At 42.3% G+C, this 106,980-nt stretch overlaps 1 protein-coding gene and 1 pseudogene across 1 annotated transcript; one reads left to right on the forward strand and one right to left on the reverse strand.

The window, feature by feature from the left end:
- Window positions 1-538: 538 nt before the first annotated feature.
- Window positions 539-50,802, forward strand: igf2bp1 (insulin-like growth factor 2 mRNA binding protein 1). The gene is made up of 15 exons (XM_076752077.1): window positions 539-713; window positions 1,925-1,985; window positions 39,357-39,405; window positions 43,537-43,588; window positions 45,155-45,218; window positions 46,024-46,317; window positions 46,421-46,555; window positions 46,688-46,810; window positions 46,991-47,126; window positions 48,047-48,169; window positions 49,047-49,163; window positions 49,927-50,001; window positions 50,125-50,256; window positions 50,372-50,485; window positions 50,653-50,802. Exons 1-15 carry the CDS (start codon window positions 539-541, stop codon window positions 50,800-50,802), a joined length of 1,800 nt encoding a protein of 599 aa, XP_076608192.1.
- A 15,184-nt stretch (window positions 50,803-65,986) lies between these two features.
- LOC143333905 (proline-rich protein 15-like protein A pseudogene) lies at window positions 65,987-66,370 on the reverse strand (annotated as a pseudogene).
- Window positions 66,371-106,980: the final 40,610 nt, after the last annotated feature.

Consider the following 106,980-nt stretch of genomic DNA (forward strand, 5'->3'; position numbering starts at 1 on the left):
GAGAGAGAGAGAGAGAGAGAGAGAGAGGCGGAGAGAGGAAAACATTTTTCCCGATCTGATCCCGCCATAGTTTTTCCCACTCTTCCACCATAGACCCATCACCAAATCCACCCAGTCCAACCCACCTCCTCCACAGAGCGATAGAGAGGCTATAGGCTGCTGCTTTATTCGTCTGCTGGGGCCGGCTGCAAGTCAAGGGATTTCATTTCTTCTCCTGCTCCACTTATTCAACTGGATTTACAGCTCAATTCAACGCACCCATTTGTTTTTACACTTTTAAAAATCGCATTTTTTTTATTTTACTTTGCTGCCGAGAATTAGCTTTTGCTTGGTTTTTGTCTTCTTTTATGAAAAATTTCCTTTTAGATATTCTTGCCCTCTAGCGTGATTTTCCACTTTCCGTTAGTGTGGCAAGTGTGACAATATCTTGTTGCGCTATTAGCAAATTCAAGAGAGAAACTTTTTGCTGGCTTCAATTTTAGTTAATTCCAGTGTTGTTTTTTTCGTTTTTTTTGGACTTGGAAAAACAATTTCCACCATGCACAAGCTATACATTGGGAATCTAAGCGACAACGTGACTGCCGAGGACTTGGGGAAAACCTTTGACGACCACAAGATCCCATACTCCGGACAGTTTCTAGTGAAAACCGGCTATGCGTTTGTGGATTGTCCGGACGATCACTGCGCTATGAAGGCGATCGAAACGTTATCTGGTGAGTTAAGGTGGACTACTCACCGCCAACGACCCCTTCCACCTTTAGTTTCATTCATTCTAAAGGGGAGCGGTAGACGCCGGTGTTGAGCCGCGGCTGCATGCCTTCCTTCGGCGGTGGACTCCAGTTTCACTCCGTCCACCTCCGTTACTGCATGAACATACCGGCTCAAATATATATTCACACAATTATTTTAGTGATGCCAGCTTAATGGCGTGTGGGGGGCTTATACGCCCTGGGGATCCATTCAACTTTTGCAGGGGGAGGGACACACGTAGTATAAACGTAGGCTCGAGCTATACCGTTAAACCTGAGCCGTGGCGAGCGTAAAGCACTATCCTCAGCAATAATGCTATTTAACAAGTTCTCCACTGAATCATGTGCAATCCGGTGATGGCTGAGGCTCGTCCGTGTCAGGCTCATACGTGCATGTGAGTGGCCTTTTCATATGTTGCACGCCTAGCATTGCATTGAGTAGCCTGCTCTCCTGTGATATAGTATGAAGCCTTGCTGGCTCCCCTCCCCCTTTAAGCCGGCAGTCCACTATGACAAAGATAGAAAAACACATCTTACCCAGTGTACTTACCAAAACAGGCCTCACGCCATCACCAATCCCACATGATCGACGAGGATTGCTAAAGCTTGATTCCCCCCGTCGCGTCAGTACGCTTTGTAGCCCATTTCTCATGATTTCTTACATATGTAACGGTAGGAGGCAAGGTCGCTATGCCTGTCAGCTCCCTCTGCCTCCTCTACACTTCACGAAACAACAAAAACTCCCAGGACAGCCCTTCTGTACAGCATGTGGACTTGCAGGCTTTTAAAAGCCACACCACCACTGCCAGGGAAAGTAATATTCGTATGGTCGCCATACTGCGTCTCTGAAGGTGCGAGTGGCTCATCATAGCACAGAAGTGACGTGCCTACTCAGTCCACTTGTTCTGTGACTTTGTAGCCATGTTTGGGGCCCTCTGGACTTGACCGCCCTTCACCTTCACCTCACCCCGGTTTGGTGTGTGTTTGTGGCCTTTATTATCAGCTGCAGGTTGAATAAAGTTAGCTGCAAGAAGCCCTCCACTTTAACCATGTACCCTGAACACAGCACATTCACCCATAGGCCTGCAGTAGCTAGTAAACAGTTAGCATGTAGCCACAGTGTGTTCTGAATCCTCGTGTTTTATTTGTATTTTCATTTTATTTTATTTTTTCAGGTAAAGTGGAACTTCAAGGGAAATGTATGGAGGTCGAGCACTCCGTCTCCAAGAAGCAAAGGTACTAAACAGTATTGAGCACTATGTCCCCCTCCCCCTTCTCTAAAAGACCCCTTTCATGTGTTGCATCACCTCGTCCAGGCCTTTCTTTTAATGGAGTCATGGCTGAATACAACGACCTCACTGGTTTATTTGCTAGAAGTGGTGTTTTCAAATGTTCTGCCTTTAGAGCTAGTTGGAGGCTGGTGTTCGGCGCAGAAGCAGCTAGTTTGGTTGTGCCTACTGGCGTGACTGTGTGGAGCCTCAACTTTGTCGGCCATTGCTGTGAAATTGAGCTGGTGACAGCTAGCTAACGCTGCCTGCCGTGCTGTGAAACGTAGCTGGCCTTTCTCTCCATTTGAAAACGCTGGTGCTGGTGAAGGGGAGCCAGTCACCACGTACAGATGATATTCTTTGCAAAGTCATCACTTAAGGCTGGAAGCAGGTCTTGTAGCCCGACAGGCTGCAGGCCCAGCCCTCCATCCAGCTCCACTTTTTCATTGATTTAACAGGATTTTGTTCTACACTGGCAAATGTACATTTAGAAAACGTCTGTGCTACGTGGCTGTGTCATGTTTACGCTGGGCGACGTTTTAAAATCCCAGTTTGGAATTTATAGCCTATTAATTGCGTATACACATTGTTTTCATGCATGTAGATTTACTGCATGGTCTGCTGTGTGTGTGTGTGTGTGTGTGTGTGTGTGTTTGGGTCACATGCATCTGTGGCTGCGATTTTTTTTTTTTTTTTTTTCCAAATGAATACAGTTCGTTATGAAGGATTCACGTTAGATGCAGTCTGGACAATTATTTTAATTATTTTATTGTTTTTGTAAAATATCTCCAGCCAAATCTGAGAAATGTTGAAGTTGATGGGATTTCACGGACTCCCAATTGTTTAAAAAACGTTGAATAAATTGATCTTAAAAGTTCTGTTAAATCTCATTCATTTCTGAGAAAAAGTCAGATGTGTGTTTGGAGTTTTTATGACCAATAATTGTAGTTTTTACAAGAATATTATTTTGAGCTCTTTTGTTTTTGTAGCCAGTTGTGAAAATAAAATAGGACAGTGGTGTAAATATTTGCACATTTGGTTTATCATTTGAGTTGAAATAGAAAAAAATCAACATGGAGCTTAAGTCTGTGGGTTAGAATTTTCTGGTCCTACTGGGGGCCAATGTAGATCAGCTGCTCTGTGCTGGGAGCCAGACTTGACCTGCTTTAAACAGTATTGTGGAATTCGCCAATAGATCATCATCCATGCCTGTAACCTTTGGCACAGATACGAGGTGAGCAGTGAGCACGTCTCCATGTTCGCTGTGTGGCCACACGTCTACATATGTGCGTTTCCCATGATCAAAAAGACCAGTGAACGGAGATTTCGTCCTATTGGTTCATTGCTAGCTTTAAATAATTTTGAACATTTAGTGCAATCAGTGTTAATGTGGTTTGGCGTAAATGTGGCCAAATAGTGGAATTTGAGCTGCTTTTGGGGGGCGCGCCTTGCGTCAGGAGAAGCGCTGCAAAATGGCTGTGGCGCAAAGACAGCAGCAGTGTGCTCACTGTGCAGGTGAATGGCGTCAGACAGTGAGGCTGAAGCTCACTTGTTGTCCAAAACGCAGAAACAGGTCACTCGCCATGCGTAGAGAACCAACATGGCAGCAGGCTGTAATTTCTCCCACTCTCCCAGCGGGTCCGTAAATTATTCTGATGGCGCCGTGTTTGTGAAGAGTGTCCCACGCCTTCTCTGTGATAACCTTGAAGAGCCATAATGATAAAGATGATTTGCGAGAAGGTGGCCACCGTGGGCGAGCTGAGGCCTTCCGTGGCCCCACAACACGTGGTACGTCCACGCAGAGAGGAGTCACTCCACGTCAGGCAGTGAGGGCAAAATGGCGAAGCTCTGACTGAAGCAGGATCACTGAACAGGCTGCTGCTTTTTTTTCACTGTGTGTTCCGGGTCTCCTGTGCGCCCGGGTCGCCCTGAAGTAGCACAACTGGCCTACTTCACTCTCGCGCGCGTGTACGTGTGTAGTTGTGTGTTTCAGAATAAAAATGAGCGCAGGAGTGAATTAATATCACGGAAACCAATTTTTTTTGGAAGCTCCATCTTAAAATGGCCGTTCATATGATCAGCCAGTGAAATGATCCCAATTATCCAAATGATTGTTTAAATATTGACGTCACTGCTGGGCTACAGTGTGCACGCGCGTCTGTGTGATGTTTAAACGCGAATTTACGGAAATTCAGGAGAACAGCAGTCGTGGCGTATTTGTCAGTGAACGCTGTTTTAATTTTTTTTTTTATTTTTTACGACGTGTGCTTTGTAGGTAAAATAAATAAGACAGATAATTAATATTCAGATATTTTTCCTGTACAATTGCATGTTTAGCCCTGAATGTGACTGTTGTCCAGTCAAACTCCAGGTCCAGGGGTAGAGTGTAAAGTCAGGGCTAGCCTGGTATCAGTTTAAAGGACACCATACGTGTTATATCTGTGCTTAAACGCCATAAAGTTGCTGTGATGCAGTTTTTTCTGACGTGAACCCTCAATGGAGGTGTGTCTATGAGGGAGGGGCGGCTATTCAGAGGGAACAAACCCTTTATGTGAAGGGGGGAGGGGGCAGTCCTGGAAGGGAAGTTCTAAGGTTCAATTCCTTCTGTCTTTGCTATAAGTGTTTGTGTGGAACCCCTTATAGGCTGCAGGGGGCGCCGCCCATGGCTACCCCTGACCCCTGACCACACTGCTACATGTAAGCTATGCGTGTGTGTCTGCATGGATCAGAAATGAGCGCTGCGAGACGGAGGGTGTTAAATTTCAGACAGTCCTAATATTCATCATGAAGTTGACTGAAATGTGTGTCAGGCTGAGGTCAGCAAGAGTGGTAGAGGAGGAGGAGAGGAAAGAGTCGGGAGGGGTGCAGGAGTCGGGGGCTAGATTTTGTGTGTGTCTGTGTGTGGGTGGGGGTGGGGGAGTTGCTCAGAGGGAACAAGCCATCCTCTCTGGAGAGAAAAATGTATAGAATGCCTGTAGTGAGTGAGTGTAAAGCAAACCTACAACAGCAGTCACACCCACCAGAAATCATTCAAGCCGTCTACTTCCTAAGAATGTAAATGACAGGAGGGGGTAGACAAAGAAAGCTGCCTGCAAACGGTCCATCTGAAGAGTGTGTGCACTTTCCTAATTTAATAACATTGTGAAAATTTCAGCCAATCTGCAAAACGTCTTTTGTTGCACTTACAAAGCATATAAAAATACCTGGATTTATTTAAGGGGTGTTTAGGGATAATGTGCCAAAATAATTGCATCTTTTTATTGTAACTGCAGCACAACAAACACTCACAGAAAAAAATTAAAATAATGAAGAAAAAAAGAGTCTTTTCACCCATTTCCAATCCCAGTTTTGATTTGCAGAGTTTTCACCAGAGTGTGTTGGCTTTTTTCTTTTCAAACCCCCCTCCCCCTTTCACACTGCTGATACTTCCACAGTTTGGTGTATGCTTGCCTATGCACTCACTCTGAGCTCTTGGTGTGTGTGTGTGTGTGTGTGTGTGTGTGTGTGTGTGTGTGTGTGTGTGTATGTGTGCGTAAAGTTAAGGAGGGGTGCATTGTTAACAGGAATTTATACCAGTGTTAAGGAGTTGATTTTGGCAGATTTTGACCTGTGATTTTAAATATCGTCATTATTATACAGTTCGATGTTAAAAATTCAAATTGGCATCTTTGCTCCGGGAAAATGTCAGATTTGTAAAATTGAGGTTTGTAGTCCACAGTATGTACACAAATCCAGAGATGTTCTAACCTTGTTACCAACATTGTGTCTTATTTTGTTAATTTATTAATTATTTCCACACTGTCTCGATGCACTGATGATGCTAATTTTTATTAACAATGCCCTAAAACATTTTTCTGTACATGCTAAACTTAGAGTCTTCTTCATATGTCCCTGTAATAGGCAAATAGTTACGGAATGTTGTCACATGGCCTGATTCATAATGGTTGTACCTATATACTGAGACAAGATCAACAGTAGCAGAAGCACCTAATCAGCCTTGATTAGTGTCATGTTCTCCCACATCAAAACACAGAATACACTGTTTAATCAGCTTGATATGTCATGACTTCGTCCCAACTTTAAGAGAATTGCTTAGAAACATAGATTTGAATGGATGACATTTTTCTTTAGTCCACTAAAGCATTACTTCTCTTTGGCTCTCAAAGCTGTAAAACCTGGTTTAAATTTTCTCTGCTATAGAACTGACTTCTATTTACACAGCGGTGCCCTCCCAAATTCCAAATAAATCAAACTGTATTCTTTCAGATTGGAGTTGAACAACATTGGAGGTCTAACAGGGAGTTTGAGCACATCACTGGAGGAAGATATAGAGTCAAAAGTGAAGTGAAAGTTCTCTACATGTTGCATTTAAATTCAGGAGAAAGAAAAAGGGCAAGAAAAGAAGTTGGTTTTGCTATTATTATTATTATTGTTATTATTATTGTTGTTGTTGTTGTTATTAAACCAAAACTAGCATGTGTTTTGCTGTCCCTGCATAATTATATGATATGAAGTTGATTATTTTGTGGCTTTATTATGGATGGTGGTATATGGGAGAATATCTTGAATGACAAGCTGCATCAAAGTGTATACTGTTCCTCCCCCTCTTCATCCATACTGCCAGTCATCTGTGTGTGTCTTCATGTCTGGTTTATAGAAAAAAGACACCGTCTCCCTTTCTCCTGTAAAACAGTACCCGGCTCATTTGCAATCCCCCTCATTTTGTAGCTATAACTTTAAGCTCAGCCGGAGCTTGTCTTCAGTTCAGATTTCATTGTTTGGATTATTTGCTGCATCAGTTCCTCTGCTCCACCTTCTCGTGTAGAGGGACAGACCCCTGGTCATCACAGTGTTCCAGCATTCGGAGACATGCAGGATTCTTATTCTAGCAGCATTTAAAAAAAGGTGGGATTTTCAGCACAATGACAAAAATCTAAAAACAGTCTAATGTATTTTTTTTTTTTTTTGTTTTGCTTTGGAGGTTGATAAGATGTAAACAGAGAGAATCTTGGATTGTAAGAGAAAAGGTTCAAATGTACTGTTAAGCTTAAAGTTTTTGCATCTCAAAACTGCTCTGACAGAAAGTAGTCAGTAAAGTAAATCTACCAGAGGTACCGGAGTATGTGCTGTATGTCAACCATTAGCTATGACTGTGTGTGTGTGTGTGTGTGTGTGTGTGTGTGTGTGTGTGTGTGACTTTAAAAGAGACAATCCGATCCTGTCTCTCTCGTCCCATTCTTGTTCCATATGCCCTCATAATGTACGGATGAGAAGATGGTTATTTTTCTGTGGAGCCCTCCTCCCAACCAACCCGTCCTCCATCAATCAGAGATCATCACAAACCAAAGCAAAGCCTCTTGGTTTTGTGAGTCGTGACATGTGTCCTCCCTCCATCATCACCAGCCCATAGGTGCAGTAAATTCTATTGCGTTCATTCCGGTTAGCATTCCCTTCTCTTACATATAATTTTAATTGTCTAAGCTCAAACTGGGACATATTTTTGCTTCCTTAATTTTGTTATCAAGAGTAACTTTTCGTCATCTGTGGGATCGGTAGTGGGCAGAATGAAAAAGCGACCCGTTTGTTGCACCTCTTGGAGCATTGTGCCGCGTGCTCGCAGAGCTTTAAAATGTGGGGCTTGTCAACAGACTGTCACCGGGATCGGGATTTGTATTCTTTCCTGCTTTTATAATGAGCGTGCTTTGATAAAACAAACCGAAAACCAACAAACAAAAAACATGGAGGACAGATGAAGATGCCAGTTTTCCTGCCAACGGAAAACATGCTGGTGACGGTTGAGCCTGTGACATCACCTCCAAATAACACTACAGTGTAACAGTTTATAGTGTCAACCAGCTGGGAATCCATAAATCTCATAATCTCACAAGATATAGCTTTCAGCAGCTTTGTACGAGCCAGTCTGTATGATGACTTCTTATTTGCTTTCTGCTCTCCCGGCGATAGAGTGAAGCTACTGCATATGTATCTTACAGTGACACTTTCCAGCTACACCAGCACAGCAAATGACCAATTCTTGATGCTGTCATTTCCCAGTAATTCATTTTGACAAATTAGGAATCTGCAAAATCCTCTCCTCCTCTGCAAAAACAAGTTCTGAAAGTTAGAACAAGGGTCAGCTGTGACTAAGCCACAATAGGCACAAGCAGGCCAGAAGAGGAAATGACTACAGTTCGCTTTCTCCGAGTCACCCGCAAACTTTTTGTTGTTTCTGGGGTTTAATAATCTCCTCTAGATAGTTGCTATTGGTGTTGCACCTGCAGATCAGCCTGGCAAAAACAGTTGAACTTGGAAGCTCTGCCCATCCGCAGTCACATGAAGTGTCGTCTGCGTTCAAGCCCTCATTGCAGATTGTGGGTTTAGTGTGGACAATTTTTTTCCCCCCTCCCGGACAGTTTCATTTTAAAGATTTTTCCAGAGGCCCTCGAAGATGTGAAAGCGGCCAGCGTTTCATGAGAAAAGTTGAAGTTAGAGGAAAGCCAGAAAAAACCCATTTTGTCGAAGACAAATATTTCTTTATGTCGTATCCCTTTAATCGTTCTGCAACACCCTCTGATTTATCTTGGGACTCTCTGGGAGGTCCCCTGCAATACACACTCATGTGTCTGGATAGTTCGAGATGGTTTCTCTGTATTGAAGGGTTGGACTTGCTGATCAGGCGTTGTTTGGTCAGGGAAGGTGAAACAGGTCAAGTTGAGATCATTTAATAGTTCAGTGCAGCAGATGGAAGATCTGAGCTGTGAGTAATGGCCAAGGTTGGAGTGGTGTAGGAAGGTCAACAGTGGCTCAAGGTGGCATGGAGCCATCCCGTCGGTGTCTGCCAACCTCCACGCCCTTACTTGGAGAGTGGAAATACTTCCTGTTTGCCGTCGCACACCCGAGAAGGAGTAGATTCTAGGTTTTGGACCAAGGATGGGTTAAATGCGGAGAAAATAATTTCATGGAAGCATGGCGTGTGCATGTAGTGTGCAACTAACTGTGTGTGATAATAAAAGTACGTTTCTTCTTCTTCTTCTTCTTGTTCAAGAACCCCCATTAATGGTGATTGTGCAGAAAAGGCTTGAGCGAGTTTTTTGTTCGGTGAAGGATGAAGCTTTACTGGTGTTGCATAGGTGTTATGCTCACCTCTTCATCCCACAAAGGCAAGAAATGAGGTGAAGTTCAGGACTGTCTGAAAAGCGGTTTAGAGAGCGCATCGGACTTTTGTCAACAAGTGTCTCATTTTTATCAGACACTTCAGAGCAGCTTCACCCTCATCTGGGCCTCCTCACATTATCTACACAGCCTCCAGTTTTTAAAGGAAAGTCATGCAATGTGGCCGAATGCAGTCCTGACTTGTATTTTCCTCACTGTTACTGTTACTATTTCCATTATTTGTGTCCCGCTGGACTGTTGACAGTCACACAGCATTCATTCAAAATCAGCTCAGATGTACTTCTTGTCTTTTTTTGAACGTGTATTTCTGTAAAGTTTGTCAGCAGCTGAACATATACTTGAACAGTGAAAAAAAAAAAACAGCTGAATTGAACCCAGAAAATGAAGCAACTCTAGGTTGGAGTGGTGCAGGCCCCGCCCACCTCCGGCATAACTGAATTGGACATTTTCCTGCCATAAAAACAGACAGCGGCTTTGCTGGACTTTATGCATCCTTCTTTTTCTAAGTGCTCAGCGAGTCTAATTGACACCAAGAAATGCCTCTAAATGAGCATTTATTGTCCCGCTGAACGCTGCAGGAAATGTCCTTCCCCGTGTCACACAGCAGTGGCAGACTGGCCTCGTTGTACACACACACACTGTGTCTCAGTGTTGCCTTTCACATGGTTTCTAACTGGTGCCTTCACTTACCTGCAGCCAGAGTTTAAACACCCTAATTGACACAAGTTGTTCAATTAATCATCTGTGAAAGCAACAAGTAAACAGACGACTAATGCGCTGCAATGCTGCTTTGTTAACTTGCTCATTCGGGCCATTTGATTGACCCTCGTCCCTTTGGTTCATTTGCATGCCGTCCTCACTGACTCCCATTCAGCCTTCCTGTGTGACGGAGACTGTTGCTTCTGTGTTGTTTGGAGCAGGGAGGTCCGAGCTGACGGGGGATTCAGTGTGTTGCTCGTGGACACTTCAGCAGAGGTTAAAAAGCCATAGAATCCTGTAGAATGACCATGAAGTCCACATTCAAACAGTCAAACCTCAACAGCCTTGAAGGGTTTGAACCACTGCCGTATGTCTGCTCTTATTAGAGGCAGCGCCGGGATTAAAAATATAAATGTAGCTCCCAGATGATGTCCAGGATCGTCCATAGCTGCTCGTGCTATATCTGCATGGTTTCATAATCATTTACATCTTACTAATATCTGCTCTGTTACCACCACGCTCTCCGACTTGTTTGAACATACATTTTGACTGCACTTACTGCGGCGTAGTGAAGATTCTGCTCTCACATCACCATCTGTGCACCAAGTATTTCTTGAAATTTCAGTCTCTTGCAATAGATCATTTTTAAAACTGAACTGAGATGCAACAGAAATACGTGCGTCTTTGCACTTAAAGGACCTAAAGGAACTCTGCAGTCATGTAAAAAATGTTGAGGCTGTTTAGAATTCCTCTTTCCAGTCTGTGTGCTCTGAATTGAACTCTCTCATAACTCTCTCTTTCTATGCAGCTGTTTTCTTTTACATTTTTCCATCATACGTCAGATTGTGTTTTGTGGCCTTTAATAAGTACAGCTGCTCTATTCAGCTCTGCAGCTGTGTTCCTTATTCCCCTTTCTGTACGTTTATGTTGAGTGTTTCACAACTGTAAATGCGCTCAAGCTATATCATGCATGTGAGGAACTCTGTGTGTCGCTGGGGCTTCCATACAGCAGCGCACACACAGAGGCTCGGAGAAGCAGCAGCACGCCATGGTCAGTCTTCCTCTCCTCTCATGGCTGGCGAGGAGGAGGAGGAGGAGGAGGAGGAGGAGGAGGAGGGGACGCTGGGCGGAGGGAGCAAGGGGGGTGCGACCAATCGCCTGGCAGCAGCACTTGCGAGCAGCGAGGGAGGCGGTCGCTCAGCGCAGAGACGGGAGGAGCCGATAGGTCCTCCCTCCATCCCTGCTTCGCCCGCCCGCACGCATGCTCTGACTTTATCCTCCTCTCTCTGCTCATACTTTCATTCTCTCCTGTTTTCTCCTCTCCCTCTCTCTGGTACAGTATGTTCATTTCTCCCTCTCCCGTGTTTTCCCCTCCCTCCCTCTCTCTCTCTCTCTCTCCGGCCCTTGGCATGTTGCCATGTTCTCTGCACCATTCCAGCGATTTTGCGAGAGCGAGTGATAGAAAGGCAGACAGATGAGGGGATCCACTGAGAGTGGCTGAAACATAGATGCATGTGTTTTAAATTTGACGTCAGCTGAACTGCATTTCTGGAGCGTCTGGGGCAAACTGTTTCGGCGATAGCTGAGTTGTAATCTGATTAGACAACCTGCTGCTGCTTTACTTGTTTGTCTAGTGGCGTGTCTGTGGTCAGTGAATGTATGCTGTGGTTTGGTTTTCGTCCTCTATTTGCATTAAACCATCAATTGTCTCAGCTGTGAGATTCAGTGCGAAGGATGGGGAGCATTGTTTCTTTTCAGCTGTGCTGTTCAGCTCCCACAGAAGATCTTTGTTTTTTTTTTCCCTGTTAGCTGGACTGTTTGTGTATTGAGAAGTGGTCCAGTCACTTTACAGGATAGGTTTGGATATTCTAAAGCCAGTTCTAATACATTCTGCTGGAGTTATGGGTCACTGTGCTCCTAACACTGCTGCACTGCAGGAAATGTGGGACAAACTCCACAGTCCATACGCTGTGCAAAAGTGCATTCGAAACTTTAGCTGAAATTAAGCAGTGTGACTGAAATCTAGTGGTATCTTCATCCTGTGTGCACGTTTACTGCCAGTATTGTGTCGCAGCAGCCAGGAAGTAACCCTCTGTCAAGGCTCAGCAAGGACACACAATCTGGGGAAGCACAAAGAGCGACTTTCATCCTGAACACATTCTAACTTCAATAAACATTCCCTGCGCCTCAGAGGGGGATTCGATGCTTTTCTTTGTCATTTCTAATAGTAATATGGATATTTTGAGTTTTAGACTATTGAATGGAATCAGCTGTTTGAATACATCGCCTGGGCTGTGGGCAGTTACGGCACGCATTTTACACTGTTTTCAGACATTTCTAGACAAATGATTAATCGAGAAAATAAACCACTGACTCGTTGTTAATTAAAGTAATTATTAGCTGCAGCGCTAATGAATGATAGTTTTTATCAGAAGTTAGTATTTACTATGCAGTAAGTACTATACTTCTGAAGTACATTTCCTAATTATTTGATGCTACTTTCTTCTTCTGCTCCAGCACACTGCAGAGGGAAATATTATACTTTCTACTCCATTACATTTATTTGACAGGAAAAGTTTCACATAAAGCACATTGTCATCTCATAGAATATGATGCTCTGTTACAGATGAAAATGCCCAATGCTCTACAGAGTACTTACAATTTGCTCCAGCTCAATCAGCTGCAGCATTCAAGTGGAACTAGTCTTAATGCATCAGTAATGATATTAGTAATTCGAATTATAATAATGCAATAAAACCTCTGAGCAGTGAACTGAACTTAACTTGTCATGGAGTATTTTTAGATTGTGGTTAAAGATCTGAGCTGATTTTGACTTAACATTAGAATGTATTTTTGCACAGAGTGTGAGGATGGGACTCATGGACAGTTTGGACACGGAGAATATCTGACCCTATCCTTAAAATGCTTTGGTTTCGTATGTGCGTCTTATTGCTCCTGTTTTTGGTCGTGTCACTCGTGATGATCACTGTATCGGCTGTTTGTCGTCCATGTGCTGTCTGCTGTGAGCTGATTTGGTCTCTTTTATTTTCTTTACATTTAATCTTTACATACACATGTTTTGTTGTTATTGCGTATCCAGCTGTAAGCAACAGTCGGGAAAAAAAGTGATATATTTTGTGTAATGAAGGTGTTTGACTTTAAAGGGCCACCACACCAGTTTTACACAAATGGTGGTCAGCTGGAGTACCTTTCAGCCAGTCAAAACAGTTGCAAAATGTCTTACGCGGCTCTGGAGAGAAGATGCTGTCATGTTGCATTATGGGAAATGTAGGATCCAGTGGTTTTGGAGCTTGACCCATAGCAGTGATTTGCAGCCAGGATATCTGGACCTCTGCTGTTTCAATTTAAAATGTCCAATTTAAAAAAAAAAAGAAAAGAAATCTGTCTTTTGTGAGTTTCCCAACTTTAAGAAATTGCAGTACTTAAATCAACGATGCATCGATGGTAATGGATGAGAAAAGCCACTGAAAGCAGACACGAGTAGAAGCTGATAACATTTTTTTTAAAAGGATAACCGAAAATTAAGAAGTAATACAGGATAAGTAGTGATAGCTTTAAGGAAAAAAAGACAGATAGTCCAACTTAATGAAAGAAATATTTGAAGGAAGACTGTGATGAGAGAGGTCCAAGACAAAGACAGGCTGAAAGAATGACAACGCAGAAGAGAAAGTGACGGAGAGGAGATAGAGGAGATACATGGAGGCCTAATGTAGGTGAAGGGGTAAGTGAGTCCTGTCTCTTTAAGAAGATCCCCCCACCGCGCCCCCCCCCCAACCCCCCTTGTCCTCCGCCCCATCTTTCTGATTGTTTCTTCTCTCTGGTTCAAACCATCTGTCCTCTCTCTCTCTCTCTCCATCTCTGACTCTCCCTCTGTGTCTCTTGCTCTGTTTTTTTTTTTTTCCCCTCATTCTGACCATCTCTCGCTCTTTCGCTCACTAAAAATAAATTGTACACACACACACACACAGACACATACACACATCTGGGTACATGCATGACACACCGGCACATACATGAGGAGCGATGAGCAGTGAAGGGGAAGAAGGAAAGACCAAGAAATGAAGAGGGAAAGAAAGAAAGGGAGAGGGGGGAGGGAGGGTTGTTGGGGGGTTGGGGCCCAGGGGTTGGGTCTGCATGGTGGATGGGGCCCCTTGTGCTTGTGTGTGTGTGTGTGTGTGTGTGTATGTTAAGAGAATGTGTGCATGTACATGAGAGAGCGCCTCCCTGCAGCCCTGCTCCAGTCATCATCCACAGTCATGTCACCCAATGGGAGACACTAGAAGGTGTGTGTGCATGCGTGCGTGCAGCTAAGAGTTTTTAATGTGTGTTTGTTAGTCACCCTGGATTTCAACAATCCTCTGTCCTTTCAAAAAGACCACAATGTGTTTTGCTTTTGTAGCAGACTTTGGTATTATTGAGGGCGGGAGTGAAATGATTCAGGTAGAAACTCTTCACTATTTCTGTTTCTATTTTCAGAGTGTAAGTTCACAGTCAAAGGTCTGAAATCAGTCATCCTACAGTCTCTTACAAAAAAATGTGTTTCCAGAGTTATTGAAACCTTTTTGATTAAAAAAAAAAAAACACTTGAAATCCTAGAAATCAAGGAAGTAAAAAAAAATCACACCACACCTACAACATATAAAGTTGAAATAACTAAATACACTTTATCATGTTCCCTCTGACCAGCAATCATTTTGAAAGGACTGAATGTTACTCTATGTATTATTTCTTCATATTCTTTCACAAATCTTTTCTTGCCTGTCAGTCTTGGGTCAAATCCAGAGTCTGTTCAGAGAAGCGTAAATACATGCTCGTGCCCTTGAAACACTCCATGAATGACATGACTGTCAGTCATTCCTATAATGTGCTAATTATGTCACTGACTTGTGCCATAATTTATGGCTTTAACAGCTACTCCACCCGCAGACTGTACCTATTAAGTGGTATGCTGATCTACTTCACAACTTTCCACCTAACTGTGCAAAAATCTAAATTTGAAAGGAGTGAAAAACCAGTGGCTTGAGTCGACTGTTTAAAGTTAATTTAACAATCCCATAATCAGCTGCAACCAAAATAATTACATCTAAACTATATCCCCAAATACTGATCCAGTACTGTTGCAGATTTTTCTAATATATCAGAGGAGGACACTGACTGACTCATACTTAATATTTGATAACACGCCGACACTGACAAACCTATTATCGCTTTAACCCAGCTGATATTGCTCACTCTGCTTCAGTTCAAGATCGTTTCACAATAGCATGAATATGTGCTCATGCAGAAGCTCTGAAGTGAAATCGGTTTACACCTGAAGAGATCCAGCCTCAAGGACTGCGTCTAACACGCTCTGACAGTCAATGCGAGGGCTGAACCGCAGACCTTGCCTTCATGGTGGCGTCCCCCTGCTTGACCCTGCATTACAGACAAAATCTGCACAGAGAGAACACAAAAAGATTTTTGTCTGTCGCATTAAGAGTCACAGTCGAGCCTGTTCAGAGCTGATGTATTCCCTCCTTACATTCACACTGAACTGTTATGCATTAAACAACGTACGTATGCTTTGGTGTAATATTGCTCGAAACATGTCAGATAAAGGTTCTGTCTGCAAAATATTTTTCATTTTTCTTCAGTTGGTGTGGCTCTGGTTTGGCATTTAACTAAGGAGTCTGTGCTGCAGCAACATGTTCACGCTCTGGGTGCTTTCAGTAAGTGTAAACAGTTGTTCTGTATGGTTAGGTTTTAGGAAACAGGGTTTAGGTAGGAATCAGAGACAAGGACATCATCCCTCACTGGCTTCCCACCGCTGGACATGCTGGAATTTCTCCATTTTTACAATTGAAAAAAAGTCAGCTTGTGGTTTGCAATAAATTTCAGCTGCTAATATCCTCATGCATGGATTCTTTTCTCTGAACACTCTTGTTGCTTTCTTGCTTTCTTTCTTTCTTTCTTTCTTTCTTTCTGTTGCGCTGAGTGTATCCAGTAAATGTAATTTGTTACCGTGCATCAGTGTAATAGGAGACAGGGCGGAGGTGAGAAACAAGCAGGGAGGAATCAGCCAGAAGTATGGTCCAATTGGATATCAGTTAGGCAGGGGAAGCCGTTTGATTGGATGAGAGGGGTGGAGGGGTGGGACTGTTGTACAGTCGGTGATGGTTTCATTGGCTGCAGTTTTCGTTTCAGACTCAGGACACAGCATGTTTTCTAGGAAATAATCTTTTTTCTTCATCGCTTTTGAGCTTTAATAGCAGAAAATATGCCAATAAAATCTAAACATAGATGAGTATTCTCACTCCACCCCCCCTCGTCTTTGCTGGACAGTGTTTCAGCTGAAATCCAGACCCTGAATCAGGGGCTTGTTCATCTTGTGGAATCTGTTTACACAGAAGACATTTAGTAAAGGACAGACTTCAGTTCAGCGACACAAACAGCATTCAAAATTGCGTGTGTTAATTACACTGATTGGAAATATGTCAACACCATGATCATTTTAGCCTGAAGGTTGAGAGGCAAAGCAGACCTGTGAGAGAACCGACTTTATTGGAATGAAGAATGAATCATGCTCATAAATTCTTTCCTATTTTTTTGAGTTTTAAGGGCTTTGACTCATTAAACAGAACCCTGACAGCAAGCGCCATTCGTTCAAGCTAGAAAAGAAAGAAAGAAAAGTTCATGTTTTGAACAAAACGGCAGCAACTTGCCGATTTTTACCAAAATGAAATCTTCAGAAACGGGTTTGTAACATGTAACTACTAAAAAACAACATTATTTCCGAGTTATTTTGCGGTTGGATGAAAGTAGATTTTTGAATCTAGCTCCGTAATTACTGGAAACAAATGTCTTTGTTTCTGCCTCACAATTAAAATTCTGTTCATTTGGAGGAACGTGTCATTACAGGTTTCTGTGCTCTGTAAAGAAAAAGGAGTTTCCTGTAAAACAATAGAGCTCTCAGTAAAAACCCACTCCTCTTCATTTCAAAACACCTCGACTTTTTCCATTTTCTAAAGAATTACAGTACTCGTGTTTTCTCTTAACTAAATGTACTGACTTCTGACTATTTACTATTTATTTACAAATCACACTTACAGTCTAAAGTTTCCTACAAATCTCCAAAATCCCAGAGTTCCTTTCAAATGATGGCAGTAAAGCTGAGTTGAATTGATGGCATTTTCCTACTGCTCCTCCACCGCTTCTGCTTTTTGAGAACAACAGGCCTGTTATATAAAGTGTCACACAAGAGGACAAAGCTGCACTTTAACACTTAGAATCACGCTTTAACTTCAGTGGTTTTGACACAAGCAACAAGCAAACAGAACCGTGTAAAATTCTGTCATTTGCTTTTGGATAAAACAGATTTTTTTTTTTTAATCTCCAGTCTGCTTTAAAAACTAAACTAGTTTTTAATCCAATTTAAATGAAACCAATTTTCTTTGTTGTTCAAAATGAGGAGATTAGGAAAACTGACCCCAAACTGGAATTTGTCTCTTCCTCAGTTTTCCTTTATGGCTTTTATTCTTTCTTTCATTTTTTTCCTTCTTTTCTTTCTTTCTTTTTTTTAATGACCTTTCACCCTTTACCTCTCCCTCCACTACACCACTTCCTGCATGGGCCGACATGGTTTGGGGTGTGTGTGTGTGTGTGTGTGTGTGTGTGTGTGTGTGTGTGTGTGTGTGTGTGTGTGTGTGTGTGGTAGGTGCACCTTGGACCTAAATTCTTGACATTTTTTCAGCAGTAATGAGAAAGAAACTGAAGATTAAGGAGCCTATAGAGAATCCATGCTTCTGATTGGCCAGGGGGCTCACCATGCTAGCCTCAGATTGGCTGGGAGGGACTCCATAGTTGCTCTTTTGCGTATAGAACTTCTTGCCCCATCCTCTTCCTGGTTCCTGTGCGTGTGTGTGTGTGTGTGTGTGTGTGTGTGAGCAGTTAACTGTCAACCTTCCAGCAGTTTGTCTGTTTGACCCAGACGGTCTTTGTTTATGTTTTCCTCGTGCTGTCTCTCTCTCTCTCTCTTTACTGTCTTGAAAGCGTTAGTTCCTCCCTTTGCTTTTGCATTTGCTTTAATTTGAACAAGCTGCCGTTGTAGATTCCGTTTTTCTTCATGCTGACGCTTTCTCTGGAATAAAAAGTCATTTTCTAGCAGAGAGAATCAATTTGTCCAAAAAAAAAAAAAAAAAAAAAAAAAAGCTGCTGACCTTGTGCTGCTCGTCTTGCATTAACCTGCTAACCAGGCCCGTGTTGTAGTCTCATTTCACTAAAACGGTTCAGCAGTGAAGTGCGTAACATGAGCTGAAGAAAGGGCTTGTCTGTGACCTCATTCGGGATGAATTTGTTTGGATCACCGCTGGATTTAGAATGGGAGAAATAATGAGTCTTTGGAAACAAAAACAACAACACAAACAAAATAAAGAATATGATCCAAAAAAAAAAAAAAAAAATCTGATTGAAAATGCAAAGTGAATCCACACGTATTTAAATTAATCTTCCAAATAACACATCATATTGAAATTGCTCTTCATGCCTTCCATAAATCTATCAAAGTCTCACAATGTGGACTGTGTGTCTGTATTATTTACAGACTCACTGTATTTATATTTACTGTATTTACACGTCTCACCACAAACCGCAACATGAAATAATAGATGAAGCTATGGGCTCTGCTGGGTTGATGGTCAATGCAGTATGTGTGTCTTAGAATAATAAAACCATCATTACCTGTAAATTTAAAGGGGTGCACCAAGCATGGTTAAAATCCAAGAGAGCGATCTATCCTGACTTCTAGAGTGTGGGTCAAACTGCAAAAATGCTCAATCCTACAATGCCCATAATGCAACTCGATGGTGTTTTTCATTAGACCCCAGTTGCCCAATAAAGGCCCACTTCTTCATAACAGAGGCGCTTCATAACATAACTATGAAATATGAGGGGGGCGTGTCCTCATTGTCCCAAATAAAGTCATCCTATCTTACAAATACACAGAGAGGGTGCTTAAAAAAGTCACATGACTGTAACATTAATGTGACATAAAGTATATTATTGTGCTTTGAAGCCTGAAAATCCATCTGAAGTGATTCTGTGATTCCAGAGCTCCTGCAGGACATCAAGACATTATCCATTTTTATTGAAGATGTGCAGTTTCTCAGTCCCCTGTCTCTCTCTCTCTCTTTTTTTTTTTAAATGGATCACATGTTGTGGTGATCTCCTGCCAATGGCTCCAAATGTCTGCTTTGTGCAGATCTCCCTGCAGGATCATGTGTTTTAATATCACAACAGAATGATTTCTTTTACACATTATTAATGAAAAAAAAAAAAAAAATGACCTGTTCGAAACAAGATGCTATAAGGAACACAGGAAATATGTCCCAAAAGAGACGTCCACATGTTTGACAGGAGGCAAATAAAAACCAAACACATGGTGGTTGGATCTGTGGTTCCTTCTGTCCACTTGTTGAAATCAGCGAGTCCTGACTTGCTCGCCGAGTGTGTGTTAGTGTGTGTGTGTAAGAGAAGAAAATGTCAGTCTCAAAAGCGTCCATTAAATGTAATGTAATGGCATGTCACTTGTGTCCTCCACAAAATGCTTTGACAGACTGGACGCTCTATATTTAGACGCAGAAAGCCGCTTTTTTTTTTTTTTTTTTCAAATTCCAAAATGGACGTGCAGAGTTTAGTTTTGGGTTCCAGCAGGGTGGTGTTTTCAGATGACTCACTGACTGAGTCTGTCTGCTCCAACATGGTTTCGCCATGACTGTCTGTCTGTCGGCATCTCGTCTCCGGCGCGTTTCCACCGCTGAGAGTCCGCGTGAGCGCAAGGTTCATCAGCTTTAGATTTACAAGAAGGAAGAAGAGAGCAAGATCTCTCCGCTGGGAGAAAACGCATTTCATTTAGTGGTTTGAGTCATGGTGGAATCTGTTAGGATTTATCTGTAAAACCTGAGAAAAACATGCTTCAGCGTCTATTACCTGAGTTTATACCTGATCACTGTCGTGACGGCGTGAAGGATGTTTAAAACAAATCCATTTAAACACAGCGAACGTTGAATTTGTGGCTCTGTTCAGGAGTCCTGCTCTGGAATCAAAGAGCCACCATTTAGAAATAATATACAACAGCCAAAGGGGGAAATAGATCAGTTCTACACCCACACGTGCAGGATGTGGACCAGAATGCACTGCAGCAAGACATGCATGGTACATGTAAGCTTTTTCCTGAGAAACGCTGCAGTAGAAGTAGATGAGTGACGCTGACGTGACGGCGGTTATTTGTTGTGTCCAGCTGATTTTGAATGCAGTGTATGTGTGTGAAGCTACAGTGGTGGATCTCCTAGCTGTCTCCTTCCTCCTCCTTGGGTTGGCAACCAGCAAAATTGTTTTTCCAAGTTTATCAGGTCGGGTAACCCTGTTTTGGTCCCTCCTGTTCTCTGTGATCACCTGTGCACAATATGGTTGTGTTGTATGTTAAATGCAAGCAAATTCACAATGTAGCTGTGCTCATTTATGACCCATAAATGCTTCAGTGCAGGAATCAGGATCATCTGACAAAATCCTCATTGTTGAAGGTGCCCTCCTGTGATGTAGCGCTGGACTTTATATAACTGGGGGGCGCATAACCAAATATTTGTCAAAATCGAAGCAGCAGATATCCTGAGTTTTAGTCCCAAGTCTGGGTCAAGTTCCAAAAAACGCTCAATCCTACATTAACCAGAATGCAGCTCGACAATGCCTTTTCTGTCAAACTCCACTTCAAAGACTTAAAGCGGGCTTTTTGTTAAAAACGTAAAAATCATGATGTCCGAGCTGAAATATTTTATTGTTCTCTCAAACTTTAGAGCCTCTGAATATATAATCCAACTGCTTCTACAGGCTGAGTAGCACTCCTCAGGATGTGTTAACGTTGGAGGTGTTACAATGGTAACACCTTGTGTGATTTGCTGTGCTGACATTTAAAGAGTTCTCACACAGAAGGTTAGAGGCAGCACACAGGTGTCTTCTGAAATTCACTTTTGTTTGTTAAAGCCAGCTTTCCCCACACTGCAAAGCATTTTCAGATTTATCTGTAATGACTCAACGTCTCCTCTCCGCTTGTGCTACTTGTGTTACAACAACTTATAGCGTTGTAGCTGACTGCTAAAGTGCTAAACGACCGCTCTGTTACGTAAGCCTCCTTTCCACTCCATGGTACAGCGTGGCTCGGCGAAACTCGCTTTTTGTGCCAGGTACTTTTCCTGATTTCATTTTCCACTGCACACAGTACCCCCTCAGTATAGACGGGATTTTAGCTGATTGTCATAGCGTCGCAATGTGAAACTCAACATCTTCAACGTGCCACCAGAACGATTGTCTCTGGCTTGGAGCCCCGATGGAGGCGATACCAAAAGCAGTACTGGACACAGTCCACAACTTTTGCCGATGGAAAACCTAAAGACAGCAGTTCCAGGGGAGTCCAGCCCTGCAGTGGAAGTGAGGCAATAGTGTCACTTTAAGAGAAGTTTGCACCCAGCCCACCTTTACACCTCCACACATTTGGCTGATAGCTGCATGCAGTGGGCGACAATGTTTGGGAGAGTTAAAAAATGTCCCATACAGCCGTCCTGATCCCGCCACCGGAACGGCCTCCGAAGCTGTTCCACGACTTGACCGCGTTTGAGGCGCACCGAGGCCCGCAGTGTGGACGTAGCGTAGGTGGAAGCTTCAACTTGGTTCTTGTAGGTGGTAGATTTCAGCAGCCATATTATCTCACCATGTAAATAGTTGCTTTCATAGTGAATCACTTTCCCTCCATGGAACACAAAGTGTCGGCCGCTTCGCCTCACTGTTTGCTTTCTCTCAACTTTCCTCCCATGATTCTCTGCTCTCTCTCTCCTCCTCTCCCTGCACTGGGATTCTCAAAGAGTTAAAATGGAGGCTATGCCTGCTGGTCACATGTCTGACACACAGGCATGTGCTACGGCTGCGCGCATGCAGACGCACGCGTGCACACACACTCGCGCACACATGCAGACATGTATGAGCTGCTGCGGGAGGAAGCGAAGGGAAAGAGAGCGAAGAAGATGGGGCGAGAGACAGAGAGGCAGAGAGAGAGAGAGAGAGAGAGAGAGAGAGGAGTCCCCTCCCCCAGTGCTGTAATGTGCTCCCCTTCCCTCCCACACACACACACATACACAGCACTCCCTCAGTCCTCCCCTCCCCCCTCTCTGAAGTGGGTGTGTGCTAGCCGGGGGTGTGCCATATCACATCCACTGCACTCGCTCACGTGGTCTGGACCTACTGTGTGTGTGTGTGTGTGTGTGTGTGTGTGTGTGTGTGTGTAGAAGGAGGTGTCGCAGTAGTTGTACACTCTGATACTGGGTGGGAGCCTTCAAGAAAATACCGTGTGTGTGTGTGTGTGTGTGTGTGTGTGTGTGTGAGAGAGAGACAGCTTGATGGGCTGACTTAGATGAGCGGGAAATAAAAGGACTAGTTCTAACTGTAGGATTCATTATTTTGGGAGGGAAAGAAACAAACGCCACCCACTCTGACATGATGATTGACAGCTACCACACATGTATTTTTAGGCCACTAAGGAACTAAAGTCCCTGACTGACACAATGACAGCACGTTCACTGACGAAACCCTCTGCATTTTAGCAGGATGGTAATAATAAAGCGGAAGAATCGACTCTTTGTCTTTGGCCCAGAATGTTCAGACAGGCTAAGATTGTAGCAGAGAGATGAAGTGTGAGAGTGAATCTTCTGTGTGTTGTACTGAGCTGGCAGGGAAACAGCCGGCGGACTCTGAAAGCGAGCAGAGCACCAGTCGATATAATGGCCCAATTTTGTAGAAGAAAGGTGAGAGCCGCCCTCGGTTTAGACGCTGCCGCCCCCGCTCTTCTCATCGTCTCAGACCCACTTGCTGCTGAAGATAGCATTTCCTGTCACAGGTTTTGAAATGTCACTGATGATGTTTTTGGACTTGTTTTATTTTATTTTTTTGCTCTTATTTGATTTGAAAGATGAGAGTCTGATCGCTGAAATTTTTTGCATGGCTTTGCTGCTGAGGGCCCCGCGACCACCAAAGGACCCCAGTACAAAATTAGAAATGTGAAGTTAACTTTTCATTTATTGAAATGATTTTTTTTTTTTTTTATGACTAAGTAGACTTAATTGAACCGATGTTGAAAAACGTATTTTAGATTTTAGTTATTTTAATTGACGTTTTTCTCCATTTTTCTCCTTTTTACTCTATTTTTTGCTATCCACTTTGCTGCTGTAATACTGGAAATTTCCCCACTGTGGGACTAATACAGGAATATCTTTTCTTATATTGCTCATTTCAAGGTTGATTTTAAAACCGTTCATGAGGCTTTTTGAACGACTCCCATTCTGCTTTCTGGATACACAACACTTGTAATGCTACCATTGCTCTGCCAGTGTCACGGTATTAAGCCCTGCGAAGTTACAGCTGCCGTTCAAGTGACAGCTTAAATTTATACTAATTCCTCATCATCCACATCATGTCAAAATAAGTGAACTCAACAGCATAATTAAACCTGTACAGCAGATATATAAGCTGCAATTATCTGACAACCGAATGCAAAATCAGGCTTGTGCATCAAATGTGACACAAAGAAAAGCTTTTTAAATGGACGTAGTGCAGAGTTTGTTTTCACATTCATCTGCTGAAGAAAGCTTTCGAAAGAGCCTGATTTGTGACATCTCAGCTGCTTTGGAAGTCTGTCGTGGTCCAGTTTGCAGCTTACACAAGTGTGAGATCTTGAAACCTGCAGTGCTCAGACACAGAGTTTGAAACAAAAAATATATCTGCATTCATGGAGTCTGGATTTCCTAACAACAAGTTGCTGTGAGAAGTTTTTGCGGAAAAGAAAACAAATTAATTTTCAAAGCTGAGTATTTTAATATGTCTTAAAGCATGAATGGATGGAATCTCTCATTTTAGACATATTTTTATTAACAACATAACATGGAAAAAATGGCAGAAAAACTGTAAAATCCAAACTTTGCAGGCAGGTCACTGACATGTGCACCAAGGGAAAAAAATAAAGCAGCTAATGACAAATGAGCCTGTAAATCAGATCTAAAAAGTTTGCAGCTGGTAAAGAAATACTAGAAACCATTGTGAAACAAAGTTAAAAAAACAAAACTGAAGACTTTTCTTCAAACTTGAACAATTGAACACACTCCATCCAGAACCGGTTCTTTAAAAGCTGGTAAACACACCTTGAAATATCTTTTTTGTCCTCAGGTATGAGACTTTTGTGAGGCTCCATAAGTGATCACACAATATTTACAGTGACACCAGGGAGGGGCCACTCAATATCTGCCAAGGGCCCCATAAAGGTTTGGAGCGGCGGTTATTATTTTAACAATGTGTGGATCCAAAAAACAGGCTTTATTCTACTGAACTATTACTATGTTGTTGTACTGTTGCTGTGTTTTATTGTTATTATCGCTGCACTAATAATGACAGCTGCAGCAGTCACTGCAGCAGTACAGCAGTAACAGTGGTAGCAGTAGATGTATTTAGATGAATATTTTCAATGTATTTGATCTTTTTCCCATTGGGCTGCTTAGATAAATGAACAGAAGAAGACTTGCCTCAGGAGTAAACTTTCTGTCCCACTTAGTTTAGTTAGTTTCCCCCCCAAAAATCAGCATTTCCTCAGTGGTCTGCAGTGAAGTCAGAACAGCAGAGCAGAGAGTGACTCAGTCGGCCCTCTGCTGTTCAGAGCAGCAAACGAGGTGTGTGTGTGTGTACGTGTGTGCGTGTGTGTACGTGTGTGTGGAGTAGAGACGGGCCCCTTTCCTTGCTGCTTTTCTATAGGCTGCCGTTGGTCCCGCCCTGTTCCTCACCGATTCAAAACAAAGTCGAGGCTGACGTCACACACGCACTCACACACGCACACGCACACACACACACACAGGCTCTCATTTAGACAAAGCAGGAACTCCCTCCTTCCCTCTCGTCTTCCTCCTTCTCCCCCATTTTGTTTTTGCAGAGGGGAGTAGGAGGCCGGGCCCCTGTCCACTTTCCATTCACTCAGTCCTGCAACTGCACCCTGCAAAAAGAGGAAAAAAAAGCAAAAACAAATCATTAGATTTTGTTTGGACAGAAGCAGATTATCTCTCTCTGAGTGGCTGTGTTTCTGTGAAGGAGTGAACGCAGGAGTGTGTCTTGACTTTTGAATGTGTTCAGAGCGATCCTCTGAGCGATCAATCAAGATAATGCTAATTTAGAAATAATATTTTTCAACAACACGAAATCCCTCAAGAATTCAGCTTGAATTAGTCTGAAATTAGACTCTGGGTAATCTTATGATTGCAAAGGAATTAGTTAAATAAAGATAAATTCTTTGTCGGCACATATTTGTGCCTTTGTTAGAATTTGGAGGGTAAAGTTTGTTTGGACTTTATTCAAATTTTCAAACATTCTCATGACACTGTTTGACTAAGAAAAGGGCTTCATGTTGCAGAAAAAGAAAGCTGTCAAAATCATGGAAAACATCAAGTTCATTTTTATTCCTCATTCCAAACTGCAAATTATTTTTCTTGCATCTGTCCCAAAATGAGACCCAAACCTGCTCAGCTCAGTGAGTGAACCCCCCCCCCAGGCTGAAGTCAGCTGATATGTTCAAAATAAATACTGCGAACACGTTAGCTGTTTTTCAGCCTTCTCTTCGCCTCCTGCTGCGTTGTAAACCAGAGAGAGATGAATGCATTCTCTGCATTTCTGAACAGATACTTTATGAGGAAAGAATTCAAATACTTATTTAGAAAAAATGAAATCTATCCAGTAAATCACTTTAATATATCAAAAACACCTAATTAAATTGTTTAAAGTTATTACAGTCTTCTTATTACTTCGTTGAAATGATTGAGCCTAAAAATTTGTCCGAGAACGTCAGAAAATGCTCAAATAAAATAACTTTTTTTTTTAGTATTAATGAATGTTTCCTTTTCGCCTTAACAGGCTTTTCATAAATGCCCTAAAATAACTTAAGTGTTACTTAACTTAAATCTATAAATTAAGACAAACTCATCGAGCATGTTTGAATGGATGATTTTAAAATAACAAAATCTGACAAAACCTTTCACTATGTCAGAAAATGTCCTCTAAACATGCCATCAGTGGTTGAAGTTTTGTATTGATTGATTGGCTATAGATTATTGTTTGACAATAGTGAGGGAATCAAACACTCACAATTAATCTAAAAAAATGTTTTGAATTAAATTTTGTAGAATTTGTAGGTCCTGATCATGAAGATAGTTCACCCTGTGCAGCAAAACTTCAGCTTTTAGTCATTGAATGATTAGTTGTTTTTTTTTTTTAAATTATTATTACTAGTTTGTTTCCTTCATATTTAGATGTGTTTTTATCCTAGGTTATTATCTTATCTGTGAGACTTTAGTGTTCAGCCAATTGCAACATGTTTACATTGAATAAACAACTTTGTTTAAAAGAGATTGTGCTGTAAGAAGATTACAATATTCTTCATTTTCTCTCTGAGATGATTGAAGACTGGATGGAGAAGCATTACAAATATTTGTCATGCTTTTTAGAAATCACTTTTCATCCATTTTAGGACTCAGAATCACTGTTACTTACCTCGAGACTCATATTCTTCAAAAGATAAACCTGTTTCCTTTCTCGACAGAGAAACGGTCAGAATGTGTTTTAGGGCACCCTGTTGATCTCGTGTAGATGTCTCCATCTTCCTCCTGCCTGTCACTGCTCACCTGAAGGCCACACTCATTACCTTTCATTAAGAAAAGAGTTTTAAAAAGAGAAGAAGAAAAGAGAGAGATTTGTTTCTTTGATTTGTTTTCAAACCCTGTTGAAATGTTCCAGTATCAGCCTTCACCTCTTCAGAGAATTTATTCCTGATTATTCTCACACTAAATGATAAGCTCCACTGTCTGTCGTTGTTATTAAATGTTTGAACAGTAATAGCCTGTGCACGGCTCTGTCTAATTAGTTAAAACCAATCTCCCACCGCCGCCATGCTCATTTTCTGCTGTTGCTTCATTCGCGTTTATGTTCTTATTATCGGAGCTGAGGTTCAGCAGTGTCTTAGGAACTATTTCTGCGATACAAAGACAGATAATTAGCCTTCAGGTTCGGCCGGTGCTATATTGTTTTAATCTCTTTTTAACCGACACCCGTTTTAGTTTTGTGCCACATCACAGCTTTGTCGGTTGAGCCAAGTCGGAAACAAATGTCGCCTCCAACAGCTTCGGGTTTAACCCGACAGCGCGTCATTTCGATATTAGGTGAAGAGCGAAGCGCTCACATAGGAATCGATTTCACTTCATTTATTCCATAACCTTTACCTGTCTAAGTTGGAAAGCGCAGCGGGGAGAAAGCGGTCTCCCTGTCGGAGAGGAAAGGCTGACCCTCTCCACTCACACCAGGACAGGGAAGCTTATATTCTTCCCTCCTCGCTGCCATACTACAACTAAAAAAAAAAAAAGCCGTGCTGTATTTCAGGCGTGAGCTTTCATGGCACACATTCTATAGTATAATCCCCTCCTCCTCTCTTTCTCTGCCCCTCGCGCAGGGCTGCGCGGTCCGGCCAGCCCCTCCCATCGCTCGCGCCGCTGTAGTAACTCCTGAGTAGTTTGTACGCACTTTGTGAATGGAGGGACGCGCTCGCGCTCCCCTGGTCTCCTCCACACACGCGGCGCGCCGGGGATACACGAGCAGACGGTGCGCGCGCGCAGACACCGTCGTCCTGATAATTAAAGATAATTGCATAAGTTTTAATACAAACAGTGCTCGCGCGTGTTTCACATACATTATAGTTGAACTGCTTGCGGTTGTGACTGACAACGACGCGCGTGTCTCGGCGCGCACATGGGGGGAGGTGTGTCCCTGCACGGCGAGCATCAGACCACAGCTGTGACTTCAATATCACATCGAGCAACTGTGTAGTCCGTAATAGTCTGTCTTTCTATCTAGATATCTGTCTTATATTTATCTATCCATATGTCCCACTGTCAAACAGTTACGGCGGCTGCTGTGAGATGAAACAGATGGCTCGGGTAAGGGGCTTTATTGTGCTGTTGCACCGACTGAGACGACCCTCAGCCCAGCACACCGTCTGCACGATCCCATGTTCATGTAATGGCGCATGTAGTGTGATGTGATCGCCCTCCTCCTCCAGTGTGCTGTATGTGCTCTGTTCTGCTGAATTCTCCGCCGTCATGTGACTGCACGCTCATTGTAGTAAATGGGCGTTGGTCAGAATGGCCGCCTACTTGCTCTCACATGTATGTATGCATGCATGTGTGTGTGAGAGAGAGAGAGAAAGAGGGGAGAGATGACGTTTTATCGAAACACAAAATGTGGCTGAGAAGTCTGGAAACACAGCACTCATGCAAACCGCCGATAAGTCGTTAACAGTCCTCAAACAGCCACAGAAAATCTCCAGTTGAAACTGTTTCTCTTCCCGGGCTCTCGCGTGGGGGTCTGTATTTTCGCTGCAGTCACTTTTAATGAAAATGTGAATAAGGAACCTTTTTCAGACTAAAAACGCACGTAAAGTAGCCTAATTAACGGCCTCAGTCATAGGCCTGTATGGAGTGAACTCAACAGTCTCGCCATTCACCTTTTATTGCTTACACGCCTTTAATTGTTGATTGCCAGAGGCTCCATGATTGTTTTTAACACACGTACACACACATCTCCTCTCATATCCTTAACAGTGCAGCACAGCAGTGAAATCTTAACAACCGTGCTGCGTTTGAGTTCAGTCTGAAAATTAAGGCTCACGTTCTAACACGGTGACACCGTAACTTAAACCTTTATTTTATGAGTGAACGTCGGCTGAAGGTCGACAACTGGGACTCCTCATCGAGGCTGTTCTTAAAGAAAAAAAAAAAAAAAAGTCAGCACCATAAAACCTGGAAGTCATTAGGGTATTTTACACGGACAAAACGTTCAAGTCCGACTTTGCTCAAGTTGCGTTCATAAACGACAGCCATATAGAGTCGTTGCAGCGGCTTGGTGTGGGCCTGGCGTTCCCCCCGCCCAGCAGTGTGTCCGTAACATGAAATGGCTATAGGCTTCACAAAATGGCGAGCAGAGAGGGAGGGGAGGGGGCGCAGCACAGCTGAGGGAAGAGCTGCTGAAGGTATAGCGCACCTCACCCACAGCTCATCTTAGTTAATAGGCTGCAGTTGGCGGGATTAAGTAGCCTACCAACGAAATACAGTCGATAATTTCATGTTCTTTTAAGTGTCATTTAGTGACTTCTTATCATCGAGTGTTCACGTCAGCACAGGCCCGTGAGCTGCACCAAATGGACAAATCTGCTCTTATCTTGATATAAACCAGCCCGTGGCTTCTCTCGCGATAACAGCGCGACAGAGTGAAGTAGATGACGTGGATTCTGTGGAGATATAGCTTTCAGAAATGAGTAAAGTCTCTTCGGTAGCAGAGGCCGAGGCTGAATCGCTCTCGCCTTCTCAAAATGGGGATCCTCGCCTATTCCAAAATGGAGGCCCACCGCTCGAGCTGCAGGCGGGGTCAGAGTGGAGAACAGAGCCTGAACTTTGGCCCATACTGTTGCAACCCCCTCCTCTCTTTTACCCTAAATGAATTCCAGAACTGAGGCCTCCCTCGCGAAAACGTCGCCCACCCTATGTTCAACTCTAACCTCTCCCGTTCATTCTCTTCTTTTGTACAGCGGTAGGATTACGCTATTTTTTCTAATAAACGCGCACAAGCATTATTCTAATGTGCGTTTGTGTGTCGTCCACAAACACACAAGCAGCATTCATCCCGACCATCATGTGCGTCTCTCTCCAAACAGAATTAATATTTCTCCTAGAGACTGACTATGTATTCCCCTGATGTGACTGTGGTAGGAACATCAATAATGATAATTATTGTTATGGATTATTATAGAACAATAAGGAAAATGATCAATAGAAAACAAAAGTAAATAGATAGATGAAACTTAAATAGCTTTAATAGAAAAATGTTTTTGCTTGACTAAACAGCAGCTTTTGTTTCATATGCTTTTTTCTTTTTCCAAAAGAAATCAGCAATCATCAAAGGGACGTAATTCAGTAATAATAAGCTAGTGGAAGTACAGAAAACATAAAGGAAGATATTCACAACACACACACACACACACACACACACACACACACACATAAATATTGTATATTTGAGTGCCTTTGCAGATAGCACCCACGCTGTCAGCCCGCACCACAATGCTCATGGTGGCATCATTATTAAATTTTGATTGGACAAGATTCAGCCTTAAGTAGGATTTAGTGGACCAATGGGATTGCAGCAAGTGAGTGAGATGACCTTTCCTCTATAAATCTGGGCCAATCAGGGGACGATGACAGGCGTCTCTTCCCCGGTGTCTGTCCCTCTGTCTCTGTTATACCTCACACTTTTGCAGAATAGTAAGAAAGGCTGCAGCATTTCTTGCGATATGATTGGTTAAATACTTGCTGTGGTGATGCGTAGCTTATGTGGACTTACTAGAATAAAGCTTTCACTTGCTTCGGAAATAGCTCTTCAAGGGATGCAGCACAGCTCTGATTGGCTGATAGTGGAGGGGTATATGGTCACACAGGGCAGCATCCAGGTGTATTACATTTCTCTTACGGTCATATAAAGAATTGGAGTGCACTAAAAAGAAAGCGCTGGATGGCAGGGAATGACTGCCTGTAGGGGCCACCCTGAGGTGTGAACAGAAAGAAAGACTCCATCCAGCTGACTTTGCCATCTGGGATTTGACAACTCTTTACTCTTGACATCTACTGGCTGTGACACCAGCTGTCAGGCATCACTAACCCATAGAGAGCAATGCAGCAGGTCTCTGTCCTTTCTGATTCACTGTGGATTTGCCCTTTAAAAACACACTGGCTCTTTTCCCCTGCAGTCTTTTTTCACAGTCGCCCATTTCCACATATTTACAGCCTGGTGCACACCCTCCTCCACTGACTGACGTGCTCCACACAGGTTAGCCACTTCCTCCCTTGCTCTTCCTCCTCTTCCTCTCCACCTCCTCTCACTTATTTTCCTCCTGCTGCCTGTGTTGTCTATTTAAAGCTCTCATAGTGTTACATCCACTGGAATTTTTCCCTCCAGTCTTCAGCAAAAACTCAAGAAGAAGGATGGATGGGGGGGGGGGTGGATGGAAGACAGGAAAATGGAGAGATGCAGGGGTAGGAAGACAGGTGAGAGAAGAGAAGGCAATAGAGGATGAGAGCTGAACTTGGACCCAGTTTGTACCCTGGACATGAAGAAAATACAATTTTTAGCAGTGCAGGAATTCAAAACAGTTGCTGGAACTACTGTTCGAGCAGTTATGATGGACACTTTCAATTCATGCCTCCATATAAACGGTGTACAGACGCATGTTTCCTCTAACTGCTATGAGTATTCAGGAGGGGGCGCAACAAGATCACCTAATAAAGAGAGAGCTAACATCCCCTGTGCCTCTTGGTGCTGTATTGTATCCCTGCTGTTTCAGAGGTAATTGCATCCAGGCTTTCTAAAAACGAACGGATGAAAAGTGACTCAATAATGAACCAGACCTTTTGATAGAAGCCTTGCACCTATAACACCTGTAGTAGAATCAAATAGGGGCTTTTTTTTTGCGTCCTACGGCTTTTCTTTACCTGACCTCAACTCTCGCTTCTGCACCAGCGTTCATTCATGCAGCATCTAATTTAGCCGCTGAAACGGCCAGCTCTGCAGTGCAGAAACCACAGTGATGATGATGATGATGATGGGCATTGTTGGAAGGGTCAGTGGGCGGAGCTGTGAAGGCGCTGTATTTAGCTGATGGGAAGACGGGTAGGTGGGATGAGGTGATAGGAATTCGGCTGGTAACGAGGTTAGTATGCACGCTGGCTGATTTTTGTTTGGTCGCCTCAACCCACTTGTTCCTTACCATTAGCAATAAAAAATTCATCTGTGATTTTATGCTGGCTAGATAGCTCTTATAAAATATTAAGCCGGTGCACTTCTGCGCCTCCAGCCTGCAGCCGCTGCTTGCTTCAAACGAGGGGACGTTTGAGAGCAAGCTGTGTTGTGGGGGGTTTGTAATGGTGGCAGGTAATGGCCATACTGCACACCTCTACATGTGTGACATGCGTTACAGATGAGACCAGAGCAATAAAAAAAAAAAGATTCCACTCAAGTTTCTTGGAACTGCTTCTTCAAAGGGCAACTTGAAATAGTTTGAAAGGTTTTTGGGAAACATGCTTATTGTTAGCCATATCGTTGGACAGAGTCAGGCTAACCCCCCTGTTTTCAGTCTTTGTGCTAAGCTGAGCTAATTGGCTCCTTGCAGTGGTTTTCATTTTCATGTCTAATTCAAGCGATTCAGTGTGTTTCCCAAAATGTCAAACTAAGAGGAACTTCTACTATTGTATTTGAGGTGTAAAGCGTGAATCACTTTGCTAAATTTACTTCCAAGATTTGTTGTCACCGACTGTGTATTGTGTTCATTTTTTTCATTAGATTTTGCGTCATTGCTCATGTGTGATTGTCTGCAGGGGAACTGCAGCCAAACATTAAAATTTGTGTGCACTTGTGCTTCTAGAGAAGAGCATTGTGACAGCTGTTTGGCACTGGCAGATCAGAAGTGTTCAGGAAGTTTCTTGTGGTACAGACATCCGAGGAAACTGATGTGCCTGACCCTCAGCGTGGTCAACGACACGTTACATAACATCCACATGTGTCCTGAGTGATCAGATGTGCGTTGCTAGTGTTGGAGCAAACGTTTCCTGTTGATCCATGCGACTTTAAACTGTGACGACAGGCGAAGTGTCATGATTCACAGAGGAGGGTCGGCTTGAAATTGTGCAGAGCGAAGCTGGAGATGCTTTAAACCGCACAGCGTTCTTTCACTTTGTTTACTGCGTCTGTTCTGTTGATTTGTTTAGCGTGGAGTGGAGGCGCTGTGGTTTATCACGCTGTTCGGTGGTGAGGTCACTTGAGACCCTCGCAGACAGCAGCTAATGCTCGGTGCAGTGAGACTGTGGATAAAAGGCTTTGCGATGTATCGATGAGCACTTGTGTAGCAGTCAGGTGGAACAGTGTGTATGCACTTTGTTTTGCTTTTACTGGGAGTGTTAGTCTCAGAGTCAGAGAGTCAGGCACGTCCAGCTGCATCAACTTGACGTCTGTTTGACTGAACGTGAAGCCTGTTAATCTGGAGCCTCCGAGTGAACGCAGTGTGTGTTCCTGCTGCTCTCTTTCCATGTGTTTGATGTGATGCAGCAGAATCTTACTTACCAAGTGAGAATACTGAAAAGATACGTTGTGAAAATTCACTCTTACTTCAGCTCGCACACACTTCCTCCTTTCCTTGAACGCTGAAGACTTTCCAAATATGTCTGATCAGTGTGTATGCGTGTTTACCTGACTGAACACATGAAAATAGCAGTCAGCACCTGGCATCTGGTTTGCATATGCTCGGCTGGAAAAGGTGCCATTCAAACCCCTCAAACATGCCTTTTTCTCGCATTGAAATTCTCACCGGGAGTGGAAAGATACTACCAGCACACACACTCGTTATCCCTCGATTTCACATTCTTATTTCATCGAAAACTTTGGACGACATCAGACCGTGTGGCCACTGATGGCATCATGCCCTCATTACTGTGTGTGTTATTATATGAATGTGTGTGTGTGTGTGTGTGTGTGTGTGTGTGTGTATTGCCTCTCTAGATTGCTGGGAACAGTTTTCATTGACTTCTCAGCTCATAATCTGTCTCTGTCTGACTCTCAGATTTAATCATCTTAAAACAAACACTACTGCTAATCATACTGTAACACACACACACACACACACACACACACACACACACACACACACACACGGCTTCCCAGAAACTTTTTTTGTTACTGTTGTACTCATTAAGCTACACAACACCAAGTGGATGAATGCAGATGTGTTATAGGCGAGCCAGTAAACCACAAGCACAGTGGTGCATTCATAGTGGGTGACATTATCAAGTAGTCCATTTATTTAATACTTTTCACTGCGTGCTGTCCAGTGAAATCTTCTTTTGAATACATTGAGTTATTAGTTGTTCATATATGGGTTGAAAACAGGGCATTTTTTGTAGTCTTACTGAAATGTTTGCATTTCATTCATGCATGGTTTTCACAGGACAGCGCTGACTTGTTATAATATATTTCACATGTGAAATGTCTGAAAAGCACATGTGCCTGTATGTTGTGTAAGAATATCCAGAACCAACAAATGCCTATTAGTAAATTCATGGCATGTACAGTTGATGTTTTCACATGCAATAATTAACATTTCATGTGTTAAATATTTAAAAATCCATTTATCTTATGTGGTGTTCCACAAATGTGAAATGTGCATCATGAGGAAGAAAAAGAAAAAAGTAGGAAATCATTTTCTGACGTTCCCTTACAAAATTAATCTTGTGTAGGTGTATTAAATATGCTGCTCATCATTTCATGTTGGCTGTTCACCGCTCACTGGTAGACACACTTACTTGGCCCTTTAAATGCATTTCTTCAGTGGAACCTGACTATGCTTCAAATGGACCATTGTGCTCATTTCATCAGAACGCATTCATATCAAAATTGTTTGCTGTGATTTGAAGAGTCTCGTTCATGATGTTGCACTCGACTGTATACAGAAAAAATGAACAAGACGAGAGAGTTTGACAGAGTCTACCTGAATGCAGTTCATAAAGAACCTGCTGCACAAATGCCCTGCTAACACCTGACAGCACTTCTCCACAATCAAAAGGGGTCAGCATGTTAATATTGTGAAGGGGAAGCTTGTCGTTCATTGGGCGTCACGGTGAAACAATCTATGTCTTGTGTCTGTTGCGCTTGCTAGTGCTATTAGTCTTGCACCTAGTCTGGAAGTGTAGTTAGCAATCATCTCCGTATCTCTGTGTCACTGAGTGTGCATCACTGTGCAGATCATTAGGTAAAAGGAGCTGGAACCTGTTGGTGTGACCCTGATGGTGGATGTGACTGAGTTTAGGCGCATGTGTGGACGCTGAAGGACCCATGTAGAATGTTCGCCTTTAAAGTCCAAAGAGCTGAAAGGAAAGTGATGTTGATTTTGCTCATAAAGGATCGTACTGATTGGATTTACATATTGTATTCTGTTGTGTTTTTTTGGCTATGAAAGTGTAGGACAACGCCCTCACACACACTGACGCGCCTCGCTGTGGCCCCAGGGGCCCCTCTGTCGGTCTGAAGGGCTCTAACCCTTGGCCTCTGACCCCTCCTAGACGCAAAGCCTTTCTCTCCTCTCCTCCACCTCCCTCCTTGAGGACCACACTCTTTTCATTCTCTTGGCTTCTTTTCTTTCTTCTGCTCTTTCTCTCCGCTTCTTTGTTCTGCTGGAGGCTGGAGCTGAGCGTGGATTTAATGCCTTCACAGCTGAGGGAACCGCAACAGCTCAAGTTTTTACGTTCGACTTAAGACATTTTCAAGCTTCATTGGCAGTGTGTTTCCATCTTTGCATATCAATAATGAGTCAGGGATGAGACTCTCGGACCAGGATTCTTTCTTATTTCTTTGAAAAAGGCTCATTTTGACAATTAAGTGATTTACTCCTAATTCTATTTATCTATGTTGTCATTTTTCAGATATATGTGCAATTGTAACATGGGATTCACTCAGCATATTGATAGTCACTGGTGAGGCATTATGTGCTGCTAATACACTTGGTGTTTAGGATGTTGCGTTGTTGTGTCAAGGCTTTTGGAAATAAAAAGTGTAGTATCACATTTTGAAGGGTGTAAAGACACCTAACAAGGCTGCTCATCTCCATGGAGGTTAAAGGCAAAGATGGTTTCAATGAGAAAAAGATAACAGATGAGTGAATGAGCGCGTAAGCAAATGTGAAGCATGTTGTTTTGTTGTCCATCCGCCCGCCCATCCATCTTGTTTGCCCGCCCATTCCTAACCTGTTGCCATGGTTTTGGCCAATGGGGTTGGCCGTGGGTTGGCAGGCTGTGACAGAAGGGGTCAAACAAGTTCACTGTTGGTGGCTTGATGGGGGTTGGGATGTGTGTGTGGGGGGTGGGGGGTGGACTGGGGCATTGGAGAGGATAATGGGGAGTTGATGCGTTGATAAGGTCCAACTTTGCACGTGTGTTTGTTGGAGGTCATGAAGGTTTTGATGTGTGTGGAGGAAGTTATGCGTGTGGAAGTGTGGAAAACAGGTCTGTTTTTATGTGTGTTGGCAGGTTGGCAGGTGGAGTTAGTGATTAGCTGAGTATTGATTGAGATCAAAGGGGTCTTCCATTTTTTTTGGATGGGGGATGTCAGGTATTTTGGATTCACAAAAGACTATTCATCTATGCTGGAGCCTCCTGGGGGATTGGGTGGGGTTTAGTATGTGAGGTGGAGATGGGGGGTTGGTTGTTGTTGGGGTTTAGTGCTATTGATGCTCAGTTGGGTGGGGTGCGGGGTTGGATAAGGAGCAGTAAAGATGGTAATAGGTGGTAAAGATGGAATGCTGCACTGTTTCACATTTCTACATTTCAATACAAGAAGGCAGAGGGTCAAAGGTGCAGCACTAATGCAACAGATGGAAAACAGTCCTGTGCAGGGATGGGTTTTTAGAGCTGGACCCTCTGTTCAATTCTGGGAATCATCAGTTCCAACTCTTTTCCAAGCACCCAGATACTCTTCCCTAGAGTTTGATTTTATATGGTGCTTGAGCCATGACTCAAATGACAAGCAGATTGTTGTGTTTTCATTTAAGTGAAGCACTTTCAGTCAAACAGCTTACATTTGTGCTGCAGAGATTAAGCAATTGAAATAAATGCTGTAAAATCTGTAGGCAGTCTTTTCCTCTGTTCAACAATTTACCAGACGGGGACTGATGAAGACAATGCTAAAGGATTGGATTGAAAAGCGCAATCAATGACAAAACCACAATTGATAAAATCTTCTTGTCATTGAAAAATACCCAAATATGAGAGCTCTCAAGAGCTCAAGAGACCACAAGAATCAAAACCCAACAAGGTCACAAGATCTGTGCTTTGTGTTCTGAATGTATTGAATACTAAAGGGGGAGGAAGGTCATTACTGTGGACGCCCATATGTGAACCAGTTCTGGACAAGACGCAGCCAACAAAACATTCATGGTTACAGTGATAACCGCAAGCATGCATATCAAAACCAGCTCACAGACACAAAACTGATACAGATATGCTTACTGGCAAAAATACAGGATTAAGATACACTTACACTCATACACAACTGCCACCCCTTCTATTCAGCGGACCACCCCTCCCCCGCCGTGTGCGTGGGTGGTTGAGCAGGAAGCTTTCCCACTACTTGCTGTTGATTCAGTGGTTTTCTCCAACAACTGGAGCCCAAGCCCCATAGTGGTGGACCCCAGCAGTTGGGGTAGAAGGGGTGAGGAGTTTTGGGGAAGCAGACTAAGACATTTTAGAAACTGTGGGGCCCTCGTGCCCCCCACCTACCTGCGGAGATGTTTTGGTGATCATGTCAGAATCAGAATCAGTACATCAGCCAAGAACAGGACGTTTCTAGCAGTTAATCTGGGTTCTGAGAGATGGTGGTACAGATGGTATAGAGATATCAGGACCTCATGGGCAATGCATCGCGGTGATTCAAGACATATAAGACACAGAATCCCAACCTGATTTGCTCATACTCAACTGCTCCATCTGTGAGCAGTTGAAATGGAAAAAGGTTTGTTTCCAAAGTAACATTTAGGCCTTAAGTTGAGTTTTAAATCCTGGCAGCCAAGTAAACATTGAGTCATTGGTGTAGATGGACAAACAGACAGTGTTGGCTCTTCCTGAGTGGGGGGGGGGGGGGCTAAGCCTAGCTGGCCTTGACCAATGATATCTTACGGTGGAACATGCATTTTCATTTGCTGGAAATCCTCATAACTGAAGTGTTAACTCATTTAAAGTCACTATAGGTACCAGAATAGGTGCTATGTGTAAGTGTGAGATTACTATTTCTGCCCAAGATGTCTTGACAAGAATTGTGTTTTTGTTCATGAAATTTGCTATTTCTTTGTGCTCAGATGTACCAGGAAGGAGTGTTAAATTTCGGTTAGAGAAAGGAAAAGGCTTAAGCGCAATGCATGCTGATGCCTGTAGCTCACAGTGGATGAGAAAGGTTAGGGTTAGGGTTAAGCTAGGGATGCTCCAACCCATATGTGATAAAACTGCTGTTTGCTGGGAACAATGATATTGGCATATCCTGGCCTACTGACCTGCATCAACCTGCGAAGAAGCATGTCAAGACACTGTCGGTATGTGGTGCCCTTTAGGCAAATGATAGAATTTATAATAAGCAAGATTTAGATTTTGCGTTTAGAACCATGGCTGTAGGGATGGCAGCATCGTGTGATTGGTTAGTTGGTCCACCACTATAAAATATCTCAACAACTATCTGATAAAATTTGGTTCAGCGCCTCATGGTGCTCAGAGGATTATCCTAGTGACGTTGGTGATGAAGGTCATATTTGGATTCTGAGTGAAATGTCCCAGCAGTTTGGATGGATTGCTGTCAAATTTGCTGCACACACGTGAATTGTAAAATTGACAATCCCTGAACTTTCTAACTAGGGCCATCATTTGCACTGCTAAAACGTTCTTGTATTGATTTGTGAGATAAACACACAGACAGACATGCAAAGAGTCATCGTGTCTGACTGGTCTCTCTGATCTGTGATTGGTTAAAACTGAGCTTAGGCTGAGCACAGAGAATTCCCATCAAGGGTTCGGGTTAGCAACCCTAAAATGACAAGGATGCTCGTACATGATTACCGTTTTTAGCTTTTATAAGCTCACTGAGAAAGATAAAAAATAAAAGCAACACTCCAGTTACCCCCTTTTTAAAGATGTCAACACACAAAAACCATGTTTGACACAGCACAATGCTTTGGTTGAGCAGCGCCGTGTGCGGAGCTACAGCGGAGCATGTAAACGGTGTTGACCAGCTCAGACGTGGTTCAGCGCTTCGCATCACACATAGGGCTCGTGCGTAAGCTAAACCAGGCCGAGCTGATGGATGGAGTGTAAGCACACTGTTTTGATTTAGTGTTCGTATCAAAGGAAGTCACTTCAAACCGACTCTCTTCCAATCTCCACCTGTTTGTCTCTCAAGACACGTTCTGGCTTCATTCAGTGGCCTCCTCTTCCTTTCACTCCCTTTCATCCCTGAACCCTCAGCCTAACACAGTCAGGAGAGTGTTCGACCTGTCATCACTGTTCACTTTCAGTGCTAACACACACACACACACACACACACACACACACACACACACACACACAGTTTCATGTGCACTGTGCTGATATGCCGTGTTTCTACATTCTTTATATCACAAAACGTATTTCTTTCTCTGAGTCCCAAACATTTGAGTCTCTTCTCTTTCTGTTTGAGTTTTCACCTTCCTAATATCCTCTCCTCCTTCTTGTCTCCACAGGACCAGGAAACTGCAGATCAGAAACATTCCACCTCACCTGCAGTGGGAGGTTAGTTCCTATTTCCTCCATTATTTTGCTTGCTGGGATCATTTACAGTCGGTTACTGTGACTTCACACTGCCAGCAACCACACCACATTCCTTCCACCCACAGCACAGACATTTTAACATTTTAACATTTTGTGAAATTAGTTGCTTTGTGGTTGGAAATTCTCAGAAATAAAAAAAAAATAAATAAAAAATAACAAAACAAAACCACAACAGCAACAAAACTCGTGTTCGCATCCATGAGTACAGACAGTAAAGCTCCAAAGGGACATTCTAACTCTCAAACATTACAAGTTCAGCAATGTAGGTAGGATGGGAATTTAAAAGATTTATTGATACCATTACCACTAATGATTCTCCTTACTGGTCTGATTCCTTATTGATTCTCTTATCGATTCCTGATCAGTTTTAGTGTAGCCCACACTGCAGAAAGACGTCTCGGCGTATTGCTGGTGTTTCCACCCTGAAATGATCATTTTACAGACATCACAACAAGCGCCGTGTTTCGTCTTTGTGACATGAAGCCGGGCTTTGGACCGTTTCTTCCTCTCTGCCGTGGCTCCTTCTTGACAAGAGTTTCACATCCTTGTTTTACAATGTGCAACCGTTGGAAAAACATGCCGGCATCGATAAAAAGAATAAGCTTGGAGGCATAAGATTCTGCTGGATCAGGCAATTTGGAACAGGTTCTCAACTCCCGTCCCTAGATGTACGGGAGGCAGGCAGCTTTACAATTTGACTTTTTAATCGGAAACTCCAAAGAATGACCTCTCAGAAGGCTCATTGCTGTATTCAAAAGTTTGATAGAACAGCAACTGTTTAATTTGGTGTGTTTTGTGGATTTAAGTGTTCAGTATTGTAGTGAGCAGTATCTTCCATCAGAACTGCTTTGGAAACCTCCTTCCTCCACTTCAGTGTAACTTTCATAACAAACAATTTCTGTAACTTTCCGCGACGGTCAATCTGACGTTAACGCCTGCTTCATGCAGTGACTGATCAGCTGTGGAGGTGAGAATGTGAGCAGGGTTTGAACTTCTCTCTCCAGCTGTCTTCTTTCATTCTTTACTGTTTTCTGGTCGGACAGTCTCCACAAGAGTGGATCGAGCGTAACTCTTTTCCTGAAAGCGCTTCTCTTCTCACACAGTTCTACGTTGACTGAACTCTGATCAGACCTGAACTGCTTGAATCTGACTGAACAGTCAGATGTTAGAATGATAGAGAAAGAGAGAGAGGATTGAAGGAAGCAATAAGAGTCAGTGCAGCATCAGTATCAGGATGATGGCCGAAAAATGTTCAAAGCAGTGCTAACCCTGGCAGCTGTGCACACCTGGCTGGGCAGAGAATCAGGCTGAGTGGCTCTGATTCAGAGTTAAAGCTTGTAATAGCACCCAGGCTGACGTTACTGCAAATATTTGCACCACTTGAGGCGCTTGTGCATGTGTGTGGGCCGACCGTGGGCCGGGAACCACGCACACATCTCAGCGTGGATATTTCTGATGGCTCAAATGAAAACCGTCTCACAGCTTTGCGGGGAAAAAAAATGACCTCCAGCTGAAGCTGCAGGCTGCAGTGCAGCCGAGAGATGATTTTATTGGGAGCCCGGCAATTAGAATCGAACATTAACTAATAGTCATGTATTGATCAAATCACGGACTGACTGTTGTAAGCTCTAACCTATTGATTGTTGGTCGCTAATTGCTGCAGTTATGTTGTCACTTCATCTGGATGTCTCATACCAGGCACAGCAACCCTCAACAACCACAGGAAGCTGACTGGGTAACCACAGTGAGGCGGGCAGAGTGTCACAGAACGTGTGATATCCAGATCACTGACATGTTCGTGCAGCTGTAGAACACAGTTCACAAAACACTCAAACACAAGCCATATGAAGAACATGAACTGTGTGCGCTCAGCACGGCACTGTGGACGTGGAAGGATGTGACTCTCTGAACTCCTTGTATTGAATTTGATCAGCTTCTGAATGCTTCAGTGCTGATTTATAGTACTGAAATATGTCACTTTCTCTGTTTCCAAGGTCAGTTTATCACACACAAACAGCATAAGGTAGATGTTATATTCCTGCACACACTGTACAGTGGAAAATAGTCAAAACCAAGGTTGAACACACAATGTAGTTTTATATATATTGTCTAGTATTGTCACCAAAGGACTTAGAGTTCAAACCAGCCCATCACAGAGTTTAAAGGAAGTAAATTCACTTGAAAATTTGCTTTTTTTTAACCAAAAAGGAATGAAATCCAACACATCCAGAAATACTGTCAGGCTGTTATATTAAATGAATATTATAGATTTACGGTTTCCACATAGATTGCTGACGAAACACAAAAGTACTATGAAAATATTGGGAATCTGTCAACCCTCCAAAATATGCTCCCAAAACCCCCATCATATCCAAAAACTAAACACAGTATAATTGCTTGAAACAAACACAAAAACAAAAAGAAAATGAAGATATCTTTCCTTGGATAAAACTAGAAGACACCTGCTATTTCAAACAGCAAATGGCTGTTTGTGTGTGTGTGCGCAGCTGTGTGTGTGTGTGTGTGTGTGCGCTGTTCTGTTTTTTGTGAGGGTGTGGCACACTGCCTGCCTCCTCTGCCAAGCCTGTTTGTGTGTGTGTGTCATTTGAATATGTGCCAGATCCCCCCCCCCTCCTCCCCCTCTGCCTCTCCGTCTGCTCTGGTCCTGCCCGGTGTGTCCACATGGGGGCGACGTCTCTCCGCAGACCTGACTGAGACATGTCATTCACATGCCGCTCAGCCCTTATGGGCGGCAGATGTCACAGCATCCAGAGAGTAAATGAGTTGTCATGTAAGACAGAAGCGCTGACTCTGAGGAGGGATGTGGGAAATATTCCTTACTTCAAAATAAAAGCATGTTAGGCACAGGTTGTAATGAGTAATTGGTGTGTGTGCTGTTTAATTAGGTAGAAAATAGCAAACTCCAATGGAAAAACTAAGAAATCTGAAAGCAAGTGGCAGCTTTAATGTACACAAGTATCTGTTGTGTTTACATCTGGTACAAACTGGTGTCAGACTACATATGTTTATTTGTTGTGTGTGAGGAGAGCGTCTTTTAATCTGCCTGTCAGAAATCAGCCTGTCACAGCTGAACTGGAGGAGCTGGGCCTGTATTTGTCCAGCTGCCAGGAGTTCAAGTTTGGACTCAAGTCAAAATTTAATGTAAAAATCCTTCACTTTTACTCGTACTCACGGACTTAAAAACTCATCAGTCATGTAAAAACGCTCCAGAGGTGTCTGAAGTAGAGCCGAGGTGTCAGTGCGCAAAATATCATCTATAATGATACAGTATACAGACAGTTCAAGCCAGTTACTTGCATTTGATTGTCAGTGTACCACATATTTATACACACTGTTCTGTGATGTACCAGCAGCAGGATTTAGCTTTCTTTTGTTTCCATTCCTGCCAATTTCCTTGTTGTTTCAAAGAATGAACAATGGCTGAGATGTAGGGTAGATCATTGATTCTGATTGGCTGCTCCTGCTCTGAGAACGCATGCAATGAATCATGTGATGGCTTGAGAGCTGCTTTTAAAACGTCCTCTCTCACTTCGCTGTAAGCCGCAGTAAGTCGTTTGATAGATGTGTCCTATTGCTCGAACTTCTCAAACAACCCTTTCCCTCCTCTGACCGCGCTTTAGGCTTCAGTCTGAAGTGTAATTCCTACAAGTTTGATGAATTCGGGCCCTGGAGGCTCGAATCTGAGTGCAGCTCCACCGTGGAGCTCAGGGGTGTAGCTCTATGCGGAGCTAATTCCTCCACCGTGGAGCTGGCAGCGGCGTTGCTTTCTCTTTGACTACTTGTTGCTGTGCGTAACGGAATGACATTAATTGCATCAACAAGTTGGAATATTTCCATTTACAGTACGAGAATGATACCGTACTGTCCGTCCAGCCCCATCATGTGTCAGAGGCAGCAACAACAAGCAGCCTTTCAAATTCCACATCCTCATATTTGTTAATTTGGATAGAATTTTAGAGGCATCTCTCTTTTATTTTTGCTGTCTGTAGTGATGATGAAAAAAAGATCAAACTGGAACTCTTATAAGTACTTGGTTTGTACCCACATGAACCGACACTCTTCTTGTTTCAGGTGCTGGATGGTCTCCTGGCCCAGTGTGGCACTGTGGAGAACTGCGAACAAGGTAAGACCCCCGACCTGATCTTTGCTCTGCTTTGTGTACACCGCTGACATCTGCCATTCATTTTATACATTCAAAACTTGCTAACTCCAGAGCAGCAACAGTACAGGCTTGTCCGGACTCCCATTCCTCCGATCCTGTGAACTCTGAGGCACTTTGCTGGCAGCAGGGTGATAATTGTGTTTCTGTCATGGTGAGGAGGGACTCGCCCTGGCAGCAGACTGACAGCAACTGATTTACCAGCCAGTGTTTGGTGCAGCCCACACCTGCCGCCGTGAGCTCTGGGTAGTGATCAGAAGGATGAGGGTGCTCTGTGTTTGACTAACCTGGCTCATGGAGGCGTGAGGGCGGAGGGTCAAACAGCCTTGCTCGCTCCAGCATCATTTCGAGGGCGAGCATATCCAGCTGTTTCTGTAATGTGCAGAAATAATAAGTTTCCAAGGAGAACACAGAACGCCTGATGGCTGCTGCTCTGCCGCTGATGGCTCAGGCTGTTGCTGTGCAGCTTTTTAGAACAGATATGTGCACCTCATTTTTCCTGAATGGGCTGAATAGTAAGGCTGCATCTAACAAAAATTTACATTATTGATTCAAATGCAGATTTTCTCAATGAATCAATTAATAATAACATGTCAGAATGTAGTGAAAAAATGCCTGTCAGGCTTTTCTCAAGGCCAAGGCGATGACATCATATGTCTTTTTTTATCCGACCGGCAGTCTCTGACAGGTGTAGCTGTCCAATAACAGACGTCTGTTTAGACTACACCTGTGCTCCCTCTGAAAGCCTCCTCGCTCCTCGCTCAGAGGGTGGGAGGGAGCAGCATTAAGATGAAGCACAGCATCCCTCGGATGGATGGATGGATGGTTATTAATCACAGATTCAATTAGAGAGCACTCTGCTCTAGACTGCATGCTATCGATCCACTGGCCACACTCACAACACAATTACACTGTTAATGCTACAGTAGATTATTATTATTATTATTATTATTATTATTATTAGTCTGTGAGGTTAATCACAGGGATACAAAGCAGTGTCTCTGCTGCCTCTGGAAACTGCATTTTTTTCAGCAGATGATGTGTTTTTACATTGTTTATGTGTGGATGAATTATTGCATGTATTTGTGTTCAAATTGAGGGAAGGATGAAGCATTTTAAACGGAGTTCAGCTGAACACTGATGTGCTAGAAGGCCCGCCAAAATCTCATATGAAGACCCAGACGCTCTGCTGTTGCTGGCCCAGAGTGTTCAACAACAAAGCAAGATGTGCAGTACATCAGGACAAAATCATGTACTTGCAGTGAGCCAGAAACCTGTAGTCATCAATCACGCTCATAGCCAGCATCACAGTTAATTATTAATTAAATACACGTAAAAGTACTGAGGGTGAAATCAGCCTGTGAGCCAGTGTGAGGATGCAGTGTCCTTTCTCCAGCTGCACGCTTTGTGATCTTAGTTTGATACAGCTGGAGCTTTGAGCAGTCCAGATCTTTTTTTTTTTTTTTTTTTGATGGGTTAATAAAGCGACATGTGCTGTATCTAAGTGTCTGTTTTGTCTCTTTCTCTCAGTGAACACAGACAGTGAGACTGCAGTGGTAAATGTCACATATGCATCTCGGGAGCATGCCAGGCAGTAAGTTCCTCCAGCCCGCTTTCATCTCCGCTTCACTCTGTCTCTTTCTTTTCCTCTCATCTCTCTAACACTCACTGTTTATCCATAGTTTTTTTTTTTTTCTTTCTCCATGCTCTGGCTGCCATTTAAAAATTAGGTCCTTATTTTACAGAACACTTTAGCGTGTCACACATATAATTGTGTATTTATGCCTGTTAAATCATGTTTCCTGTAGTGCAGACGCTCTAAAGCACCTTTAAAAAAAGGTATTAGTAAATAACCAAAGTTCCATGCCTACACTTTATTTCACTTCTGTAAGTGTCCCAATAAAACTGTAGGTTTTCAGCAAGTTATCATACACTCCACTTCTGACATCTAGTGGTCATTTAAAGGAACTACAACTGGAAACTTGAGCTCGCAAACTGAGCAGCATAGTATCAAAGTCAAAGTGCTCAATAGGCAACAGAAGGGTCCCAGTATTTGATCCTATCACAGGGTCCTATTGTACCAACACATCACATTTTATTGGTTCATTATGTGTTTGGTATAAAAACCATTTGCTCTGGCTCGTTATTATAGCTGAGAGGTAAATATGGTGGAGAGAAAATGACAATATGTGCTTTGTGTAGTACACAAGATGATCATGCAACAACTGTGCAGTACTGGAAAGAGGATATGTTAGATAATAAATTAGAAAACGTCCAGCTGTGTCAATCATTCCATATGCACCAAATTTACTTCAGTTTCAGTAGAATATGTAGAGAAGCCGCCTGTATGCATTACATGCCACGTGCAGTACACGAAGCTCTGCTCATGTCCCTCTCAGAGCCATCCAAAAGCTGAATGGATACCAGTTTGAGAACAACGCCCTGCGTGTCTCCTACATCCCTGACGAGAACTCTGAGCTGGAGGGAGGCCAGCGGGGCCACGACAATGGCCGGCGCCCTGGCTTCGGCTCCCGAGGATGGCCGCGCGGCGGCTCCCCGAGCTCCGGGATGCCCTCCAAACCTCCGCACACCGACATCCCTCTGAGGCTGCTGGTACCCACACAGTACGTCGGCGCCATCATCGGCAAGGAGGGAGCCACTATCCGCAACATCACCAAGCAGACGCAGAGCAAGTGAGTGTCTGTGGAAACTGCATTAACGCAAACTAACCCCCCAAAACTGTAGCCTAGGACCCAGTGAATTGAAGCGATTCTGATGTTTCTTTTGTCTTTGCAGGGTTGATGTGCACCGCAAGGAGAACGCAGGTGCTGCCGAGAAGCCAATCAGCATCTACTCCACCCCTGAGGGCTGCTCATCCGCCTGCCGCATGATCCTGGACATCATGCACCAGGAGGCTAAAGACACCAAGACGTGAGTTTTAAACCATAATCCAACCTGTATTCAGATGAGGCAGCGTAACATAATCCTGGACAGTCACCCCGATGAAGGCTCCAGCTAGAGGTGACGTGTGGAATATCAGTGACCAGTGGTTTCTGTTCGCAGTGCCGATGAGGTTCCCCTAAAGATTCTGGCCCACAACAACTTTGTTGGACGCCTGATCGGGAAGGAGGGACGTAACCTGAAAAAAGTTGAACAGGACACAGACACCAAGATCACCATCTCCCCGTAAGACTCACACATACACACACACACACACACGCAAAGACCTAGTTCAACAGTGTGAACCAGGGCCACAAGAGAAGTTGGGTAAACAAAGGAGACACTCATAGACCCTGTACAGGAGCCAATAACTGATCAGTGATCAGCTGTAGGCATCGGTAAACCCTCTCTTTCTGATGTGTGCAGTCTTCAGGACCTGACCCTGTACAATCCAGAGAGAACCATCACAGTCAGAGGCTCTATTGAAGCCTGCTGTCTTGCTGAGGTGGAGGTCATGAAGAAGGTCAGAGAGGCCTATGAGAACGACATTGCTGCTATGAATGTGAGTACACACGCACACACACGCACACACACACACACCAATATCCTTCAAATCCTTGAGAATACAGGGAATGGGAATGTGACATCATCAACAGCATCAGCAGCCATTTTTGGAGGATATCAGCCGTCACCTGCGCACCATCTCCACCCATCTACCTAGGTGGTCTCAACCTGGACAAGTCAGTGTTGCTTCCATTTCAACATGGTTGCTATGCAGCCAGTCACATGACCAATGAAGAAAATAAGTTAGCTCAGTGCTGTGAAGGACAGACAGCAACTGTGCAGCTACAGCTTTAACATCTTCTCACTTTCAGATAGATGGGAGATACATCAGGGTGGTAGTTTAAATGAGACATTTCATTTAAGCTATAATCTACTTTTATCTCCAATAGTAAGAGCGCCATCTGCTGGCTGCTTACTGTAGCTGTCAAAAAGAACTGCTGAAGTAACTAAAAACACAGCGCACCTTGAATAAGGGTCAAAACATGAAATGTTGCACTATAGTCAGACATGAAGGTCAGCTGATGTTACATTTTGCTTGATACCAGTAGATTAATTATGCGTGATTAATCAGCATTTTGTGAATACTCAGTCAGCAGGACATCAGCTAACCTTAACTCAATCACTAACGAACTTCAGTTCACTTGCCTCTCTTGAGAACTTCTCTTAATACGGGCGTAGTTTCCAGATTTCTGACTATAAATGGCCGACAGACGACAAATGACAGGTGACAGATAACCACGGCTATCCTCCAAAAATGGCGGCGGCGCCCCAGAATGCTGCAATTCCCATTCCCTGTTGTGTTTTTTCCATGTAAGCCATTACTCTACACACACACACACACACACACACGCACACGCACACACACTCACTCTTGTAAACCTCCAGATGGCTTCTGACCTGCAGCCTTGTTCTCTGCAGCAACAGACCCACCTGATCCCGGGGCTCAACCTTGGTGCTCTGGGTCTCTTCCCCTCCTCCTCCAACATGCCCCCACCCCCGCCTGGAAATGTGTCCAGTGGTGCCCCCTATGGCTGCTTTGGGGTAAGAATACCTGCTCTGCATTGCAACAACGCAAACCACATTCTTTACTGCCTTGTGTTTGTCATTTGAAAGCTAATAACTCCACTTTTGCTGATTCTTTCCATGTGTTTCCTTCAGCTGAAGATGTTGTGGGTTGAGAGAATTTTAATGTGGGCAAAAGAAACCTATAAAAAGGTTAAGGTTTTTTTTTCCCTGAAATGAGTATGGAGGGGAGAAGATGATGGTGCTCTCTGTTTCTTGTTCTTCTCTTTCTGTCATTTTGGATCACACACCAAATTAAGATATCCTTTAGCTGTAAGCTGCTAATGCTGGTTAGCATTGATTAAGTACTATGTATTTTCTGTTTTCTTAAAGATTTCCCTCCAGAAATGCTTTATATACACATATAAAAACTCTAAACGCAATACTTTAAACAGGCATTCGTGTCTGATATGATTTTTCTACAAAAAGTTCCAATTGCCCAGTTCGAACTTTTGAAAATGACAGCTTCTCCTTCTCCCTCACTGAAAAATGCCACATGAAAAGCCATGAATGTGCAGCTGCTGGTCAAAGGATGTCTCCTACTTCCCTTAAAAGTCCATCCATAGTGTGTGTATGTGTGCTGGAGGTTTCAGGTTTCCATATCACACTTGAGTAAGTTGCAAACTGGACCATGATTGGCCTATAGACCAGTTGTGATGTCATAAATCCTGCCCGTACATGCAGGTGTGAAAGTGCACAGAGAGCAGAGCGCAGAGAAACTCTCCCCTTACTGTGCACAGTGATGAACAAACTGCATCATTCTGCACAGTGGAGCACAAACAGCACTGGGATACTAACTAAAGATATAATAGATATTCAGTGTATGTGATGAAATGTTTGCTGTGTGTGTGTTCAGGCTCCAGAGCAGGAGACTGTTCATGTATACATCCCAGCACAGGCAGTGGGAGCCATCATTGGAAAGAAAGGACAGCACATCAAGCAACTGAGCCGCTTCGCCGGCGCCTCCATCAAGGTCTGTCCTCTACAATATGATCAAAATTCTCTTGTTTTGTTTTTCAGAAGCTTTAGAAATGTATCAGGGACCAAAAGCTTGTTAGTGAAATACTAAAGAGAAGAGATAAGTTTTGAAAATATTCAGCGAGCTGCTTCCTGATATCTGTAAGCAGTGTGTCCCAGAGCTTTGAGGCATAATGAACAAAGGCTGCATCCCCAATTTTCTTTTGACTGTTGCTGGAAGTCTCCGTTGTAGCTTGGTCCTAGTCCGTTAAGGGCTTTGTGTACGAGGAGGAGGCCCTTAAAATCGATCCTGAAGTCAGTGCAGAGCAGCTAAAACTGGACTGATGTGCTCTCTCCTCTTGGTTCTGGTTAATAGATGAGCTGCAGAGATATGAATGAGCTGAAGTGTCTCACTGTTTTTTTTTTGTTTGTTTTTTTTTTTTGGGAGGTCAAGTCGCCTTGAAATAAAGCATGAAACAGTTTTTTTTAGCATCTATTTATTTTAAAAAGGTCGCACTTAAGCATGTTACTAACGTGGAAAAATGAAGTTTTCATCTCTTTTTAGGATTATTTCATCAATAATTCATAGGATTTGTCATTATTTTGTTAGACCACCAGTATTATGAGAGTCTAATAAAATAATACTCATTTTCTATAACTATCACTATTTTGGAAAGCACAGTGATATCTTTTCGCGGATGAGCTCATGACTTCATTGCATCCCCCACTGAAAGCAAAGCTCCACCCCTGAAGGTCAGTGATGTTTGTCTCTCCTCCAGATCGCCCCAGCTGAAGCTCCAGACTCGAAAATGAGGATGGTTATTGTGACAGGACCCCCTGAAGCTCAGTTCAAGGTAAACATGAACACATTGCCATTTATTTTGCATAATATCTTTATTAGCCAATGATTGGTCTCAGAAACCACCGTTGAGACAGTATTAAAATGGATTATGAGCCTCGTTGTCTCCCTCCTACAGGCTCAGGGCCGGATCTATGGCAAACTGAAGGAGGAGAACTTCTTTGGGCCCAAAGAGGAGGTCAAACTGGAGACTCACATCAAGATGGCCGCTGCTGCTGCAGGAAGGGTCATTGGCAAAGGAGGCAAGACGGTGAGTCACCTGAACCAGACGCTTCAGATCCTTCTTACATAGCATGCATTGGTTGCCACAGCAAGAATTATTACACATAACTTCCCCCCGAAGTAACCAAAGTGTGTGTCTCCAGGTGAATGAGCTGCAGAACCTGACAGCAGCTGAGGTGGTGGTCCCCAGGGAGCAGACACCCGATGAAAATGACCAGGTCATCGTCAAGATCAATGGACATTTCTACGCCAGCCAGGTACTCCTGCTACCCTGCTGCCTCAGTAGACTTTAACATATAACAGAACTGATTTAAGAGCATGTAGCTGGTGTCATCAACTGTTTTCAGTCAGATCCCATGACAGTGTACGACCATATCTTAGTAAAGTGCAGGCTTCAGTTTGTCATCTGTCCTCTGTCCTCCAGCTGGCTCAGAGGAAGATCCGGGACATCCTGACCCAGGTCAAACAGCCACAGAAAGGCGGGATGAGCTCTGGCGCTAACCCCCAGGGCTTCACAGAGATGGGCAGCCCTACACAGGGACTGACTCAGGAACACCAGCCACGCAGGAAGTGAGGGCCCCTGCGCCCTCCTCACATGCTGTTGGCCCCCCACCCCCACCCCCGCCTGACGGACAGACAGACAGACACATGCACGGACGCGTAGACAGACAGACGGACGGATACAGGAGAGCGACACACGGACCCAGCGATAGACAGGGAGAGATATGAAGAGGAGGGAGTACGCCCGATAGCCAGAGAGAAAGATCGGCGTTTAGAAGGAAAGACAGATGACGAATAAAATCAAAAGATGAAATGAATAAAAAAAGAGGATTAAGATAAACAGAAACTTGAGAACAGAAACCAGATGCCAGGCCAGAAGAGAGACTGATTGAGGATGGAGGGATGAAGGAAAGGAGGGATGGGGAGAGGGAGGGGCGGTGTCCTCCTAGTGTGCCTTCGTAGGGCTGCAGCCAGCTCCTCATCCGCTGCAACACATCCTGCATCAGACAGGTTTAAACAACATGGCCGACGTCACTGTCCCTGTAAGAACGGAGCCTTACTGCTGTCGTTTACACCCGCCCACACGGGTGCAGGTGGACTGCAGAGGGGGGAGGCTGGCTGTTTCCTGAGACACACTAGCAGGGGCCCGTTTGTTCCTCTGTCGCCCTCGACAGACCTCTCCAACCATCTGCAGTCAGTCCTATATTTTAAGGGTGGTTTTTTAAACATAGAGATATATGTATAGAAATGTTTTATTCAGAGCTATTATTGATAGAATGCAGTGAGGCGGAGTCGGGAGAGGGAGCAGGGAAACTGCTGCAGCGGCACAGGCGGATAGGTCACGGGTCAGGTGTTAGCCCCACCCACCCCTAACCTCCTAGCCAATGAGAGTCTAGAAGAGGGGCCGCAGATGTTAACACTGCTCTTTGAAGACCTCTCCGAATAGCGGGGAGATTAGAAAAAAAAAAAAGAGAAAATATGAGGTTGTAAATATATAATCTTCATGTAAATGTTAAGAAATGCTGTGTCTGGCCGCCTTGCCTTTTTTTTAAAGGGGTCTTCTGTATATTGCCCAGTCCCTCGTCTGTGATATGTAGCATAATGTAGCCTACAACGAGGCCGGGGACTGGGGAGGCACTGAGCTCCCCCTTCCACGTTTAGCCGTGTGGCGGAAGGCGCAGCAAGAGACAGTAAGGGAAGCGGAGGTCGCAGCTGGTCCTGCAGTTCTATTGCAGCGGCTCAGCTCACTCATGTGAAACCATTGTAAAACAACTTTCTGAAAACAGCCAGTAGCTATGCTAGGTGGCTAGCGGCCCGCACCTTAAACGGCATATTTTATATATATTATATATATATGATATGTGAGTTAGCCCGGCCCCTCGGGTGAATGTATGGAAGGCAGGGAGTCAGGTGTGAGGATTTGCTACACCTGTTTGAATTAGTCCTGCAATGACAGACAGACAAGTCGTGTCTGAGACCTTCTGCTCATTGCCTTCCTCTAGCGCTGGACACTTGAGGCCAGTCTTGGACAGGATGGTTTTCTCCTCAGGGGAGCTGGGGTCCTCAAGACCATCCCTGCATTAAGGCCGTGTTTGCTCACTTGGACGAACATGGCGTGTAATGCTAGTGTTAATAAAAGAATGTTGAGGACTGGCCTGGTCGAGCGCGGGAACTAGAGAGGCAAAGTCTTCCAAAGCTCCTTGCCTTGAGCTCAGAGAGGGTAAAATCAGCGTGAAGGGGAGTGGCTTCCTCGTTCTCTCTCCCAATCTGCCAAAGGCCTGTGGGCGGAGCCTCCAGACCCTGCCTGCGTATGATAATGAGGGGCGGGGTCTACGCCTGGACGCTCTCGCCATGATTAGAACAGATTAGAGAAGAAATGAAAAAGAAAAAACCTACCTCAGGGTAAAGTTACCTCAGTATTCCTAACTTTTTTTTTTTTTTTTTTTTTTTTTGCTTGCTGGTGTTTTATATAAGAAGAAAAAAAAAGAAAAGAAGAGCTGATAGTCCTGAATATTTTTTATTTTTTTAAAGAAAAAGTATTTTTTTTAGGTATTGTCTTGTTGCTTTGGTTATTTTTTTCTGTTTTTTTGGTGTGATGATGGTTGAATGAGCTCAGGATGACGAGGATGCTGTGTTTTTCCCAAAGCAGAGAGAGATATAATGCTGGTCTAGAGAGGAAATGGGTCCAGTGCCATTTTGCCTTTTTGAGGTGAGGAAACATGCTCTCTGTCTTCCTGAAGTGTGATTGGAGCAGCCGTTGTCTGAAACGGAGTATTGGCCAATGGGGAGTGGTGTTAACTCGAGAGGGGGTCCTAAAGTGCACACGGTAACCCATCATGCCACTGGGTGCTCTTATTACTGAGCTCATATCATCAGAAGGGATGATGCTAAAGATTCTTATGTCACACAGACTGATCATGTCCACAGTCTCCTGCAGTCGCTTCATGTCGCTGCAGCTGCCCGTTCTTTCGGCTACTGGCCCGCCCTGTGCCCTGAAGGACCGCCCTCTCCTGCCTTATTGTGATGACATCATCATGAAACGCCAAACATTACAAGAGGGCTTTAAGTGTTCAAGAGATGAAGTTTCTCACCCGCGAAGAAGACACGTGACCGTGAGCTTTTAAGCCAGTTTTCACCACGTCTTTCTTTACCTTTCTCACCTGGAAGTCGGGGACTTGTCAGATCAGAGTTGTGTTGAACGCAGCAGTAGCGGTCCATCTACAGTGTGACTGTACACGGACTCAGCAGACAGCATTCTACCTACACACACAAGCCTGAACTAGCTCTGACTTCTCTGAATGTGAATATTTATTACCTGTGCACTGACCACGACACCTCAGATGCTCCCTGTTGGCTACATGTGTGCTTGCTGTGTGTGTGTGTGTGTGTGTGTGTGTGTGTGTGTGTATGTGTGTGCGAAAGCGAATGCAGTTGTGTGTGTGCGTGTGTGTTTGCGTTCACTGGTTTTAAATGTTCATTTTTGTCAGATGATGTGGTTGGGTGAAACTTTAAAAAAAGCAGAAAAAAGTAGGACGAGAACCTATGGCCCTCCGTCTGTGTTCCAACTGACCGAGGAGGGAGGAATCCAAGAACCTTTGAAAAAAAATGGGAGCAAAAAAAGCAAAGCAAGAGAGTTTAAAAACAGCATTAACCCAGCTGAGTAATAGATTCAAACCTGTACATAAGATGTTCAAAAAGGTGATCACAATACTTTTGTATTTTTGGAGAAAAAAAAGCCTAAAAAAATTGAAATGGGAAAAGCCGTGTAGACAGGAAAGATTACGCCCAGCCAAGTCACCGAAGGACACTGCCAGATAACTCACAGTCTTTTTAATGTCTTATCTGCACTTGGCGACATACACCGCCAGTCTTCATCGGCTCCCCCAAAAGCTCACCATCAAACAGGGAAAAGTCTATTCTACTGTGTCGATGCTTCCATTTTTGTCCAGAGGTGGTAACTTCACGGTCCAACATGTTTGTCCTGTGTTAAGTTTCCACCTCTCTCAAAACCATAGAGCTCTGTTCACAGCCACCAAGACACGCTATTTAGGATTCATGATTCAGCCTGCAGCCATTTGGATTGGTTAGGATTCTTTTATTTTGAACTTTTGGTTTTATTTAGTTTCGACAATACAGCAAGCTTTATTTGGACGTGACATCTGGGGACGTACTGTTGCACTAATTGATGAAATATGTCGACAACGTCAAACTATCAAAACGACTGAGAACCTCCTGTAACACCTGATGCAATTCTCTAAAGAAGAAGGTGGAGAGTGAAGGGAAGAGGGCAAGGAGGGACGGGAGGAGGGGAGGAGGGGAGGAAGGACTGAATCCCACGTCTCCTTCCTTATTGTTCCCCCTCCGTCCTTCCACAAAACACTTTAATGCTTTGTCCTTGCTCGTCTTTGCCCTTCTGCACTCCGGGAGAAGAGTGAGATGTTTTTATTTCCTTTTACTAAAAAAAAAAAAAAAAAAAAAAAAAAAAATCATTTCATTTTTGGAGCGGGCGGGAACATAAGGGTCCCTCGCCCTCTCTTGCGCTGGTCTCCATCGTGTTCGTTTTGCTCACTTCTGTTCAAGACCTTTTGATTCTCTTACTTTAACCACCTTTTTTTTTTTTTTTTTCTTACAATCGATCGTTCTGACTCTTTTTGGGGAAAATGAAAATAGTTGAATTTGATCACGTTTTGTTCTTTTGTTTTTTTTGAATGCACAAATCTATTAACAAAACAGCTACTAAATAGGATGAACTACTAACATGTAGCTCAGTACATGACAGTAACTGTGCCAAACACACAGGAAGGGGCTCAGTCCAAAACGCAGTGTAGAGCCAGTTTGAGTAAATAACCTGTAATACTGAACGCATAGAAAGGTCTTAGGATAACTTCAGTAGTGTTTCAGAGTGAACTCACTACATTCAAATGGTGATTTCTCATCTTGGACCTGAGCTCTTCTCATCTTGTTTTTGTATGTGCAGTAGAGACAATACATTTTATGGTTTCTGTGTCACGAAAAGCAACAGAGACACACACCATGCATACTACTAGTGCTCTGTGGCAGTAAGAATGACTCACACAAGTCTAAGCCTGCATCCTGACTGGGACAGAAATCATTCAACCTTTCTCATGTTTCATCCGGCTCGTTTCTGGGCCCGAACGGGAACCCTTTGTCCTTTTCTTATGCAAGTTGAGTGATATATTGATAAGGTGTATCAGCTAGGACAGAGTTTGGCAGTGTGAGGTGCCACACAGTGTAAAATATCATGACAGTTGCCACACTTTAAAGTTTAATCATCAAACATTCATGATTTTGTTCTATCAAGCTTATTCCAAGACTGTTTAAAGGACCAACCCAGTGCAAGTTTTATCCCATGTTCTATACATTAGTGCTGAGCATGTATGTATGTATGTCTAAACCTACCACCATTTAGGTTTGTTTCCATTCAGTTCACTGTGATATCAACTTGAAGACATGCTGGAGTTCCATACTGGATGAAAAGTTGCCATTATGGCCCCAGAGGACACACCTTGTCCAAAAACCTGCCTTAGTTGATGTTATGCTACACATTTAGAATTAAAGGTGCTCTATGGAGCTTTCTTCCAAAAAAAAGTTCAGTTTGGTTTCAGTATTTCTTAACAGAAAGTACTGTGAGTATCCTAAGTAAAGTATTCAAGTGGATTTGCAAACCTGTTAGCCAACAGTTGCCTGTTTACTAGATACAGCATAACATTGTCATATATTCAGAGTCGTGTTCATGTCCGCCTGATAAAAAGTCCAACGTTCATTCTCCCTCTGGCTCTGGTTTGGCCTTACCTGGCTCTTTAGCTGCTGAATGTCCACTTTGTTCACCAGCAGTTAGTGCACAGTGGGTTGATGCAAGCTGTTTAGCATCCTGTGGCTTAAATTATGCTATGAGAGCCGTGAGACTGAACCAGATCATTAAAGCTGTAAAACCAAAACGAGCTGAAAGATGCTAAAACGCTCCGTAGAGCTGGGCTGGGTGGGCTCATCACTATGGGTGACCCCTTTGACGTGACACGCAGTCACTGTTCCATTGTTAGCATGAAAATATTGATTAGAGCAGCTTTAAATGAGAGTAATGAAATGCATTGACAAGCTCATGCTCAGCACTAATGGACAATCTGTGCAGTAGATGGGCTATGGACTCACTGGTGTTATCCTTTTATTCAAAGCTTGGAAATTCAGTTTTGGGTGAACTATCTTGCCCAGCTTATTGTTCGTGGCAGCAGAGTACAGCTTTGCTTTGTAGACCTTCCAACATGTAGCTCAGCCCTGACAGACAGTAAAAAAACAGACAGACAGACAGACTCCAAGCTCTTGCGAGGATGGTTTGCAGTAAAACAGTGCAGACTCCTCCTTGTCGTGAACCCCAACCCCCCCCCCCCCCCCGTCCCTCTGCACAAACGCACTCCGAGTCTCGACAAATTTTAAAGAACACGGAGATCCGGCAGAGGGACGCCCTACCATGACAAAACAAACAAACCTCTTGACACATAACTAGGAACGCTACCTCAAAACATAAGCAAACTCAGCCAGAAGATTGTTTCTTTTATTTTCTTTTATTGCGAACGGACAAGAGCAAACAGTCAGTCAGTCAGACAGACATGCAAACAGATAGGACGGACAGGCTTCGTTACCGTCACAATTTTTTTTTTTTTTTTTTGTTTATTTCCACTTTTCAACTTTAATTTATTTTTCGGTTTTTGAAATTTTACCTCTCCAGCTTAGAGATGAGACTGTAAAAATAAATGAGTAAATAAGAAAAAAAAACGACAAAAAAGACAAAAAAACCCAATATGGACACATTGTGGTGCGGGGTGGGCAGCCGGGACGAGGATTTTCGTCACGTGTCGGGTAGCGTATGGAGTAACCTGATTGGCCCAATCATAACGAGGTATTAACTGCCCCTCTGGGACCAGTTTCTATTTCACAACCTCACTGTTCAGCTGCTTCTAGCCAGCCACTCACTTTGAACACTGCAGTTTTTTTTTTTTTTTTTTTTTTACCTGCCTCCGACCGCTAACATGCCCCACAGTAATCCTCCATCAGCTCTGCCCTGCTGCTCCACTTCCTCCCTGTGATTTCACCTCCTGAATCAAGGGGCACGACACCTGTAACCATGTAATTGTTTTGTTGATCTACCTCTTGGGAAAAAATAGGTAAATGGTAATTTTTTTTTTTTTTTTTTTGAAAAAGGACACAAAAATAACAAAAAAAAAAAAAAGTTGCTCGAAAGAAATATAGGTAAATGAATAACTGGGTAGCGGCATCTCCATATACTGTAGTGAATAGTCTATTAAAGGAAAAAACTTTTACTTCTTCCAAAGATGATTTTTTTCTTTCTCCATTCTTAGTTCTTTTTCAAAGATTATGAAATTGAATAATAATCTTAAAGGGGGAGACAAAAACTTACCACCTGTTCTTAATTTTCTTCCTTAAAAACCCAACATAAATGAGATTTCTTTATCCAGTTTGCATTTTCTTTCGTTCATTTCGTTAAACTTGCATTTTTTTTTTTTTTTTTTGGACTTCAAAATATTCTTCCTGTTTTATTTTGGTTGACTTCTACTTTTCTCTCTCTCTCTTTTTTTTATGACAGCAGATTGTATCTCTTGTGTTTGGGTGCATTTAGCATTTTCTTTCTCTCTGTAAAAAGCCTACATGAGTTAGAGCGCCCTGCGAGGACCTTCTACACTGATCGATGATCTATTTTCACTTCTAATGAGTCGTTTGAAAAAGCAAAAGGACCTGTTGTTTTAGCTGACTGTGTAGCTGCAGGTGGAAGGAGGAAGGCCCCTGTATCATTTCTCTCTTCATTTTCCTTCTCATGCCTCTCTGAGCTGGATAAATCGAGACTAATCTGATCTGGGCTCAGCCTCCAAACCTGAAAACGAAGCTCTCCGTGTGCTTTGATTGTGCAGCCATGATGAGACATCATCCTCTTGTCCCAGATGCTGAGATGAGCGTGAGAAGGGTTGAGTCTTCCTCCTTCCACTAGATGGCGCCTTTGGTCTTTACAGTATATGGACTTTCACCCTCTGCCTGCCTGATTCCTTTAGTCCTCATCAACACTTGTTTTAAACTCCTTGTAAACAAAACAGAGCATAGATATGAATGTGTTATTAAAAGATGAGAAAATGGACCCTCCTGCCTCTTTGTGGTCTTTGTGTGTGGCTTTTATAGAAATGACGTTGTGTTTTAAACCTGTCTTGCTAACAAAGGTACAAAGTGCATTAATGAGGAAATACTGATGATGAAAAAGGGGCAATAAAACATTATCAAAGCGGTGATACTGACAAGATTTAAATGGCAGCTTTTGTGTGTCTGAGCCAGTCTTGAGCCCTGACCCAAAGGTCTCATCCCACCGAAATGAGCAGCCAGCAGGGCGCCATCTGTAGGTGACAACCACCACTACATAAGATCCATAATGTATGAAAACCAAGGCCATGCACGGCCTTCATATACAGCCGTGAAGTTTTATAATCAGTGTGAAGTCTAACTGAGAATCAATGCAGAACAGAGAGACAATATGATTACATCTTCTGGTGAAAGAGATCATCAAAATAATAATGTTGGTAGACTAACAGCAGTCTCAAGCAAATACAAAATAAGGACAAGAAAGGCTGACTGGAAGATAAAAACACAGGGCCAGGTTCTGTAGGTGGTCATCCCAGCAGCAGCGAAGCATTTGAAGCAGCCTCGCTTGTCGTAAAAAGGCTGATAGAATCTTTGATTTACCCCTGATATATAAGAGGGATTATAAAATCCAACATTGGATGCAGCCTTTTCCAATATTTAAAGCAGTTTTATTGTGCTGTGAAATGCACAGAAGCATAACAGATGTTCATATTCAGCCTGAATGCACAGAGCAAAGCAGAACTGAACCACACAAACCGGCTGAGGTTCATCAGTGGGAGGGCGTACCTCCTTACATCCACCAGGTGACACAGTTTCACAAAACATGTCTGCATCCTCGTCCTCTCAGTGAACTACTTAAGCACAGGTACGGATATGATATTGTAAAATGACATTGTTCAGACCTGTTGTAGTCATGAAAATAAAGGCAGTCACTTACATACTGACCTCATACATGAGATAACTTGTTTGTGCAGACATCATTAATGTTTCAGCATTGTAAATGATTTTTCCTATAGAGACTATAAAGCCAATGAGACTAAGTGTCTTCTTCATTTGAGATACTGTTTGAATAAAATACAACAATACTCCCAAGTTGGTTCTATACTGTAACACGCAACAAAATAATAGATACACGCCGTCCACTGCGGTGTTTTGAATGATGTAAAGCAGCCGCACAGCATATGTAACAGCTGTGAACATGCTACTTCTTCATTTCTATGTATGACAGCTGCATTTTCTGTTTAATAAAGTCAATAAAAAGAGTCAGTTCATTTCAGGAAGTGAAATGTAGCTTCTTTCTTGTTTCCATTCCTCTCTTTGCACTTCTGTTCAAATAATTTAAACCACAAATAACATTTCCAAACTCTACAGCTGTGCGCTTACTGCCGTTTTTCCACCGACTGTCTTTCAACCACAACTTCCTGTTTTCTCAAAGCTTTACTTTTGAAACAGTTTTAGGAACTTAATGTGAACTTTTACCCGCTCAGATCCCTTGAGGTTGGTTTCGAAACAGGTTTCTCCCGCTCTGTGCTGAGGCTCTGCTCAGCTCACTGTGGACGACAGAGAGGTAGTTTCTGAGCGTTTAACCTAATAAACCCTGCACTTTCTTTTGAATTCAACTGAACAAAAAAGCTCAAATGAGCCAGACAACTTAGACTTGGTGATTGTAGTGAAGACAGATGGTCAGTTCAGTCAACAACAGCTATTACATTAAATCAGCAGAATGATAACTTCCACATTTCACTTTTAGGATTATTCCAAAAATCTTGCTTACATCATTTATATAAAACACACAAATGCAACAAGACATCAGCTCCAGCCACTGGTTAACTGGGCTCAGGCCTGTTGTGGTTGGAGTTGTGGTTAAGACCATGGTAAGTATTCAGGAAATGAATGTAACTCATTGCACTTATGCTGAATCAGTGATATGATGGAGACCGATCATTGCCACCAGGGGATTATTATTATGCTGACTGTCTTTGTCTAGTTGACATCTGTGTTGCTGCTGAGTTGAAATGCTTTGAAACATAGCAGACCTTTGCTTGAAAGACGGGATTATGATGTGATCGCTCATGTATATCATAGATACAGCATGCGTCACTAATGCGTACTGTACATATACAGATACACACTCTAATATACTAATATACATATTTGAACACACCCTTCTAAAGAGGAGCCTGCCAGGAAGGATCTCGACAGACTGTTTTACAAAATTTCATGCATGATGAATCTTCTAAACTCTGTCTCTGTAGGACATGACAGCCAGACCCAAGCTAAGAGGATTTTTGACTCTTTACGGCTGTTTTCCATTTCAGAGCTGAGATGTGAAATGATTAAACCTCACCATTAATCAGAGTGAAAAAGGATCTGTGTTCTCTGTTGAAGGCCAGACTCCCCTCAACCCAGCTGTGTGTCTGTTAGATGTGAGAGCTCTGTGAGACTGTGCCTGGCTTCAAACAGGGGCACTGCTCTGCTGGAGGCAAAGGCAAGACTTTAAATTAGACTCTCATGCTCAGTTGACTTTGTCTGACAGCTGAGTTTCCGCTTACAGAACAACAATGTGTGTGTGTGTGTGTGTGTGTGTGTGTGTGTGTGTGTGTGTGAGTGTGTTGATGTCTGTGGATCAATTTCTAGTTCATGTTTTCTCCACAGGATCCACCAAGAGAGGTCAAATACTACCACTGGTCACTCTGAAGCTGATCTGACCTCCTTATTTATGGTGTGTGAAATGTCCAAATAGTTGAAAAGAAGCATATTATATCAGTGCTATGTTGGCTCACAAAACTGCCTTTGGGCCTGAAATGGTCAGGCAGCTGTGTCCGACATGTGGTTCAAAAATACTTCTGTTCGATTATTGGTGTCTTCATGAAGGTTTTTAAGAAATAGGCTGCACAAGGTTTTTAAAGTCTGATGTGAGGATGTTTATTTGAAGCAAAGATGGTTTGAACTAACAGTGAAGTGGATCCCCGGGTCCTGCAAAAACACTCAAAAGCCCTCTACCTAAGCTCTATTTCTATTTTTTACAGCTCTTCATATACTTCAAAAAAATTGCTGACTCGGCCTCCTCCTATTCTGAGACACCACAACCCATTCTTTCTAAAATCCTACTAGATGCACCTGTGCCACCGCTAGGTTCCTATCTCTGAGCGGTCAAGGACGTTTCAGTTCTACCCGTGGCGGATAGCTTCTGCTTAGCATTTTAAAGATGGCCGGTGGAGCTCTTCAGTCCACACGTGGCAGGGAGAGGGATAGTGCAGCTGCTACATTTTACAACTTTTGTGGCTTTATGGGCTGTGATCACTCAGGCTCACTTCAACTTATAACATGATTCAAAGTTAAACATCATATTTCCAGTGTTTTTTCCAGTGTAATCGCCCTAACCCTTACCCTTAACACAAAAATCCTACAACAGCTACACTCTTCACATGAACATGTGTATACATGAATGTGCAGATAGACATTAAGGTTTGGTCACAGGCTCAACCACTTTACTCTGACCGTAAGTCAGATCTATAGCAAATCCAGCACACTCCAATACTGATTCAAAATCTCAATTCGCCCCTGAGCAGCAGTCATCCAGTCATGGCTTAGCAGCTGTAACTATGTCACGCCTGTCAAGCTTTGGATTTCTCTGCATGCTGTACTGGCTTTAATAAGAGCAATAGTTGATATATAAAGAGGTGGAGGGCGGTGTCTGTTTTTTAATCACCTATCCACAACCAAAAACAAAGAGCAAAGTGTAAAGGACGGATGAATCCCTGTGTTTGTGTGCTGAAAACATCAGCATGCCTGGCAAACGAGCGTACTAATTACACCGGTAACCATACAACACTTCCAAAGGCAAAGGGCATATCTTTACATATGTTTTGGGGAAGTTAAACCTCCAACAACTCCAACCAAGCTTGCATTCGCTAGCATTATATGAGCCAAACCCATTGTTCCTATTTGTCATTAAACATTAAAGCATATATCGAATCACTGTGTTACCTGTCTGAGTATGTTTTTCTACAGTAATCATCCAAACCTTTAAAGGATTTGAGCAGACTGACTTCTGAGTATTTACAGAGAGGCAACTTGATCTTCTATGAATCAGACCTGCTGGAGTGTGGCATTGATATCAGGACAGCCTCGGTGTACTCAGGGGTGTTCACACAGATCTTTAAAGAGGAGTGTGGGCTGTACCAGGACGAGGTGTTCTGGTTTGTCCATCTGGCTGCTCTGTATGTGTTTGTGACATTCATCAACACTGGTGTCAACCTGCTGTCAGAACCACGATCAAGATCCAGCTGGTCTCTGCTGTTTAGGGTAGTACAACGAGATGTTAGCTGTACATAGATATTTCTGTGTAACTGACCTTGCTGAGTTAGTTTGCTGACTTTGTGACTCTTCTCTATTTATACTATAGTTATTCTATTGTTACGGAGCAACTGACTCAAGAGGATCCTGGGAAATATAATGAACCATCTATAACTGCTATAAGAAGCAGTTGTAGGATACAACTTATAGCCACAGTGTCTGCTTGTTCAGCAAAGGTCACAGTCAGCTTTAACTTCAGTGTCATATGTGATTGTGTTTTTTTTTTCTTTTCTTCCAGTTCCATGTAGTGTAATGGATTACAATTTAGAATTCAGTAATTATATTGCAGCTCCAAATCCCAGTAACTCAGTGTCAGTAATGGTTGTTTATATTACATTTTTCAACATTAAAATACTGCTGGATTACAAAGTATATTACAAAATCCACGAGGTATAACACTGGTTTCACTATGCTTCAAAACTGAGCATCAGTGAAAGTGAAACCTCTCATTTAATGTCTGAGTAATGTTATTTTGTGCCTTCAGTAAACTCTTTAAGCTGAAATGTTACTATGATATCATGAATTTTGCTCTAAAATAAAGCAGTAAACAGTATATTGCTGTGTAGTATCTGGGATGTGCGCTCCGTATTTATCATAGTGTATGTGTAATATTGCCTCTGACCACTAGAGGGCATTATCATGTTTTCATAAAGATGACTGGTTTTGGGCTCGATGAGGTTTTTAGATGGAGCGAGGCCGCCCCCTTGTGGTTTGAACTGACCATAGCCACTGCAGATAATGAACATTCTGTCATGTTTGCGGTGCTGATAGCTGTCACACTTGGCGTAGATAAATAAATAAATAATAAAAAAAATGCAATAACAAATAACTTTCCATTTATAATCAGACACATTTTTATTTATACAAAAAGTATTTCTAACATGTATCCCAGGTTTTGCAGCATTAACATATCAAGCTGAAATGATTACAGCAGCTGTGAGAGCCCTTAAGCACTGGAGAGGAGTAGAGTGTCAACATTTTTACATTCATTTCACCCAGAATCAAAACTGAAAGTGACAGTCTGAAGTTTATCTGTTGATTAGAGAGCGACATCTATCCAGAAAACACGCCTGCGAGCCACACTTAAACACAGAAACCAGAGCAGAGGAGTGTCTGAGTGAGCACCTTCAATCTGTTGAATATGAGGTTTCTGGGTAGAACAATGCTGCTCTACTGTGATTTACTGGTAATAATTGTACAGGTTGGCTGTTTTCATGTACTCATACTCTACACATGCAGTGTGTTTGTCCTCTACTGCAAATCCATGCAAGCCTAGAGGGTGTGCAGACAGATGTTTCTGCTCATATGTTAATTATGGCCAAAACAGGCTGCAAGTCATTTTCTGTACCAGACATGTCTGTAAACACTCATTGATAGAAAGATCCACAGCTTCCACAGTTGGACTGATCAAGCAAGGACAAGTTTTGCTAGATATTCATACCTGGATGTCAAGTGTCATTACAAGACATGGACATTGCCCTGATTAGAAACAGGATAAATTAGTATCCCAGCTAATATTCCAGCCAACATGAGAGTGACAGGGTGATACTGTTTTTATTTTGAAAGGTAAAACATAATGAAGCATCAATATTCAACCTGGATTATCAGGTTTAAAAGATAAAAAGCTGTTGAAAAATGAAAAGATAATTTTAAGACCTATAGATACATGAGGCATGGTTGGTGTGAAAATGAGCTGCTCGGGCCTCATCAACCCCCCCTCCCTCCTGCTCATGGTGCCGTGTTTTTCTATGCTAGAATACTACCATGCTCCACGTTTGTTGCATATTCCAGATTAAATTTTCAGTGTAATTATCACAAAACATTGTCTCTTTGTTACAAAGCAGAGACATTCACCCAAATGTCTGTGAAGTATTTGCTTCCAGAAGCTTGGTAACATCATGACGGCTTGTAGGTGTACTGCTGCTAGCGTGCTAACAGCTAAGCAGCTGGAATACGCTACCACTAGTCGGTCACAGTAGCTCCCTGAGCGTCTTTCAACTGTTTATGCGCAAGGCCTCAACACTGTGTTATTGAAGAGCTCTTTGAAATAACACACTCGTTAACTTCAAGTCAGCTTGGTCGCTTACAGGACAGTGAGTTCACACAGTTTATCCAAACAGCAGCAGAACTGTCCTCTGTGCTGGAGTTGCTGGAGACATTTCAGTGGTAAGTACCTCAACATCTCAACGGAAAGGAAAAATATACCACAAGAGTTAAATGAGAAAATATCTCATTGTGTGTGGCCTTTGAAGAAATAAATCTTTGAACTCGTGCTGAACATCTTTGAGTCATTTGAAGGAGTGTTTCTTCATAGAAGCTGGTAACGTGCTTAAATCATCCAAAAATATTTACAAAAAAATGACTTTTCTTCACATCAAATTCATCACAAAGACTGTCTGACACTGACTTAAAGAAAACATTATCACACATTTACCACAAAAATAAATCAACCAATCTGATTGGTTAAAGGTATGTCCTAAAAAAAAAAAAGTACCTGAATCTTATGATCAGTCTCCAGTCTAGAGTCAAGAGAGGTTACCTGCAACCCTTTGCTGTACCATTTTAACATTTTCAGGTTGATTTTTGTTTGTGTGTCCTTTTCAAAGGTCGACAAATTCTTTTTGGAAATTACACCAAGCCTTCCAAGGCATATTATTGGATACCGACCCTGAGTTCGAGTCTACATTGCTGCCACAATCTCGCATGAGGTCCAAAGGTCCAGCCACAGTGGTCATACACTGCTGGGTTGGTCTGCTAATGAAATCATCCATCCAGTGAGTTAAAGGTCACAGGTTTGATCCCAGTGCGTCTAGACAGCACAGTGGATTAGCTGGTGAAGATCTTGTACATAAAAGGTTGTTGGATCAATCCCCTCAAACAGCGCTGTCCTATTATCAGCAGGTGGATGAAGCGGGTGAAACCAGTGTCTCGACATGCAGTTCCTCCAGTGGCCACTAGATGCTTCTTGTACTGAAGTGAATGGGAAAACCTCAAACTTTTCTATTGAAATAAAAACTAGACACTTAAAATAATAATAATAAAAATAAAAAATTCACAAGTTAGTGTTTAAATTTCATTTATTCTGATGAGTGTTTGAATTTTAAAATGTGCTGTCCAACAAAGAAGATATTAAGGGTTAAAGCCACATTCTAAACTATCCCTACTGTATGTATGCACCTGTGATTGACTGTTTAAGTCTTTATGTGATGATGTAGTTATTTCCTTATGAGTGTGCATTACTATTCGTTTTCAGAATATTTGAATGTCCCAGCCCTCTGGTTCTCATCCCTCGTGGGATCACCTCCTGCAAACATCTCTGGGTTCTCCGCCAGAGTGGCTCGCACTTTCTTCTTCTCCTTAAACCTCCCAGAGTGAGACACTTTAACGTGACGCCCCCTGCTGGCTGTTGTTCTATCCACGATCCTCTCCAGTCGAGCGTCCAGCTGAGGGTCGTGCACCATGTCCTCTGGGTGGGATGCAGGTCCGGAGACTGTGCCGGATCCGTGCTGGCCAGTGGCGGCGTTGGAAACAAACTCAGCAGGGATTTCATACAGAACCTTGGGTTGGGATTTTTTTCTCCTCAGGAAAGTCAGTTTCCACCAGCCTGGAGATGGCTCTGCCATGATGGATGAAAGATGGGGTGGGTGCAGCGCTGAGGACAGGGAAAAAGGGACAACAATGAAAAGGTTAGAATAAAAGAAGTAGGCTGGGTAAGAGAAAACAGAAGACTGTTCAATTGTTGGGATTATAGAAAGAATCACCTGCAACACACAAACACTGCATATAAGTAGCTGCACCTGTCTTTATATGAGTATCTTATTTCTGTGTTTGTTATAATGTGTGTGTGGGCACCTATCTATCCACCCATGACACTGTTAATATTTCAGTGTAATTCAATAGTCTCCATATGCTGTGGATGCACACATACTCAGGTTACCATGTGTGCCTCAGTGTGTCTCATCAGTGTGTTTGTGTGTGTGTGTGTGTGTGTGTGTGTGTGTGTGTGTGTGTGTGTGTTAGAGAGAACAAAAACAGACAAAAGGTCAGTCTAATGGATATGTTGGTGCATGTGCATTATGTATGTACAGTATGTGTGTGAGATCACATTATACAGAGCTGATCTTTCATGGCTGTTCATTCAGCTTCTGCAAGATGATCAGCCAATGAAAAAGACACTATCTATCTAATAATCTTATCCACAAGGATCACAGTGACACTAGCAGACGTAAAAGCACGAGTGAGGTCCAACACCGATGTTGGGTGATAAGGTCTGAATCACAGTCTGCGTTCCAGTTAACCCCAAAGGTGCTGGATGGCACTGAGGCCAGAGCCAAACCCATTTCTTTATGGAGCTGGCTTCGTGCACAGGGGCATTGTCATGTTGAACCAGGGAGTGAACACAAAGTCAAAGTCACTTCCTCTCCTGCCCCCACCAATACACTGACAACATATTTTTAAAGAGAAAAAGGGAGTAGCAAGTGGAATAAAACAAACTCTGTGACGTACAATGGCAACATGGCAACAGTAAGGACAGACTGTGCCTCTTCCACTTGTGAATGTGCACAATTTTAGTTTGAAAACCAGCACTGGGCTGACTGTGCATGCGTGTATCTGTGTAACAAAAGGGCGTGTGTACTTAAAGGGGCTGTAAAATATTGTGAAATTTCGTACAAACCCTGATTCCAACAAAAGATGAGACTGCTGTGTAAAACATAAAACAGAATGTGATCATTTGCCAATAAAACAGCACAGAGACAATATATTTAATGTTTAATCTCATCAGCTTCATTGATTTTTGTAAATATATATTATTCTGAATTTGATGCACCAACGTTTCACACAAGTTGGGACACAGACACAGATACTGAAGGGGTCAAACACAGACCAAAACTACCCTTAAGTATGTGCATAGTGTGCAGGTACCTAACATGGATGCATGTTCACTTCTAGGCCATTAACGTTATCAGTTATCAACAATCAGAAGTCAGAATGGTGGAAATGATCCACCAACACTAAAATGTGACCTCTTTTGGAAATCAACTTGCACTTTATTTTACTGTTCCATTATTACGCCATTAAAAAGATCAACTTCAGTTATCTTTCCTAGCTGGCATGCAAACTGGCTGTAGGTCAGCAACCTGCTTGCTTAATTGCCTTCTGGCAAGTTTTTATAGCAGCTGAGCAAACAGAAACTAAACCACATTGTTTTATTGTTTCTTTTCTTCTCTCATTCTCTGTCGCGCTCTTTTTCTCTATTTCACGGAGACCTGGCATGAACCGCTCGGCTAACTGATTATTGTTTGCCTCCCTTTGTCCCTTTTCATGTAGATTCTATGCGACTTTGAAGTGACAGCGAGTATTGACTTCCCAGACGCGCTGTGTTTGACTGGCTTTCAGTGAGAGGGTGTGTGGGGGAGCAGCCATTTTGTTGGTTGTGGTGCAGAAAACCAACCCCAACTGAACTGAAAAGAACATTTTGAAAACAGCACTTTTAAGAGTCACAGTTCCTTTTGTGGTCTTCTGAGGACTGAGTACACCTGCACAGTCAGAATCAACTGGTGGGATCGCTGCATGCTATTCTTTAGCATGGCTAACAACAACACTGTGTGCCATTCATCGTCCACAGAGGATGAATCCCTTCATTCACCACCATGAACTTGTTCTTTAATAAAATATTGCAACAACTAAAGCATAGATAGATTGCCATGAAATTGGTACAGATATTAAGGGAGCCAAGATAATGAATCCTAATGACTTTGATGATCCTCTGACTTTTCCTCAAGCACCATCATTGGGTCAAGATGTCATTTTGTTTGATACTTTGGTTGATTACTTTAGCAAAATACCTCTAATGACATTCACGAGAGCCTCAGCTTTATTTTGTGGTCTATGCTAATTCTTAACACGATGCATGATGATGTCAGCATTTACATCAAAACAGAGCTACTTTTATGCTGCAGACTCTCAGTTGTGCTAATATGTTGCTTACTTAAATCAACAGAGCAATGATTTTTCAAAGTGCCATGGCTTCAGTATGGTGCCCCCTGTTGGGATGCTGCACTTAATGTTGTATTTATCTCTCTGGGATGGTTTTAAGTCAAGTAAAACATAAAACACTTCTTCCACTTCACAGGACGTTCCCAGAGAAGAGCTACCAGAGCCTGAATGGTTAAGTGAGGGAATACATAAGATTTAATGAACTGGATGGAGCTGGAAACACAGTGGTATTGTATAAATGTAAAACAAATAATCAATAAAGATTTCTATTTCAAAACAGAGTCTAAGGACACCTTTGGTACAGTTGTCTGGGTGTGGTGACTGTGTTACCTGCCGCTGTGTTTAATCTGTGTGTGTGTGTGTGTGTGTGTGTGTGTGTGTGTGTGTGTGTGTGTGTGAACACTCAGGTTGAGGGGAAATAAATCAGTCACATTGTGGGACAAAAGCCATGTCCTCATAAAATTGTTACATTTTACAGTGAAAACTAGGGTTAGGCTTAGATGTGTGTGTGTGTGTGTGTGTGTGTGTGTGTGTGTGTGTGTGAGAGAGAGAGAGAGAGAGCGAGAGAGATCAGACATGGGAGGGAGTGTTCAAAGGTTGTTATGCCTGGCAGGCAGGAGAGCACTGGACCAAACGTGTTGCATCCACTTCATGAAAATGAAACTGACCAACTGTGTCTCACATGTTACGTATTCAGGGTTTTGCATGTTTGCATGTTTACAGCAGTAAACATGACCATGGACGTGTGTGAAGATGATCAAAGCTGTCACATAGAGCCACACTGCATTCCCACTCAACAGCAAACCACTTTCTGCTGTCCACTCCCTGTGTGAAGGCCAGATTCTACATTTAGAATCTGAACCTGCTTGGCATTCAGTGCCCTGCTCGAAGGCACTTAAGCAGGACTCTAACCTCTTACCATGTGGAAAGCCAGCCATAAAGTAATTTGCATATGCATTCATAACACTGATAAAATTAAATGTTTTCCTTTAGAGAGATGTAAATGTCTTTATCAGAGTATTAAGACAAAACCTCTGCAGTCCCGTTCATGCACTATGGAGGATACAATATTCCTGCACACTGCACTGCTCTCAGATCTGTACACAACACACAATCACTGTCATTATGTCATCAAATAGCCCCGCAGTATTTGGTCATATTGAGATACTGTAGCTGGCGAGTAGCTAACACACTAGGCCAGGCCGACTTCTTTCTCTGCTCTGTACTGGGCTGTGAACCTCATTTCATTCAATAAGTTTAAAAGTTTTGTGAATTTTCCTTGGGGATCAATAAAGTATCTATCTATCTATCTATCTATCTATCTATCTATCTATCTATCTATCTATCTATCTATCTATCTATCTATCTATCTATCTATCAAAAGTTCTTCCATCCTCTCTCTTCTACTATCAATATCTGCCCCATACCACCAGAAAAAGTGTTGATATTGAACATTGACATCGTGGGGATCCTGGGGTGGAAAGCAGACAACAGTAAAGGTGATCGGACCTGCGTCTTGCTCTGAATGAAACTGACAGACAGACTGAAGGACTGATTAACCATCAACCCAGCAGAAGTCATTTTACAAGAGGCCCCAAAGCCAGTTTTGATCATGTTGCCTGCTCAGTGTTACAATCGAAGGTAGTGTGACAAATTGTTAAGAAATAATCAAGAAATAATGTCTTGATAATTCATTAAAAAAAATCACATAAAAGGTGAGAGGCCTGGTAATTAGTAACCTTTCATGTTCTGCATTTCATCATTTCCTGTTCCACCATCCCTCCCTCTGGGAGGCCAGACATGACGGCGATTCTTTGAACTGTGTCCTGGGAGAGACGGTGGATCAGAAACCAAACAAACACGTGGTCTGAAGTGGAGAGCCAGTAGAAAAACAACATCCAGAACATTATGGACCGCAGCATCAACAAAACAACAAAAGCCCTTCAGGTGGAGAGTCAAATGTGAGTGATCAGAAGAAGCAAATCAGGCCGACAGAGTGCTCGTCTGCTTCAGCCTCTCACTGATGGGGGATCAGTTAGATAACAATGGGGAGTGGCTCCTCGCTGCTGCTTGAATGAACACATACTGCAGTCAGGGATTGCGCACATACACTTCAAGCATAATTAATTACAATGTAGCTATAAGGGCACTCTTTCTGCCTCAGGATTACAGAAAAGACTCACAACAGCCTTCGTGACCAGTGAATGAAGCATTTGATGTGTTGCCAAAGGAGAGCACTTATCCTCTATTGTACAGCCAAGTTGATATGATACCTGTCCCAAACAACACCCAGTGAATCTATCCACACTGCACCAACGGGTGGAACTGAAACTGTGTGGTGGATTTGAGAAAATGACAAAATAGTCACACTTTATTTTCCTCATCCTGAAATATGACTTAATATTTTTGAAGTTGTGTGTGTGCAAAAAAACCCCCAAAACTGTTAGTGTTGGCTTGTATGTGGTTCATGTAGACTTACAAAAGTACAAATACAACAATGGGAAAGTACACATTTACAAGTAAAGGTTCTATATTCAAAATCCAGCTGAAGTAAATGTATTTAATCACATCATATATCAAGCCTGCTGAAGAGTCTATATTGTTAATAGAATATAATAGAAACATCATTATGCAAGCAGCATTTTACTGTCATAGCTGCCTGAGTTGGACCTGGTTAAATTAAGTCCAGCAGTTCCCAACCTCAGGGTCCGTCCCTCTAAAGGGTCACCAGATTAAACTGAGGTGTTGTGACGTGATTCATTCATAATCTAGTCTGTGGTTTTTGTGAAAGACTGTGTAATTTTACTTCTTTAATGTGTTCAATAAATAAAATCAAGAAGTGTGGATTAGATTATCAAGTAGCAAAAGTGGAAATACTCATGTAAAATATACGTAACTAAGTGCAGAAACAGCGAAGAACAGTGAATGTAAAGGTACTTAAATGTCACTTTCCACTGGATTTGCAATGCTATAGACTCACCTGTGTGAAATGGAAGTTATCTCTTTCCAGATGTGGTTGTCTTCAGCAGGCTTCACGATCAATTTCCAGTCTCCTCACTCCAAAACTTGTGTAATTCCCGAATTCAGTTTTTGTTTGCAGCCACAATAAAACCACTTTGTGAAACTGCACTTGAGATATTCAGAGATGAGAAAAGTATTTACACGCTACAGACACACTGTGCTTCTGTGGGGGACAGTTAATAATAAGCTGCTTCAGCAAAGTGGCAGGAAAACTGAAACTTAAGTATCACCTGACAGTTTTTAATGCCTCTTTCTTCACAGAAGAGATTCCATATTCCAATGTCTTGAACCACAACTACACTGAAAGCACAGGTAGAGGTGAAGCTACATCTGGCACTTTCAGGGTGCGGTGAGGTGAGTATGTTTGAAGGAGAATCAGGTAAAAAAAAAAAAAAAAAAAAAAAGTAAATATCTTGGAATCCTCTCCTGAAGATGGCAATAGCAAGTCACGTAAAGCTCTAGATTTAGCTGAGATGACCTGCTGGTAGTCCACAGCACGGTTACCGTCCCCCTGCTTTGTTATTGTGGTGCATCCTCACATATTTCCTCCGTCTGTCCTGTCCACATTCACTCCTCTGTCTGTCGTCTCCCGGGTGCTGAGTTACAGGTGCTGTGGTTGACCCCTCCCACTGACACACAATACATAACCTTACTGTAGTTGTGAGGGCTTTTGCCGAACTCACAGCTGATTACAGTTCATTTCCTAACCTTTAACTAGCCCCAGCCCGCCTGTTCAAAGTGCCGCTGCACGGCTTGTAATGAAACTTTGACAGTTGCTACAGCAGATAAACACTGATCCCAACCTGTTAATAATTTTCATTCAGCATGCTCACATACTCTCAGATAACTTATCACCACAATGACACAGTTTCATATTTTCAGAAGTCATATCAATACATTAACGAGGTTATCTAACTTATTATAGATAAGAGGTCTTATTATAGATAATAAGTCAGAGCTAAAATAACTCAAGCATGTCAACTGATATTCATCTGTGTCTTGACATGTTTGCACCTTAGTTTGATTTGTTACTGTGCTTTCATTCTATGCCACAGACGTCATACGGTGGACCAGATGCACCGTACTGGCACTAGAAAAAGCTACATTTTCTGAAGGAAGTTGTGTTTTCTTGCTGGCTCAGAAGCAGTCGCTGGAGATCGTTGGACAAGCACTCACATTTTCAAAGCAGCTGCTTGCTAAGGCGTTCAGGCTGGTTTGTAGAGGTGTCAATAGAAAGTTGCCATGGTGCTGAAGATGGTTGTTAGCAGGCGCTGCTGAGACAATGTAATCTGGTTCAGGAAGTATATTTGGAGTCACAGATGAATGTAGTCACCTTTAACTTTCTCTGTATAGCTGAATACACTGCAGAGCTGTTGTCCTTATCCTGGATTTATGTTGATTTGGACAGATGAACAGAATCTTTTTTGGTTTTATCAGCAGTGCAGCAGCTTTGGGAATGCCTGCTGGTCAACTTGTGGTGCTTATGGGCCTCATATTTAATTTAAACTACTTCATACATGTTAAGTTGTTGTGAATTTAACTGCATTAAAACACATTATAGCTGATCAGAGAGCAGGCTGACACTTTCTCTATCATCATGGATTTCAAAAACCCATCATACGGCACAGCAGTTATCATGAACCCTTATTTGTGTTAATGCCATCAGACGAGCATGAAATACTGATTTGGTCAGCAGGCCAGATGTTGGCTGTGATGCAGTTTTATCATTTGCCAGCTGAAAAAAGAAGAAGAAGAAGAAGAAGAAGAAGCAATGTTTCTTTTCACAGGAATGCACACTTTTAAAATTTAGAGAGCTTAATGTAGATGTATTCTTAGTCCCAATGCTTTGCTAAATGGGTTCCACACGGGATTTTCCAGCTGTAAATGAATGACTGTGCCACTGAATAAGCTGCCCTCTGTGCTGCATGTATTCATATCTGCTGTGACTGCTTCAGGAAGTAGGACAGGAGCTAATAAGTAACCAAGTTATAATCTTCAGCATGGCCACAAAAACTACAAACACACACACACACACACACACACACACACACACACACACACACACACACACAGTGGCTTCATATCTTTACATCAGGGGAGTGTTTGTTTTTAATTTGTGTTTCTGTCTATGTTCATTCACAACAGTAAACATATGTATACGTATATATAGACACTCAGAAACCCGACACACACTCACGGAAAGATGACTCACTGGAGTTTTTGAGATTATTTTAATTTCATGCTGCATTTATGACTCGTCTTTATCATTAAAGTTAATATTTCTTCAGCCAGTTTTATGTATTTCCCTGCACATAGTGATTATTACACCTGCGCTTTATACAGGAAGGTGGAACCACCACAAGTCTACCTGGCAAAACACACTGAACAGGTTTGAAATGCTCGTCATCCTTCAGCAACACTGAACTGTGGACTCATGAGTGTGGAGTTAACCATGAAATGTGGAGTTTTGCAACGTTATGGTGATTCGTGGAGGCGGACCTAATTGAAGAAATCAATTGACGTCATACACCTGCAGACTCTTGGCAGTGCGTGGCATGTGACAGTCTGCCACTGCTCTAAACTCTCACGCTCTGCAAGCCACAATACAAAAGAAAGAGATGTGTGATAGCCATGATGAAATATGACAAAATCAAAAAAGTCTGAAAACAATGTGCCAATGTGAAAGGTGTCGCTTATAGTTATGACTATACAGAGAACTATCAGCTGCCAGCAGCACTCTCAGCTTTATGGAGCTTTATACTGAGTGTCAGCTTAAATGTCGTGGTCAACAGTGAACTGATGTGAACTGTTAACAAGGATTAGCAACTGGGTAAAGACCCTCAAAGGCCCCAAAGGCATCAAGTGTGTACCAACAGTGTAGTATTTACATGGCAGATTTGTAATCTGATAAACTGCACATTTGTCAGGTTATTTGCCGCCCTGCCTCCAGCACAATCTGAACTCAAATATAAGAGCTCCTGCACTTTCACCTAATCCTGAGACCCTGTCTTGAATAAGGGTCATGTGTCAAATACCTTTAATATCAGTCAGTGCTAATCACAAACTATGCATCACCTTCAGGTCTCTGTTCCTAAAGACAGGACCTCCCTGTAACGAGGACTGGAGTGGTGTATGACATCACCATAACATCACACGCAACAGCTGTGAGGAACAATACATCAGTGAAACTGCATCGACTGCGCTGAAGACTGAAAGAACACCAGGAACAAAGAACATCAGCTGCCTGGCTGTGAACACCAGACCAAACAACCTGCAGCATCCACTGGGAAGGCGCCAGAGGTCATCAGTTATTTATGATATGTTGATCAGGATATATGTATAGTGGATGGTATGACAGGAGTGATTACTCTACACACGATTACTGAACACAACTACAAGTAATAATGTTGGAATACTGAGTCTGAAATCTTAATGGGACGCTGATATTACACATCAGAGTCAGTTTACACCTCATGAGGAGCACTACTCCGCTTGTGATATCAGTGATATGAGTTCTCTGAGGAACCAATGCTGACAACAGACAGAGAGCTTACACTACACACTGAGCTTGAAAGATGTGGGCATTTACCAGGCATGGAGGCTCTGCTGGAAAGAATGTTGGACCCAGTGTATTTGGAGCTCGACCTTTGTTAGAAACTAAAAGTCAGGGTTATCTCGACCTCTGTTGATTCGATTTTGAACCTTGTGACCTCCCCAACTTTATGGAAGTACAGCACTAACTCACTGCAGTGATCAGAGGTGTTTCCTTGGCTGGAGGTGAAGCTGATGAACATGCTAATAGAAAACTGTATTATTTCCTGTCAGCAGTGCTTCATGCAAATCAGGAACAATAGCACTACTGTGATCCTAATCCATATGTCCTCATCACTTCGTCACTGTTTTTCACGAGGGAGAGTGGGCTGCTCTTTGCTCTTTTGTCTTTGATTTCCTGTATTAAAATTAGGCTGGAAAAGGATTTACAGATGCACACAAGATATCCCCACAAAGGAACATGCAATCGCAGATAGTGCTGCTGTACCGACAGCAGTTCAGTTCATACGCTGACCATCACTGAACCGCACAGTTTAGCCATAGAGGCATTCTAATCTCTGTGGTGTATTGAAGTACATCACCTGAGGGTACCACTGTATCAGTTGCAGCTAGGTGACCCCCCATCTCTGCTCCAAACCACTCAGCACAATAGTCAAATCTCTATTCAAATAACTGTACTTCTTCTGATAATGTGGACACACAGACATTGAAAAAGACAGCTTCAATGGGCTGATGATGAGAAAAAGAAAGAACCAAACAAAGAAATTCAAATCAACCAGATGTAGTCTCCTAAGTATCACAGTTTACCCTTCATGTTTTCAGCCTGCTGGGTTTGTAAAGCACTAGGATGTGCTGTGTACATGCTCTGGTCAAGCAGTGCCATCTTGTGGTCATTTTGGTAAAATGCATCTTGTACAAGTGATAGAAAAAAGGCAAGAAACATTAGAGATAAAGAGGTCAGAGCCTCTTAGTTTAAAGAAGTTTCCAAGACACTCATATCTGAACCTCTTCAAGGCAATTCTAAGTGTAAACCTGCATGATCTGCCAGCAGGGTCAGATGGGAAGATGACCAACATATGCCAGAGATGTTCATGTGTATTTAATGGCTATGGCAGTGGGGGCTGCCATTAATGTCCATGACAGACATAGAGCAACATTCTGGTATTCCATTAATTAGACATTAAATTCATGATCAATATCTCTGAATCACAATGGATCGCACTGTATGTGAAAGGTGTCACTTGTGGTGATGAAACCACAGAGAACTGGCACTTTGCAGTACCCCTCAGCTCTGTGGAGCTTTGGAACATCTTCCAGCTGCTGATCAAAGAGGAGCGTTTAGCAGCTGGATATTGTCTCAGGAGTTAGTGGAGACCAAAATCGAGCTAAAAGGAGAGTGAATATATTTACACTAATCAGATGGACACGAACGTGACTTCAAATTAATGCTAATTTTGCTCCATATTTGCTGAATGTGTAACCAGGCAACTGCTACACATCCAGCATATTTAACGTTTTGTGTTTACACCTTCCACTGCCCTCAAGTGGCCAAAATCTGTTACCGCATTTAGCTTATATTTAAAAGTGCAGAAGAAGCCTGTTTAAATCAGACAGCGTGATTTGGTGGATTTGAAATGGACGTGTGATTAGGAGCTTAAAGTGCTGACCTTCAGTTGTGAGAATGTTTGATGACGCTCACAGTGGAGGACTCACAGCCTCCTCCTCTCTTATTACCCCACCACACCTCCACTCTTGCTTCTGCATCCCTCCCCTCGTTACTGAAGGTGGCGAGGGGAGGGAGCCAATGATGAGGGCTATCCATCAACACACACGCACACACACACATACAGGCGGACTCACACAAAGAGACATAGGTTTATGCATGTAATGTGCTGTTTGTAATGACAGCACGACACACATCTCTACACAGACCATACAGTCTGAATATTTATACACAGTCCTAAACAGAAAGTTGCAACCCTGTTATGCAGTACATTATATTTAGTATTAATGTCAATAGTGTTGACATTTTTTTGTCTTTAGACATGGACGTACATCACATCATATAGTGTTTAAAGCACCCTGAGGTCTTCACCCCACTGCCGGCCTGGGGAGGGTGTGGGCAGTCATGTGACTCCATGGCTTCTTTAGTCAGTGAGGAGCTTCTAATGGGGTTCATTTCTATTCAGACTTTACATTAAAGCGGCTATAATTACTTTTTTATATATTAAGAGTAGATCTCCTGGCTCTGCAGTTCTCCTGAGCTCTGGAGCTTTATAGCAGCTTCATGCTAATTATTTAGATTGTCTGGACCACACCTGTATGGCTTTGATTCTCTCAACAACAGGTGTTTTCACAAAAAAACTCTGATAAACCCACTACACTACCTGCTCAACACCAACCATCACACAGACACAGTTAGCAGCAGTTTTATTTAGCTTTCTTCCTTCCTTTCTTTCTTTCATTCATCTAACGCCACCAGCAGATCAAGTCCTCACAGCTGTGTAGCTCCTGTGGCTCAGGAGGTAGAGCTGGTTGACCGATCAGAAGGTTGGTGAAAGGTTAGCTCCTAAGCGTGTGGGCACTGAGCTTCAAATTGCTCCCCATGGCTGTACCATCAGCATATGAGTGTGTGTGAATGGGAGAATGTGCCATGTGTTGTAAAGTGCTTTGAGCAGTTAATTTACCATTTACATACCCTGTGACTCTCAACAGCTGATCGATGCTTTGGCACAAACAAATACATATGGAGTCGTGGTTCTCAGAGGATGAATATTACAAAACAAACAAAAAAAAATGCTTAAACAGCTTCATTATGTTGCCATCTAGTGTTTACATTTTTCACTCTGCTGCTCACTTTGGACCAATGATGTCACAGCTCCACTTTGAAGATTCTCTGGCATCAAACACAAATTTGATTCAAGAACACATGTCCTCCATCTCTTTCGCTTTCTCCTCTATCCAATCCTTGCCTTTGCTGCATCTTTCCGCAAGTGTTTCTATATAAGCTATTTCTCTCTCTCTCTCTCTCTCTCTCTCTCTCTCTCTCTCTCTCTCTCTCCCTATCTACACCCTCATCTTCCTCCATCCCCCTCCATGCTCCCTCTCTGTCATATTTCTCCATTAGGCAGGATTTTTAACCACCTCTTGTATCTCCTATTAAAGAAAGTTCTGCATCGTTTACCACGACTGGCTATCAGTCACTGTCACAGGTCACACACACACACACACACACACACACACACACACACACACACACAAACCATACATGTTCTCATGTAGACACACAAATAGATACAGATACAAAAAACAAATGAGTACCACACCGGCACCCACAATGCTGAGCTGGAAATCCACACCCTATACACGAATACACACACACACACACACACACACACACACACGCACACACAAAGCAACACTGGCGTGCGAGGATCCATTTGTCACTGTGGTAACGCCTGGCTGTGTCGGAAGAGAGAAGGGATGGAGGGAGGCTAATGAAAAGGTGGAGAAAGCAGAGAATTGAGGTAAGAATGGAGGGAAGGGTGGAGTGATGAAGGACAGAAAAAGAGGGATGCATGACTAGAGAAGAAAGAAACTAAGAGAGAGAGAGAGAGACAGAGAGAGTCAGAGAAGCAGTAAGGAAGGGAGGGTCAGGGGGTTAAGGATGGAGGTGTGGAAATAGGGAAGGAGAAAGGGATGGGGGGAGGCATGGGAGGAGGAGAGAGAAGGTATCATTAGTCCTCTTTAGCTTCCATTATGAAGATTAAAGTGAAGACTGCCTGTTCGCCTTAACCCTTTCCACCCCCCCTGTGTTGTACTGAGAGAACCCAGCTCCCTTTAAGAGCTTTGGAAAGATGTTCAAACCATCTCAGATGAACTTGTGAAATAAGAGAGAGATCGAGACATTCCAATAACAACAAATCATAGTGACAAATTTCACTGTCAAAGACTGACAAGAGATGCAAATTTGCACTGGGGTGGCAAAAGCTGAGGCCAAGGTGTGTCCAAGGTGTCACCCCAGTGACGTTTCACTCCAGTCTCCACCTCCACCTTCTCATTTTGATTTTGGAACTTTCACGAACTGAAGCAAAATAAATAAAAAAAGAACTCATTCCTGGTGAGTTTTGAGATCAGTCAGAAGTTAAACACAAACAGAACACAGGCACATACAAGGACACTCTATATTGTGGTGGTACAGGCAGACAAAGTGGATGTATTTACAGATCCTAATGACCCAAACAACCTGGATGCACTGACTCGCCTGGAGAACCTGGAGAAAAACAGTTTGCAGAATCTGCTGTTTGCTGACTGCTCTTTGTGTGTGTGATTGTGTGTGTGTGAGGTTGCAGCATGATAAAACACACTAAAATGTGCAATACTACTGTCTTTTTGCACTGAGGCCTTTTTAATACTGGGTTTTGGTACTCAGCCCTGCTAATAGTACTGTGTAATATTTGACAAGACTATTACAACAACCATTAGTACGCGTCAGCAGTGGATTCACACAGGACCTGGTCCCAGTACAACAACTTGGGGGGAAAAATCCACAAAAAATCGTCATTTGATTTTAACTGCGGTATTAAAAATTGCAACTACTACAAACACAGAATATTTTTGTTTAAAGTGTTTGTCCAGAATTAAACAACATGTTTACATGCCTTGATGCACTTTCTCAGGTTGGACAGTGGCTTTTTGTAGTCAGGGATGACGTTTGTGTGTGCCGAACAGATTTATTCAGCTCTGGTGATGAGGAGTTGTCGTGTTTATCTGCTGCAGCCATTGTTAACGGTAAGATTAAAGTTCAAACTGAACTATTCAAAATATGCAGCGAGCACTTTGAACTTGAGTCCAGAGTTACCGTGACTGGTTTTTCTCCTGTGATGAACACAGTATATGACCTGTCACATTTAAAGAAAAGAAAATTCATCAGCTGACTTCAAAGCTATGCTTCAAAGTGATGAGTAACAGCAACCATCATAAAAGTGCATTGGAGTCAAAAGTACATTATTTGTCTTTCAAATGTAGTAGAGTGAAAGTGTAAGTTTAAAAAAAATACCAAAAACAATACTTAAATAAAGTAGAGATACTTACACACAAAAGAAAATTAAAGAGAATACAAGAAAACCACAATGGAGCCCAGTTAAAGACAGTTCCATTCAAGAGTGGAGTAGTTAGTAATAATGGTTTTAAATTGACCTGTAGCTACAGTTTTGTTCAGTTATAATGTACGTTGTAAAATGTTCCAACTTTGTGCTACAAAAAAATAAAAGCAGTTTCCCAAATTCAGTGGCTGTAGGTTTGACGTCCCATTCAGTTGGTAAAATAATGAGCGAGGTTTCAGGGTAACTATTTCTTGTAACTTGTACAAGAAATAGTCTGGTGTTGTTAGTGATCTGTACAGGAATGTCAATCACAGGAGCACCATGGAGGACAGGGGGCACACTGTCTGTCACACCTTCATGCTGTGAATGCAGTGTGACTTCATAGATAACAGCTGACATCCTACATGATTTGGGTGGAGGTGATCATGTTAAAAGAGATCCATTCTGTTGTTGAAGGTGGGAACCCACATAATGGATCCCTCTGGTGCTGCAGGAGCTCTTCAGCCATGATGACAGTGTCCTTCAGGAGGGCACCTGAGTAGCAGGAGGTGTGGCATTGGTTTATCTGCACATGACCGACCATGGATGACTCAACAACAAGCACAAGGGGATAGTTGGTATGGTTGTTCTCAGCAACTGTGTCAATGGATGTCCCAGGGAGCACAACAATGGAGGACTGAGGTACAGGAATCCATGTGGCGCTTGACTGCTGGACAATAGCAAAGTCATGTGCCTCCTCAGGTGATGGTCAGACCACCCATGCATGGATAGAGAGGAGGCTGGTCACATCAAAGTCAGTGACAAGGAGGTTGGGGTTGTCACCACAGCAGGGGTAACTCCTGCTCATCCAAGACATCAACTGTGGGCTCCAGGGCTTGAAACTAATTGTCCAGATGGAGAGCCTCTAGCATGGAGCTGCCAGGGGAGTGCTTGCACCTCATTGTTTAATTACCACTGAGCCTTATGGCTGTACCAGCTACTAACATGCTATCCACATTGCTGAATGTCCTGGTTGTCAACACAAGAAAGGATGCGGGTCTTACCTGAAATTCCAGGTGAGCTCTCCTAGCTTTGCTGCAGTGTCACTCACTTCACTGTGTAGTGAGGCCAGCTCACTCTAGTCCTCTTCCTGTGTTAACAGATATACTGCAGGCGTCAGACAGAAACTAAACTAAAACACTTCATGGATGAAGGTTAAGCTTGCAAAAGGAAGCCACTCTCTTCTACTCTCACTCTACGTACACCTCTATGCCTGGCATATCAGGCACACCCCAACCTCTTGTTACTGATAACCAACTAAAATTTAGAACTAGATACAGGTAACAGCTGTGATATTGATTAACTTATTGTTTGGCATGAATAGACATGGACTGCAAAAAGACTGTAGCTGTCAATTATAGGTGAATAGTGCTAGCTGACATTTCTGAGGACACAATCAGAAACTGATTACTGTTTTTTTTTTTTTTTTTTTAATCTTTCAGATAATTACTGGTCAACAAGTCTAAGAGTACAGTCATGCCTAGTTAGACATGGTGGTGCTTTGAGCTAAATGCTAAGGCTAGCAAGAAAACATGCTGATAGTAATTTACTATGTTCACCATCTCAGTTTAGCAAGTTAGCATGCTAACAGTTGCTAATCAGCACCAAACACAAAGAACAGCTTAAGTTCATGTTACTAGTTTTATAGGTATTGGATCAGAAACTGAAGTAATGACAACTTGAAATTTTGACCTGATGATGAGATTAAATGGAAAGTGAGATGATCACTTCCGTTCATCATGATGGGAACCTGTGTGTGAACCAAATTTCATGGCAATCCATCTAATAGTTGACATTTCAGTCAGTCGGCGCAAGAGGAAAAGTCAGCGAGTCCCCAAAGTCATGAGGACTTACATTTTGACATTTTGTTCTGACCAAAGTTCGTGGATTGACCATCGACCATCTTCAACACATAGCTGTATGTTTATGTTGATGAACAAAGTCTGGTGATGCAAGAATCCCAAAGCCCCTCAACACAGGGTTCAACCATCAGTCTGTGGATTATGTAGAGGTCAGTCCAGCTCTATAAAATATGGGCCATGTTTCTTTTCTTTGTTTAAAGTACATATTTATGAAAGGTATTGTTGTGGTATTTTGTATATTTTGTTCATATGTCCAAGCACACTGGCACCTGTGCCTTCATTCTGTCTTCATACAGATCCTGCACAGTTACAGCACTCCTCTGCACGGCTTGCTGCAGTGTCTCCTCCAGATGGCACCCTTGAGGCAATTACTTGAAGTTACACTGGGCAGGTTTTGTTCTAGTCCCGCTCTGGCACTTGTCATTCACTGTTTATTGATTAACATCTGCTTTGTCAGAGGCAGACATAATCATCATCCAAGAAATCTGTTGTCCCTGTGGAGAGTAAAATGATCAAGAGAAGAACAAACTGAAGAGCAGAGGAGCAGAGAGGTGTCCTGACTGTTCACTCTGACATTGAGATGTGCAGTCGTTCATTTTCCCATCTGTTTCATCTGACTCTGGAACTGATATTGTGATGTATTGTTCCCATGGTCAGTTTTTGAGCTTCTCATTCATTCTCATCAAGTCACCATTCGATGCCTCCTCTTTTCTTTTCTCACTTTGAGGTGCTGTCTGTTTCGGAGTCACTTAGATTTCACAAAGACATGATATCATGTGGCTATCAGAGGACAAATGGAAGTCTCCTAATTTTGGTTCTTGGCATTGTTTTTCACTTTTTCAAATCCCATTTTTCAGTGCTTTAAGCGCCACAATCAAAAATAGTAATCACATACCATTGTTTCATCTCCAGAAGTTTCAATGGTGGTATCAAAACACATGCATGTCTGCATGCCTCGACTACTTGAGGTGTGAATTGTGATAAACTCACCCTTTGAAAATACTTCATACCAATGGCATACGCTAATCATGCTAATAATAATATGCTAATTAGTCTAAACAGCATTTTGAGTATATGTAATGTTATGAAAATGGACAAAATAAAAAAAATGAAGTTTACTTCAAATGTCAATTCAAAAGCCAATTTTTGTCAGGAAAATGATGATAATAAAAAACAAAAGATGAAAAGTTAGTCATGAAATAAACAAAAATGTTCATGGTTAATCCAAGTTCAAATCAAAAGTATTTGATTGAAATATTCTGGTTTAAAGGGACAAAATTATGTTTCAAAGTGGCTGCAGTATTCCAGAGTTATAGTCTGAAATACACAAACTATATACGAACAGGGTGTTCAACGTTAAATAAATAAAACAATCAACATAATCAAATACTAGGGATTAATAATCAGATGGATAAATGGTCATAAATACGCAATTTGAACATTTTCTGAAAGTACAGAAATAATTAAGCCTCATTATCAGGACATGTCATTTTACCATTAACTTTCATGAGAGTTACTGGAAATCATTTATTTTATTATTATTTTATTTAATGCCATTTATTATAGGTGTTTTATTTCAAGATGGTCATTTTCAACAAAATTAAAGTCATAGTGGTATCTGTTCTGTTTGATTTGATAAAGTCACCTTTCATAATGACACATTTCCGTCATACTGTCACTGTTCATGGCAGCAGTGGTTGCCCCCTGCCTCTCTTAAGCTACCAAGCTCAGCACCTGGTACCAAATATAGCCAGTTAGCAACTGTTAGCTAGAGGAAAAACAAAACCAGTTTAATTCTGAATCAACATGATTCTGTTCTTGTAAATAAGCACAGTACACACATACCTAAGGACCTTTTCAGGCCTGAAAGTCTGAACCAAAGATTGCATGTTTTTGTTCACATTGCAATTACTCAAGTGCACTAAACAACTATACATGACATACCTGCGTCCTGTTGTCGTCACCTGCCTGCATCTCTCTATACTTGCAGTTGTTTGACTTGTAGACTGTGTGATGTCCTAATGTACAGTATATAACAATAAACTCCTATGAAACTTTCATGCAAATAAGAATAACGGGATGCAATTTTATAACAGGACAAGGACTATTTATTATTATGATAATTTTATAATGATTTATGTATTAATTTAATATTGAACATTATAGGGCTCCATAGTTGGACACCATGACATTTTCTGCTAAAGCACATTGATTTCTTGTTTTGTAACTGCCACAATATACGGTCTACACTGGATCATTGTGTTTACTTCATAATAATCATGTACAGTGAATACAAAAACACACTGTTGAGATGAAAACATTATTTTAAATATGTGCTTCTGAGGTGACATCCACGCCATTGGTATGCCTGATTTGGCTTGAGCGCCGCACATTCTGCTTTATGTAGGTGTGTAAGCGTTCACATACATTCATTAGTGCAGACACACCTACTTTGGCACTCTCTCTCACACACACACACACACACACACACACACACACACACACACACACACACACACACACACAGCTTTCATCTCTTTTGGGGACATTACATAGGCTTACTTTCATATCTGGAGACTTGCTCTCACCATAACCATAACCATGACTTACCAAACCCTAAACCTAACACTAAACCCAACCCTAAACCTAACACTAACCTTAACACAAGTCTTCACCCTAAAATGTAGTGATCAATGTGATGGGGACATGTTTGTTGTCCCCATAATGAAGGTCAGTCCCCACAGTATGGCTGTGTAAACAGATTCATGTCCCCACAAAACGAGAAAAACGCCACACACCAACCACACATTCATGCACGCACACACACACACACACACACAATACACACATAATACATCTTAAGGATGTGTACCAGATTGAGATTTAGATCTCTCTCATGCACACACAAGCACCAGCATGCATGCATAAAATCATGCGTGCAGACACACACACACACACACACACGCACACACACACACACACACACACACACATATACTTGAGGTCCACTCTTTTCATGTAAATCAAATCTCTGTTGGCTGCCCAGCTTTGTCTTTGTAGCTTTATGCAAATGAGCAGTTAATAAATGCTAGCTAATGAATTCATTACATGCTATCTGACACAAACACACAGACACACACATGCACACATACACTCACCTGATGTGATCTGCATAACAATAGACCAGCTTTCGCTCAGTGTTACTCCTCATTTAAAGATATATGTATACATACATTTAGATTTAATAAAAAGCAGACAATGGGCTATTTTGTCATAAGTGACTGCATTTGATATAGAAGAAACTGCATGAAATGTCTATTTTTTTTTACTCATTACCAATAGTTTTTTTTTTACCATTGTTAACACACATTTCTCTGCACAGTTCCCTTTGTGAAAACTCTTCACACTGTTCTCTTTACCTGCGCGCAGCTCAGTACAGCTAAGCCACCATCCAAAATACACTGCTGCAACTAAAACACCTGATAATTATATCAGGATCAGATCTCATATCAGGACGTTTGTGAAAACCAACCCTTTGTTACTCCTTTCACGATGGATTCAAACTGTGCATAAATATGTGTCACTATTACGTTTTATTTTCCTACACTAAAGTATTTCCAGTAAAGCAATAAAATATAGTATATATTCTCTACACATACTTGTATAGCACAGCGACTAATACAGAAATGCAACCGTGCCAGTCAACCCACAAGATGCAGTTGAATCTTGCTTTGTGCCAGTTTGCATGTGAGATTAACTGTTGTGCTGCCCTGCATGTTGGTTCATGAGCTGTGTAATGAGATTGGAAAACGCAAACTGCGAGTAACCAATTAAAAAAAAAAAGAGCTAGTATTGTCATTTATAATAATAATTAGAATCCTTTCAGGAAATTAAACCAGAATAGAGGGTGAGTGTAGTAATTAAAGCGCTTAGAAAATAACCTTTCAGCTGTAGATGGACGTAAAAGGTCAAAGGTCACAGTGCCTGACACAAAGACTGATCATAGAACAGAGAGAGGACAGGAAAGACATTAGGATAAATGCAGAGGAGGACTACAAGGAGTGTTTCTGTGTCTGTGGTCTCTCTTGCAGAAGCATAACACTGACAGTGAAACTATATGGAAAAGAAGAAAATTACCACCATGAATTATTATGGTAATGGAGAACGCTTCAGGCTGTATCATGCAGGAATACATTTATGTAGTTTGTCTAGGCAACAATATGGTTCAGGTCAATGTGTGTGTGTGTGTGTGTGTGTGTGTGTGTGTGTGTGCTTGTTCTTAATGAATGTGATTTTTCATGCTTTCACTTTGTGGTGCAAGTCAGAATGTTGTGTATTGTCAGACATAATTAACTCCTTTGTGTCCAGTGTTTCATGCATTTTATTTTCAGTTTGATTCAGTCTGAACAGAAACACTATTTTCTTTGTCTGAAAACCTTTATTTAGCTATTTTACACGATGGAAATCCTCTTGTCATTTGCTGACATCATAGCATCTGAGAAATACTGCAGTGAAAAAAAAAAGGTCAAATCAACGTAAAATTTCTAGTTCTAGATTTCAGGTTACTACCTTAATGCGATAATAATTTGTGATCATGAGCTTGAATCTTGTGTCTTAAAATTACTAATCAAATGAGTTGGTTAAAAAATGTTGATACATCCTGACATGCATTACAATACTCTCTATTAATGTGCCTTTGGTCTGATTTGAGAAAACGTTCTTTGTGAATACTCATCGTAAGTCTTTTCTGTCATATGAAGTCAACACAGACATGGACAGAAGCCAAGAGTCTTTATTTATTTGCTTTTTTTAAATCTATTTCTTGTCTCAATTAGATTTCAGTCATTGTTGATTTGTCAACACCTGTAGTCACTGGTAGTAACAGCAATTACAGTTTAATACTACAGGTCACATAATTCTCTGGGCTGCAAAACAAACGGAGGTCGCATGAACAAATCAGACAATAATTGGTCTTTCTCCATCATTATGTGAGCATCCGTGATCTGATTTTATTCTTTAAGCAGCAGTGAACAGTGAAACTGATAGTAGTTTGTCGCCTGCAGCTCTTCATCTAACAGCTCACTGTGGCTCCATTACTCCCTTCAATTTTCCAAACTGACCTGCTGTCAAAAAGTACAAAAATGGACTGTTGTCTTATTTTGTAGAGGCAGTTTGATGAATGTGAAATGACAGTGTAAAGTTCACAGACAGACACATTGCTAGGCACTAAGTGCTTGTGACTCCAAAGGGACAAATGCAAAATCTGATAACCATCCTCAAGTGATGTCACTTGAGTCAGTGTCGGTTGGGGCTGAAGACTACAAGCCTGATAATGAAACAAATCTTTGGGTGTAATATTATACAGAAGTGAGCTGCCGCTAGAAGCTTGCAGCAAAACACACCTGAATCTCCCACCAAGGTTGAGTGAGGACAGGCTCCTCATTCATTTTGAGCATCAACTTCTCTGAGAGTGTGTAGAGCTTTAAAGTGACAACTCTCCACAAGTTCACTCTTATGCTATTGTCTTATGTGTATTAATGTAATAGGCTCTAATAAAAAAAGTCCACAAGGTGTTTTCTCTCACTGTCGCCCCCAGGTGGCTGCCAGTGGTATGTTTGACTTTTTAAGGAGAGATTACCCAGAAAAAACTGTCAGCATTGCAGTTCTAAATATTGTTTTCATTTGCAGTGTTTAATTTCATCGACTTGTGTTTTTAGTCTCACCATGTAACCCCAGTGCATGCTGGTAGCCCATGGGGACTGGCCAATCAAGAAGCAGGAGGGCCATGGGCACTTCCTGTTAGCAATCAGTGAAATTGATGGATATGACACACACACACACACACACACACACACACACACACACAGACACGTACAGACACACGCACACACATATACACATACACATGCGTACACGAACACATAGTTTCACCAGTTTTACATAAATCTGAAAACACACACAACTGCAAATCACTTTAAACATGCACACACATACACACACACACACACACACACACACACACACACACACACACACACACACACACACTGCACTGTGCTCTGTAGAGTGGTTGAAGTTAAACAGTGCTTGGTGTGTGACACCGCCATCCATTCCTCTAAAACAGGAGTGTGTGTGCCAAAAACTTAACACTGCACAGGCCATGTGTCTGTGTGTGTGTGTGTGTGTGTGTGTGTGTGTGTGTGTGTGTGTGTGTGTGTGTGTGTTTGTGTGTGTGTGTGTGTGTATGTATGTGTGTGTCTCATATGTGTACATATGTACACTTGTGTTAACATTCTATTTTTGCCAATTCATCCTCCGCCTCACTCTTCCTCCTTTGGCCTCCCTCTGTCACACCCTTTCATCCCTTTCTTTGTGTTGATTTTGACTATTCATTCTCTCCTCTCAGTGTCTCTTTTTTCTGTGATTGTAAAACCTATTCTTCTTCGACTGAATTGATCACAAAGTCATTTTGGAATAGGCCATAACAAGAAACAATTATTCAAGTATTTCTTAATAATTAGCTGAGGACAGTTCCTGAGGACTCTGATAATAGATTGGGCTGAACACATTTACAGCCGTCATGAATCAGATACTGTTTAAACAGTGATGATGAAAGAGCATTAATAAATATACTGTAGAATAAAACATTAAAGGACTAGTTCAATGTTTATTCACACTCCCCCCGAGAATTAGATGAGAAGATTAATACCACTCTCACGCTTGTATGGTAAAAATGAGGCCTCCACCAGCAGCCAGTTAGCTTAGCATGAAGACCTGCAACAGGGAGAAACAACTAGACTGTCCAAAGGTAACAAAATGAACCTCCAAGCATCTCTCAAACTCAGCAATTACGGGAAGTAACCAGAGTGGCACATAAACCCTCATAAAACACTGTAATCTTTCATGTGCATTTAACCAAGTTTTTAAAAACCAGTTTCACTCAGGCCACTTTCACGTGTTCAGTTCACTTGGTCCAGACCAACAGAAAAAAAATCCTACCTTGTTGCCTTTACTTCAGGTCCTGCACATTTTCACACTGATTTATTACAAACAAACCAAGAGCTGTAAATTTGAAGGTATGAATTATCCAGACTGACAGGTAGCTCATTGATTGGACAGTTTGGGTGATGTCATCCTGCATAATTATTGCAAAATGGATCCATAGAGGAAAGTCTAATTGTGGTGACTGACAGGAAGTTATATGCAGAACATTACTGCACCTTATGGGAATATATACCTTCTCTGGTGGTCATTAAGACCTCAACAAGAAACAACTGACTAGAAACAGTATTAGTATTGACTGCAGGTCAACTGTATGTCATAAATAATGACTGACAGGCAAAGACAGAACACGAGTCTACTTCACACACTTTTTAATGGACTAATGAACTCTCAAAGTCCTTTTTCCCGCTTTTAACTGTCTGACTAATCAGGGGAAATTCCTGCACTCACATGCTGACATACATATGTGTTACCATGGGAAATGATACATACAAACAGATCATAAGCTCACTTCCTGAACCGTTTAGGCCCAGCAGATAGATTTGTTAGTAGTTGAGCTTTTGAATTCATGTTAAATCTCCTCTCACAGCATTCTGTGGTTGGTCCATTTGAACCTCAGCAGTCTGTGCATTGGATTGTTTCTGCTGTTGGTTCTACTTTGTGTGGATACTTATTTACACTAGAATTTAAGTTTGAGCTGTGATTTGCAAAAATGTGATACCTCCTTAGTCTGACTGCTTTGAAATTAAACACCAATAAAAGTATTTTTTCATCAGCCGTTTACACAAAAGTTATATTTGAAATGATTTAATCATTCCTACGATAATAGAGGCAGCCCCTTTTTATGCCATAGTAGTTTAAAGTAAAGCTAGTTTATTAAAAATGATGAAAAGTCTGGTTTCAGTATGACATATAGATCATTTAAAAAGGTGACACCCAACAAATATAGCTACTTTTTCATCCTGCCTGCAAGCGCTGAATTCCAAAGCGCTCTATACTTTAACTTGAATTATGAACTTAAGGTAATTAATTTATTTAAATTAATTGCTTTTTTTCCCCAAACTGCACACGTAAATACATTTCTGAGAAACAAACTCTTCACCTGCTGTGTGAGTATGATTACCAATTAAAGACAACAGTGAGTGATCGGGCCCGTGTGGAGGGTTGATAACACCCACCTCATGTTTCTCCATCAGCTACCATTAATATGAAATTCTGATAATGAAATTATTTTTAAATTGTACCTGCATTTTTAGAATCTCCTTTCTTTGTGGAGATGAAGGTGGTGTGTGTGTGTGTGTGTGTGTGTGTGTGTGTGTGTGTGTGTCGGGAGGAGGGTGGCTGAGGCTGTTAACTCTGCGAGCCGCTGAATGAAACGGCGTGGGGAGTCGGTGAGTGCAGATAAAGCCCTGCTCATGTATCAGCCTGCTCACCTGTCTGCAGCCAGACCGCTGTAATGGATAGACACGAGCTGAAACCATCACTCATACTCACACTGGCTGCTTCTGTGTGTGTGTGTGTCTGTGTGTCTCTGTGTGTGTGTTAGAGAAAGAGACAGAGAGTGAGTGTGTGTGTGTGTTTTGTGTATTTGGTGGTGGTGGGAGTGATTATATGTCTGCATGGGTGCATGACAGAGAGAGACAGAGACAGAGTGTGTAGCTGTGTGTGTATTTACTGTATGTGTGTGAGTGTGTGTGTGGTTATTTGTGTAATTCTGTCTGTGTGTCTGTCATTTTGATTGATACTTCTAACACTGACACCATTTTAGTAAAAGAGTATCTCTCCCTCTCGTTCTGTCTTTCCCTCTCTCACTTTCTCTTTGTGTGTGTGTGTGTGTGTGTGTGTGTAGGAGGAAGGGGTTATGGGAAAGGGTCATCGGTGGGAACTGATGTGACGGACGGCTGGCAGAGCACATAGGGCGCTGGAGCAGTAAGGGGTGAAGCAGTGCTGTCAATCCAGAAAACAAAACGAAAACAAAAAGAAGTTGAGGCTTTTAATGTGACGTCAGATAACTTTCATTTAACCAGATTCAACCATGTGTCACTGAGATTAAACATCTCTTTCGTAGTGAAGACCTGACGTACAACGCCGCAGCAGTGAGGGCCAGTATTGGCTTGAGTTTTCCATTTTCAAATGTGACATAAAATGTTTCTCTTTTCTTTTAGACTGTGCTAATTGTAAGTGTCTACACATGTCATGTGCTGCAAGTAGATACGCCTTGTCCAGCCCAATATCAAGTTAGAGAGCTAATGATTTATGTCCAGTGAAAGGAAGCAGTATGCCCTACACAGTACATAGAGCGACGGAAAGTAAGAGTTTGGAGGGTGGATTGGTGGATGGGTGTGGAACATGTCAGCCTTTGATGCAGGAGCCCACTGTGTGTCCACTTTAGACCAATTAACGCTGGTCCCATGTGCAACTAGTGTTTTAGTTGCCTAATGGCAATGGGTTACAGCCTTAACCTTAACCAGCTGTTAACCACGCCATAGTTCCCATGCTGTAATGTAGACATTTCCTGGCAAGGTAACCATTAGTAATAGATTAAATAAAGCTAAAATATGGCTTTGGGTTGGGCTAAGGACACAAATTTTGCAGTAGTTGTTAAGTTCAGTTGGGTCAGGTCTTAAAATGTTCCCTAAAAAGACATGTTTATGTTTGAGTAAGAAAGCCCTCTGGTGACCACACGAGTTATGATGAGAGTAAAGTCTGCAAGGGAGGAGATTGGGGTGGGTGGATGAGTCAACAAACACTGGGCTTAAAAAAGGCTGTTAATTTCAGTGTGAACATTAACCATGAACCTGCTCAGTGACCAGCAGATCAGATGTAACAGCTCAGTAACAGAGATAAGGACTGAAATGCATGACTTCCAGACAGATTGACAGCAGACAAAATCCACACAAGAGAACCAGGCTGGCAGGGAAAAGTTAAGGCGGAGTCTGAGTCTATGTTGGTCAGTTTTGCACTTGCTCAAACAAATCCTCCCCTTTGGTGGGCCGTGCATGGCTTGTGAAGGCAACAGTTCCTGGCTAGTTGTTATGAATGTTGTTTCAACGCAGCCAAGAGATAAAAATTGACATTTATTGCAGTGTCCTTCAGTGTTCTTTCAATATCGTGTACCATGTCAGTATTTCCCTCTGCAGTGGTTTTTCAAGATGAACTTCACATACTTCGGAATAATTTGTCCAGTGCAAGAACCGGCACAAGGAATTCCTTCCCATATTCTCCCTCTGAATGAGGTTTCAGCTTCTTAGCTATTTTCTCGCTCACCACAAAACGCTCCTGCATAAAACTGTCAGAATGTGGCCTTGTGAAAGCTGCTTGTTGGGCATCTAAGCTCTACGGTAAAACGGCAACTTTATCCAAGTGCATCTGTCAGTGCAGCTCATCCAGTTCAGCATGTTTCAAGCTGTAATCACTGCGAGCGTGTCCCCACAAACTAACTTAGACACACTGGCTTGCCTTTTAATAATCATTTGTCCATTTCTCCTGGAAAGTGCTGCATTCTGCTCTCCTTTTTTTCTTGACAGTTGCCATGATGCATGTCATCATGACATGTAAGTGCTGTGTACGTGTTGCGTTCGCCTTGACCATGACCCACACAGGCATACAGCCAGAGGGGACCACCCGGAGGACGTGTTAGCCTACAATTTTGTGCTATTTTCTTTTGTCACAGAAAAAAGTAATTACCTCTAGAGTTTTTTTTTGTATTTCTGAGTTGCTTTGTTTATATACACAAATTGCCTTGTAGGCCATATCAAGTGGTCTCTCAGGCTGTATACCACCAGAAGGCTGGTTGTCTTCCACCCCAGCTCTAAAAAGTTGATAAACAATTCAGAAAATGTGTATATACTACATACATTACAGTATAGGTATAACATACATGTACAAAAAAGCAACGCAGACAGACCTTCCTTGTTTCCAGCCAGATGTCCACGTCTTCCTTTTCAAACAACAGGGATCGTTGCCATGCTGACCTCTGGGACCTGACCTCTTGAGGGGTGAAAGGTCAGCCTCCCAGCCTGCTGCTGTTGCCACAGTGATGAACGGCATCCTGAGAAGTGTGTGTGTGTGTGTGTGTGTGTGTGTGTATGTGTGCGTGTCTGTATGTGTGTATATGAGAGATAGAGTGTACTGTGTCTGCCAGAACCTCTGTGCATTTGTGTGTGTGTGTGTGTCTGTGTGTGTGTGTGCATGTGCCACTACATAGATTTAAGAGAGATAATGTGCAATGAAGAGAGATAGAGACTCCCATTGTGCATGTGTGTGAGCTTGAGTGTGTGTGTAACAGAGAGGCAGACTTTGTTCTCCATTAGTCATAATCTGCCACAGAATTCTGCTAATTTCATTTGGAATATTACAATCTGATTATGGGACAGCAGCAGGTCCTCTGTGCCAATGGGCCAGCAGGGCCACACACAGAGCAAGGACTTAGACACACACTGAACAATATGTACACGTTTGAGACAGACAGACAGACACACACACACACAGACACAGACACACACACACACACACACACACACACACACACACTCATAGACCAACTGAGGTTTCCTGTATCCATGTCTCCAGGGGGTCAATTTGCCTCAAGCCAAAGGAATGACATCACTAGGGGAGGTCAAAGGTCATGACACCAGGGATAGTCGTAGGCTGTGTGTGTGTGTGTGTGTGTGTGTGCATGTGTGTGTGTGTGTGAGATACAGAGACAATCAAAGACAGACAGAACACGATTTAGACTGAGCAGGACAGAACTCACGATGTAAAAAATGCAGTTTTTCATATACCATAATTCAACTTTATCTTCTGGAAAAGAAGTTACAATTATTTTCATTTTGCTTTTAAAAAGCCTGAATATTTGAGTGGTTTTACGACATGTCATCCAACCAAATCTAAATGCAAAATGTTTGTACCTGTTTTGACTGGTAGTGGTAAAAGCCTGCCGTTGTGGAGAGGGGCCGCAGACATGATGAATCACACAAATGTGGATAATGGTGCGCACTAATAAGCTCTCAGAAAGGCATTCCTGGTGTTGGTCTCTGTTGTTTACACACAAAGTGACGGAAGGAGTTGTTGGAAGAATGAGTAAAGAGAGCTTGAGAGAGAAGTTAAACCCCTGCCTGCTTCCACACCTTCACACATCTGTCCAATCTCAAAGTGTCAGGTGTTGTTTGACAAGTTCTTCCACTGATCCTCCTACTTAAACAGCAAAACAGGTTGTCCTCACCTTCTAAAAGACACTCAATCTATATTTCAAATATGATTCATTTGAGCTTTTTCTGATCCCATCCTGATGTTTGATGTTGTTGTGCTATAATAACATCACAATACTTTGAGACAACAGTTATTGTAAGGTTTGAAAGCAATACCAAATCACTGCATATTGCACCTCATTTTTCAGAGGAGCTGTGTCATTTGACTCACAGTTTTTCCCACATCATCCCACTGTTTCGACGTGGGTGTTGCAGAAATGACTGCGAGAAGACGTTGTTCTGCTTACTCCAATGAAAATAACAACAAAAGAAAAAACACACATCCATTTTGCTCAGTGAAACTGCAATCTCACCATCCCTCATTTCTAGCCACAGCCATTTTGTATGTCAGGCTGCCTAAATGCATTGTGGGAGCAGAATGAGTGTTTATGGTGGTATGTGTATTCTACCTTTGTTGTGCGTGTGAGCGCGTGTGTGTGTGCAGTCAGCAGGAGAGGTGGAAAACAGCAGTTGCCTCTGCAGAGATACACAGTGGGCTTGTTCACTAACAAAATAGATATCATTAGCTAGCTGCTGCACATACGCACGCACGCACACCCACCCACCCACCTACACACACACTCACACACACAAAATAGATATCATTAGTTGGCTGTTTAGTATTCATACCCATCCACTCTACCTCTCCTGCACACACACATTGAGGCAGAAATTAGCCAGCAGCACCTGACACTCCATCATGATGTCACAGCGGGATTTGGGTGTGTAGGTGTGTGTGTGTGTGTGTGTGTGTGTGTGTGTGTGTGTGTACCACATTAGAGGCTGGGAGGAATAAAAAGCCTCCAGCCATTAGCTACCTAACACACCCTCTGCATCCTGGAGGGAGAGACAGAGAAAGACAATGAGAGAGACAGAGAAAGAGGATGAATGGAAATTTACAGAGAACAGTTAGACACACAGTGGAGAGGAGGGATAACTAAATACGAGGAGAAACCAAAGGAAGTGTTTACGATGTCTGAGGCAGTGGTTGCATTTTTGAGGGTGTACATTTCGAAACTTAAAGGTCCAGTGTGTAGGATTTAGGGGGAACTGTTGGCAGAAATGGAATATAACATTCGTATTTATATTCTCATCAGTGTGCAATGACCTGAAAATAAGAATCCTTGGGGTCTCATCACCTTAGAATGAGCTCTTTATATCTACAGAGGGAGAGGGCCCCCTCCATGGAGCGCTGCCACGTTTCTACAGTAGCCCAGAAGAGACAAACCAAAGAATTTTTTTGCTGCCACAGTAGGGGAGGATGAGGTTTGGAGTATTTTGTTAGTTAGATATCTGCAACCTCACCTCTAGATGCCACAGAATCCTACACAGTGGAGCTTTAGAGGTGACAACATTGAATGTACGTAATATAAAACTCTTTTTTTGGAATTAACAGCCCTCTGCAGTTGATGCTTTGGGATAAATGGTGGATGTAAGCATGCAGATATTTAGCAGGTATAATGTCTACTGTAGTCATCATCTTTGATTCACATGTGCGCATGTTACCATTTGTTAGTAACTACAGCTGAGGTAAATGAGAATGTCATTAGTTTTGCAGGTGTTTAGTCATAATTGAAAAAATGAAATTTTATGGATAGAGAGCAAAGCGAGGAACAGGCTCTACTTTATATTTAGCCTCTTGAAATAAGTTAATGAGACCTCACATGGGCTACCAGCATTACTATTCAATTGTAACTCTCACTAAGATTTATTTTATGAAAGGCTTTACAAATGCAGGCGCAGCTGCGTAAAAGGCATCTGTGAGCGTCTTGTAGTAAAGCTAGCTAGCAAGGAATTGATCATAAATGGAGATTAAACATAACAATTCAGCCTACTGGACAGGCACCAAGCAAAATATAGAGCATAACTTGTCTTGAACACACATAAATAACATGGTGGCAGGTACTTTTACTAATTTAATGTGACGGATTTCAGCTAATTTTCACTGCTGGTGATCAGGTTTTACTCTGTACAGTAATGTTGGAGCACAATTCTGGTTTCACATGTGTACTTGATGTTGGCTGAGAAGATTTCAGACTGAAGAAATTGGTAAGATTAAGAAAAAACACTAACTTATGTTGAGAACATTTGGGCCCTGCCTGATCCAATCTGAAGCTGCCCAGAAGTGAACTATTGATCTGTGTGTTCTGCACTGATGTCTGTTCACAATCAATGATTTTCTCTTCAGAATCACCCAAGTGGAGAGGAGAAATTGACACGTAGGTGGAAAACTAATGACATAAATGTATTAGTAATGATATTGTAACTGAGAGTGAGGGAAAGGAGAAGCACAGAGAAATGGAAAAGAAATTGACAGTTGGGCAAAGATCACTGATGCCTCCCAAAATAAATGGCATTAATGTATACCTAACAATATTACATATAGCACAGAGAGAGAGAGAGGGAGGTAAAATGGAGAAAGAAACTCAAAGTGATGGCCTTTAAACACGGTGTTACATAAATGTATTAGTAACTGTATTGCAAAACAGAGGAAGCAGGCAGAGAACGCACAACAAAGAACCATACAGGCAAAAAATACACAATATGGCCAAATGTATGTAGACAACAGAGCATAACATCCATACATGATAGACTCACCCAATAAATTCCAGTTATATATTGTTAACCTCTTCAATCTATTATTTTTATACTGATACTTTTAGCTTATATTCTGAAGCACTTTGTGATGTGTGATCCAGAAAGGTACTGTATAAATAAACTTAATACTTCAACTTAAAAATCAGACACACAGTTAGACAAACTGCCGAACAAATAGAGTACACTTATGAACTGTATTAGACACAGCCTGGCAAAGATCACAGACACCAAAGTCGTCCATCTGAAATGACAAAAAAAGCTGCTCGTCATTGCCCTCCAAAATGATCCAATTGAGCATTTATTTAGAAAACTACTTCAGCTTGTCAGTTAACCTTGGGAACCTTGATTGTGGTCATGGTAAAGAACCCAACATGGACTGCTGAATGGAGACAGGATGCCAACAGTGGTCTCTGGTGCCATAGTCAGTCACTTTCTCTATGGTAACACCATTGGTCAATTAAAAAACAGAATCTGACACCTATCAGAAGACAGGAGGGTAAAGGAAATCAGCTATCACAGTAGGTAAAGGCCAACACCTTTAACACATGGCATCAATGTGTATAACTAATAGAGACAGATCAAGTGTTTGAGAAGGTAAGAAATAGTGAGAAAAATCGACAGCTGGGTGGACCATTGATGTCTTGTCAGACAAATGGCATAACAGTACTGGTAACAATATTAGCCTCATGTCACTGCTAATAGGGCTGGATTGATGTTATGTGGGCAGTTATTGATCCACAAGCTCCATGGTTCTGCTCTCTTAATTAAATGAAGTGTGTATGACAATCTAGATTTCACATTTACATTATACATTTGAGTCATGTCACTGTGGCAGTTTAGAGACTCATGTTGCCACTTCAGTATAGGACAATGACCAGATTAAATTTTATTTATACAGCCCAGTATCACAAATCTACCTTGTGCTTTATGGGCATTACAATGTGTGCAGCATACAACACCCTCTGCTTTGACAGAGAAACCATATCACTATGGTGGCTTACAGACTACTTCAGCGGCCAGCTGTAGTATGTCCGCTTGGATGGATGCATCTCGGAGGTGATGCTGAGCAGCACTGATGCAGCCAAGAACTACACTGGTGCCATTGCAATTCGCACTCTACACCTGAGATTTCCTCTTCTACTCAGGAACCTTCCACCTCCAAAAGTTCTCTGATGACTTCTCTATTGTTGGGTGTAACAGCAAGGACAACAACAAGGCGTACAGAGGCCTGACAGAGAACCTCACGGCATGATGCCCATACCTGCTAATCTTCTGGTGCACTACACTGGGCCATCCCACCACCCTTACCACTCTCCACACACCCCTAACATTTAGACAAGAGTACACACAATGAATCCTAAAATCACCACCAGGCAACCACTAGCTTTAAAATATCAGAGCAACAAGCACTGAGGTAAATAGTTTGTAAGTGACTACAGTTGGGTGGTCAGAATCAGATACCTGGTTGAAATTGTATATTATTTTGCTTTTATATTATGGCATTATATGCTATATCATGGTAGTCTCTCCAAGTTCTATTATATATGTATGTATATACTTCATAGTATCAGTATTATTATGGTATAGTGTGTGTATTGTATTCTTATGTATATTGTACTAATTATTCAGATGCATACCTATATACTGTACTGTAGTAGCAGTTCATAGTTAATGGCTGCTAAGGAAGGTGATGCTAAGGGTAAGACTGTGGTCATTGTCATGGCATTATTATTAAGAAGCCAATGTTATTACAGTCTATCTATCCGAACTGAAAATAAAAAATGCATTACATAAGCCAGTAGAAAAGTGATTCTCCCTCAACCTCTGAATCCATTTATTCATGTCTCTCTGTGCGTGTTTGCAGCTGCAGAACATAAAACAGATGTGACGAGGATGAAAAAGAGACAATAAAAAAGAGAGGAGGGAAGACATCGCTGCAGGGAGACATGAGGTTTGTTGTTTGTCCTGCCTGGTGAGCTTGTGGCCATTTACACACACACACACACACACACACACACACACACACACACACACACACACAGAAACATTACACTCAGATTTGCATACATTCACTTGCACATTTTGATATACCACACACACACACACACACACACACACACACACACGCATACAAGCGCTAACATGTACGTGTGGAGAGACACATACAGACTCAGCATGCAGTCAGAAGGCGAGAGTGTGTGTAGAGTTGGCACAGCTGCAGCTCTGGGTGGGGGGTCTGACACTGTAGTGCCTCAGGATAAAGACTCTGGTACTGTGTGTGTGTGTGTATGTGTATTAGTGTTTCTGTACATGTTTGAAATGCTTAGCACAGTATTGTGAGTGTGTACATTTATGTTTATGTGTGTATTAGTGTGTGTGTGTGTGTGTGTGTGTGTGTGTGTGTGTGTGTGTGTGTGTGCGTGTGTATGGAGGTCTTGACCCCCATCAGTCTCACTCAGGACTCACTTAACAGCACCAGAGGGAGCCTCCAGCAACACAAGCTCCAGGGATGGGACAAGTGTGTGTGTGTGTGTGTGTGTGTGTGTATGATGGGGGGTTGCTGAGCAAGAGACACCAACCACAGTCCTTTGTGATGCTGTGCTGAGCAAGCAACGGACATAAACACAAACACACACACCTCACTGATCCTCACAGCACTGCTGCTGCTGCCTCAGACTTTATTTGGAAGACTGACACTGATCAACATGTTCTCTTTCAGGTTAAGAAAACCTGAAAAGCAAACTGCTAACAACAGTGCAGTACACATCAAAGACAGTACTGCATACAGAGAAATGTTTTCAGTAATGTAAATGTGACCGGTGTGAAATTTTACGATGTACACTTTCAAAAAAGTAGCTGTATAATTCCGTCATTAACAATACGATCCTGTGTGGGATATATGGAGCTTACTGTACTGTTCTCACTGGCATTAACACACCTGGTTCCAACTTAAAGCCATCAGATTTATCAGCTGAAGTGTGGATAGCTACAGTACTTGCTGTGGTTAAGTGCTAATTGGGAGGATCAGGAGGAATCCCAGCGGGCCTGTACTGTGTGTTGACTCAGGTGCAGACTAAAGCTGGAATTATGCTTCTGTGGACGTACATGTAAACATCTTAATGAGCCTATAGTACACAGAGAAGGGTGTTATGACCAGCTGTAGGTCACAGAGGCTTAGGTGATGCCACACACCTCCCGAACCACCACATGTCCTGTGGACTGGTTGATCCAACTTCCTGTTGGGATGTTTCTTGTATTCTTCTTTTATTCTTCTTCAAGGCTTTTAATATTCTCGCCATTATGCTGATCAATCCAAATTCCGTCTCATTTATTGTATGTTGGTAGTGGTTTGATTACGTTGGTCGTTTCTCAATACCAAGTACGCCAAGTTCGGACTTACAAACTTGGCAGTTCGGACTAAGCAAGTTCGACCTGGGAGTACAGTCTCTCCAGGACGGGAGGACGCAGGACGGTCATTCTGCAATAGGGACGGCAGCGTACTTGATGACGTCACCATCCCAGCTCGTCTGCCGGTTATCTCCGAAAACTTTGGAGCAAATTTTAAACTACGCGCTATCGTGATGAATCGACCACAGATTTTAATTTTTAACATCCACTTTCTCACATAAAATAATCTTAAAAACACATTCCGTACTACTAAAACAGTAGTATTTCGAAACTTGTAACTTTACAGTTGTGAGTCCTCTTCTCCGCGATCGTTGCTACGAAATGCATTCTGGGATACGTGGCTGCCCCAAGTCCACACAAGTCACCACCCGATGCATCCTCGATAAAATGGGAGGGGCAAGAATACATCCGGGTATTTGACTGTACTTGGCGAGATGCAGACTTTTTAATTGGAACAGTACTTGGGCTCAGACTGATGACGTTTCTCAAGTACACAAGAACACAAGTACAGAGAAGAACGCATATTGAGAAAGGCCTAATGTCACTGGGGTGAAATTCAGACTGTATTTTTGTGTATGTGAAGTTCTGTATATTTTCTTTACATTGAGGTTTTCTAGACATGACGCACTCCATAGCTGATGTGTGTGTTATGCTCCCATTCTGTCCAAGTATTAACACACAAACATGTCTGAAGGACACCCGTGTACCCTTGCTCGCATGCAGGCTGGAGAAGCATAACTCCAGCTTGAGCGCGCTTGGTCTCTCACAATCATTAATAACCATACAAGTCTACAGTCGGGGAGGACAGATAATGAGCAGCCCCTTCTGAAATAGTACAATTCATTTTTCTTAAAAGCAGAGTTTCTGTTTGTCAAGACTGCCTTGAGGTTACAGTGTATTTTGTCATTGTGATCTGTACATACAGTGATTTTGTTGGTCTGTGTTTCTAAGGGATCCCTCCTCTGTGAAGCCAGTGTGGATGTGCCTTCAACCTGCATTCTTTCCATGTTCCATCAGTTGCAAAAAGAACTCAGATTATATGCAAGTTTATGACAAAATGACCCAATTTCTCACTGAATTTATTACCACAGTAAACATTGTCCTATTGAATTTTACCTTTTAAGTCTTCTTCAATACAGAATGATTTTTTATAAATTATGGTCCCATTTAGAGTAAACTATGGCTTAAGGGCATGGCTAGATTGTGAGTGACAAGTTACAAGTTGCAATAAATAATCTTCTTCTTATACAAGTCAGTTAGTTCTACCTATACCACTATGACCTCTATTCCTATTGCTACTAGTATTGCTGTTTCTACTACTGTTGCTCATTACTCATGGTCAGATTACCCTGCCAGAGGACCCTGGGGAACCCCATGCCCATGTCCCGACCCCCTGTTAGTGTGCACAGTGTTCCTGTACTGAAACACAGCAGTTTGCAGAGCAGTTGGACAAAATTGTCGTTTACAAATGTTTGGTAACAAGCAACATTCAAGTATCAAACATTTTGATACAGAGATGCTCTTCAAGTAAGGATGTCAAGATTAGAAAATAAAGCAGGGCCCACCTGTGGGCCTTTATCTTGTCAGTGGATTTGTGGTAGAGGGGTCCACTATCCCATAGTCCCAAGCAAAGTTACAATTGATTTGCCAAAGTTCTATTGCTATATTGACCTTGGGGCTTTTTGGGGGACCTGAGATATCTATTCTGACTACTAACACCAGTGTAGGAGCCGCATTTAAATTTTTATGTTGTACATTATTCACTTCATTCATTAAATTTTGTGGAATTGTATGAGTGTGCATCCTCTACAGGTGGTGACGGTGCCACCCTTTAAATGGCTGCTGGTAGAGCATGACGGGGAGAGGGTGGGCCAGCAGATACCGTCATTGACCGCCATGTCTGTGAATGGAGTGAACGTGCTGTGCGCGGCGCTGGGGCCTGAAACCTGCGGCAGCCTGTTCCCTTTGTCTTGCCCTTGAAATAATTTATGGTCTTTAAAACATTTGCATCTTTATTTTTATATTTTCTTTAATTAACAATGAATGACCGGCATCTGTCAATAGTCAAACTCTCTCCCATTGGATTCTTTTTGGACACAAACTGTGAGTCTGACGCTGAATCACCTGCTTTCTCCGTGTGGCAGAAAGATATAGTTAAATAGGATTTAGGGGTTAAAGGAAAAAACAAAAACTGTTTTTTTCCGCTACAACCAGCAAAGAATTACAAGTACTGTAGCTCCTATAAATACTGTACTACTGCTGCTATGACTACTACCTCTACTTTTAGTACTACTGCAACAACTACATTAAATGATGCAACCAGTGCACTGCCACTACTGCTACCCCTTCTACTGCTAAAGTCCTGCTCCGATTGCAGCGACTACAACTGCTGCCCCCACTTCTACTAACCGGTGCTACTCATACTTGTGAAAAGTAATTGGTGCAGCTCTGGGTTCAGTTTCTCAGACGTTCCTCAGCCTGGTTTCCATCCAACCTTCAGTGCTTACAGTATGTGTGGTAATGTGATATTTCTCATTAAACCAGGCAAAATAAGTCAAACAGACAGCACTGAAACACAATGTGGGCTCTGTGTGAGTGTGTGTCACTGCGTGTGTGTGTGTGTGTGTGTGTGTGTGTGTGTGTGTGTGCATGTGTGTGTGATTTGTAGTTGTGCTGTGCTGGATGAGTGGGTGTGTTCCAACAAGACAGGATATTCATTAATTTAGGAATAATTGATTATTGGCTTGTAACTTTTATTACTTGGCTTGTGTGTGTGTGTGTGTGTGTGTGTGTGTGTGTGTGTGTGTGTCACAAAGCTGTGCAAAAAAAAAGAGTTCCTTGGTTTTATTAATTTTACCTGTGAAACCCATGATAATTGCAGTGCATAAGAATATTTCTCCTATTTCCTTTCATGCTTCAGTGACCTATGACCTCCGATGATTGTTTTCTTGTAATACTGGTGATTGACCCATTTCTCATGTTGACCTCAGTGGCAGTCTCTGTGGATGAGTGAGAAACTATTAGAATGTAAAGTGTGAATTTCCATCCAGAGGCCCTGCGGTGTCTTAAGGAAAAGAAAACACAGCGATGCAAGAAAGAATGTGAGAAAGACACAATTCAGCACTCAGCCTGACACCCTTAAAGCATGAAATAACACTGCTTCTAGTTTAAAAATATGTTTCATGCTTCATTGAGAGGATGGAAGCTGTTTTCAAATGGCTTCACTTTCAAACAGTCTGACACATTTACAGCTCGGCATTTCCCAGCAGGCCTAGGCACTGCCACACACACCCTGCTCATTCAGGGCACTGGGAATATAGCCAGCAGAGACGATGTCCTGTATGGGAAAGTGGACATGTTTTGCTTTCTGACAGTGATTCAAACAAAGTGCCTCATCACACAGCTCCTCTTCTGGTCAGTAGAAGCCAAGAAAATTGCTACTGAAGCTACAACAAAACCATTATCTTCTCTCTAGACAGATGAGCTTTTTACGCTTTTCATTTTAAGTGTCTCATATTTAGATTAACTCCAAATGGGATTTAATGCACTCTCTGTCACACATATATGCATCTTCAATGGCCACATCACAAATCTGGTTGCAATGAGTTTTGCAACAAGTCAGGGTCAGCTATACTCCAGTCCAGTCCAGAAAGAGGCGATAATGCGCCTGAAATCATTTGGTAGCTGCCAAAAACAGCCAGAGAATAACTTCAACATTTTAGCAGTTCAGTCACAACAATTAACACTTACTAATAACAGCGAGCTAGCTAAAAACTATCCCCTCACTCTCACAGTTGCATCTTTCGACTACAAGCAAGACGGAAGTTTAATAGTCTTAGGCCACTTTACACTTCGCCTTTAGATTGGGATTACATTACTTCTATGTCTTAATAAGGTAAAAGATGCAGTCATCTGACTTCTGGATCCTAAGTTATTTACTTAAAACTCACTGACCTGCATCCCACTGTCAAAACTGGTCTAACAAATATGGGATGTCATGGATAGAAATTCCAGCAAATTGTGCTACACATTCCAAATCTTTCCAAAAGCTCTGAATATTTTAGTTGACTCTTCAGTCTCCACCACTGGTTAAAAAACCTCTGTTCAGCAGCAGGATATGACTTCATTTCAAACTTTGATTACAATATTAGACTAATTCAGGCCTGTAGCCTATGTGTCATGCATTCAATGTACATTTAATTTCTTCAGGTTATATATTTGAAAATGCTTTGGAATGATCGCCTGCCTGTGGCTCTAATCATAGTGCACCTTGCTGGGCAAACAAACTCGGCATTCAGATCTTTTCATTGAAGCATTTTACAAAAATTAAGTGCTCTTAGTTCTGTTGATTCAAAAAAAAAAAAAAAAATGTCCACAGGGGCTGATCAGTTAGAGCCAAGGATGTTATTACTACCAGTTGGATTTTTAGTTGAATGCTTATCTTCTATTTTTAATCTGGCTGTGGAAACAGAAAGCATCCCTGACTTGTGGAAGGCAGCTGAAATTCTACCTTCTACCTCAGCATAAAGGGGGTCAGGTAAATGAGCTGAAGCATTATCGACCATGATGACCAGTGTTTTATGTGTTGTTGTCAGCGCATCATTATAAAAGAGAGGTAATGATAAAAACAATAATAATAATAATAATAAACTATGATAAAGTGATGTGCTTATTTACTGCATATTTTAATGGTGACACTTAAAATTCAGTTTAATCAACATGAGTTCATTGGAAGTAAGAGTATTTTAAAGGAAGCCAGTGCAGGGAAGCAAGAACAGGGGTAATGTGGGACCTTTGACTAGTTGTAGTTAATAGCCTGTCAGCTGCATTCTGAACTAACTGTAAATGGTTTAGAGCAGCTTGAGCAGCAGAGGGAATCACAATAATCAAAGTGGGAGAAATGAGATTGTGAATCAATAGTTCAAGATCTGTAGAAGACAACATACATCTGATTTTTGCAATATTTCTTAGCTGAAGAAAACAAGACTGAACAAGCTTAGTAACATGTTGGTCAAAGTCATATACTGATCAATGATGGTACTAAGATTCTTAGTGGTAGTTTTGATATCAGAGTGATGTGGACCGATAAACTGATCAACTGCAGAGGAGAAGTTATCAGGACCACTTAAAAGAATTTCTGATTTGTCTGGTTTTAAGTGGGGGAAATTAAGAGACATCAATTCTTTGGTGTCAGCTAAGCAATCATGGAGTTGATTCAGGTTATTGGGTTTAGCAGACAAATATAACTGTGTATCATCAGCATAACAGTGATATGACATGTGAAAGTGGCTAAAACAAATGACCCAGATAAAGCATGTACAATGAGAGGAGGACTGGTCCGAGGACACTATAAGGATGGCAAAGTAGCTAAAGGTGTGTAGTCTCACCCCTTCATACACAAACAGTCAGGGGGCTAAGTTAGTTATTAGTGCACAACAAAGTCATCGATGTGACTATTGATGTGAAGCTTCTTGTATCAAAACTGCAAAAAAAAAAAAAAAAGAAACCTTATGACACGACTGTTAGCATGTACATTTTAGTGTCATAGAGTTTGGACTTGAAGCACACACTATGTTTCTGATGGACCTTCTTTGTCCTTGTCTATGTTTAGTTGATAGAAATGTGCATTATGTTTGCGATTCCCTGTGTCTGCACATCGTTGTATGTTTGTGTGTGTTTGAACATCTTAATACATCTGTGTGAGAGAAACAGAGCGAAGAGCATCTGTGTGTGTGTGTGTGTGTGTGTGTGTGTGTGTGTGTGATAGAGAGAGAGAGAGAAAGAGCGATAGAGAGCAGGGGTAGGGTTGGAGAGACAGGCAGCACGGCGCCACCACCATAATATCCCCCCGATCAGCGAGGCCCCTCTGCATGTGTTCCCCTCAAACTCAATAAGGACAACACACTGTGTGTGTGTGTGTGTGTGTGTGTGTGCCTGTACAATATGGGGGCATGGAGGAATTTCATCTATACCAAAGCAAGTCAAGTGGAAAACAAAAATTGTCAATTAATATATAAATACAAGCAAGCCAGCATTTCAGCTCTTGACTCTTTATGGAGGCCTAAATAAATCAGAGATAAAAGCAAAAGTATGGAAAAGCTTGAAGGCAAAGGTCATTTAAAGAGCCAAAGTCACGTCTCTAAATCCGTGAACAACAGTACCCGTACACCACCATTCGTGTCCATACAGACAGACAGATCATGTATTATAACTCTAATAACATACATATATAATTTAAAAAAAATGCCTATTATTTCATTATGTAATTTTGAGTTTATATATGATTAGTATTGAGAACTTTAACTCTATTTCCCATCTTTTACTGTAAATTGTGGGTGTTACCCTCTATAGTCCATCATCATTTACTCTGTTTATGTGACAGTGATGAGCTGAATTAACC

Source organism: Chaetodon auriga, chromosome 16, assembly GCF_051107435.1.
Source record: "Chaetodon auriga isolate fChaAug3 chromosome 16, fChaAug3.hap1, whole genome shotgun sequence".
Taxonomy (NCBI): domain Eukaryota; kingdom Metazoa; phylum Chordata; class Actinopteri; order Chaetodontiformes; family Chaetodontidae; genus Chaetodon; species Chaetodon auriga.

What these genes read in the sequence shown, in the direction of transcription:
- igf2bp1 (XM_076752077.1), top strand. Translation starts at nt 539, where the DNA reads ATGCACAAGCTATACATTGGGAATCTAAGCGACAACGTGACTGCCGAG. An exon ending in TCGCCGGCGCCTCCATCAAG is followed by an intron (nt 49,164 to 49,926) that starts GTCTGTCCTCTA and finishes TCTCTCCTCCAG; the next exon opens with ATCGCCCCAGCTGAAGCTCC. An exon ending in GACATTTCTACGCCAGCCAG is followed by an intron (nt 50,486 to 50,652) that starts GTACTCCTGCTA and finishes TCTGTCCTCCAG; the next exon opens with CTGGCTCAGAGGAAGATCCG.